The 144,179-nt window shown below is 40.2% G+C and overlaps 7 protein-coding genes and 1 pseudogene across 7 annotated transcripts in view; 2 read left to right on the top strand and 6 right to left on the bottom strand.

The window, feature by feature from the left end:
* dcc (DCC netrin 1 receptor) overlaps positions 1 to 40,196 on the top strand; it is a 400,188-nt gene extending 359,992 nt beyond the window's left edge. The window contains exons 23-29 of the mRNA XM_036580725.1: positions 5,284 to 5,446; positions 9,587 to 9,810; positions 10,744 to 10,860; positions 16,699 to 16,851; positions 18,613 to 18,837; positions 32,502 to 32,644; positions 40,046 to 40,196. Coding sequence (XP_036436618.1) covers positions 5,284 to 5,446; positions 9,587 to 9,810; positions 10,744 to 10,860; positions 16,699 to 16,851; positions 18,613 to 18,837; positions 32,502 to 32,644; positions 40,046 to 40,135 — 1,115 coding nt within the window. The 3' untranslated portion in view covers positions 40,136 to 40,196. The remainder of the gene's footprint in view (positions 1 to 5,283; positions 5,447 to 9,586; positions 9,811 to 10,743; positions 10,861 to 16,698; positions 16,852 to 18,612; positions 18,838 to 32,501; positions 32,645 to 40,045) is intronic.
* Positions 40,197 to 44,663: 4,467 nt separating this feature from the next.
* LOC118814611 (elastase-1-like) lies at positions 44,664 to 59,904 on the bottom strand. The gene is made up of 8 exons (XM_036580309.1): positions 59,865 to 59,904; positions 59,597 to 59,670; positions 59,348 to 59,448; positions 58,934 to 59,050; positions 57,762 to 57,898; positions 46,890 to 47,029; positions 46,630 to 46,764; positions 44,664 to 44,702 (listed from the first exon to the last, which is right to left on the bottom strand). Exons 1-8 carry the CDS (start codon positions 59,902 to 59,904, stop codon positions 44,664 to 44,666), a joined length of 783 nt encoding a protein of 260 aa, XP_036436202.1.
* Positions 59,905 to 66,670: 6,766 nt separating this feature from the next.
* LOC118814610 (elastase-1-like) lies at positions 66,671 to 75,591 on the top strand. The gene is made up of 10 exons (XM_036580308.1): positions 66,671 to 66,710; positions 66,921 to 67,006; positions 67,192 to 67,292; positions 67,411 to 67,527; positions 68,371 to 68,507; positions 69,036 to 69,181; positions 69,301 to 69,444; positions 73,858 to 73,931; positions 75,136 to 75,328; positions 75,508 to 75,591. Exons 1-10 carry the CDS (start codon positions 66,671 to 66,673, stop codon positions 75,589 to 75,591), a joined length of 1,122 nt encoding a protein of 373 aa, XP_036436201.1.
* Positions 75,592 to 78,874: 3,283 nt separating this feature from the next.
* Positions 78,875 to 81,216, bottom strand: LOC118815133 (elastase-1-like). The gene is made up of 8 exons (XM_036581069.1): positions 80,942 to 81,216; positions 80,718 to 80,821; positions 80,526 to 80,626; positions 80,315 to 80,440; positions 79,856 to 79,992; positions 79,548 to 79,693; positions 79,315 to 79,464; positions 78,875 to 79,180 (listed from the first exon to the last, which is right to left on the bottom strand). Exons 1-8 carry the CDS (start codon positions 80,979 to 80,981, stop codon positions 79,169 to 79,171), a joined length of 816 nt encoding a protein of 271 aa, XP_036436962.1. The 5' UTR covers positions 80,982 to 81,216; the 3' UTR covers positions 78,875 to 79,168.
* A 10,925-nt stretch (positions 81,217 to 92,141) lies between these two features.
* Positions 92,142 to 94,110, bottom strand: LOC118815132 (annotated as a pseudogene).
* A 12,598-nt stretch (positions 94,111 to 106,708) lies between these two features.
* Positions 106,709 to 108,582, bottom strand: LOC118815131 (elastase-1-like). Its single transcript, XM_036581068.1, has 8 exons — positions 108,519 to 108,582; positions 108,294 to 108,397; positions 108,103 to 108,203; positions 107,890 to 108,015; positions 107,424 to 107,560; positions 107,097 to 107,242; positions 106,864 to 107,013; positions 106,709 to 106,731 (listed from the first exon to the last, which is right to left on the bottom strand). Exons 1-8 carry the CDS (start codon positions 108,556 to 108,558, stop codon positions 106,720 to 106,722), a joined length of 816 nt encoding a protein of 271 aa, XP_036436961.1. The 5' UTR covers positions 108,559 to 108,582; the 3' UTR covers positions 106,709 to 106,719.
* A 10,984-nt stretch (positions 108,583 to 119,566) lies between these two features.
* LOC118814872 (elastase-1-like) lies at positions 119,567 to 121,253 on the bottom strand. The gene is made up of 7 exons (XM_036580723.1): positions 121,209 to 121,253; positions 120,984 to 121,087; positions 120,793 to 120,893; positions 120,585 to 120,710; positions 120,128 to 120,264; positions 119,812 to 119,957; positions 119,567 to 119,728 (listed from the first exon to the last, which is right to left on the bottom strand). Exons 1-7 carry the CDS (start codon positions 121,246 to 121,248, stop codon positions 119,567 to 119,569), a joined length of 816 nt encoding a protein of 271 aa, XP_036436616.1. The 5' UTR covers positions 121,249 to 121,253.
* Positions 121,254 to 141,912: 20,659 nt separating this feature from the next.
* On the bottom strand, positions 141,913 to 143,581 carry LOC118814609 (elastase-1-like). The gene is made up of 7 exons (XM_036580307.1): positions 143,542 to 143,581; positions 143,319 to 143,422; positions 143,129 to 143,229; positions 142,915 to 143,040; positions 142,447 to 142,583; positions 142,190 to 142,335; positions 141,913 to 142,106 (listed from the first exon to the last, which is right to left on the bottom strand). The coding sequence occupies exons 1-7, from the start codon at positions 143,579 to 143,581 to the stop codon at positions 141,945 to 141,947; spliced, it is 816 nt and encodes a 271-aa protein (XP_036436200.1). The 3' UTR covers positions 141,913 to 141,944.
* Positions 143,582 to 144,179: the final 598 nt, after the last annotated feature.

Raw genomic sequence — 144,179 nt, 5'->3', positions numbered from 1 at the left:
ATTTCTAATGTGCCACAACCTTTCCATTCCCAGAGGTTCAGCCAGGCTGCAGCAATGGCTCCAATTCAATCCACACTCTTCATTAAAACTGACATTTGGACAAGCAAATGTTGCCAGGGTAATAATCATTTTTAATGCAACGAAATATGATCAGTGGACTAAAATGGTTTTGCATGTGGATTAATCTTCGCTAGATTTTCATTTTGATCCAATAGATTTTAGCTTAGATATTATCTATTTTCCCATATGGGTTAAAGTAGCACTCGGAGGCAGCTGCGTCTGTTTCTTATGCAATAGCTGCCTGATGAGTTTCTATTCTCCAGCTTCTATTGGAATTTTTCGTTTCACCTTAAAAGGTGCAGCAGTTGCATACTGGCGCCTGTACACTTAAAATGGAATAGAAAATTCCAGCAAGAGGCTGTCAAAAAAAAAAGCTAACTTCAGCTTGTCATGTCTGCTGCCGGCTGTGGTGTAAACACTTGTAGATTTGTTTTGTCTGCAGCAGGAGGTGGATGCCGAAGCCTAGCTGCACTTATCAGCACCGTGTGTCACTTCAGTCTGTAGAGCTTTCACCTGCAAGACTAGAAAAGCCAGGTCAGGGCTTTTGTGGCTCATAAAGAGGCTGGAGAGACAGAGAGACACCCACACACCCAGTAATGGGCTGTGCTCGGAGTGCAGAGTGGCAGTCTATCTGTCATTTATCCCCTGTATTAGTGAGGTTGAGCATATGACACCTTGAATCTCTCGCTCTGTCTCGGCCGTTCATTACTCCAAGCCTGCTTTCAGTCAAAGGAAGCGAGGGAATGGAGATGAGGAGAGGGCGGGGTGAACGTCCATCCCTCGCACTTACCTCCGCAGAGAGAGAGAGAGAGAGAGAGAGAGAGAGAGAGAGAGAGAGAGGGGAGCCTCGCGCTGCAGGGCTCAGCCGTCATGGCAATGGTCGTCCATTTGGCCTGATGCTACACTATTGTCCTCCAGGCTATTTTTCGCGGCCGCGCCATCCGCAGCTGCGTTCCAACAATAGCCATCAGCCAGACGAGGAGAGAGAGAGGTGGGGGGAAGGAGAGGGAGAGAGCCTATTAGATCGGACTCTCCAGGGCGAAAACAGGTGCTATGAAAGAGAAAAGCTGGAAGGTTTCTCAGCGTCTCCCTCACGGTCAGGCTAGCATGCTTTCAAGAGCTAGTCACACCTATTCCAACGCTGTACAGACAAACCTTTGAGGTCCAAAGTGTTTTGCATCGCAATATCCTGAGGTATCTTAGCCTATTACACGGCTTTCAGTAGTTTCTCAAAAAAAGTCATTTTGGGCTAAAGTCATTTCGGGCCATCAAAGTGACAAAACTGTTGCTGAATGTGTTTGGCATTGTTAATAGGTTGTGTGTGTGTGTGTGTGCTGGCTAGTTTAGCTAATAACACAACATCTGAGATTTTGTGTGCGTAGGCTATTTTAGCTAATAGTACAACATCAGAGATGTGATGTCATTGTCCTCCAGGCTGTGCTGACCGCAGCTGCAATCAAACAATAGCCATCAGCCAGACGAGGAGCTGAAAGGAGAGAGAGGCAGGCTAGTTCAAACACTGTGGGGCAGGAACAGGTGCTATGAGAGAGAAAAGCTGGAAGGCTTCTCACCATCTACCTCACGGTCAGGCTAGCATACTAGCGCTGATCACACCTGTTCCCGCACTGTATAGACAAAAGGTGGTTTTGAAGCGCTTTCCATTGTAGCAGCCTCTTGAAAAGGAGCTATGAGTCTTTGTTTGTGTGAAAATGAATTTTTCAGGTTAGCTTGGTCATTATAGGTTAAGCTAAATTGTGCAGGTTCGTTATTTCTTTACTGTTAATTAGCAAAGACAGTGCAATGAGACTTGATGAAATTAAAATACGCAAATTACATTAATTTACGCAAATTACATTAATTTACGCAAATTACAACCTCATTTGGGATACTTTGTAAAATGTAAATAAAAGTAGAATGCAATGATGTGCAAATCATTGAAACCCCTGTATCAAATTGAAAATAGTACAAAGACAACATATTAAATGCTGAAACTTTTTGGAAATTTTTTTTTTTTTAAATATATGTGCAGTTTGAATCTGATGGGCTCAGGAACATTTCTGAAAACCATTATCTGTGAGCACAGTTTGTTGCTACATCTACAAATGCAAGGTAAAACTCTACCATGCAAAGAAGTAACCATACATAAAGAGGATCCAGAAATGCTGCCTCCTTCTCTGGGCCCAAGCTCATTTAAGATGAACTGAGGTGAAGTATAAAAGCACCCTGTGGTCCAACAAATAAAAAAAAATCTTATATATCTATAAAAAATATAAATCAATGACATGTATAGGTTTTAGAAAACCATCCATACTCTCTAGGCAAATGCTTAGAGAGTGTTGTTAAAAGAAGAGGCAATGCAACACAGTGGTAAAAATGCCCCCATCACAACTTTTTTGAAATGTGTTGCTGGCATCAAATTCAAAATGGGTATATATTTTTCAAAAAAATAATAAAATTTCTCAGTTTCAACATTTTATTTGTTGTCTTTATACATGACACATTACATAGTGTCCCAACTGTTTTGGAAACAGGGTTGTAAATGTATGCAAATGTGAATCTGAAATGTACAAAATGATATGCCAGACTTCAGATGGCTTCTGTTTTTAGTGTGTATTTCTAAAGATAACATGTCAGAAACTACATTAGCACGTCTATCCCTGCTAGAAAAACCAGCATAGACCGTCATAGCTGGTCACTAGCAAATCTAGTGCTACCCCAACACAAAACCAGGGAGGGGGTAACGTGGAAAGATGTGACATTTGTTGAGGGTGGACAAACTCACACAAAGGCCCACCCTCCACATAATTTAACAAACGACAACTACTTCACTAGTAGCAACTACAACAGCAACAACTACCCCAACAGTCTGTTTGTAGCCTCGAACATGGCACCTTCCAGGAGCCACTTTGCATGTCAACCCCGCCACCTCCTCCAAGCTCCTCAGTGTGGAGGCCATGGCAGATGTCACAACATATAATCGTATGTTTATAAAGATGGTGTGGCATATTGCAGTGTTAACTAGTGATTAACTCATTTTAGCATCTCATCAGGCTTGATTAACAAGCGCTACCTTTAAGTAATGAAGCCACTTAACAAGTAGTTAGCCTTGTTTGCTTCGACTGGCAACGGCGCTGACTCATAGAGCAGAGCATTTTTCTCCTATTATGCATTTCATTGATTGTGTGCTTCACTGGGGAACCAATGCTGCCTGTTCAAGACCAAGGCCTCCAAACTGCGCCTTTTATCTTTGGCCTCAAATCTGAAATTGATCGTGGAGAGTAATTTATGCCTCTCTTGTGCGGCGCTGGAATTTAAAAGAGCTGAGCCTATTCATTTGTCGAGAGCCTTTCGCATCTGAAGGATCTTTCACAGCCCAAAGTACTAACTCATTTAAAGTAAAGTGACAGATTGTCATAAAATTATGCTTGTAATTAAATTGTTCTGAATTCATGTTATCAACATCCTTGAGTAAGTGGTTATGATTTGGAAATTATTTTTAGACTTTTTCATCTTCTCATGTCGTAGTCCAAATGTGATTGTCTTTAATTCTGTCTTCATTTCTGATAGAGAGTTGATTTGTGGCTTATTTGTTGATCTGATTTTACTTTCCACATGTACGATTGTGTTTGAACCAACAACATATTCTAAAGATTTGGCTTGATTTTTGACAGTTGTCCTCTGTATATCTTTATAATGCCATTTTGTTTTGTACTTGTTTTGTACATGTCTAATTTGCACAGAAGGTAATTTTCTGGCTTGTTATTTTATAATTTTCTGGATTGTTATTTTTGAGACAAAAAAATAAAGAGTTACTTATCATGTCATCTCAAGATAACAATCCAGAAAATTATAGCACTACTTATAGCAATACTTCCGTAGCTTTGTCTGTAGCTTGGGTCAGTTGCCACAAAGAATAATTTCAATGCATTTTTCTGTTCTTTATGGAAGTCCAGAGAGGCCACGAGGTAGTTCTAATTTTCTGTATTGTAATCTTGAGATAAAAAGATAATTAATTTGTTATCTCAGATAGATCTCAAGTATTATCATGAAATAACGAAATAGTTATCTTGTTATCTCAAGATAGCAAAAGTTGTTATCTTTAGATAACAAGTTAATTAACTTGTTATCTCACAATTAACTTGTTATCTCTTGAGATAACAAGTTAATTATGTTGTGATCTCAAGATATCAAAGTTGGTAACTTGAGATAACAAGTTAATTAGCTTGTGATCTTAGGATAACAAAGTTGTTATCTTGAGATCTCAAGATAATTAACTCGGTATTGCAACAAAACAATCCTGAAAATGATAACAACAGCTCATGGCCTCTCCGGACTTCTGTAGTTCTTAGAAAAGAGCAGAAAACCTTGTGGTCAAAATATGCTTATAATAGAAGCCAGTGGGCAGTTGCTTCAGCAATTTTATAGCCATTTCATCACCTGCCCATTGGCTTCTATTATAAGGATGTTTGCAATCAATAGGTTTTCTTTTTGTTTCTAAGTATAGGGATATGTATTAAAACCATCGCTCATAATCATCGACCATATGCTGCACTGTAAACAAGATTTGCTGTTTTAAAATACATAGTCTGGCTGCCTTAAAATCTGCCTTAAAAGAGCTTCTATAGTAAGACACACTGATAATCTACCGACCTAATCTATTAAGTATTAAAACTTACAAGCATCTTGAAGTTTAATAAAATCTAAAATTTAAGTGACAATGAAAAATGAAATCTTTCACTACTGCTTCATCTGTTGTAAACATGGATAACTGCCTCCTACAGGGAGGCACACAAGTCTGTACAGTGAGATTTTCCAGTTTAAAGACTAGTAACACACCCTCCTGATGATGTAACTTGAAGGTGGGAGAAACTTTTGAAAAACTACAGTTCAGGACAAATATTTGAGTGCTGTTTAAAATATATATTTTTTTCCAAGCAGGATTTCTCCATCACAGTTTGGGATTTGGGGCCAAATAGTTGTACAACGTTTGCATAATGCATGCTGGGTATTGTAGTGAGAGAACATTGATTCACGAAATCACAAAAGGGACACAAAATTGTGAATTCTGTGAAACCAGTGAGGCTGAGTGATGCAATGCTGCTCTATAAACATACTTCTACTATGCTTTTTAAAAGCCTCTACATCTCAGGATACAAGCCTGAAATTTTGCATAGTACCTATTAAGCTATGTTCAACGTTTGCCACTTCATGTTTCTATTTCAGAGCCCCCCATTGGTCAGATGCGGCCCCCCCATGGCAGCGTGACCCCTCAGAAGAACAGCAACCTGCTGGTCATCATCGTAGTGTCTGTGGGCGCCGTCACCATCGTGGTCGTGGTCATAGTGGCTCTTATTTGCACACGACGAACCTCCGCCCAGCAGAGGAAGTGAGTCTTTCTTTTTTCTCTTTGTTTTGCTCTCTCTTTCATCTCTCGCTCTGTGTCACTTCCTTTTCATCATTCCTTCCTCTCCTCTATTGACTCTCGAACACACTTACTGGTTGAAGGTTTGAGGTTGAAGGGTTCATAGTATGACGCATGGATGAGACATGCTGGTGACGTCTGTTTTCTCTGAGTCTATCTAAATGCCACGTTTGCTCCTTTTAGTTGTTCCCTATAGGCACTCCGGTAGTGTAACCCATTGCGATACAGCTCAACTCTGTCCACCACATTATGCTAAGTGTTGCTTTGGCTTGTGTTCAGGAGGTAGAGAACAGATTTCTCGGGGCATGTTGCCTGCCTTCGCTTTTGGAAACACATTGTCAACAGATGTACGGGTCATTAAGCATTCTGTTTGATTTTGCCCTCCGTGAACATCAGCCTCTTTCCCTGTTTTCTCTCTCTTCCTCTGTGTTTAGGTGGGCTGTATTAGCATGGAGTGTATTTGAGACATTTCACCAACAGGGTCCCTTTTTTCCCCCCACGTTATTTTTTTTAAATACATGAAATTAATAGGTAAAGGTACTGTGCAAAGATAGAGCCCATCCTTTATTTCATTTCATTTCCAGTCAAAACATCCATTAAGTGATATTTCTGAGGAGATGAAAGATGAAAAGGGGAAAGTTTGTGAGTGAACTTTAAGGTGTTCTTTGAAGTTTCAGGTGGTTGCTATGTCATCCCAGGTAGTTGCAAAACTGTTGCTTGGCTGTTGCTATGGTATCCCAGGCAGTTGCTAAGAAGTTACAAGGCCACTGCTATAGAATACCAGGTGATTGCTTAGCTGTTGCTATGGAATCCTAGGCTAAGGTTATCCCAGGTGGTTGCTAAGGTGAACTTCAGAGTGTTCTTTGAAATCCTGGATGGTTGCTATGTCATCCCAGGTGGTTGCAAAAGTGTTGCTTGGCTGTTACTATGGTGTCCCAGGCAGTTGCTAAGAAGTTACAAGGCCACTGCTATAGAATACCAGGTGGTTTGCTTAGCTGTTGCTATGGAATCCTAGGCTAAGGTTATCCCAGGTGGTTGCTAAGGTGTTGCAAAGCCATTGTTGTGAAATCCCAGGTAGTTGCTCAGGTGAACTTCAGAGTGTTCTTTGAAATCCTGGATGGTTGCTATGTCATCCCAGGTGGTTGCAAAAGTGTTGCTTGGCTGTTGCTGTGGTATCCCAGGCATTTGCTAAGAAGTTACTAGGCCATTGCTGTAGAATACCAGGTGGTTGCTTAGTTGTTGCTATGGAATCCTAGGCTAAGGTGCTGCTTGGGCATTGCTATATTATTCCAGGTGGTTGTTAAGGTGTTTGAAGGCCATTGCTGTGAAATCGCAAGTAATTGCTAAGGTGAACTTCAAATGTTACTAGGCCATTGCTATGAAATGCCAGGTGGTTGCTAAGGTTTTGCTATGCTGTTGCTAAAAATCCTAGGCTAAGGTGCTGCATGGCCATTGCTTTGTTATCCCAGGTGGTTGCTAAGGTGAACTTTAAGGTGTTCTTTGAAATCCCGGGTGGTTGCTGTTTCATCCCAGGTAGCTGCAAAAGAGTTGCTTGGCTGTTGCTATCATATCCCAGGTATTTACTAAGAAATTACTAAGCCATTGCTATAGAATACCAGGTGGTTAATTGCTGTGAAATCCCAAGTAGTTGCTCAGGTGAACATTAAGGTGTTCTTTGAAATCCCCGGCGGTTGTTAAATCATCCCAGATAGTTGCAAAGTGTTGCTAGGCTGTTGCTATGGCATCCCAGGTATTCCTAAGATGTTACTAGGCCATTGCTATGGAATGCGAGGTGGTTGCTAATGTGTTGCTAGGCTGTTGCTATGGAATCCTAGGCTAAGGTTGATTGGCCATTGCTATGTTGTCCCAGGTGGTTGCTAAAGTGTTGCAAGGCCATCTGCTGTGAAATCGCAGGTAGTAGCTAAGGAGCTGCTAGGTCATTGCTGTAGCATTCCAGGTGGTTGCTAAGGTGTGTATGTATGTGTGCTAGTATGTATCTGAGTCTGTATGAAATGTGTGATAGATGTTCTTTGTGAAATCATTTGTGGCAGTTAGATTAGATTTTTTTTCAACAATTTGCTGTTTATTTCCTAAGGGAAAAAAATTCCCCATTAATCTGAAGAACCTTTCATGATGCAAGGAACACTTTAATCATACAAAGAGTGTCCATGGTTCTATATAGAACCATTTACTTTACTAAAGAACCTTTGAAGAACCATCATTTTTAAGTGTGTAGATTTCAGGAACAGGGTTGAACAAATATTGGGACACAACAACTCATTATTTTATTTTAATTGTTGTTGCTTAAAATAAGCTAATAATGCACATGAACATTGCCACCATTTAGGAACACATTTCAAAAACTATTATGTTTCATAACTTTTAAAAATTTTGTGCTTGTATTATTTGCAGGACAAAATACCTTCTCTATTGGTGGAATATCTTATTTGACAACTCCTAATCTTTAAGTGAACAGCTCATTATCACAGTATACGAGTCTTTATTATGCATTTTCTTGTGCTATCATCTGCCTTAGCATTAGCATCCAGGTAGCCCTGTGTCTCCTTGTTTCTTGTTGGTCATTAGCCATGAGCCTTAGCTAAGCCACAGGCTGATCTGATGGCTGCCGACAGGAGTAGGCCACCCACAGACTGACTCATTATTCCTGCCATAGTGCTAACGAGATGAGTTAGCCCTGCTGCGCCGAACAGCGCTGTTAAACGTCTGTAGCCCTCAGTGATGAACCAGTGTCTTGTGGGTACGCTAAGTGCTAACACCTAAATGAGGTAAAGTGCCCTTTCGTCGTGACAGTGGAGGCACATGTAAAGTCACTTTAATTACTGAGGTGCATTGGAAGCAATTGGAGCAGGCAAATTAAGTTAGCTGCTACTTACTCATACTTAGGTGGACTGAGGACAGGCGTTGTTTATGTTTATTAGCAAAAATAGTGGTTATTCATTCTCATAACCTTAAATATTCGGTCACTGTAATTTTCTATGATCAGAAATAAGGCTGACTCCATTTTTGGTTCACTCAAACAACAGAGAGTTCGTGTTTTTGTTTGTCAGTGTTCTCGCACTACAATACCCAGCATGCATTACGCAAATACGTTAGGATGCCTGTGATTTCAACCAATCATGACTGCCAGATCAGCTACTAATAAAAACTAATAAATACAACCAAACTAGCATTAATGTAACTCCAAAAAGAAAATATTGATTTTATCTTCATTCAGCACAAAATTGACTGATTTTTTCTTTTCTCTTTCAGATGTAAGGTATCTAGATAGCCGGCTACATTGCTAACTTTAGCTTTTAGCTTGTTGTCCTCTTTGTCGTTTCTGTTGTTTGGGTAATGCGTTCTCTGCAGGATGATTTGAAGATTATTTGACACTTATACAGCTGCAAAAGCAGTTGTGGTTTCTCTCCCATCTTCAAGAAACATCATCAGAAGGGGGTTTTCTTTGTCTTTAACCCCTTAAAATCTCTTATTACATACTATGTCTTATTATTCAGGAACTACAGGGACTTCAATGCAAACATCCTGAGCTGTTCTTAGGTTATAGAAGTGTGTAATAAAACTTTGGGCTCTGGCCATTTAAGGGGTAAAACCAAAAATCACAAGTTTTTATTTATTTATTTTTTTTTCCCCCTAATCTAACTTTTAATTTTAATGTGATTATTTTAATTGATTTGATTAATTTAATTTAATTTCTAATCTCACTTTAATTATTTTCTCTTTTCAATGTTTTGTTTTAATCATGTTTTAATTATGTTTTTTTTTTAATGTTGTTTTTAATTATGTGTTTCTATTGATGTTTACTTTTTTTAAACAACTCAGACTCTGAATTCTCTCTTTAGTGAAGCACTTTGAACGGCAGCAGTGTATGAAAGGTACTATATAAATAAACTTGCCTTGCCTTGCTTTGCCTAGAGACTGTGGTACTGCTGTAAGATGCAAGTTTACAGCATATTTTGCAATGGTTAAATAACATAAATGTAATTTATGTTATGTTTATTATGTTTTTCTTGCTTCTCTCTCTCTCTCTCTCTCTCTCTCTCTCTCTCTCTCTCTCTCTGTCTCACTCTCTCTCTCTCTCTGCAGAAAACGGGCCACTCACAGTGCAGGGAAGAGGAAAGGAAGTCAGAAAGACCTTCGGCCTCCTGACCTGTGGATCCACCACGAGGAGATGGAGCTGAAGAACATTGAGAAGCCCTCAAGCTCCGCCCCCTCTGGCCGCGAATCACCTATCCAGAGCTGTCAAGAGATTGCTCCGGTCAGCCACAGCCAATCAGAGAGCCAGATGGGCAGCAAAAGTAGTCACTCAGGTCAGCGTCCACTGCCACAGTGCTTTCTTTCTTTTGACTTCATAAATGTTAACACGGCTTTAGAAAACAGAGCTTTTTCTCACATCATTTATATTAAATATAATGAAATGCGTTACATTCTCTCAAACCAATTAACCCTGCAGTGCGGCTTGTTTGATCTTTCTCTTCTATTATGCCTCCAAAGCAATTATTAAATCATTGGTGCCTTTGGAAGCGCTGCTTTTCTTGACCGGACTGCCCACCCTCAGGACTTTTTCATTTTTTTTTATTTTTTGGGTAGTTTTACTTACAAAACAGTCTTTAGCAGTTGTAAAGGCCTTTTGAATAAATCCCTGGCTGTCTTCCACACTTGTTTAAAGGGATATTCTGGTGAAAAATGTAATTTACTCTATTGTCCCCTCACCCCAAATAGAACTGATCAGCCTAGACATGTTCGGCTAAAAAGTGGTTAGATTTAAAATGCTTAGTTGTAGAGTGTGTGGTGATAAGAACCAGGGTTTGTGATGTCTACCTGCAAATATAGCCATTTTATTTACTATCCAAAACCACCAGTGAACCTACACGTGTCTCCTGAGTTTTATATGCTGTGTTTATTGTAATAAAATAGTGGTAAATCTCCACCAATAATGAATCTGAAAAAAACACACTTTATGCCAAGCAATTATCTCAGAACTATCATAAATCAATGTTTCAGGCATGAGACAGTGTATATATTCATAACCATTTCATATATATAAAAAACATACTGTGAGGGAGTTTTTAGTAGATTTACATGCTTTAGATGTCTGGTTCCTATCACCACCATTGTAAACAATTCTGATGCAATAGATTTCTATTAATATCAACTAGCATAGATACATAGCATAACAGTAGAGCAAAACTAAAGAAGTAGCTCGGCCAAACATTTCCTTTGAACTCTTCGGTCTTCTCCAGGTGGTGATGCGGATGAAGCCTCAAGCAGCATATCCACGTTAGAGCGCTCCCTGGCTGCCCGGAGGGCCACGCGCACCAAAATGATGATTCCTATGGACTCTCAACCCAGCAATACACGTGAGTGATGACTCAGCAGGGACATTCTGTGTGACCATGCCAATGTGTCCCTGGACTGCAGTGTTCAGTGTAAATTCAAATATGCATTTTCTTTACTAATTATTATTTCTGTAATTGATTAATCAATCAAGTATAGTTCTAATGAAGACATAATAATAATAATAATAATAATAATGATTATTATTATTATTATTATTATTATTATCATTATTATTATTATTATTATTATCATTATTATTGTTATTATTATTATTATTATTATTATTATTATTATTATTATTTTATTTATATAGCACTTTTCATGCCAGTGGCAGCTCAAAGTGCCTTACAGACAGGTGATAAAACATAGTTATAGAAAAGATCATTAGGACTTAATTAGAATCAGATGATTAGATCACATGTTGCCTGTGCAACAAGCAATTTCTTCTTTATGGTGCAACAAACGAGGCCATATCGCCTGGGTTTTGTATCTTTTTTTTTGCATTTTTGTCCCACAGTGTTCACTCACTGCAGCACCCAGCATGCATTGCGTATTATGTCAAATAACTATTGGGAATCCCTACCAGTAGCCACGTTTACATGCAGCCTAATAATCTGTTAATAATCCGACCTAATAGCTCAATCAGAATAGAATACGCCCATGTAAACACCTCAATCTGAATAGACTGAATACAGTCTCTATCTGATTGGCCGAGGTGGGTAATCCTGTAAATAGTTTGTTAAATAGAAGTATAATAACCGTGTAAACGCCTGTATCTGATTACATTCCCTATCGGAAAGTTTAAGTCCGTTCTGATCATGTTCGTCGTGTCATAGTGAAAGTTTATACCGTTCAACATGGCGGAGCAGAAACTGGTCTGCAGAGGAGACGAAGTTTCTGCTCTGGTCTTTAAAAGACGGCGGTGGGACGGACGTCCAGCTTATGTGTCTCAGAACACGACGTCTTCCTCTCGGCCTTCTTTAATAAGGACATGCGAAGGACGTTTTCCTGAGTCTGACATCATTTTCAAGTCATTAAAAACACAAGCCCTGCTCACTGCTGCTCGTCTCACTCTGACTGGACTCACGTGATGCTGGTTGTCATGGTAACGTCTACATCATGTCATTTTGGATCAGATTACTTGTAGTGAGCATGTAAACGGAGATTTTCCATCAGATTGTTAAGTAAAGTGAGATATAAACACCTGTATTAAATCGCGTCGGCAAAAATCTTCGCATGTAAACACAGCCAGTAATGTTAGCTATCTTCTGTATTAGCCAGGTAGTGCGGAGGGGGGATATTTCAGACATGCCCCTTTCAAATATCCACCCAAAGCAATTGTAGTCTTTTAAAAGTTCCTCCCACCTTCGAGATGCATCGTCAGAAGGGGATTTTAGTCTTAAAACTGGAAAAACTCACTGTTAGGTCTGTTGTGGCGCCACTGTAGGAGGTGAGTAGGCATGTTTAGCGATGGTGACATTTTTCCCCTTTAAGTAAATGACCCAGCTTTTCCAGACTCAGCATCACCAATGACTAATCCACTTTTGTGACTCATCATTCCAGCCCCATGAGAAGTATTTCATATGAATTATATCTTTTTTGTAATATCCTATATTATACATTGCTAAGTCATGATGTAATATGTCTATTCAGGCTCTATTTGCTGTATAACCGTGAGGGATAAAGCCACAGGCTTATGTTAGTCAGTAGATATAGAGTAAAGCGCCTCTCTCGAGCTTGTTGTAGCAGTAGAATAGGCCTCCACAGCTCCTTGGCCAGATTTCTCCTGTGACTAACACATCTGATAGAGAGCTTGACGAGTCACAGCCTGTCGTCCGGTCTGTTCCAAACGCTCATCAGTCACAGCACAAGACTAAAGGAACCGGGACCTCTGCTGCCACGGCTGGGGAAACAAAGACACACGTGCACACACTGTAAACCAACAGCAGACGCACTGGAACACAGCGGCCTGTTCAGAGCGCTGAGGCTCAGAGAGGGAAGGAGATAAATAAGGAGTGATAAGGAGGTAATGAATCTGTGCCCACAGGGCTGGCTAGTCTGTGACAGCATGGTCTGGAGCCAGCCTGCTAGAGAGAGAGAGAGGCGAATGGACAAGCAAGAATGAGCACCAGATGATCCCTGAATATACGAGCTTATCTAGAATATAGGCTTATTTAAGTATTCATTCATATGAGAGGCAAATACTAACCCTAGATCAGCCGAAAGTGGACTGTAGTATCGCTAATCAATACTGTGGTTCTGACAAGAAAGACCTTTCACTGTGGAGATATGGACCAAAGTTGATTCAGTGCACAGTTCAGACATTAAGCAAGCTGAGTCACTCTATGGAAACGTCTACCTACGTTTACAGACATATTACACTTGGAAAACATGTCAGGATTACAATTTATTTATATTTTAAAATAAAACAATAAGTTAATTTAACAATTACATATTATTGAGCCTCAATTTAGCAATATTGGTTTATAAATCAATTATATTGAATTCCAAACATCACAGAAGAGCTCGTCCTCACAGTCATGTGTGAAGGCTGAGGCCATATTTTCAGGTAAAAACATGTTTTTCTGCAATTTCAACTGCAATAATCTGTACATGGCTATGAAATATATGATTTAAATGACATAAAGAAAACAAATAAATATTATAAAATATATAATGAAAGTTCCCCAGGAGTCGTGTCACTGGTGTTACTACGTAACAAAAAAATCTTATTTTGAAATAAAAGTCACACTGATGACATCACTTGACTTCCTTTTACCTGTTTTCTGAGGATCTATGAAGAAAAGCACATGGTGAGTCCACTGTGTCTTTCAGTTATCAGAGATTTTCTCATTTAGCTCATGATTTCATATGAAGCTTTTAGCTGAAGTCACTGGTGTGACCCACTTTATTCTGAGGTAATTGTGAAAAAATAGAACACAAATGGATTAAATTACATATTTTAGTGGATATTCCATGATTGACAACATGTGGTTTGATTCTCTGTAGCAGCCATTCTGTAAAATGCATTGTTCATTAAAAATGTCTCTGGTGTTTCCTTTATTATGTGTAACACCAATGATGATCAGTAACACCAGTGACTCCTATGGATAGATAGAAAAGTGGACGTTTCTGTAGAATTTCTGTAGAATGACCCATCTATGAAATGGCAAACATGCATTACGCACATTAAACCTTCTGAAAATGTTACTCATCTCCACAGGAATGGCCAATATAGCAATATTTATCATTATGCAAGGCGTGTTAATTTATGCGGCACATTTCATACATAAATACAGTTCGATATGCTTTTTAAATGAAAGCAAAATAAAACATCAAAAGGAAAAATAAAGACAAGCGCTTGAGCATGAAAAACAACAAAAAAATTTAAAAAGGTACTGAAAAGATACGAAGGGCATCGTAATAAACTACATCACAACATCATGCTTTCCTGAGCATATTGTAGATATCATCGGCACCTAAAGGGGAATTCTGCTGATTTTTCAAACATTTCTGCATAATCTAGTCGTACAAACAATGTAAATACTCCCTCATAGGTCCAGCAGTGGTTTTAAGGTCCAATTGTGAACCCTAAATAAGTTTTCCCAGGTGAAATGTATATATTTGTACCTACTATTTTGTACTTACTGTGCTTTTTTGTTGATAACGGTATCAAGAAAGGGTTAGTATGGCATAGTAACACTGTTGCCCTGGATAAAAGCATCTGCTAAATGCTGTAAATGTAAAGTATTTGAACTGCTTATGTTTTTCAAATGTATATTATGGAAGTTAGAAATGAGAAAATGGGATTTTTGATTTTTGAAACTATCGCTTTGGGCAAAAAGATGGTTTCATAGTTACCTATGAGCTTGAGCTGCTCCGGTGTGACTTTATCGGTCTTTTTTCTCTGATGTCACTCCTGATTGCAGAGTGAAGTTAGCGAGATATGGTGGATTTGAAGACGTTGGGCAGGATCGATTGAGTGAAGGGAAATCATTTCCCTTCGGGAGACCTTTCGGCTTGAATATAGTTCTAATCTTGTTTAGGGAACTAGCTTGGGGAAAATGGGCCTCCCAGAACGTAATCATATTGCCGCACGCACACATACTGACACGCAAAGAGCCTCGAATCCTCAGAGCTTTGGTAGATTAGAGCCAGTATAGATGGATTGATCTGTTGTGTAACTTGTGCTGCTTGCGTTAGCGTTGCTTTTGAAGCGCTCTGGCATTCAGAGGCTCATTCTGCAGCTGCATTCGGTATTATTCACGGGAACGATCCGAGGGAGAGAAAAGTTATTTTGTGCCTCTGTGCCGTGAAATAATTGCTATGTGCTGCATTTGAGTGGAGAAACGCTGGACGGGTCAGCGGAGAAGCTCTGCCACACACATGGTAAACATAATAAAGGCTGCTTCAGCACCATCAGGAGGCCAGCCTGACTTCTGAGCTTTGGAGATAGAGGACAGGATAAAAAAAAAAAAGACTCACATACACATTCACATTAGTCAGCAATCATTTCCTCCCAGTCTGAGGCAGTTTAGGAGATAGTGATCTTTCCATGCTTAGCATTTCGGACACTTTATCTCTCTCTCTCTCTCTCTCGTTTTGCCTCTCTCTCCTTCTCCGAGGCCCTCAGGCTTTCGTCTCAAGGTCAGCTCTGCTCGCTCGCTCGCTGATGGCGGAATAGTTACTGCCCGCAGGAGCGCGGGGGGTCAAACAGCTTAGAGGTTTTACCCTCATACTTCACTCTAGCGTGCTTGCTGTGTTAGCAGAGGATTCAGAGCAACATCTCACTTCACATTTCACTTCAGTGCTCTCAGATCTTGGCTTCAGTAAAGATTTGAGAGGAACGAAGCCACAGATTCTGCTGTTCTTGTTGTGCCACGCTGTTCATGCAATAAACAAAAAGCATGTTTAAATTGTGTATAGTATAGCATAGTAGGTGTATCACTTGGAGGATGTGTCCGGAACTGTTGGAGAACCAAACACACAACAATGTGGGAGTCCAGACTAAATAAGGGACGTAAATGATTCATGGAAAAAATTCAAATCACTAGATTAGCCATGTTAGCTGGAGATGTGGAAAGAGCTCGCTAACAATAAACTAGTTAAAGCGGCAAAAAGCTAAACAAGCTCACATACCTGCAGGGGGCGCAGGGTCGTCAGGGTCCACAGCGCCACTGTAGACTGTTTATTATTTGCATTTATAAGCTCTCAGCTGGTTTCCTGATACATTTAATCTGCGACGAGAAACTGTCCAACACTAAAAAGTCACGAGGCTGAAGTCGCTTCTCATTCTAATTTTTCCGTTCCACCTTAAATGGTGCAACAGTTACGTTCTGGTGGCTCAGGCACCATTTAAGGTGGAACCACCAGCTCCAGTGAATGAACATCTACTCCCCGCCGAGCTCTCGCTCTCTCAGATACTGATCATATTTGAGGGAGAAAATGAAAACTGTTCCTCTGAAAGTGGCTGTAGCAGCAACTTTAAAGCACAAACTACATTCAGTGTAACGTTAGTCAGCAGTGAAATGCAGACACAGAGGTTCTTTTACTCCGTATGACAAAGTTTATTCCTTTATTAACTGTCTAAACTCGTTTTTCTCTGCTCATCATCAGCTGACAGACCACTGAAACTGAGATGAGGCTGTTTTCGCTTCAAGCTCTAATACTGGAGTGTTGTACACACTCAGGTCGTCATTGTTGCTATTTGTATAGCTTTAGTGGAAGCAGCGTCACCCTGAAACAACTAGTCCAGCAGAAAAGATGTGGGAATGTGAAAGGGACCTGTCCGCCATGTCTAAAAACATTTTAAGTTCTGTTTTTCTGTACTAACTCTCACTCTCTCATTTTCTCTGCAGCGGTGGTGAGTGCCATCCCAGTGCCCACTCTGGAGAGCACTCAGTATCCGGGCATCCTGCCCTCGCCCACCTGTGGGTACACCCCCCACTCCAAATTCACTCTCAGACCGATGCCCTTCTCCACACTCACTGTGGACCGCAGCTACGCCTCAGGTGCTCAACTCCCCCTCCACCTCCTCTCTCTCCCCATCTTTCTCTCTGTTTCTCTCTCTCTCTTTCTCTACCTCTCTCTCCCTCTTTCTCTCTCTCTCTCTCTCTCTCTCTCTCTCTACTTCTTTCGATCCTTCTCTTCCTCTCTCTTTCTCTCTTTTTCTCTCCCTCTCTCTCCCTCTTTCTCTCTCTCTCTCTACTTCTGTCTCTCTATCTTTCTCTCTCTTTACTTCTTTTTCTACATCTCTCTCTCCCTTTCCCTCTCTCTTTCTGTCTCTCTCTCTCTCTCATCTCTCACCTTCTCTACCTATCTCTCTCTCTCTGGCTACCCCCCCCCCTCGCTCTCTCTGTACCTCTCTCTGTGCTTCTCTCTCTCCCTCTTTTCCTCTTTCTCTCTCTCTCTACTTCTCGCTCTTCCTCTCTTCCTCTTTCTCTCCCTCTCTCTCTCCCTCTCTCTCTCTCTCTATTTCTCTCTCTCTCTCTCTCCCTCTCTTCCTCTGTCTCTCTCTCTCTCTCTATTTCTTCCTCTCTCTCTTGCTGGTTGTCATACATTCTTAATTTTTCATGTCCCCTTAATCTTCCATCCTTTTGTCTTCGCCTCCTTTTGCTGATTCTCTTCTTTTCCTCCGCTCGTGTTTGATCTCTCTTTCTCCTCTATTCACTTCACATTCATACCTGCAGATGTTTTCATCTAATTAGCACTCTTTTTCTTTCAGTCTCTCTCTTTTTCCGTCTCTCTCCTCTGGTGTATTGTGTTCAGTGTTTAGGATTAGCCGTTAGCCGTGTTAGCTGAGCGCTGCTGGAGCTGCAGTAATAGTTTAATACCTCATTGACCTGCAGCTCTGATTTAGGAGGAGAAGCAGGTTGAGCTGAAGAGAGATGAGCTTTTATCCTCTCTCTCTTCTTCCTTTTTCATTTAATATTTATTTAAGTCCATCTGTTGCTGTGTGTACTTTGCTAGCCTCTCTTTTAGTCTGTGTTATTGTGTTTTGCACTGGTACGAGTGGATCAGACACAGATTTAGACACTAGTCACTGTCCACTCTATCAGACACTCCTACCTTGTCAGTCCACCTTGTAGATTTAAAGTCAGAGACGATAGCTCATCTGCTGCTGCACAGTTTGTGTTGGTCATCCTCTAGTCCTTCATCAGTGGTCACAGGACGCTGCCCACAGGACGCTGTTGGCTGAATATTTTTGGTTCTAGTCATAGGTCGGCAGTAAATTTAACCTAAAACTCTAGAAACTCCAGTGGCACGCCCATGGAACACTAACCCACTACTAACCCCTATGGTGGTCCTGTGGGGGTCCTGACCATTAAAAAACAGGGTAACAAAGTATGCAGAGAAACAGATGGACTACAGTCTGTAACTGTAGAACTGCAAAGTGCTCCTATATGGTCAGTGAAGCTGATAAAATGGGCAATGGGTATAGCACCAAAGGTAAGTAATAAAGGCAAACCTAATAAAGTGACCAGTGAGTACATATGAAGCTGAAGAGTCTTTGAACATGCTATATAAATAGAAATGATGACAAATGATTCTGTTTATAAAATAATAGCTCTGTATTTAAGACAATGACCCCACCAAATGTCCTCACAATTATAGAAAAACATGAGCAAGGAAACATATTCTAAAATGGATTAAAATCTACCTGAGATTGGATTTAGATGGACACAGAAGTATTTATCACAATGATGTAGTGACCAATAAAAACCCTTGAAGGCAGTAACAAGTCTAACTTGTTCTTGTGTGTGTTTCTTCAGCCATGGCAGCCGAAGGGGCGGCTCCACTCGGCCCGCAGCAGCAGCCGGCCCTGATCCCCACGGTGCAGTCCGAACCGTCAGGCTCAGAGGAAATACCCAGCCGCACCATCCCCACCGCCTGCGTACGGCCCACCCATCCCATGCGCAGCTTCACTAACCCACTACTGCCCCCTCCCATGGGCACCATCGAGCCCAAGGTCTACACACCCATGATGCCCCAGACAGGTAAGGGCAACTTAAACTAAGCGTATGGGACATCTGACAAAAATAAAGACACAGTTCCCCCCTTTACCCCCAGTGTAGGTGGTGTCTGCACTGGAACTACGATAGGGTCATTCGACAGAAACGTCCACTTTTCTATCTCTCCGTAGGAGTCACCGGTGTTACCAATCCTCATTGGTGTTACACATTAGAAAGGGAACACCAGAGACATTTTTATTGAACAATGCATTTTACAGAATGGCTGCTACAGAGCATCAAACCACATGTTGTCAATCATGGAATATCCACTAAAATATGGAATTTAATCCATTTGTATTCTATTTTTTCACAATTACCTCAGAATAAAGTGGGTCACACCAGTGACTTCAGCTAAAAGCTTCATATGAAATCATGAGCTAAATGAGAAAATCTCTGATAACTGAAAGACACAGTGGACTCACCACTCAGTTTCCTCTAACTGTCCAGTTATTGAATAATATCAAATACACTTGCTATTATCTGTAAAAAATAGACAAAAATCTGTCTATTTTTATAGATAACAGCTTGTCATACAAACATTGGTGTAAAGGGGAAAATTTTGTAACTGAGATTTTTTTTGCCAAACTACCACATTAAATTGAATTCAACCGAATGAAATGATGTCTAGGATGCTACACGTTCTAATGATCTTTTATCAGTCTACATGACAGGGGCTTGAGATGAATAATAGCTTTGTGAATTGTGCTCCTCAGGCTTGCAGTACTAGGATAAGGTCTGTGGAAACAAGTTACTGGAGTAAAAACACTTTATTTGAAGGCTGCCTACTTAGTGACTTTATGACACATGCATAAACATTAAATAACAATTAACACTTTAGTATTTATTAAGCATTAATGTCTGTATTCACAAGATGATATTAGATGTTTTATGAAGCCTGTTTCATTGTAATGACATAAGAGCCCTTAAGATCAAGTGTGGGACATGAATTCCATTTATAACACTGTTATAAAGCATCATTACCAAGTAAAAAAAATGAATTAGGCACAAACTTTGCACAGTTCTATGAAAGTGATTTTACCTAGTCCAGGTGACTCAGTATGTGCTAATGTACCTGTATAGGCCAAAAAAGTATAAATGAAAATGCAGACTTATTTTGCTCTGCTTTAAGCTTTAGCCCAGCTGTAGCCGCTTTTCTCGCATCTCCGGCAGGAAACTCTTCCCCTAAAGTAGAATAGTTTCTTGTAAAATGTCTCTCAATGTTTGCCTTTTTACGAGACTTCTTGTTTAAATTCTCCCATTCCACCTTAAATGGTGCCTGAGGTACCAGAAAGTAACTGTGGCACCATTTAAGGTGGAACTGGACAATTCAAACAAGAAGCTGGCGAATGAGAAACCGACTTCAGCTTTGTGAATTTTTAGTGTTTGACAGTTTCTCACTGCAAATGAAACATATCAGAAAAAAACAGCTGGAGTGATTATAAACGCAAATAAGTCCATTCGTCTCCAAATTATCGATGTTAGCCTTAAATCTTTCTCTTTGCCTTTTCATTAGCGACTAGCTAGGTGAGGGTCTTGTCTGTGTTGCTATGGTGACCAGCAGTCTGTGCTGATCTTCAGGGTTAAAGGGTGAATTAGCAGTTCTACATTAACTCCAGAGTTTAAGACCATTTATTGATAAACTGTGTTGAACGATCAGCAGAGCTTTATTTTACTGTAAAGGAGGATTATTTTATTTTTACCTACAAATCTAATTCAGCTGTGGAGCCACAGCAGGGCTGTAAAATAGCTGCATGCAGCTCTGACACCGCATGTTGCCAACCCCTGATCTAGGCCTATGCCTTACAAGCTCCATTACATAAATGATGTTTCATAACAGTATAAAACATGGTCAAGTATTTATTTTTAAATACGTTATTCAATGATTATGCAGGTCTCCCTCTGCATGTAGCCTTCAGATAAAGTCTGCAAAGTTCTATAACAAGAAGCAACAGGAAATGACAGTAATACTGAGCTGGACTATGGAAATCTGACCAAAACAAACTCTTGTTATTTAGTCTTAATTTATATGTATAGTAGAAGCAATTCAGAGGGGAGTTTGTTTGAGTTTTTTAGATGAACAATAAATCATTTTCATGTTCACTCAGAGTTAATCATAGCAAGCAGACAGCTTGTTCATTTACAGTCCTCGTGTAGTACAGCAGGCTGTTTGTGATATGTTGCATTGATTTTAATACAGCGATGAATATTCAGACAGAAGAGAGCTGCTCAGGGCGGTTCATGCGTTGTCGTGGTTCTTAATAAGAGGGAATGAGAGAGAGAGAGAGAGAGAGAGAGAGAGGGAGAGAGAGAGAGAGAGGCAGAGAGAGAGGGAGAGAGAGAGAGAGGCAGAGAGAGAGAGATGTCTGCAGCATCTGTGACTGGAGGCTAGTTCCAGTGAAAGGTCAGAGCTGATGTAGTTCATTTCTAGAAACTTCTATCTTGTTCTGTTTTCTTACTGAGCTCACAGCGATGCCTGGGGTCTGCTGACTGATCCTGAGTGTTTGTGGGTGCCTTTGTGTCTGTGTCTAGAGTGCATGCGAGCACAGTACTGTGCAAAAGTCAGAGACGACCCTTCGTTTATTTCATTTCCAGTCAAAAAGTACAAGTGTTTTTATTGTTCAGGATCAGGTAAAGAGGCAGTAAAGGTATTTCACAGAATAAATACACAGCAACTGAAAATAATATTATATTTAAAGTGTTTGGTGTGTCACTCTTTACCTTTATTCCAGCTTCCATTCTTTTCAGGAGACTCACTTTCAGTCTCTCAAAGAATCTGCAGACACACCTCCAAAGTTCAGTCTTAGAAGTTGGTTGCATTTTATCCAAACACATTTAGTGATGTTGAGACTCTGGGGTGGTCAGTCCAGTGTTCAGCTTCTTTGTTTGATGTGTCCATCTCCTTTTCTCAGTGAGGTTCTTCTTGACAGCTACACATCCTTTCAGACCCACAGCGCTGAGTCGTCTTCTCACAGTGGAAGGATGGACAGAAACACCTGTGGGTGTTTTCAGATCTGAAGCAGCTTGATTTTCTCCTCTCTCTCAGAGATGAAAGCTTTAAGTGCTGTTTATCTGATGGGGGCAGTTTTGGTGTCGACCAGATCCTGCAGGTGGTTGTTAGGAGCTTCCATTTTTTCTGTAGCTTTTAATCATTTTTTGGGCTAACATTATATTTTAAGCTTTAGGCTAAAACAACTTTGGTTTGAACACATATAGAGATTCACAGGGTAAATATTGCACAAACTATAGCTTAAATGGTCTGGGTAAGCTAATGGGTTATGTAGAAATGTAGCTCAATTAAATGTAATTATGTTATAACTGAAGTTTGGGTGGAAGAGCATGGCTGAAACCTCTGCTTCTTTCAATCTAACGCCCTATAAATTCATATCCTCACCTTCTCTTCCTGTGAAGAAGTGTTCGCAATCCCCATCGTCACCCCATCTCCTCCCCGTTCCTCAGTCCTGCATCAGCCCTACTACCCCTATGAGGGGGGATCTGGCCTTCTAGCTACAGGCAAAAGCTGCCCAGAACTCCAGCCCAAGTTCTCAGAGTTCTCCCCCCTCCCTCAATCAGTCTTCCCTTACACTACCACCACCATGTTGAAGGCATGGTCTGAACTCACAAACTTACCCTTAATACAGGGGCTTTATATGTACACTTACATTACATTTACAGGAATAAAACTTTACCTTAAGCAGTTTAAACTAATCATAATATTAAGCTTTAGGCTAAAACTTATCCCTGCTGAAAAAACCCACAGAAACCATTAAGTTTCTTTTGGTTTCTGATGTTTTTGTAATGTGTTTTAGCTTAGAGTTTAACCGGTTACCAATGGTTGTTTTGTATATTGGCAGCAGTATCCTTTCCTAAAAGGTAATCTGCATGGCAACACATACAACCAGCCCAAACAGTCGCTGTTTATATCAGAGGCGTTATAAATGATGAGACCGGCCACTGGTTGAAATATGAATGGGACGCTAAGGACTTCTTTACATGGCACAATCGCGCTGTCCTGCTTCACATGCGTTCCACTGCCCTGAAACCACTGAAGTGAAACTGTGGGTGTAAACCTGCGGCTCTGCAGTCAGACCCTCCTCCTTCATTATGTAGGTGGATTATCTTCTATCTAATCTTCTCAAAAACATCTCCTGAAAAATGACCAACTTGTACTTCATGGCAGTAAATGTAAATGAATTGTGGTCTCTGACTTTTGCACAGTACTCAACTTGTGTATTATCTCTCTGGAATCCCCAATGATTTCACACACTGAACATTACACACACATGCTCCAGGGTCTTCCACTCTCTGGGGAGATTTCTCCGCTCTCTGCCCACCTGCGAGCTGCTGAGAGTGGGCTGCAGGTGCCGGCCTGGCCCCTGCTCCTCCACTGCAGCGCTGGATGCTGGCGGTAATGGAGATGTACTCTGACAGACGCTGCAGCTCGGGCCCTTCCCTCCAGTCATGATTTAATTGCTTTTCCTCAAACCGTTTCTTTTTCTTTGGGAGGCGCACGGTCCGCCTCCTCCAGAACAGGCTGAGGAGACACCTGCATTACGATAACAAACTCTGCACACATAGAACTGCTGGAGGGAGCATGTTTTTACATGGCTGGCCTTGAAATGCATCCTTTTTAACCCTTAGAAACCACATTTATCACAGATGATAGCAAAAGCATGCTCTATATTTGAGTTATGAGTACGTCTCACCAATGTCTTATTGAAACAAGCGGAGACGTTGTGTGGACAGACGGTGCAGATTCGAAACTTGTGTTTGTAAGTAGAAGATGGAAATGAGCTTTAATACTCCTTACCTTTTCCTTTACTCATTTCTTTCCATCTTTGACATTCAAACACATAGAAAAGGGTCAGAAGTTCAGACTCAAACCTGTCAAATCAAAACGTTGAACAGAATGTCAGTCAAAGTTGAATTTTCATGCAATGCACTACCAAATAATGAAAGAAATGGTTTAGCAAAATTTGCAATTTTTCACTGGCCCTAGGATCCTCGGATTAAACGACTCTGAGTCTCGTGAAAATCATTATCATGTCTCAGATGTGGTGTAACTGAACATCAGACCAAATGACCTCGGACCTTTTTTCTGAGGCTGTTTGGTCTGAGGGTGTTTAGTCTGATGTTCAATTTCACGATGGTTTTCCCAAAACTTGAAGTTGTTTAGTCTGAAGAATGATGCCGTTTTGTAAAAGAGGCTTGCCTTTACATTTATTGTTTAAATTATAATATCTATTTTGGTTAGATTTCCCTCCCATAATTTGTGCCATAACACCATTACATGTATTCTGTTACTATCCAACAGTGTGGATAAATAGGCAGTAGGTAGTAGAGTTGTACTCCTGTGATGGTGATAATTTCTATGCACTTCATTGTATCACAATAGCTGTTATTGCCATGAATGGACTGTGTGTCTATTTGTGTTTATAGGCTAGCTGAGCGTCGCCAGTGCCGTTGGCTGGTCTCATTCTTTTTCACAGCTGTTGTATTTCCCCGGCGTGTCCGTGTGGTCTCTGTGAGAGGTCTTCTGGTGACCGTGAGCAGATGAAAAGAGCGATCTTCCTTTAGGCCGCCTCAGTGTTTCTCCCCAGACCCCTGCGATGCTCCTGCAGCTGACGGCCTTTTCTATTTCACCAATTTACCCCCTCACAAAAGCCCCTTGCTGCAGAGAACACTGCGTTCGGCTCTAAATTGGCCCCAATTCGGCGCGTAGTTCTCTCAAAAGGACGGAGCTTGTAAAACAAGGGTCATATACAGCCACTGGCCTCGCTCCATTTTGTTGTTCTTTGTGAAGAAACTGGGGGAGAAAACCAATTGCTCACTGCTTTATTTTGGTTGAAAGCTAGCTGGAGGCCTTACGTAAGCCTTATTTTATAAAGCAATAACAGTTCTCACTGTGTGTTTGTGTGGGTGGGCAAATGTGCGTGGGTGTGTTTGCACATTAATGCACGTGCACATAAAGTGTCAGATTGATCTAGTGAGGACAGCTGGAGACTTTTGTATTTACAAGGCTGTGCAAAAGCCAGAGACCACCCTTCGTTTATTTAATTCCTAGTCAAAACAGCCACAGGTTATTCATTTTTGAGGAGATGGTTCTGAGGACTTTAGATATAAGATAACCCAAATAACTGAAGATGGAAGCTCTTAACAACCACCTGCAAGACCTGGTAGACGACCAAAACTGCCCCCATCAGATAAACAGCACTCATCTCTGAGAGAGAGAGAAAATCAAGCTCATCCTCAGGTGTTTCTGTCCATCCTTCCACTGTGAGAAGACGACTCAGCGCTATGGGTCTGAAAAGAGGCGTAGCTTTCAGGTTTTTGGGATTACTTGGCTGTGGAAAATGCAACCAACTTAAAGACTGAACTTTAGAGGTGTGGTAAAGTAATGTGTAATCTTCTGTTAAATATGTTTTTTGTAGCAACGTGAAAAAATAACTTGTACATAATGGCTGTTTAAAATCTGTTATACTGAACTTAGTCTGCATTGGAACAGGCCCTGCATGCAGCATAAGTTGCTATGGAAATGTAGCCTAGTAAAACATGATCCCCGTTCCTGAGACAGAAAATTAAGGGTTAGATTGAAGTTTTAAAGTTAGCTGGCTAAGCAAAAAATCCTGCCTTGTAGGACAGAATGTTAACAGAACTGTAAACAAAAGAAGTAAACATTTATTAAAAATAATGATTTTCAAAAGCTAGCTATCCACAATTTTTTTTCATAGCACTGATTTGGGAAAAACTTTACAGGAGAAGGAAAAAAACTACTTTACTTTTAATGTAAGTCAATGGAACCAGACTTTTTTCCCAAGTCATTTCCGGGTCATTTCTTTTGGTCCAATCAGCATTTAATTTACACATAATGTAAAGGGCAACAGGCATTTTCGAATTATGTCAAAAACCGAGAAACAACAAAAATGGATATACGAGGTTCTCTCAAACCATATAAATGGTTCAAAACAACTTAGAAAAGAATCTTGTTACATTTACTTTAAGTTGAGTGCAAAAGTTTGAACCCCTGGTCAAATGACATGTTTTGTTGAGTGAAAATAAGTTGCCACATCCTCCACAGGGAACTTAAGTGTGGCATTTTCTGCAAATTTGGTACAAAATTTTAACATATTGGAAAAAATGAAGCATAAAATGAAACTTTTTTTTTACAGCCACATTTTATGTTTTTAAATTTTTCAATGTTAAATAAACAGTACGTGTGCAGAGCGTTCTCTGTAGAGGATGTTAACTTATCTTCACTTCAAATCAGCATGTCAGTGTGCCGGGGTGCCCAAACTTTTGCATGTGACTGAACATTGAACATTTAGAGCATTTTTCCTTCTTCTGTAAAGGTATTATTCATTGAAGATGCGAAGTTTTGTTCTGACAGCGATATGTTGTTTCTTCAGCCTGCTCTGGTGATTTCCCCCTCACTTGTGCGGTCTAACAGTTGCTAAGTCAGCGGTTTTGATGCTGCTCAGAAACGTCAGTTCACTGACTACAGAAAGAAAACAGGGCTGTAGAAATAAAAGCCTGTTTTTTCTCCATCCCATCACCCAACACTTCGTGCTGATGGAGCCTCAGGAGTGTTATCGTATCTATGCATGAAATCAGCTGATGGGCCGGCCTCGAGCGCCCAGAACGACTGGCCATTTCACACTCCATAAAACACACACTCGCCCTGCCGGCCGGAGCGTGCTGATTGGTGTGAGGGGAGCGTGCTGATTGGTGGGAGGGGAGCGCACTGAGTGGTGTGCAGGCTTAGCGTGGATGAAAGGGATATCAAAGCAGTTGTGGGCGAATTGACCTATCGCTGTTTCGCTAACACTCAAAGGCTTTCTGTCAAATTCCACCGTGTCTACTGTGACCTCGGACACAATACAAAGGCTGCAACTCTGCTGCGTAGATGTTTTACTGCTGCCCTGCTGAGATTTTACCACTGGTCTGTGCCCTGTGTTGTTAAGTTGGATGGTTTTGGAGCACCTGTACAAAAATGCATAAGCATATTGAACCTTTAAAGTAGATTAAATGCTATTCCTTGCTTTTTTAGAAACAGATTGATGTACTACATAAAGTTCACTATACATACAGTCCATATGTGGTAACTATGTAGCCAAACAGCCCTTCTTGATTTCATCATGGTTGTGATGTCACAATCATGAACATATTTACATATGATCATCTTCTCACCCTACAGGAGTTTAGCTGCCTGTTCATATTGAAGTTATATGGAGTGTTGTTCCTGCGGCCAATCAGTAGCAGGATTATTGGAGTGGAAAACGAGGGAAAAGGATCCACTCATCCAAAAAAAGTTGGACGTTTATTTTTCCCAAGGTTCCTGAGGATTTCAGTCTGAATTTAACACTGTGTCTGTTGAATTCTAAAAGATAAATAGAGGATGGAAAATTTTCTACATATTTTAGTACAGAATTGTGACATTGGAAAAAAAAAAAGCATTAAAATTGTGTTATAACTTTTTCACAGCTATATTTTAAGTTGTATTTTTTTTTTCTTGGTTAAATAACGAGAGGATGGAACATTTTCTGCAAAATTTTCTGAAAAAATGAAGCATAAAAATGAGAACTTTTTCACAGCTACATTTTATGTTGTATTTCATCTATGGTAAATAAACAGTAAGTGTGCATTAAAATGTGCAGACATATGTTCTCTGTAGAGGATGTTAGCTTTGTTTCACTTAGAAAATCAACATGTCAGTTGACCCAGGGTGCCCAAACTTTTGCATGAGACTGAACATTGAAGGTTAAGAACATTTTTTCTTTCTCCTGTAAAGTTTTACAGGAGTTTTTTAATCCTTTCCCTCGTTTTCCACTCCAATAACTCTGCAGCAGACTGTCTGCAGGAACAACACTCCATAGAACTTCAGAGTGAATGGGCAGCTAAACTGCTGTAGGATGGAAAAGTTATATGAAGATGAATTGAAACTGGTACATTAAACCTTTTATGAACATAAAAGATTTCCTTTGGTAAAAAATTGTTTTGGAGAATTCCTCAAATTTTTGCTAAATTTCTGCATAGGTAAATGTAAACAAAGCACTGTACCTTTATAGAGAAACATGCTAACCTGGATTTCTTCACAGTGGTGGTGATGGGAACCAGGGGTCACAATTGGTGTGTTTATATGCACTCAATAATCTGACTGTGATCAGATTTCTGCAGTTATCTAATTATTTAAATGGCCATGTAAACATCACACTCTGATTTCTTAGATCAAAGTAAGGTCTAGAAATCCAATTAAGAAATCTGACAAAGAGGCTGGATATCAGTTTAGTAATCAGATTTCTCAGTGCATGTAAACTCTTACTCTGATTTCTTTCGGATCTCTCAGTCTGTGCATGTGTGAAAATCTCTCCAACTCAAAGTTCTTTACTATCCAAACCCACCAGTGAACCAACACGAGTTTTAATATGTATTGTAATATGCTGATGATGGTAAAATGGTGATAAATCTGACAAATTTGGGGACTATTTTGCTTTTAACCACCCTCCGTGTAGCTCTTCCATCATGACCATATTTAAAAAAAAAAATGTTTTGGGCCTAAAAAAAAAAGAAATAAAAAAAATAACCTTCAAAACTACTATAAATAATGTCCCAGGAATCCTGCAGCATATTCATAACCATTTCATCAGTGAGGGGGCTTTTATTAATCTCTTCAGCATCTGAATTACTTTGTTTACATCTACTTTATTCAATTATGGGCAATTTTTGAGTAAAAATGCTGAAAATCCGCTGTAAAGGTTGAGAGACAGATGTGAAGAATGTGCGTGAGAGAGAGATTTCATGGTTATTCAGGGAGAGATTAGAGAGCTTGGAGGATAATAATTATCGCTGCAGCTGACAGCTAGCTAATAAGCATAAAACCCGAATGAAAGGATAGTTTACGAGAATTAGAAATGAGTTACGTGCTTAAATGAGCGTTCCTCACTGATGATTCTTTAGTTGCGCTATTCTGTCAGACAGATAAGAGACAATTCGCTCTTCAGTCCAGCGTCCACTCAGCATGGCCACTCGGATGCTGCCCCATTTGCATGTAATCAGCAGAAGTAGATGTTTGATGTGGCGAGTGTGAGCGTGCATTTCTGTACGGGTTTGTTAAAACTCGACTGATTGAGACATTGAGAGGGCGCTAATTGTATGCGTGTGCCCGTCCACTCCAGGTGATGGACATGGCTGCTGATTGGTGCGGAGAGGCTCAGGGATGGCTTGGCTCAGGCTAGGCTAATCTGGCAGCTTTGCTAAACTTCTCTGGCTAGCAGAATCACACCAGCATGTGCTCTAGAGAAGCTGCAGCAGCCCACACAGTCCTGTTCACCTCCCAAACAGCAGCAGGAAACACTCTCTGAAGGCCCTCGCTAGTTAGGCCTGTCTTGATTCTCGCCAGCAATTAGCAGTGATATCTATTATTGGATTATACTCAGCCGTTAGTTCCGACCACAAAATCAGGTCTGGGTTCCCAAAGTATTTCAGTACATGACGTTTCTTAAATGGTAGACCGAGCGGGACTTCTCAATTTCTTACTGCTGTTTATTACTTATATGCTACACTGAGATAACCAAGGAGGCTAACTAGTGCTAAAATGAAAACTAGCAAAAGTTTTTATCTTACATGTGACAGTCAATATGCTACAAGCTAATGCTAGCTGAGCAAGCTAAGGTCAGCATTTCTCACTGCTCGTCTGCTCGGATATGTCCTCATCCTCCTTAAGTAGGTTTTTCATTGTTGTCTTATTGGTGCCAATTAGTTTTGCAATCTTAAAATTGCTACATTACTAACATTAAAACCAGCACTGAACTCTGTAGAGCTGCCTGTTGTGTCAGCCAATACCATTTAATCTCTCAAGGCTAATTTCAATTGCCGTTCCACCATAAATACTGCGGCGGTTACACGCCAGCACCCATGCAGGTGTCTGAATGTAAGTGCCACATCATTTAAGGTGGAATGGGAAAAAAGAATACGAAGCTAGCTTAAGTTTCATCTAATCTCTGTCGAGACTGTTAGAATTAGCAAACCAGGGCTGTGCCTCTTGAGGTGAGTGCGGATGTCGCTGTGTTAACCCCTAAATTACTACAGCTAGACGATAGGATGTAACAATTACAGTTTGTCTGAGCTTTGTTGTGCTTAAATGCACAAGTTTAGATATCAGCTTACAGTAACTGACCCGACATGTTATCAGCCCACCAGGGTTTCTCACAACTCTCTCAGTTTCCAACTCCGGTGTTTAGTGCGCTATTTCTGTTTATTCTATTTATATTAAATAAAATGTGTCATAACATTTTGATGCGTTTTATTTTACCCCTACCCCTTGTTTTCATGTGTCACCTTGCCCATTTGGAACTGATTTACAAGGGGTAGTGGTTGAAATCTTCCCCCACGAAATGGGACCCTCAAATAAAAGAGCATTACTTCATTAACAGCTACCAGCGCTGCTCTGTAGGCGACCCTGCCAGTCTGCAGTGACAGCAGAGGAGGGTAAAGTTCAGCTCCTCACTGCTGGGCTTTAGTTACGTTTAGGGCATCATATGCCTTCAAAGAGGGGTTAAGCTGAAATCGGCTATTCGCCAGCTTCTTGTTCATAACACACTTGGAGTGTGCATCTGAAAAAACTCTGTTTGGAGGGCCATGTAGCCCTAACACTTCGCCCTACCCCTCTGTCTTAACACGAAATGGGACACCCTACCCCTAGGTGTGAAAATGTGCAAAACAGAGGGCTAAGGGCTAAGTGGTAGGGGCAAGGGGTGAAATGGGATCGGGCCGTAGTTTAATAGTTTAGCATTTTACACAGGGCGCAAGTGCAGCGATTTTCCAAAATCGTGTTCATTTCTGTCATCGAGTAAACCAGCCTAGAGCCGGAGATTCTAATCCAGGCGTAGCACCAAATTCAAACCATAATAAAACACCTCTTCTTCTACTTAGAAACCTGAGTGTGGTATTGATTGAAAGGTTAGAATCTGCACCCTCAAGAGAATCTCTGACTTCTTTCATTGAGCTACAAGTGAGAAATAATTCATATCGATTTACATCGTGGTTTTCTAATCTCTGCTTTTGCGTGCCTTTGTTATTTGTGATATTGCAGTAAGACCTGACAGCTTGATAGTTGCTGCACTACTTGATGGCTGTTAGATGATGTGGCTGCAGCCCCAGCAGGGTCTAATAAGGGCCAGGCTGTAGGAGGGTTTGCTACATTACAGTCCAGACACCCCACACTATCTGTCTCTCTCTCTCCCTCTCTCCTGGAGCAGGTGCTGGCAATTTCCACTGTTAAATTATGCAGATAATGCCCAGCCCAGGTATCTAATTAAGATGAAGGAGGGGGTGGTGATAAGATCTGGAGTTCTGCTGCTGGCTTCAATCACTGCTGCCTGTCAATTACACACACACACACACATGCACACAGTGTCCTCAGAGAGTGAGTGCCTGCTTGTGGCTAGCAGGGAATCGTCCATCTGTCCTTCTTCACCTGTTGCCAGATAAACACATCGCGCTCTGTCCTGTTTGTTAGCACCATTGCAAGCTGACTCCTGAGCACGTTTAGCAGCGTTTAGCTGGATTACTTTAGTCAAGCTTCATGCATTTGTCAGATTCAGGTTATCTCTCAGCTACGAAGTGTTGGTGAATTTTCTCTCTTTGGTCTACTTTTTACTTCCATTCACTGGCCACTTTATTAGAAACAACTACCTTGTACTGCATGAAGTGGCTTTACATAGCCAAGCGCTTGCATGCAAGCCTAAGATCTTTATACGCAATGCCAAGTGTCGGCTGGAGTGGTGTAAAGCACGCGGTCACTGGACTCTGGAGTAGTGGACACGTTTTCTGGAGTGATGAATCACTCTCTGGCAGTCTAATAGACGAGTCTGGGTTTGGTGCATGCCAGGAGAACAAGTACCTGCTATAATGCACAGTGCCAACGCTAAAGTTTGGCGGAGGAGGCATAATGGACTGGGGCAGTTTTTCAGCACTTTAGCTCCAGTGAAAGTCAGTGCTACAGCTCACAAAGATATTTTAGTCACTTATATTCTTCCAACTTTGTGGCAGCAGTTTGGGCAAGGCCACCAAGCGAGCTCCATAAAGATATAGTTTGGTGAATCTGGTGTGGAGGAACTCCAGTGGCCTACACAGAGCCCTGACCACAACTCCACCGAACACCTTTGAGATGATCTAGAACAGAGATTATGAGCCAGACGTTCTCGTCCAACATCAGTATCTGACCTCATAAACGCTCTTTTGACTGAATGGCCACAAATTCCCACAAACACACTCCAACATCTTGTGGAAAGCTTCCCAGAAGAGAGGAGGCTGGTATAGCTGCTGAACAGTGTACGTCTATGCACAGGCCGCTTTATTAGATTGTGCTTCGATTTAGTTGCCAATTTAATGAAATCTCTTGTCATTTACAGACTTTTTTGTTATTTATATATAGAATAATAATGTCAGTCGCATGTTATACTGTTATTACTTATTAATTACAGTAATTGCAAATTTTGAGGGGTGGTGAATATGCAAAATATTGATTTTATATTATTGAAAACTTGGGAGGGAGGATGTTAATTCAGTGTATGTGCAGGATAAGAAAATGACTTACATGTGTCTGTATGTGTCATATGTCAATCAAATGATACTACCTTATGCTGTTTCTGCAGGTGGAAGTCTTCCTAAACCCCAGGTCAAAACAGCCTCTTTAGGGCAGGCTGGAAAAGCTAGATCACCATTACTGCCCGTGTCAGTCCCAACTGCCCCCGAAACAGCAGAGGAGGGCCAGAAACCACCTGAAGACCCTGCAAGTGTAAGCACCACACACACACACACACACACACACACACACACACACACACTGCTTCAAAGACCAGTCTTCCACAGAACAAGCTACTCAATAAAACATAAGAGTGTGATCATTAGCAGCCTGTCTCACCACTAAATCTGCCTTCTGACTCAGGAAAAGAAGTTGTTTCCAGTCATTGCGATTGGTTCCTACAGTGGAACATCATTAATTGTGACAATCTTCCGAGATGAATCACAAGAAGAGCTGTCATGTCTCATCCTGTGCGTTTCGCCATTAAAACCTCTAAGCCAGGTTCTAAACGTCATATCTAGGCTTTTCAACTCTGCAGGGGTTCTCCAGGAAATTCTCTAATAACCACAATGCTTATTATCAGATCACACGTTCCTGCTGCTGTGAATGTAAGACTATAGATGCCATTAGTGGGGTGTGAATAAGCCTGTTTGGCTTTTGAACGAAATTTATGGCTATTTTTTCTCCAGCTTGAGACCTTAACTTGCTGAAACTTCACTCTTTTCGCTTTATTAGACGTATAAATGCTTTGTGAGTGGGTTGGTGGATGGCGAATGGTATGATGTATTTATATCTTATATACAGTACTGTACGCAAGTGTATTTGAGATTATTTAACTCCTTAACAAGCCATGGGCCCACTGGCACGGGGCCTTTGTGTAAAATAAGCCTGGAATGCTAAGGGTTTGCACAATGCTTATTGGTGTGCATGACCTTCCTTTACTTGTTAGCTGTATTAGCCTCATAGCTCCAGTGTAAAATAAATAAGCAAACTTAAGACACTTAAGACCAAATTGTCCTCAAGATTCAAGAGATTCAAGCGTTTTATTGTCATATGGACAGTAAAACAGACAGTTACACCGGACAGTGAAACTCTTATTTTGCTCATCCTCCATTCACCAAAAAGTAAGACATAAATAAAGAGGCATTAATCAGTAAACTTAATTATTAAAATGACCTGTGCAGTATTGTGCAAAGAGCAGAGAGCAATGGTCATAAAGTGACAAAGGGCAGCGGTCATAAAGTGAACTGTGCATTATTGCAAATAAATGCCTTGGCAGCATTTCAGCAAACATGGACTCTACAAGTTTGTATAAAAGCCTCTAAAGAGTAGATCAAACGTATCTGAGAGTCGTCACAACATGAGCTTCAATGGGAGGAATAAGACAAAGAAAGGCCCTAACATGGTCACACATTTGCTTAAATTTGAGTGGTGGCCTAAAAGTTCAGTTATAGAATCTTGAATATTTTATATTTTTATATTTATATTCATTTGACCTGTTATAACATTTCTTTCTTTCCAAAATGTCAAAACAGTAAAACTTTGTTGTTTATTTCCAGGCTGGTCTTAGACTTTTGGACCCCACTGTATGTGTTGATGCATATTATTTTCACTATTTATTTTTGTGAGGGTTACTTATGTAGTGTTAGGCAGTATTAGGCAGGAGTTTGTGAACTTCATATCCATACCAATATAAATGATTTTAGATTATATAATACCTCCTTGCGCAGCATCCAGAAATTCAAAACCGGTGCAAACTCACCAACTCCCAGCCCTAAAAAACTGATTTAGTCGCCAGCAGGCAGGTTTGGGGGGTCCCACAAGAAGTAAAACCAAATTACAATTCATTTTGCTGGACAAATGTGTAAAATTATGGTCATATGTTGGACTAAAGTAGACTGAAGTAAAAGTTACCCAGCCTAAAATATGTCCTGACACCATTTATTTACTTTGTGTGGTTGTGTCCAACCACAGTGATGCTGCCCAGTACACTAGATCGTGAGGTTTGTTACAAATTTGTGCTTGGTATACAGAGTTTATCCAGAGGGCGGAGTCTAATGCTGAGCACAATGAAGATGGTCAGCTCATGTGAGGGCATTTATTTTGCCAGAAACCACAGTTCATTCAAGGCAATAACCCAGGACCCCTCAAATTCAATTATGTCTATCTTTTGGGAGTCCCTTTACACTCTTATGGGAGGCTCAGGAGCCCCCAGTTCAAACCCTGCATTTGGGGTAAGCAGTAAAACATGTACATTTGATTTTTGGCTAAACTATCACTTTAATCCTGCAGTGTGAAGAAGGCACAGCAGGAGTGCTGACAGTGACGTAGGTAACTTTAGACTTGCACAAAAACACTAGAGAGAGAGAGAGAGTAATGAGAAAACGACGGAGGGGGTAGAGGGGGAGATTGCAGGCCCTAAAGGTCAGCTGACGCCGCCCCACTCACACATCTGTATAATTGGTCTGGCCTTTCCCACATCACGGATGAAGTCGGGGAATAAGAGTCTCCAGATAAACACACTGACACCCATCAGACACTTAATACACTCATACCTGCCAATCTCACCAGAGGATCGTTCTGGAGAGAGGGGCTTATTTTTTGGTCAACAGAGTCCGTCTGTGATCACCAATGCACATCTTTCATAGGTAATGGGAAAAACAGGAATGTGATGATGGACACTATTGGTTTAGAAAGCAGAAATGATGGTTTTCTATGGGGCTGCATGATATATTGTTTAATAATCCTTATTGTGATATTGATTAAAGGCCTGTGACCAATCACAGTGTATTTCTATATCGCAAACATTTATAGAATATTTCTATGCCACAAAGTGGTTAATATTATAAATGTATAAGTAACAATTACATCACTTTTAACCATCAATAAAGGGGACTTACACCAGTTTTTCAACATCTCTGCATAATTCAGTGGTTGAGATGTACGCAACATCATCCAGAGTGGTTTGATGTGAAATGGTTCATTTGTAGAGAAACCTACCAACAGTGATGTCTTTACAGTGGTGGTGATAGGAACCAGGGGTCACGATCAGTGTGTTTACATGCACTCAATAATCCAATCATAATCATATTTCTGCAGTTATCTGATTATGCAAATTGTCATGTAAACACCACACTCTGATTTCTTAGATTGGAGTAAGGCCTAGAAATACGATTAAGAAATCCAATAAAGAGAACTGGATTTTAGTACATGTGAACTCTTACTCTGATTTCTTTCGGATTTCTCAGTCTGACCATGTGCGAAAACAGACGGCAGTACTGAAAATAAGCAAGCAGCTTTACCGCGAGATGCAGCAAAACACTTTTGGAGTGACACTGAAACCAAATATATGCTTAACGAAATAAAGGATTTAAATTTTCTTCATCTTATAGATGATGCATGTTCATATTTTCAGGTAAAGTGATGCGATGTTCTAAAAAAAGCCACGACATGAAGTTTGATTTTACATTATGTTTACGTCACGTCATCTTCTGTGAGTTTATTGGCTGGTTGCAAAGCAGAAATCCGATTACTGTCTGATTCATGTAGACCAGGAGTTTTCTTATTATCATTTACTTAAGTGATTGGATTGTTGATAAATTACTGTGTTGATTGGATTACTAATAAAATCTACAATATGTAGATTATGTCTACAATAGAGTATGTCTACAGTATGTCTACAATATATACAAATATAGCCATTTTATTTATTACCAAAACCACCATTGACCCTACAGGTGTCTTAAAAATAGTGGTAAATCTAAAAAAAAAAAACTTTTCTTTGGGGACTATTTTGCTGCATGTACCCCTCCACCATGAAAAATAAGCCAAAGTCTTCTCAAAACTAGCATAAAACAATGTCTCAGGCATCACATAGAATATTTGTACCCAGTAAATCTAATAGCGTCCTGTGATGAATCTTTTAGAGGCATTAAACTGTTCAGATGTCTGGCTTCTATCACCACTGTGAACAGTTCTGACTTGGTAAGTTTCTCTAAACTGGAGCATTTCACATCAAACCACTCTGAATGAATCATAAAGACTTTTTTAGAAGTTAGTGAAATTTTCCTTTAACAAACGATTACATTAATTAACTTGCAATTTATTGATGCCTCTTATTATAAAGTGTTACTGAATAAATTACTTTGGTAGTAAGTCTTTATTTCTGGTACATAATCGACTCATTGGTGCATTTCTTATTTAAATATTGCAAAACATAATGCAGTTGCAATGTAATTATTAATATTAGTACCTTGTCCAAGTCGTGCAGTGTTAGGTATCTATGTTTTTTTTTTCATAGCACACAAGCATAAGACAAGCATTAGCATAATTATGTTTCTCTTCTCTTTGTTGTGATCTAAATCTGTGACTACAATCTTTGTGCACTGAAAGCAAACCTTTGGAAAGCACAGAATGATCCCACCATTTGCTTGTACTTGTTTTTGTCCTGCCCCTTTTGTTGTCCACTGAGGTTCAGCTTTTTTACGAGCAAAAATGGAGCAAATAAAGCATAACCAGTCATACATGAATTATTAGAAACCAAGTTCAGGCCTATTGAAGTCATTTTGCAGCCCTCAAAGCTATTACACAAACTTATTTTTAAAATCGTGCTGCTTTGATCACTCTCATCTCCAGTGTACTCTCTTAAGAGCACCATGGGTCTCTGCAAGTTTGGAGTGGTGAAATCAGTTGTTCCCTGTGCAGGCAGAGGAAGATAGAGAGCCTATTCTGAGCTCACTTAAGCCTCACAGCTTGACAGTGAATTTCTCTGAGTAGTATGAAAGAGAAAAGTGTGACGTATTTCCTAATTCACTTTTTCCTAATGGGTCTCTCTGAGGTCCCATACACTCTATGTGGGTGTACAGCCTGAAATATTTGTCTGACCACAGCAGGAGTCTAGTCAGAATTTTGTTGAGCTACAGTCAGGTTCAGACAGAATGTTTTCAAGCTAGAGTTGGGTTTGCACAGAGGCTGTTTTTAGAATTTTGTTGGGCTACGGTTGGTTTTGGACAGAATTTTGTCAAGAGACGGTTGGAATCAGACAGAATTTTTTAAAATTTACAGTCCGGACAGATTTATTTCAGGCTCCAGTTGAGTTTGGACAGAATTGGGTCAGGCTACAGGCAGGTTTGGACAGAATTTGGTCAGGCTACAGTCAGGTTTAAACAGAATTTGGTCAGGCTACAGTCAGGTTTAAACAGAGTTTGGTCAGGCTACGATCAGGTTTAAACAGAATTTGGTCAGGCTACGGTCAGGTTTAAACAGAATTTGGTCAGGCTATAGTCTGGTTTGAACAGAATTTGGTCAGGCTACAGTCAGGTTTGAACAGAGTGTTATCAGGCTGCTTTTGGGTTCAGACAGAATTTTGTTGGGCTACGGTTGCTTTTGGACAGAATTTTATCAAGATACAGTCGGTTTCTTGGGTTATAGTCAGGTTTGGACAGAATTTAGGTTTAAACATAACTTTTTCAGGTTTTAGTTGGGTTTACACCAAATTTTATAAAGGTACAGTCAGTTTTGGACAATATCTAGTTGAGCTAGATTTTGTCAGGCTACAGTCGACTTCAGAGAGAAATTTAACTGGCTACAGTTTTGGACTAAATAGTTGGGTTATTTAGTTGGTGTAAGGGCTCAGCCTGCGCCGCTGGCCACCAGCAGAGGGCGATGTTCAAGTTCAGGGAACTCCAATTCACAGAAGCCCTCAGGCTGATTAGGCCCAACCTGGCACACCTGTGGACTCCACTACTTAAGGCTGTGGCCCTTTGTCACACCTTTGTAGAGGTGTGGACCGCCTTGGACCACCAATCACATTGGTGATTCGAGCCTGGCTCTGAGCCACCTCAACTCCAAATCGCACAACCACCCAATTCACACTCCATTTCCTCAATAAATTTATTTAAGAGCCTTTCTCATGGGTTTTCCTCCCTGCACCTGGGTTTGCCTCCCTGCCGTCCCATAACATTTGGGTTGAGACAGTTTTGTCAGGATTTGTCTAGGTAGAGGGACTTGGGCTCAGAGAGAGCTGGACAGTTTTTTCAGGCTACAGTCAGATTCGGACAGTATTTTGCTGGGCAAAAGTTGGTTTGGACACAATTTTGTTGGGCTGTGACTGGTTTTGGATTCTAAATATGATGCCATCAGGTTAGGCACAATGTTCTCTGGCTATATTCAGTTTCAAACTAAAATTGCAGACCCAATTAAAACCCTGTATGGATGTTTTTATGGAAGTGTCAGAGCTGGAGAATGTGTGTCAGTGGGGCATAAGCCTCTTAACCAACATTTTCCAAGTGATTGACATTTCTGGAAAGCATTGCAACAAAGTGCATTTAAAGGATATACAGTCAACAAAGAGCAATGTTTACTGTCAGTTTAACTGTCAAACTCAAAGCACTTAGTGGCAAACGGGTACACTAATAGATTACCAATGAGCGTCAAGCCTATTAAAGCAGTTCTGTTATTGATGCTGTTTACATGTAAGTGAAATGAAGTGCAGGTCAAGCTTAAATGCATTCCTCGGAAGCACTGAGAGTTTTCCATGCCAGTAGCCAGTAGCAGAATGACTGTGCCATGCATGGATTATTTTGTAGAGCATTTGTGTGAATATAAATACCAGAACGACTAGAATGCATGCATTTAATCTCTGCATAGATCAAATTTGTGATTCATGTAGTTTGTGTCTTTCAATGTGTCTGTAAATGACTTCCTTGAATACCAAAGCTAAATTCCAAAGCTTTCAGTTTGCTCCACTCCACTATTTGAGTCTGGCTTTCCTCCAAAAGCAAACCATTAGGGTGTAGCATTAATGTCAGGTCAAGACCCTTAGAATTATGCTGTTTTTGCTGTATTTAGTAATTTAGTGGTTGTGAGCTAAACTGTCCCTGTAGCTTAGAAGAACCAGACAAATTGCCAGACAAATGGCTCAAAATTGGGGTTTTGCCAGAGTGTAATAAAACCAAGGGCCCAACCTGTGGTACAATTCTATTTCTATCATACAGATTACAGTAGCTGGGCAGCCAAAGTAGACCTGCTCTGTTTAGTAATTTCCCTCACAACCTCTGAATAACTTTGAAAGTAGGGATGGTGGTGCAGTGGGGGGACAAACAAAGATTTTGGAAAGTGTCTCACATGTTCCCTTTGGAAACTGCACCAATAAGTAAAGATAGCATAATACCACTTTTCCTTCTCCGGTAACGATATTGAAACCTTTGGTTTCGGCCAATACCAAAACAGATCTGATTTTTTTTTCCTTCTACTAATCTTTAAAATGAGCAATTTCATTTGGAGCACTTCACTTAACATGCCCAACTAAAAGTAGGCTATCATGCTCAAACTACCACAAAACTGTACCATCCCGTATCAAGCTAAGAACATTAATTTGCACAATGTGTCCGTGTGCTATTTCACAACAGATTTGTTACAAGATTGGACCAAATTTGTTGTTTTATCCCAAATGATATCTCATCCAGTATTTTTGCTGCTATTGGCCCAATACTAATGCCCTGTGCAAGATCCTTTGGATCTCTGACTATGAACAAAACAGTGGTTGATTTTTGATAAATAATTCCATAAATGCTTTGTCTTAATTTTTATAGATTGTCTGTCTTTTTTTTGCAGGTATATGAACAGGATGATCTGAGTGAACAGATGGCCAGTCTAGAGGGGCTGATGAAGCAGCTGAACGCCATCACCGGCTCGGCCTTTTAACGTCCAGGGCGGACTGCATGCGTCCTGAACCCAAGTTTAGGCAGAGGAACGAGACACTTTGAACTGGGCCTGAGGCCTTTCGGACTCTCCAGTGTCCCACATTCCTTTGCTCTGGCGTTCGTTCCACTCTGCAGTCATGCGTTCATCGGCAAAACTCTGCGATGAGACCGAAAAAAGGGAAAATCACACAACAAGCTTGCAGGAGGCAGCGATTTTTTGTTTGTTTGTTTTTGTTTTTACATTGACCCCCATTTGGAGTTTTGGCCAACCTCGAGATGTTTCCTTCACCATAAAGTTCATCAGCAAAATCCTGCAAGGAGACAGATAAAAAGGGAAAAGACTCATAGGAGACAGTGTTTTTTGTCTTTTTTTTCTCAATCATCCTCCATTTTGGGTTCTCATTATGGGCCATCCTGAGATGTTTCCTTCGACATCACTTACCAGATCTTTTTGGCATTTTGTTTTGGGTTGGTGGGCGGAGCTATTTTCACTCTCACCACCTCTCCACCAGCATCTCCGGTGAAGGGAAGCTGGAGCAGACTCTGATCTCCAGTTTCTGAGAAGGAAACAAGTCTTTCACACTCTTCCATCATCCCACTCTTTGCTCAGGTCCATCTCTCTGTTGCTCAAACGTTCCCTCTCTCCAGACCTGCCCAGCCCACTGCTAAGGTCACCACTTTCTTGGCCTTTGCCAAAAATATCAAGCTTCTAAGGACATTCCTTTATGGACATCATGCCAATTTCTGTCTGCCAAGAATCCTAAACACAGGTTACTCTTATGTACTGCTTTCTGAGAAGAAGTGACACATTTGTTCATCTGCCTACATGTTTGCATCAACACTCAGCGGCCATTCATTTGGAGTGAAGCAAGAAGACCAAGTGATCTTTCCTTTGGACCCCTTTGGACCATATCTTGTGGCTAAAATGAAAGAATCCATTTTGTTCACAAATATACCTCGTTCCGATCTCACAGTTGACAAACTGTTACCGAGAGGTCATTTTACTGTGAAAACAAAAAACGATGCATAAATTATGTACATTTATTATATTGTATATTTTTACATCAACCGATTCAGTAAAAAGCTGCAACTATTTTTGAGGAACGTTAAAAAAAAAACATACAAAAAAAAAAAAGACAGGAAAAAATGCGGCTTGTAGCTCTCATGATCACTTTGTGCTGTTACAAATACTTTCCTAGTTACGAATACTTATAACCTGAAGCCTATAACCATTGAAGGTGGGGTGGGATGGGGGTTACAGAAGACACTGTGGTGCTGAAGGAATTGTGAGCCGTTATGAAAATAACACATTCTTTGACTTTGCCCCGCCCATATTTGGAGTTCCTGTGCTTTTTTTTTTTTCTCACAATTGGTGATGGGTAGACGTCTTCAGGATGAGGGAGGAGAGAGGGAGCAAGCGAAGGACAGCGATGGATGATGAGTGCACAGCAAACGTGGCGATCTGTTTTTATGATAGGGAGTTGTGTCACGTAAAGCGGCGAATACTGTTGAGTCAGCATGCTCTCTTCATCTTTCTCCTCACAATGCTATGTTTTTCTTTTCCATTTGCCCTTAAAATTGTGAAGGAGAAAAGCAAAGAAAAGTTTGTATGTGCCTATATTCTTAATTTCTTTGGTCTTTCCTTTCACAGTACTTTATTTATTTATGCAGTGTGAAAAACTTCTTTTTTTTCTCGTAATTGCACTTGCCTAAACTTGCAAGACACAAAAAAACACACACAAAAAAAATAGATTCTGTCATTCCTTCTGCCCAGAAAGATCAAGAGGCATGGCCCTACATTCAATATTTCTCTTGTAAGCTCTGTGTGTACTTTACCATGGACAAACGATCACTGTAGCAACACAAGAAAATGCTGTTTTTTTTATTGTACAGTACCATAGAGCAATTGAAGGGAAGACGGCTAGTTAAATGCTTTTGGGTTTTAGGGTTATGGGGGGTTTTGGAAAGTTTTTGGATGTGGGTGGGGAGGGGGGGAGGTGAAGGGAGGGTGGGGTTTCTACCAGGAAATTTAATATATTGTTTAGAGTGTTCCTCTCTTAATAATTTATGACGACAGTGTGATCATTTGGTTTATTTAGCCCATTAAAAACAAGCAAATCAAGAAAACCAAGTAGTGTCCACTGAATCCCCCACTCAGTGCTCAGGCAGATCCTCTGGCCTGAATAGTATTGGCAACCCAGTCTCAGTTGCGTGGTACCTGACCTTGTTTGTTGGCCCAGTGGTGGAAGATCAGTTACATCCTACTAGTATATATCCTACTCTTGGCCTCACATTAGACAACATCATGTGTCTTAGGATGCCTTTTCTTTTCATTCAATAATGGTTTTGCCCATTTGGCCTATGCATGCTCTGCACTCTTTCATAAGTACTTTGGTTAGGTTAGACAAGCTGGGAACGCTGGGGGAATTACCACTACACCTAATGAGAACTCAGCTTTTGTCAAAATCCCTACATTTAGAGGTTTTTCTGTCATTTCAAATGCTTATTTGCATGCATGTGAAAAGTCATATCAGTCAATCGATTGGATGCGGTTTTTAGTCCTGTTTCGAGGATAAATATGATCGAGTCCTGTTTCTCAAAGCACGTTCAACTTAGACAAACTACACTTCAGCTTCCTAAAGCCTAACAAATGCAACTATTTTTTACTTGATTTAACAACTTACATACCGAAACTGTGATTGAACCTGAAGGCCTGACGAATAGGCAATCATGTGAAACATGAGAATCAGCCCAGCGGCTTGTTTTTCAAAGAAGAAAGAAATCGTACCACTTAAATATGTAGAAGTTAAAGCATTTATAACTGCAAAAAGTAGTACTGTTTGCAGGTATAGAGCTCACTGGACTGAGAATTGCTTTATAATCCAGATATAAATATTTCTTCCACAAAAACGTGTCATGAAGCAAAACAAATTGACCCAAAAAACAATTTAGAAGTCCATATCCATCAGATGGCTGTCCCTAATTGGTCAGAATTTCACCTTGATTGGTCAAACAGCTTAACCTGCCCTGGAGCGTGCAGTTGCCGTGGTGATGGAGCCAGGTAAAAGATCCAATGTTGTTAGAATGCATTAGTCCAAAAGTTAAAACTACATCTAATGAAACACAAAATTAATCACTTGAAATGAATAGTGCAACCTAAATGCAGGTGTGTTCACAAAAGCTGAATTGTGTGCTACGGTTTCTCCTTAGTTTGAATGGGACTTTTGCTAGCATTCTGGAAAGCTTGTCTGGCCTAGCAACAGTTACTAAGAAAGATCACATTTGTGGGCGGAGCATGGATTGGTCACTTTTTTGAGTCTTAACATGCTTCTTAAGGTGAATTATATTGAGACAGGCAGCACTGGAAGCCAATGGAGCACTGGGGCTACCTAATTTGCCTTCAGTTGGTTGATATAAGAATGAGAGACCTTGATTCCTATAAAGTTTGAAGTTGGTTCAACGTTCCAGAAAGCATGCACTAGCTGCTAAAGTGGGATTTTACTCAAATCCCTAAACTTGGACACTTCGACTAGGGAAAACCAGCCCACTCTGCTAGTGACTTATACAAGTTAACAAGACAACTTCAACCGCAATGCCAATACTGTGACGCAAGCTTTTTGTACTCTTATTTATCCTGAATGGATTCTTTCTAACTGAGGTAATGAGGTGAGAAGAAGGCATCTTCTTATATGTATTTTGACTTCATCCTTAAATCGTCCAATTTTAGCGTTGTTAACCAAATTAGAGTAGTCACTGAAATATTAAAGTGTACATTTTGTTGCCATTTGAAAGGAAGGGGAGAACACTGCACACCTTCAAAAGTGAGAACACCCCCTTGGCTGTTTCTACCCACGACGTTGTATACAATTGCTGGTTTTGTAATGCACTGTAGAACAGTCTAATGGTCCTTTTTTATATAGAAATGTTATTTCAATTGTGCATTCTTTTTGTTTGATAAATAAAGTTTTTGATAATAAAAAAAAATAAGCAGCACTCAGTAGTATTTTGTTCTGTCACTGGAAGGTTTTTCTTACTATTAAAGTGATTATTCAGCTGATATCCTATTGCTGGGCGATACGTCATCTTAGCTTATCTTCTTAATTAAGAATTAACTGCAGTGTATAGCATTTAATGGGTAATAAAAACTTAGTTAACATCAATATATAGCATTTAATGGGTAATAAAAACTTAGTTAACATCAATATATAGCATTTAATGGGTAATAAAAACTTAGGTAACTGCAATGTATAGCGTTTGATGGGTAAGAAGGACTTGGTAATTGCAATATATGGTGTTTGATGGGTAAGAAAAACAGTTAACCACAGTGTATGGCATTTGATTTGTAAGAAGGATGATGTTAACTACAATAAATGACATTTGATGTGTAAAATAACTTAACTACATGCCATAACTACAGTGTATGGCATGTGATGGGTGATTCAGATTGGTTTTAAAGAAGAGAATACATTTACTAAACTACATGCATTGAGAGATCTCCTTCAAAATAAATTTCTTTCAGAATACATCATTCATGTGTTCATATCTTGGAGCGCTATTACCTGGTTGACCTGCTTGTTTCATGTGACTTATATCTCGATCATAATTATATTTTAACCACATGTATTTACGCTTGGTAGTCAAATGCGTCTCAGGTTAGTCAGAAATCTGATTGCTATGTATTGTATTCAACAATCAGCTGCTTATTTTCCTTTTCATCAAAATTATAAACATCAAATATTCCAAAATAGTCCAACCAAAAAAGCTATGTGGACACGATTTTAGCATACAGTAGCAGTACTAAAGAAGCATAGGTTCATTATCTTTATTAATGCACTTCGATATCATCTGTTGCCATGATATATTTGTCCAAATGGCCCCAAAGTTTGACCAATTCTAGAAGGTTTAAGAGAAATTATATGCCCTTTTAAAGGTATAATGCCAGCGCCTGATCCAAGAAGCATCCATCAAATTGCTTCTGAGCACCACTGAGCATTGTCTCTATCACAGCCACATAATATGTTGTCACATGTGGTGTTCAGCACCTGCTGAGGTGAAAAATAGCATCATAACCTGAAGGGGCCTTTTGCAAAGCAATAGCAGAGCAGATGCCTGGTTAATGAGTGTGATTAACAGAAGACTAGCCTAATGCTAACACATTCTAGACGTGATGTTCTTCTTGGCTGATGAAAGAGCCTTCAGTAATAAAGCTCACCAGGACCTCTTAGCAGGTGCAGTGTCATATGGTGGACATCCTAAAGCCTCAGTGAAACCTTCTCACCACTTTGTTTGCCAATTGAAAAGTAATATTAAATAATTAAATGCTAACCCTAAGACTGCAATTTGCGGGCAAAACGATGGGTCACTTCTAGCCTTCGTAACTTTAGAACGGTTTAAGATGCAAACATGATCCACATATCAGGACATTCAGCAGACCCGCCCCTAACTGGCAGTTTGGAAAATCACCTAAATTCCTGATATTATTGCTCTGCTCTTTGGCCTTCATATTCCAACAACGGGTTAAAACAGTGACATGATTCACTCATCAGATCGCTCATCAGACTCTGCCTCACCATCCAGAGTGATCTCATCCACCTGTGACCATCAATCAGCCAGAGATCAGCTCCAAAATCACCCAAACCCACTCACTACTGTTATATTACATCTCTGCTTTTAGCCTTCATATTATAAACAAAGGGCTTTCAGTTTACATTGATTTTGAGTATTAAAAATATCTGATATTAAATATGAAACTCAATCTGTAATTAAAAATAAAGGCTGTCTTGCTGTGTATCAGAGTTTTAGCACTCAGACTGAATCCAAGAGGACAGAAAATCAATAAAAACATGTTTACCTTACGCTAACTGTTTATTTTTACTCATAATAACCAACAGAATGAATCACCATCAGAATTATTGTACTTTCAGCTCACAGACACTCCAGACTAACAACTTCTGAGAAGATAACTACAACTGCGCTTGTTTTCAAGATCTCTTTAATTAAAAAATACAAAATTTAGCGAAAATACGGCGCCACCTACAGACTACAACTCTTTGTTTCAGAAGTGACATGAAAACATGGGACAGCACTTTTTTTTATTTAAACTGTTTTTAATTAAAAAATCAAACTTGTGATGAATATAAATCTTTTCATTTAACTTTGAAAGAAACAATAGGTATTTTTAAAAAGCACATTTAAATTATGTAAAAAAAAACAAATATATTGTTTTCACAAGTTGAAATTTAGAGGTTAGGGTTTAGGACCCCCACTTCCCTATTGAAGGTACCCTATAAAAGATGCTTTTGTATTTATTTAGGTCATTACTATCTCTATTGATGCCTTGAGTTTAAATGCTTTATAACAGTTAATATCTGAATAACTGTTTTTTTAAATGTTCTTTTTACTGTGGGACTGCAGTTTGGACTAATTTGGTAGAATAATCCATATACAGAGAGGATATTAATTTCACAAGATTTTGTATCTACTTACACACTGCACCCAGGGGAGAAAGGCAGACACCCGGCTGAAGATAGTGGCTTGCCTGTTGCATTCAGCACAATGCACAAAACTGGTGAGACCGTGGACCACATATTGGCCGCTGACTAGACAGTTCAGAGGGCCGCCAGAGTCACCCTACATTGAAAGACTAGGTCATCAGCCTCTGATCCTTTGAACTACATATCTTTCAAAGTTTTTCTAAAAATGATATTTTGGTAAATGAAGCTTTATTGTGGGGTAAAAAAGCAAGCTGCTCTCACATAGCAGCCATAATTACTCCCACCTCCAGCACAGATCATGTTGTCTTTCACAGCAGAACCCCACCAGGCACAAGAGCAAGTAGGGAAATCTATGATGGGCAGGAAGGCCTGCTTCAGTACTACTGAGGGCAAACCACCAACTGCATGTAAGGGAGGGAGAGAAAGGAAATAAACATGAACTCATGGCTTCAGGTATCCATTGTTATAAAACACAAAGACAGAGTCTCAATGACTTTGCATTAAATTCCTGCTGAGATTTTATTCTCTAACCTCAATTTCAATTTGTTTCTCTGTACTAGAAAGGAATAGAAAACGTGTTGACTTGAAAATCCTTCACTTGACATGTTACCAACCAACTTTTTAAAAAACGTGTTTCACTCAATAGAAGCGGACGTACTTCAGATAGTAAACACCTCACTCCTGTCGGGCAATTTTCCAAAGCCTCTCTTAAAAAAGAAAAATCTAGAAGCAACAATATTGAGTAATTAAAGACCGGTTTCAAATCTACCTTTCATTGGAAAAGTTATTGACAAAATTTCTTCAAGCAACTTTGTCACGCCTCCCTCAGACCTGGCTGTGCCTACAGCCAACTCAGGACTCTCTCAGATCCATCTATCCCCGTTTAAGTTCCCCTGACTACTGATTAACCACGCCTGTCACTTGTTACAAGTGTTTGTTAGTTAAGTATATAAGCCAGGGCTTTAGCTTTAGATCTTTGTGAAGTATTGTCACACGTGTACGTGCCGAGCATTTCCTTTCTGCCAGTTTCTGTCTCTTTGTGTATGACCTGTATTTTGTTTGAGACCACAATTCAAGCCTTGCCCTTTTGTCCTGTACTGATTCTCTGGTTTTCGACCTTCTGCCTGTGTATGCCGACACATTAACACTGCAGAGGACAACAAAAAGAAAACTCATTTCACACACAAATCACAAATCAGAAAAACATTTATGTCAACTAGTACATTAAGGTAATTTATATAAGACAGTGTTGCTGCTGTTTACCCATCTACACAGCGAGCAGTGGTCATCACCCACTTGTAGGGATGCCTGTGGTACAAACAAAATCAAAGCAATGGAAAGCAAGCGTGACACAAGATACAGACTTTGGGCAGGATATTTTGAAGATAGCGTTCATAGATAATGACAAAATCTACAAAATTACCAGGCATCTTCACCAAAAGAACAGATACAGAAGTGTTCCTCTTGTGCTGTAGAAACACTGTTTACTTGCCATGGCCAAGAGTTGGGTCTTGCCGCTTCACCGCTCACAACTCTGGTCTGAATTTTTTCTCAGGCTGTGGCTGAGCCAGCACCATCACTGAAAGAGATCACAAAATTCTTCAAAGTTCTACCAGAAAAACTAGAATTCTTACTGAAGAAGGTGGAGAATTCTTATGAAGCACATTTTTAGCATGTCTAAATCTTAACATGTGTTAACATACTTTCTATTAAGTGACCCTTATTAGTCCCACAGTTGGGAAATTTCACCTCCGCAATCTAACCCACCCGTGCAGTGAAACACCACATACATACTAGTGAAGACACACACTAGGCAGGCCTATCCCAGGGAACAGTTGGGGGTTAGGTGCCTTGCTCAAGGGCACCTCAGTCACAGACTGTCAGCTCAGAGGATCAAACCAGCAACCTTCCGGTCGCAAGGCTGGTTCCCTAACCTCCAGCCCACAACTGCCCCAAATGCTAAGTGGAGAATGCGGGTAGATGAGGTACAGATAATAAATGCATGTGAAATAATGCCTGTATTTTGCACCAACATTCAGTCAGGACTCACCAGGTAGAAGACTTTTAGCGTCTTTGCAAATGTTCAGAGCAACATGCACACCAGAAAGTTTTGAAGGCTTTTATACAGTAAGGCGCTTACATCAGTGTTCTTTGTTGTTGTTTCAATTATTACTCAATGGCATTCAGTGTGTACATGTGAAACCAGACTCTGGGAACCTTGCAGCTGTTGAGTGTGGCCATTTCAAAGCAGGGTACTCCTGGTAGTTTAGAGTGGTTAATGTCTTTCTTTTTTCAGACATTTTTTTTTCATCTCACCTCAATAGAAGTTATGCTTGGCCTGCTTCTATTGTACTACTCTCAAAAGAAGTGAATGACTATGGTGGCTTAGCAAAACTCAACAGCGGTTTATACAATTGGGTAAAAAAAAAAAGTCTTGGCACATTGATTCTTTTGGGAACCCAAGACCTGTATCTGATCCGTTTGTTATGAAACTCAAGACAAAACATGTTAACCTGAGCAGGGTTTTCAGTCAGCAGCTGTGACAGAAGAACACCTAAACAACCTGGAATTAGCTAGAAATGAACACAATACCATTCGCCAAACGTGTAGTCTGATCTTCAGAGTCTGACCAAATCAGACTGAGCCATAAAACTGCCACAATATCAAGTTCAGCTCAGTTTTGTCAGTTTTTGCCAGATCAGTATTAATGTTGTTTTGTTCCAGCCAGTCTGTAAAGCATCTTACAGCCCGTTTAGTTTGGCGAATGGTATTGGGTTCATTTCCGGCTAATTCATGCACAACTGATGCCCCTTAGCCATTGAGTGCCCAGTTCATTCATTTTGTAGACCTGGCCATGCCTTTGCAGCACTGTGTACTGCTTCTGTTATTGGTATTTAGAAGAGAAAAAACAAAATAGTCACAACAGTATACAGCATACAGAGCAGTACTCAAAAGCATGAGTTTATTAATTTTATTAATGCATTGACTTAAATATCATCTGAGGCCATTATATATTTGAAAACTATCACAATACCAAGTTAAATGCCTCTGTTGAATGAATTATTACTTAAACATGACAAAAAAGTTTTAATGTGGTTTTATTATTTAAAATTGCTTAAATTATGAAAATATTTGATTAGTTTTTAAGGGGGTAGCTGTGCATGAATTAGCCGGAAATTAACCCAACACCATTTGGCAAACAAAATGGGCTGTAAGATGGTTTACAGACTGGCTGGAACAAAACAACATTAATATTGATCTGGCAAAAACTGACAAAACTGAGCTAAACCTGATATTGCGTCAGTTTTATGGCTCAGTCTGATTTGGTCAGACACTGAAGATCAGACTACACGTTTGGCGAATGGTATTGGGTTCATTTCTGGCTGATTCCAGGTTGTTCAGCTGTTCTTCTGTCACAGCTGCCGACTGAAAAGCTGCTCAGTGATGATGACAGTTTGGGAATTTAGTGTAAGGAGCTGGAGAACGAACTGCCAGCTGTGCAGCGAGTGGGCGGAGTTCGTTATTCTGATGTAGCAACAAGCTGCTTGTTAAAGAACTATAATTTGGTGGAAGCGAACATTAAAACATATTAAATGCCACGATCACAGCCCAGTTTATTTTTTGTCTTATTATATTTATTTAGTTAAGTTATTTCTTACTTTATTTATTAAACTAAAATAAATAAAGTTTATTTAACTTTATATTAACTACGGTACAGATTTGTAATGTTATCAAATATTTGTCCACTTAAAGGAAAAAGAACATTTTCCCACAAATAAATAGTAAAATGTGAATTATATATTACTGCCTTTTAGTAAAATTGAGATACACAAATTGTTGCCATATGGCAACACCATGCAATAGAGGGATATCAATGCAGGATAGCACTATAATACCCGTGAACCAATGTGTTTGACACATTTTAGCAAGATTTGTAGAAACAATGTTCCCTTCAAAAGGTGTAATGCTAGTGCCTAATTCAAGAAGCATTCATCGAATAGCTTCTGAGCTCCACAGGCTATTGTGTCTCTACCACAACCACATATTATGCTGTCTTGTGTGTCCTTTAGCACCTGCTGAGGTGGAGGGTAGCATCATAACCCTAAGTGACTTTTTGCAATGCAATAGCAAAGCAGATGCCTGGTTTATGAGTGTGGTTAATAAGAAGACTAGCCTAACACATTCCAGACATGAAGCTCATCTCAGCTGATGTTACAGCCTTTCCATTGAAATATGGCACTGCCCAACAGTCTATAAACTGAGATGTGTTGTACCAACAGGGCTTAGGCTGGCTTTACATGGTGAAACCTTCATGCAACTTTACTTTCTTGAAACCTACATGAAACTGTAAGGGCCCAGCCTGCACTGCCGTCCACCAGCAGAGGGCGACGGCAGTGAGGCGCCACAAGTTCAGGGAACTCCAATTCCCAGAAGCCCGCGGGGCTGATTAGGCCCAACCTGGCACACCTGTAGACTCCTCTACTTAAGGCTGTGGTAAACAGCAGCCCTTTGTCACACCTTTGCAGAGGGGTGACTGGTATGGTACTTAGCCCAGGTGGGTATTTAAACAAAAAGAAAACAAAAGGAAAACAAAAAGAAAAGAGGCCTGGAAAAGCAAAAGAGAGAAATGGCCCCAAAACTACTTAAAAGCCAAAAAGAAGGCTTAAACAAGGAACGGCTCCAAGTCTAACAAAAAGTGTTTGCTCCACAAAGAGCAAACAGGTGAAACATAAAGTTCACCTTCCTCTCAGAATCACAGAGGAGGTGTTTTTTGTTTCCTATTTATCTTTTATTTCACTTTTCTATCTCAGCCTTTGTTTGAGCACACTGCGTTTTCTCCTGTTTTCGCCTGTGTTTCCTGGTGGCGCAGCCATAACTCCTCTGACCGCCAATCAGTATGTTGGTGGTTCAAGCCTGGCTCTGATCCACCCCAACACGCACAATCACCAAATTCACACTCCACCACCTCAATAAATTCATTCAAGACCCTTTCTCACAGGTTTTCCTCTCTGCACTTAGGTCCGCCTCCCTGCTGCCCCGTGACAGAAACTTAACTGCACTTGTCGTATAATGTAAAGCAACCTGCAAGTCACTTGAAACTCCGCTGCAACAACTGCAAGCGGATCAACATCTTGAAACAGCCAAACAAAATGCCAATAATGCTTCACCTGATAACAACTTACTTTAAAATAGGGGATTTCACAGGATAAATTGACAAAAATAAATGGAGGTTCACTGGGTGGTTGAAAACAAGGCCCTCCTGACTGGCTGAAGGTTGGTAGTTCTTCATTTTTTCAGTTTCCTGAGCCATGACAACAATCATTCTCTGTGATAACTAGCTGGCTAACAGTAACAGCTGTTTAAATGGCTGCTTGTACCAGTGTTTATGCTTCTTTAGCCTGTTGTTAACCTGATTTACACAGCTCTGGTTCATTTTCTCCTGTATTGATGCTCCCTAATTTTACACAGATCTCAGATTCATTCCCAAAGGGTGAAACTTTTATAGAAGGGAAGACCAAGAGGTGGACCAAGATGAATGTGCTGTGGTACTTGGCCAACAGATAAAAACTAATATTTATTAAAGAACCATTGAAAGATAGATAAAAGAAATGTATAAATACAAAAAAAGAACACCATTAACTGCTGAAAAAAGTAAAGATGCTAAAAAATGCTGCAAATAGGCAAAATACACCTCACGGATGACTTTATAGTGAGAACAATACAGTATGTCCAAAAATACAAGCTGCTAATTTGTCTAACTAGCGCGGTAACTGAATGTGTTGCATGCAACTTTTGTATTTGAACTGTTTCTTGTAATTCAAGTTGCACAGAAATTATGTTGTAGGCAACTCACAACAAGCAACTAGTTGCATGAACGCTTCACTGGGTAAATCCAGCCTAAGACAGTCTTATCTGCTAAGTTGGTTGTAGCTTGAATTAGTGTTCAGAAAAGACTTTATGCTTGTTGCACTGACCACTGTTATGCCTTGAAGCAATTTAGACCGGTCTTATCAGTGCACGTTCATGTGAAGCATATGTAACAATTATGGTTGCTAAGCAATCTGGGTTGCTATGCAAAAATGGCTGTGCTACTGGCAACTTGACAGTTGACCAAAATAAAAAGAATTTAACCTACAGTGAAACTTGCATATTGATGCAATATGGTGGTTGACCAGTATCCAAATCATAACATATGCTGGTTTGTTGGAGATCAGTGAATAACATCCATTGCTGATGACCACTATCTAAAACACAACATATGCTGGTTTGGTGGTGACCAGATATGCTGGTCTATGCTGTGTGGTGCTGTGGTGGGTTGTGTGTTTTTTTTTTCCTAGCAGCGTTGTGTGTAATTTAACAGTTGCAGCTGCTTTTTGAAGCAGCATGACAGACACAGCTAATGTCAACTTTATTTTGGAGGATTAGCTTGAAAAATACCCTCACTAAAGCACTTTATTAGGTGCACCTACCTTGCATCTAGACTAGTTGTCCATTTTATTAGGTCCACTTGCGATATGAGTGCACCTTGTATAAACCCTATTTCTAGAAAAGTTGGGACATTTTGTGAAATGCAATAAAAACAAGAATCTGTGATTTTGTTCTTTCTCCTAAACACTCCATCACCGCTGTGTCTGATCTTCTCGTTCCAGTGCAACACTCACTGACACACCACCACTGTCAGTGTTGCTGCAGTGCTGAGAACAACCCACCACCCAAATAATACCTGCTCTGTGGTGGTCCTGACCACTGAAGAACAGTGTGAAAGGGGACTAACAAAGTATGCAGAGAAACAGATGGACTACAGTCTGTAACTATTCTTTTCAAAAACTCATAATATCCAAAATTGTTGCAAATGTAGCATTTTGGGATGAAACATTTTAAATTATTAGCAGGCCCAGCACAAAGAGGAAATTGTGTAATGTTCCTGCAAAGTGTTGTTCAAAATTAACCCAAATTTACCAACATTTCAGGCCAATTTACTAAAAATAAAAGGTTTGGTAGCTGCACTTGTAATTAAGCTGAATTTTATCATTTATTTATTTATTTATTTTTTTGTTCAAGTATGCTTTTACATTTTTCTTTGTTTGACAAATATCTAAAAGCTTACACATAGAAATTTCACAAAAGCAGATTAAAGGGAAAATAATATTGAGAAATTCACTTATCAATTGCAATTTGTACATGGGAAAACATGGAATTGGGTATGGACAGTATCAGGGTAGCCCTGGTACTTTAGGGTGATTCATGTCTTTCTTTTGATGTTGCTTCACTAATAGTAATTACAGTATAAGGCCTTAGCAAAACTTGGTGGTCCCTACAGTTAATCTTACAAGACTCTTTGCACATTTATTATCCATTTGTCATGAAACTCAACACAAAACATGTTTACCAGAACGAAAGAGAGGTTGATATATGAACCTAAATCCACTGGATTGCTTCTTTTTGAAGCACTATGTTCAAATATGATCAAGTGAATTATTAAATGTAAATGAGTCTCATAACTCTGAAAAACACTTTAATTTATGCCAATTTATGGCCTTCAGTAATAGAACCACATCCTAATAAAACTGTGTCCTTTATTTTCCCAGCACCTCTAAGCAAGTGAAGCCCACTGAAGTGGCAGTTTCTGCCTCAGATCCTCATTAGCCCATGTGAAAAATAGTATAAGTGTTGACAAAGATGTTCTGAGTGCATAGGAAAGTAGGGAATAGGCACCCCATGGGCAATATTTCTGTTATCCAAAGAAGTGGTGATCAGAAGACATTGCATCTGGAATAGAAATTCACTGCTATTTTATGTCTTTCAACCATGAGGAGGTCCACTTCCCATTAGAGTGCCAGCAGCAGAGGTGCTCAAGAAAGCGTCTTGAATGAATTTATTGAGGTGATGGAGTGTGAATTGGGTGACTGTGCACGTTGGGGTTGAGGTGGCTCAGAGACAGGCTCAAACTGCTGATATACTAATTGGCGGTCTGAGGAAATAAGAAATGGTGGCAAAAGGCAGACAAAGGGGACGCTGAATGCAGTGTGCTCAAACAAAGGCTGAGAGAGAAAAGTGAAATAAAAGATTAACAGGAAGCAAAAAACACTTCCTCTGTGATCATGAGAGGAAGATCAACTTTGTTTCACCTGTTTGCTCTTTGTGGAGCAAACACCTTTTGTTTGGCTTGGAGCCGTTTCTTGTTCAAGGCTTCTTTTTGGCTTTTAAATAGTTTTGGTGCAATTTCTTTCTTGTTTTTCCAGCCTTCTTTTCTTTTCTTTTAAATACTCACCTGGGCTAAGTATCATACCGGTCACCCCTCTACAAAGGTGTGACAAAGGACTGCTGTTTGCCACAGCCTTAAGTAGAGGAGCCCACAGGTGTGCCAGGTTGGGCCTAGTTCCCTGAACTTGTGGCACCTCACAGGCTAGGCCCTTACAGTTTCATTCTTTAGACTGACCAATCCAAATCCTAGTGTCACAGGTTACCATTTTGACACGTCTAAAGATTTCCACCATCAGTTCTCTTTGTGAGAGAACCTAAGAATTGCCACACTCTTTCATTTCTGGGGAGCAATTAGTAATACACACCTTTTGAATATAAAGGTAAATAAATAATACCATTCTGAGCAATTCTGTAAATGTATGGCTCCTGTTTTAAGCTGCTTTGAGTTGGTTATTTACAAGTGTTGACAATGTAATCTAAAACTACCCTTCTCACTGGCTCATGTAAACTAAGCCCTGGTGGTGCAAGCTGAACATTTTGGCGAGCCAACCAGGAGAAGTATTAATCCAAAATCACTTCTCTTTGCAAGATGAACCTAAGCAAAGATATGTTTTGGTCAGTTTTCAGAGGGCCGATTGTGGCTTAAAGAGATGGCTGTGCAAAACACTGATAAAATATCTGGCTAAAATACATCTCAGAACTCCTGAAGTGGCTGGAGTGATTGCATTTAAAGGTTTTAAACACTCAAAGGGAAACACCAGTTATGCTTTAATTTCTGATCTTTATTGATTTATATATTGATTTTTATTGTTGTAGTGTAAATTTGGATGTACTGATTGTGGAAGAGCTAGTTCTAAATGATATTGTTGAATTCTTTCACTCTCAGGATAGCATGAGTTTGTGCTGCATTCCATTTAGCCTGTGAGCTGTTGTGGACAAAACCATCATAGACTAAATCAGTAGAGTATTAAATAATCATAAGTCAAAAGATGAAATAGTATTTTTAGAAATATAAAGCTATTATTTTCAGTTACATATGTACTGCTACATCTACTTACACACTGCACCCACGGGATGAAGGCAGACACGCGGGTGAAGACGGTGGGCTTTTTGTTGCAATCTGCATGAAGCCCAAAGCTGGTCAATCCATGGACAACATAGTTGGTACCAACCAGACAGTTCAGAGGGCCACCAGAGTCACCCTGTAGTGACAGACCAGATCACAGTGAGCACTCTTTAGACTTCAAACTGCTAAGCTTTCAAGGAATGTATAAATATAGGTGTTGGAAAGGGTTAAAGAAAGCAAGTCGCTCTCACATTGCAGCCAGAATTGAAGCCACCACCAGCACAGATCATGTTGTCTTTAACAGAAATGCCCACTAACTGATAGGTGAAACGGCAGGAAGTCATATCTACTATAGGTAGAATGGCCTGCTTCAGGACATCAGAGAGTGGACCACCAGCTGCATGTAAAGGAGAGAGAGGAATAAGATATAGACATGAAGTCCTGGTTTCAGATTTCAGATTAGTAAAAATTGCTTTATTTTACCAAGACTACTTGTCACATCTCAAAGATCCCCTTAAAATGGTTAGATTTCCAATCCTCAGAACTACAACTTGTTCAAAGTAGTTTGTGGGAATGCAGAATATATTTGTGGCCAATTTATTAGTCACCAATAAATGAAGGGAATGTTTATTTATGATTATGGGTCCAATGTGAAAATGATGGTTGATAACTACAACAGATCTCACAGCACCCAAGTTTTGCTCACACACACATTGAAGCCTGCATAGTCACTATTGAACAAACAGTTCCGTTTTTTTCAACAATTGTTTAATGAATGAATCACTCACTGAAGTGGATAGCACAGTGAATAACACAACAGCGCCACACTCAGAAAATCAGAGAATATTGAGAGGCACCAATATGGAATTTCTGGGCTTGACTCAATAAATGATAACACCTTATTGTGGCCAATACCATTCTCATAACCCCATATTTTAAATTATACAATTATTTTAATCAAATTCCAAATAAATTCCAACTAACAAATAATGTTCAACAACATCATTATCTAATGATAAACCTGATACCAAGCTATAAAAAATAGCTGTATAAAAGCATACCAATGTAGTTAAAGGCTGCAGACTAAAAGAACTCCACTCAACTGTAACTTTGCACATCATAATGTATTTTGAAAGACTGAAGATGAGAGAAGTATTTACACATCTTTTTAAATCTATTAAAATGAACTTCAAATTTCACTGCAACACCTCGCCAAGCCATCAGTTCAGAACATGATTTGTATTAGCCTATCAATGTTATTTCACTCGTGATGGAACTTATGATGGAACATGAATGTGGCTTTGCATTTAGTAAAACCGCCACATGAGCTATGAATATCTGAAGATTTTTAGCCATTGTTATATCATTGCTACTTTCTACATCAAGAGAAATCCTGTCATCTGTCACTGTGTCTATAAAATGCTAAAGTCTTGAATGTCTCAGCATTTTTGGAGCATTCATTGTTAAAATTATTTAGTTATTAAAAACTATTTAACAAGCTAAACTACAGTTTTTGATGAAACTGTCAAAATTCATATCAGCAAGTTATATTTCAGGCTGTCGGCAGCAAGTCAGTCACTGATATATCATGCTTCCCTAGCTTTTTGTATCAATATAGGCCATACTAAGGTGTTCATTATGAGTAATGCATCATAAGTAGTTTCTTGATAGTTAGTGAACTCTTCATACTAGTGCCTGCTAATAAGAAGCCTAGCACATAATAAGCCTCAAGTTTATGGGGCTAAACACTACCATGGTTTTAGAACCAAATGTCTTTGGTAAAGAAGGTGAAGCATCAGTGTCCCACCATAAAGAATGTATTTAGCAATACTGGGCAACACTGGGCACAGGTCGTTACTCACTTTCTGTGCTTCCCCAGCCAGTGATGTAGCATGTCCATTTAGCAGAGGGCATTTGGTCTGAGGGAGGCAGGGTAGCCAGCTTCACATAGGAGTTTAGAGTGGCCTCAGTGGACAGAAGGATCAAGGCAATGTCGTTTCTGAGGTTAGAGGAGCATACCAGCTTTATAACACATTTATAAGCATTGAACAATGTATTTATAAAACAATTCTTGAATATTTAAGAACAGCTTCTGGCAATAACCACAAGATGACATCAGATACTTTGTGAAGTAAATGACTTTGTATTGACAGAGAGCACTAACAAAAGTGAGGGACATTTGTTCTGATTACAACGCTGTTATGAAGCATCATTCCTAAGTAATGGATTTACACCGATCAGGCATAACATTTATGAGCACCTCATTGTTTCTACGCTCATTGTCCATTTTCTCAGCTCTACTTACTATATAGGTGCACTTTAGTTCTACAGTTACAGACTGTAGTCTGTTTCTCTGCATACTTTGTTAGCCCCCTTTTACCCTGTTCTTCAGTGGTCAGGACCCCCATGGACCCTCACAGAGCAGGTACTATTTGGCTGGTGGATCATTCTCAGCACTGCAGTAACACTGACGTGGTGTTGGTGGTGGTGTGTTAGTGTGTGTTGCGCTGGTCTGAGTGGATCAGACACAGCAGTGCTGCTGGAGTTTTTAAACACCTCCATTGTCACTGCTGGACTGAGAATAGTCCACCAACCAAAACTACCCAGCCAACAGCGTCCTGTGACCACCAATGAAGGCCTAGAGGATGATTAGCTCATACTGTACAGCAAGAGATAAGCTATCATCTCTGGCTTTACATCTACAAGGTGGACTGACAAAGTAGGAGTGTCTAATAGAGTGGACAGACTGCTCTGCTGTGTCTGATCCTCTCGTACCAGCACAGCACACACTAACACACCACCACCATGTCAGTGTTACTGCAGTGCTGAGAATGATGGACAATCAGTGTAGAAACAAAGTCATAATGTTATGCCTGAGTGATGTATGCATGTGTTATGAAGTCCCTATGTAGGGATTCTTCATATAAAGTGTTATTTTTGTAATTGACCTTAGACTTCTAAGTGTTCATGCCAAAAATAAGGTACAAGAGAGCATGCATTAACACATAGGAATGATGGATCTTCCACAACTGACCCTTGATTCTTGTCCCAGGCGGGGTGGATGTAGGTGCGTTTCACTTTGTGGAGCTGCTCCTTGCCCTCACTTTTTGTCAGGTCATGATCACCAAGAACCACGAGGGACACATTAGCACTGCAGAGGGTAACAAAAAACACATTTTACAAAAAGCTCATTTCAAGCACAGTTCAGGAAAGCAAACACTAACTTTACAGGAGAAGGAAAAAACGTACTTTACTTATAATGCAAGTCAGTGGAACCAGATTATTTTCCAAGTAAATTTTGGTCCATTTGTTTTGGTCCATTCATCATGAAATTTACACACAACATAAAGGGAAACATGCATTTTCAAATTATGTCAAACTGAAAAATGTCAAAAATGGAGATACGAGGTTATGCGATATGCAGTATGAAGTCACGTCTGCTGCTTACGTTTCAAAGCAGTGAGCAGCAGTCAACACCCACTGTTTTTTGATTAGCACACCTCCACATACATGCCTGTAGCGTGAACCTTGTAGGGCTTGCAGAGAGGCCTATGGTAAAGAGCAAAATTAAAAATTGACAAGTACACGCCATGCAGCATGTGCCAGATATTCCGTAGACAATCTACCCAACTTCCAGACCTCTGCACCAAAAGAACAGATATGAAAGCATCCCTCTTGTACTTAAACTGTCATTCACCTGCCATGGCCAAAAGTTAGGTTTTGCCACTTCTCCTCCCACAACTCTGGATTGGGGCTGTGGCTGAGCGAACACTGTCATTGACAGAAAACACAAAATTCTTACCAGAGAGAAAAAAAAGTCTTACCAGAGAAAGTGGAGAAAATGAAGAAAACGGAGAATTCTTACGAAGCCCTTGCACATTCTTAGCACTTCTTACTCTTAATGTTTATTGTCCATCATATAGTTTACAAATGCTTGTATTTTGAATCAATCGGTCAGAACTTACCAAGCGCAGCAGAGGTGGTCAGGTAGATGATTCTGAGCATCTTTGCGGAGATTCGGAACAATATGCCCACCAGAAAATGTTAAAGCCTTTTATACAGTAGGGAGCTTACATCAGGGGAGTTGTTGTTGTTGTTGTTGTTGTTGTTGTTGTTGTTGTTGTTGTTGTTGTTGTTGTTGTTGAAGGATTCTTTCAGTTTTGTTTTCTTCAACAGCATACATTGTCTACAACATGCACAGAAATATCACACAAGGAGATTATAGGGAAAATTATATTGAGAAATTCAACAATCAATGGCATTAAATTTGTCCATGTGAAATCAGAGTCTAAGAACCTTGCAATTGTTGGGTATGGACATTACAAAGCAGGGTACCCCTAGTACTTCAGGGTGATTTAATGTCTTTCTTTTTTCTAGACGATTTTATTTTCATCTTGTCCCAATAATAGTAATTATGCTTGGCCTGCTTCTTTTGTACCACTCTCAAAAGAAGTGAATGACTATGGTGGCTTAGCAAAACACAACAATGGTTCAAATAATTGATCTTACAAGGATCTCTGCACAAAACATGCTTACCAAAATGAAAGAGAAAGGTAGATGTATGAGCCTAAATATACTGGACTGAAGGAACTTTTAACCTTTTTGTTGTGGAACACTTTGTTCAAATGTGGCTGGTTAAATATAAATGATATAATGCACAAGATTGACCAGGATAATGTTTAATTTATGCCCAATAAACCGGCTAGAGTTTTCCAGCTGTACATATACATGCCAATCACAACCTGTTTTTATGTTGTTCTTTAGAACAGACTCTTTCAGAGTGGCCAAATTTTTATAATATATGTTTATAATAAGTTGAATCAAGTATGTTAACCCCTCAATATCCCAGTTTAAATCCCAGATTATGCAATCTATAATCTTCTGAAGTTATTTATCTGAAATGTTTAATACAGAACTGGGCCATGTGACCTTTAGCACCCAATGGAGTAAAGAATCGCATTGTAAACTAAATGTGGCCTCTTGCAATGCCAGTTATGCCCAGTGTGCCAAATACCCCTTGGTATTCAAGGGTCCCATTTTGGTTTGCTGCATATTCACCATAGCTGATGGTGATGCGTCACTCGCAACAAAATGTTTGGTTTAACATTTATTCTATTGCTAATGCTCTTTTCTAATGTGGTAACGCAATATTCCATACATTAATTGATCTCACACATCATCTCTTTTGTCTTTGGTTTGAGAAATGAGTTCATTATTCACTCGTTCCACCAATCTCTTGGGAAACTGGACAAGTTTTCAGATTTTCAAATATGCTGTAGCATATTGTAAAGACCAACTGAGTGAACTAATTTCCTACAGTGCCAACCTTAAACAGACCAGTGCTGCATTGCTAGTTAGTTAAGAATGCCAAAGACAGAAGCTCACTTGTTGTAGGCGAAGCAGCTAAGCAATGTACTTTCCCTGAATTTGTGTTCATGTGTCTATTTTCTCTAATGAGCAGCATAACATCAGTTATTTATTTAAGTTTATTTTCAGGGACCGACCAGAATTTTGATTTTGAAACATTTCAGGGGGTCCAGGGGTTGACTAGGGGATCCTGAACCCTCCAAGACCCCCAGTATTTCACTTTGGTTATATCTGTAACAAAAGAACAGAGGCCTGGTCAAATAGATAAGATTAACAGAAGACTAGCCTTGCACATACTGGGCTTAATGCTCAGAATGGGTTGTAGGATGGCCTTCAGTAGTAGAGCCACAACCTAAGAAAAGTATGTGTGCTTTATTTCACCAGCACCTCTCTGCAAGTGAAGCCCTTTAAAATATGACAGTACTTTAAAATAAACAGTCTATAACCTTGTGGACAGTCTGATCACTCAATGCCTCATTAGCCAATTTAGCTGATGATTTATGTCTCCCAACCATTCTTAAACTGATCAGAACTTGGTGGACAAATGAAATCTTTGACTTTGCATACAAAGGGCCATCTGCAGGCATCAGGGTGTCTGGAGGAAACACTGAAGTTTATAGCCCTCTCCCTAAAAACTATCCAAACCCCCACCTATGCTCACCTCAGAACGATCCTACCCATATGTCTGAAGACCCTTTTAACTAACATTTTAAGTGTGATGTTAATGGAATCTCATGCCACCCTTTTTAAACATCCTGAGGAGACTTTGGACCTAACTCGAGTAAATTCTCTCTGGATACCCATTGGAAATGCAGCAGATTTCACTCTGCTGTATCTGTATTGGGTATAATGTCTGTGACTTGCTCCTCTGCTCAGAGTTTGCTCATGATCCAGTCTGTGCGCATTTGTCTCCAGTGTTGCCTCCAGTGTCTTGTGCATTCTGATTCTAATGAAATACTCATCAGTTTATTGAGGATGCTGTATTCAAACTTAAATATGCAATGCACAAAATGTTGATGAATAGAAAGTGGAATTACATTTTGTTGCTGGAATAATGCAAAATGAGAATTAAATAAATTAAACAATAACTTGTCAGTCCTCATCAGGATGCCAAGCTTCAAAGCAGTTTCTGTCTGGTTGATGGCAAAGATAGGCATTGCATGATTTGCTCTTCCAAGGGTAGGCTGGTCCTTGGCCATCTCTGCCCTCTAGTGAGTTCATCTATGGAACCACTATCAATCTTGTATTGGAGTGGATGATGCAGTCATCTACCTCCTTCACAAGGCTCTTTCTCTCCTGTAGAAGCCTAGGAGCACTGTAAGAATTCTCCAGTGCCTTTAACACCATACAGCCTAGGCTCCTGAGGAACAAGCTGGAGAACAATGGGGTGGGACACCACCTATCAAATTGGATTCTGGACTACCTCACCAACTGACCACAGTATGTGAGGGCACAGGATTGTGTTTCTGACATGGTGGTCAGTAGTGCAGGGGCCTCACAGGGAACAGTCCTGGCACCATTCCTTTTCACCCTGTACACTGCAGACGTCATGTACAGCTCACCAAACTGCCATCTACAGAAGTTCTCTGATGACTCAGCAATCATCAGACTAATTACAGGACAACAGAGAGTACAGAGAACTGACTCAGGACTTTGTGGACTGGTGTCTGAGGAACCATCTCTTGTTCAATGCAGGGAAGACCAAAGAGATGGTGGTAGATTTCTGCAGGCCCAGTCACCTCCCTCCACCAGTGAACATCAAGGGAATGGACATTGAGAGAGTGGATACAGCAATATGTTGATCTAATACGTCTATCCGCACCAGGCGGTCATTGGCGGTCATTGTACCATCTTTATTCTACATGTTGTCCTTACTTTTGTCAATATGGATGGTCCAAGCCATGACAATCACACCCACACTAGTTGCCCCAAGACATTGTTAGTCATTACTTTTAGGGCAGCTCCCACTGACTGTGGGGTCTGTTCAGTCTTTTCTCCACGTTGTTTGATAGATTCTTGCTTCCTTGCACTCATACAAGGACAGTTGGGAAAATGTTGAGAGATGTGTGGGGAAGGCAGAGGAGATGAGGCAGTGATGTAAGATTTGGAGGGGCTTGCTTGGTATTCTCTGCATTGATCAGGGTCTGTAAAATCTATGGGTCTGCGATGTGGAGAAAAGTCACTTCTTTATGATCTCTTTGATTTGCTGTTTGATCTGGAAGAAGATGGTGAGAAAGATGTAGTTGCAACCTAGGGTTGTTTAACTGCTTAGGTGAGGACTTATTCATTGTAGAACACAGGTACCCAACCCTGGTCCTGGAGCACCGCCTAAGTTTTCCTGCTGTAACACACCCACTTTAATTCATATGTTGAGAGCAGGGAAAATACCACCCCTGGACCAGGGTTGAGATTCTGTGTGGTAGAACATCCACTTGCTCTCCTACATATTCACAAATAGATGTGTACTGATTGGACATGGCTCATTCAAGGTGGTGCTGATCTCCTCTAGGAGCTCCTGCAGCTCTGTTTCTTTGTTTTTAGGATAGTCTAGCAAAGAAAAACTATTCTGAATCAACAGTCCTCCTGGCTGGTTTGCTGAAATGTTCACCTTGCACCACTAGGGCTTAGTTTACTGGTGATAATGGTGGCGTTTGATTAAACTCATAAAAATATGACAGGGCCATAGTGTCAGCTAACAAATACCTACCCATAACCATCTTAAAACAGCTTGAACAGGATTCATAAACTTACAGAATTGCTGTTTTTTTATTATCTTTTTCATGCAAAGGTATGTATAACTCAATGCCTACTTCAATACGTTAAGTACTTAGGTTCTTCTTATTGAGAGAGATGAATGTGAATTAATTAATGCTTTTCCCGGCTGGCTTGCCAAAATGTCAAGCCTGTGAAACTAGGTTTCAGACTGGTCCGTCTGATGAATAATACAGGCACTAGCATAAGCTTTAGGGGCTTAAGCGATTTGCTCTAGATCACTGTAAAAATACAACAACTCGAGCAGCTGTTAAGAACTTTGAGTCTCTGCTGCTGTCTCTCTAATGCGAGGTTCACCTCCACATAGTTGCAAGACAGAAAATGACAGCTAAATTGCTATTTCAGTTACAATGTGTTCTTCACATTAATTCTTTGGAAAACAGACAGATAGAAATGTTGCCCATGGGGTGCCTATATTCTACTATTCTGTACATTCACAAACTCATTGTAAATAAATAACTGTAAATGTAGACCACACTGAGTAAAAGAAAATGGTGCAAGCAGGGAAACTCTGTGCCTAATAACATTGAGCAATAGACACTCCCAACTGGTGAGACACTCCCTTCAACTTCAGACAAAATAGAAAATAAGCTACTCCAAACAAGCTGTCTTGAAGGATTTACAGCTGATTAAATACTAATTCAATTTAAAAGCGAATCGTAAATCTTCTTTTCTGACCTTTTAATTTACTTGATTCAACACATTGTAAGTCTCTCATTTAAATACTGAATCATTCACAATATGGCCAAAAGTATGTGGACATCCTTCCTAATTATCAACTTCAGTTGTACAAAATTAAGCACATAACCATGCAAAGTGACTTAAAACATGGCACTGTCATAGGATGCCAAGTTGGCAACAAGTCAGTTTCTGCCAAGCTAGATCTGCCCCAGTCAGCTTTAAGTGCTATTGTGAAATGGAAGTGTCTAGGGGCGACAACAGCTCTGCCACAAAATGGTCCACTTACTACAGAGTTCCAAACTGCCTCTGAAAGCAACATCAGTACAAGAGATTCATGTTTAGCTGTACACAAGCCTAAGATCACTAGTCACAGTGCCAAGTGTAGGCTGGAGTGGTGTAAAACACACCACAACTGGACTCTGAAGCAGCGGTAAAGGTGTTCTGTGTGGTGATGAATCACCCTTTTAAATCTGGCAGTCTGATAGATGAATCTGTGTTTGGAGGATGCCAGGAGAATGCTTCATACCAGGCTGCATAATGCAGTAAATGTTGGTGGGAAAATGGTCAAGGATGATGTTAATGCTAAAGCATACAAAAACTTTTTTGGGCATTTTGCTTCCAACTTTGTGGCAACAATTTGGGGAAGTCCCTTCCCTGTTCCAGCATGACTGTGCCACTGTGCACAAACTGAGGTCCATAAAGACAAGATTTGACATGTTTGGTGTGGAGGAACTTCAGTGGCCTGCACAGAGCTCTGGCCTCAACCCCACTGAACACCTTTGGGATGAATGTGAATGTTGTGAGCCAGGCCTTGTCATCCAGCATCAGTACCTGACCTCATAAGTGCTCTTTTGACTGAATGGGCAAAGGTTTTCACAGACACACTCCAATATCTTGTAAAACCTTTGCAGAATTGTGGAGGCTGCTATAGCCACAAAACAGGGACAACTCCAGATTAACATTTATTGATTTGGAATTTGCCATTCAACAAACTCATAGGTGTGATGGTCAGATGTCCTCAAACCTTTGGCCATATAGTGTACCAAATATCATTGAATTATTTACAAAGATAACATTGCATAAGGCCACTCTGAGAATCTGTTCTGATTTAAGAGGTCTAGAAAAAGTGAAAACATGAAAACAAGTTGTGATTGGCGTGTGTACTGTAAGTATAGTTAGTTCTGGAAAAATCTAACCAGTGTGTTGGGCATAAGTTAAACATTGTTCGGGTTAAACTTGTGAATTATGTCATACATTCAACCATCCATTCTACCATGTTTGAACAAAAAGAAAAGGCTGAAACTCCAGCAGTCCATTGGATTTAGACCCACACATCTACCTTTCTCTTTCATTTTGCTAAGCAGGTCTTGTGTTGAGTTTCATAACAAATGGGTCTAATACACGGTTTGGGTTCCCAGAAGCATACATGTGCAAAGACCCTTGTAAGATCAATTGTAGGAACCACTGGGTTTTTCTATGCCACCATAGTCATTTACTTCTTTTGGGAGCAGCACAATAGACACAGCTCAAGCATAAATACTATTATTTAGCCAAGATAAACAACATTGTGTGTAAAAAAAAAAATATATATATATATAAATAAATAAATAAATAAATAAATGAAAGACATTAAAGACATTAATCACCCTAAAGTACCCAGTGTACCCTGCTTTGTTATGTCCATAGCCAATAATTGCAGGGTTCCTAGGGTCTCTTTTCACAAGTACAGTTTCAATGCCATTGATAGATGATTGAATTTCTCAATATTATTTTACCTTTTATTCTCCTTGCATGACATTTTTGTGAGTGTGTAGTAGACAATGTAAGCTTGTAGAGTTTATTTTGAACAGAGAGAAACTGAAAGCATCCTCAAACAAAAAAACCCACCCCCTGATGTAAGCTCCTAACTGTATAAAAGGCATCAAATGTGTTGCTCTGAACATCTGCAAAGATGTTGAGAATCATCTACCTGACCACCTTCGCAGCACTTGGTAAGTCCTGACGGAATACTGGTGCAAAATACAAACAGAGATTCACATTCATTTATTTGTCTGTGTTTTATATGAATTATCTGAAGAACATTTAACATCAAGAATAATATGTGTTAAGAATACAAGGGCTTTATAAGGATTCTCCACCTTCTTCAGTAAGAATTCCAATTTCTCTGATATTGATAGTTTTGTATTTTCTCTCAATGACAGTCCTGGGTCAGCCAGAGCCTGGGCAAATAATTCAGACCAGAGTTATTTGGGGTGACACTGCAAGACCGAACTCTTGGCCATGGCAGGTAAACAATGTTACTAAAGGGCAGCTTAATTTCAAGAGGAACATTTCCATAGCTGTTCTTTTGGTATAGAGGCCGGGACGTTATGTAGATTTTGTCATTATATACAAACACTACACAAAATATCCTGCCCATGCCATTTGATTTGTATTGTGCTTGTCAGTGTTTCGTTTCGGTCTTTACCCCAGGCTTCTCTGCAAGTCCAAAATGGCTTACGCCACAGTCATGTCTGCGGAGGTGTGCTGATCAAAAAACAATGGGTGTTGACAGCTGCTCGCTGTGTAGATGGGTAAAAACAATAGTGGTATCTTGTATCAGCGATTTTATAATATATATGTTGCTTGCCTAAGTTGTGCAGCAAATTGGCTTTCTCTGTTAAATAAGTTTTTTCTTTTTGTTGTCCTCAGTGTTAATGTATCCCAAGTCGCTCTTGGTGATCATGACCTGATGAAAAATGAGGGCAGGGAGCAGGTCCTCAAAGTGAAACGTACCTATATCCACCCTGACTGGGACAAGAATCAAGGGTCTGTTGTGGACAATCAATCATTCCTTTGTGTTAATGCATGATTTTTCATAGCTTATGTTAGTGCCAACCCTTAGAAGAAAACAATTCATGTATCTTGCTTTAAGCTGGGCATACACAACACACCTTTCCAACTTTTCGAAAAAGGGGAGCTTCTCACACTCAACGTCAGACTTTTAGAGAATTTCTTGTGTTTTTATTATAAGGGTACTAGACATTAAGAGGACACAAAGAGTTTTGGCTACAAACAAAGTTCAAACTGGAATGGACATGTTTGAGCTCTTATATATATATATATATATATACACACAAGAAACAAACACTGTGGATGAACATGGGGTTGAGAAAAGCATAAATATTCTGAGAAAAGTGAAAACATTCAGAGCTGATATACTACAAACTGGCAGCTGATTTGAAATTGTAAAGGGAGTGCCATGATGTCTGGCTCCATACATTATAAACATTGTAAAGGCTTTATTTGCCAGGGTTTTCTTTCTGCTAGCTCTCTTATTGGTTGTTCCTGTATGACTTTTTCAATTACATTGCTGACCATCTGACACTACAGGACTCATGAATGTTTTCAGTAGTACACATCAAACATGCTTGAAAAAATCAGAATCATTTCAGCACTAGATGACCATGCTAAAGATTGGCTCGTTTCCACTTTCACATTACCAGATCATCCACACTGTCAGTTGTTTCTGTGTCAATACGTTGAAGGGGGTAAAGTCAGGCAAAAAATCTTGTACTGTAGGCCTGGTTATAAAAATCTTTCAGATATTTAAAATGAACGAGAGTCTAGAGTCAATTACAAAATGTATTACTGTTGTTGCCCTGACTTCAGGAATGACATTGCCTTGATCCTTCTGCCCACTGAGGCCACTCTAAACTCTTACGTGAAGCTGGCTACCCTGCCTTCCTCAGACCAGATGCCCTCTGCCAAATGGACATGCTACATCACTGGCTGGGGAAGCACAGAAAGTGAGTAATAGCCTGTGCCCAGTGTTGGTCAGTACAGCCAAAGACATTCTCTCTGGGGGACAATGAGCCTGCACCTTCTTTACCAAAGACATTGTGGTTTCTAAAACCATCAGATTATAAAATAAAGCTAAATCAGACAGCAAAAGCATTCTAAGTGACTTCTATCACCATCAGCTCTTTTAACTTAGCTTTTAACTACTTTTTTTTTTTTTAATACCATCATATAACGTATACCCCAGTGCAATGTCAGGAAAATATGAAGATGTGACAAATATAAACTGCCCAAGCCTAATGAGTAAAATAATTCCATTACAGTTTGTGAGAAGTAATTAGTAATTTGTTATGGATTGTTTTTTGAGTGACCCCAACACTAGTAGTTAAGAGAATCGGTCATGTTCAGAGCTTAAGGGGAAAAACACGCAGTTGTCAGGATGTTTGAAATGTGACACAAGAAGTCTTGTTGAATTGAAACATGAAACCATGAATTATTACCTGTACTTTCTCTCTATTTCTCTCCCTCACAAGCAGCTGGTGGCTCACACTCTGATGTACTGAAGCAGGCCTCCCTGCCGATAGTCGAAATCCCTTCTTGTCGTTTCACTTATTGGTCACTGGACTCTGCTATTAAGGACAACATGATCTGTGCTGGTGGTAGAATAAGTTCTGGCTGCAACGTGAGAGCAACTTGCTTTTTTTTTTTTTACACATTGTTTTATGGAAATGCTACATTCATAAATCCATTGAAAGGTTAGCAGTTTAAAGTATCAAACTGTTAAAGAGTCTCTTATTATAGGGTGACACTGGTGGCCCTCTGAACTGTCTGGTCGGGACAAACTATATTGTCCATGGACTGACCAGCTTTTGGGATCCTGCAGGCTGCAGCAAAAAACCCACTGTCTTCACCCGTGTGTCTGCCTTCTTACCATGGGTGCAGTGTGTAAGTAGATACAAGATATTTAATTTAGAAAATAATAACTTTCTTTTGAATAATTCCAATGATTTCTCTGTTGTTCTATGATGATCTATGTGGAACATGACTGATTGAGACCATGATGTTTTTATCCACAATAGATGACAGGCTAGATGGAGTGCAGCACAAACTGATGCTGTTCTGAGACTGTGGGAATCCAACAATTTCTTCATTTAGAGTTAGCTATTCTACAATCAATATATCCAAATCTACATTACAAGCATATGAATCAATACAAATCAATAAAGATCAGAAATTAAAGCATAAATCTGTTTATTTGTGTCATATTATTGTTTTTATTTTCACCAGACTTACGATGTAATCATTAGATCTTCTCTTGATACATTATTTGCCATAAAGCTGAAGGACAGAGTTGCAGATGTGCTGATAACTTCATAAGCACAACTCTAGATGCAAAAAACGATGCTCAACAAGTTATTTACACCATCATAGTTTAGAGATAATGAGTTCATTAACTTAGCTAAAAAAATTGCAAGAAGTTTCACTGAAGCATTGGGATGTGTTGTGTACTATCATGTCTGAATGGACTCCACCTGCTGAGAGGTCCTGGGGAGCTTGATTACTGTTGGCTTTTCCACTCTCCAAGCTGAGCATCATGTCTGCAATGTATTAGTCTTCTACTAATCACACTCATTTACCAGGCATCTGCTCTGATATTGCATTGCAAAAAGCCACTTCAGGTTATGATGCTATCCTCCACCTCAGCAGGTGTTAAAGGACAGATGAGGCAAAATATCATGTGGTTGCGATAGAGACACAATGGCCAATTGAACTAAGAAGCCATTTAATGGATGCTTCTTGGATCAGGTGCTAGCATTATATCTTTTTAAAAAGCACATGTTCTCAAACGTCCTATAATATTTCAAACATTTTTGATTGGGGGTATCACAGTGCTGGACAATAATAACATAATTGGTATTGTAATATTTTCCAAATATATCATGGCATAAGGTAATATTGGAGTGCCCTAGTAAATTTCTGTCTAATAATTCCGCTGTAAATAGCTCAGTGTCCGTGTCATCTTAATTATGCATGCCTTAAATTTAAAAGTTACCAGTGTCTACATGGTAAAACAAACAAAGGAACAAGAGTTTTGGCATCACACAGAGCCATACCCACCTTCTGAGTTCTGGACCTCTAGATTTTTCCAAGGTGTATATAATAAAAGTTATGAAATAATTGCCTAGAACCAACTCTACTTTGGTGCTGCCAAGATATTGTACAACACCAAGAAAACCAACTTTCTCATCTTATCCCTGACATGATTGCTTTACTAAGCACTCTCAGAAAAAAGGGACAAAACTGTCACTGGGGCAGTGCCCCTCTTGTCACTGGTGTGGGACCCCAAAGGATACATCTCAGTACCTTCAGTCAGGGAACATAATTGTTCCATAATCCATTTAAATTACATTTTCTAAGCTGTACTGACTCCACCCACCCCGTCTCGTCTCCAGCCTTTTTACTTTATTTCTAACCGTGAGGGTTGAGTGAATAATCTTCCTGTCATTAGTAGAAATTCTTTATTCAACACGGCAGTTGAATGTCTGCCTATGTGATAAAGGTAACTAGAATTACTGGTGGACTGTTTAGTTCAATGCAGTTCATCCCTAGACATCGGGTGTGTCCAAGTTCCTAGTGAGCTATCATGATGCCAGTGTTGCATCTGATTCAGATCCCCTGATAAATCAAATCATGCATTAACACAGCATTGCAACAATAGAAAGCTAAAAGGGTCAAAAAATTCCAATGCCTGAATATAATAATCTACTTCTCCTTGAGGCTTATTGCTTTCCATAGTTGTACAATGCTGGGGACTTAATTCATGAAAGTTTTAAGTTTTTAAGAATTTAAGGAGGAACTGAATTGGATGTAACACAGGCTAGTAAGTTTCACTTAAGTGAATTAACTAGCTAGCTAGCTAGCTATCTAACATTGATTGAATGAAATAATGCAGTTTTAACTCAGTTTTTTGAAACCCAGCATACTGCAACACACGTTTTAAAAATGGTTCATCATTTCTACCTAAAAAAATTACTTCATGTAGTAATAAGCAATTGAACCAGTTTATTCAACTCAAAAGTTTACTTTGATTGAAAGAATCATTTATTCAAAGTATTTAGGGTGAAAAACTAGTGAATGTACATTAAGTACTTTTTTAGGTTAAACTGATGAGACATTTTTTACAGTGCATGTGTAATCTTTACAAATGATCTCTCAAAGGCATATTCATCTTAACAAGGCTTTAGCTGAGGATCTAATGATTGAAGTTTAGATATATATTGGGAAGAATATGCAGAACAAATCTCAAAAAGTTGCAGGTTGTGCTGACAAATGGGCTGCAGACATTCTCAAATGTTTTCAAATCTGCACTGAGTAAAGTAACCCGATTACAGTTTGAGAGGTAATTAGTAATTTGCAATGTTACTAAATATAGTATCTAATAAATATATGTAAATACTGCCATCGTGTTGTTTTTTCTTACAGTGAAGATTTAGGTTTGTCTTGTAAAGACAAGCAGTTTTGGAGCATTGGTTCTCCTGGCTGGCTTGCCAAAATGATCATCTTGCACCACTAGGGCTTAGTTTACATGAGCCAATGAGAAGGGTGGCCTTGGATTACACGTCAGGGCAATATTGTCAGCTAACAGATAATGGAAAATACCCATCTCAATGGGTATACAGAAGTGCTAGAAAAAGAATGTAGCCATTCTTAGGTTCGTCTCACAAAGAGAACTTATTGTAGATCAGCCTTCATCTCACTGGAGAGGAGAATTTCCAGAAGAAGAACTGTTAAACCAAACATTTTGTTGTCACTGAAGCTAGCATCAGCCCCACTATGGTAAGTGAGTTAGCAGCTGGAGTAGCCAGCCAACAAGAGACCCCTGAATACCAGGGAGTATTTCATACATAAGTAACCCTATATTCATTGAGAAGAACAGAAGTACCACTGATGATCCTCTGCTTGTGTTTTGGTCAAATTGGATTGATTTTTACTGTCCATATTGGTGCAATATACTTTAATTATTTTACCTGCATTTATTATTTGTATCTTATATAAACAACAGTATATAAGGAACATTACACATGCCAAAAGTGAGAAGTGCTAAGAATATTTAAAGGCTTTGTAGGAATCCTCCACCTTCTTAAGTAAGAATTCCAATTTCTTTGGTAAGACTTTGAAGATTTTTGTGTTTTTCTCACAATGACAGTGCTGGCTCAGCCATGGCCTGAGCAAAATATTTAAACCATTCAGTAAAATGAGGTGTAAATAACAAGAGGAGCTACCATACCTTCTTCTTTAAGTAAACAATCTTGGAATGTTTGTAGAGGTGTGATCAGTCCAGTCTATATTTGAGGTGAAAACCGAGGTATTTAAGAGTTGTCAGAAGAAAACCTTGTATCTTCATTTTTGACGTTTTTTCAGTTTTTGACGACATTTGAAAATAGCTGTTACCTTTTACATTATCTGTTAATTTCAAGACAAATGGACTAAAAGAAATGACCCAAAATGACTTGGAAAAAAAGTCTGGTTCCATTGACTTACATTAAAACTGAAGTAGGTTTTTTCCTTCTCCTGTAAAGTTACCATTTGGAGATACAAGGTTTTCTTCCAACAACAGAGATCTGTAACATTATTCTAGCAGAAATTCACAGGAATTGACATGAAAGGTAATCACAGACATCACTCATGGTGTCAAACACATCACACTTGAGAAAAACTGACTAGAAGGATCTAGAAATAAACTAGAAGGTTCAACAGGCAGTGATTGACAGAGATATTGACATTCAGAGACATTGACATATGCATAACTTTAAATAGTAAGTGATAAAAATGTACAGAATGTCAATGTCACTTCAGCTTGGTTCATGCTGCGGGTTGAATCGTGTATCTAACTTTTTAAACTTCTATATATTTCAAGTTACAGGTGATTAAATCTGATTTGTATGGTTAGAATGTAGTCACATATTGCCACATTCACACTGGTTGCCGTAGTAATGACACATGCATGCACATGCACAAAGAAAACAAGCTAGGGGCAAAACTTTATTTCCTACAGCTAGAACAGAGCATGACATTGGTGTAGCCTGACCTTGTCAGAAGACTGCTAACATGCAATAGGCTGTAACAGTAAGGTCTAGGTCAAATAAGATTTAAGTTCAAATGATTTAATGAAGCAGGCATTATAATTACAACTTACAAAGTAAAAAAAAAAAATACCTAAATGTCCACGTAACCCAGCAGGCTCAGCTCAAAAAAGGCAATGTTGGGGGTCCACCAAGGTCCAATATGGGGGACTGGTGCAGTGCTGTATAGGTGGGATGGCAGGGAGGTCCTCTGTGGCATTGACCCCTGTGGCAGAAACTGGATTGTTACATTGAATGTAACCTTACTGGGAGGAAGGAGTTACCGGAGTTTGCAGGGGACATTGAGAGGTACCAACTAGATATAGTTGGGCTCACCACAGTGTCAGCTCTGGAACCAAACTCCTTGATAGGGGTTAGTCTCTCTCTCCTTCTCAGGAGTTGCACAAGGTGAGAGGTGCTGGGCAGGTGTTCTGATACTCATGAGTCACTGGCTGGCTGCTATGCAGTTGGAGTTTGTCCTGGTGGATGAGAGGGTCGCTTAAAATTGCAGGGAGGAAAGCCCTGACTGTTGTGTGCGCTTATGCACCAAATAACAGTTTGGATCAATCTAAACTCGAATGGTGAATTGTTATTGGATGTCTGTGCTAGGCATGGATTGTCCATAACAGACACCAAGTGTAAACACAATGTTCATAAGTTATGTTGTACCACAGCCTCTTTGTCAATAATTGATTTTGGTTTGTTTCATCTGACTTGTGACCATATGTTCTGGACACACGGGTGAAGAGAGGTGCTGAGCAGATCAGATGGCAGGGAAGATTGATGGTCAGACCTGGAAGGCCCAAGTGACTAGTCAGGGTTTGCTGGGAATGACTAGCAGAGGCCCCTGTTCAGAATGATTTTAATTCCCACCTTCGGGGGAGCTTTCCTCATGTTCTGGAGGAGGAAGGGGACAGGAAGTCTAAATGGACCCTTTTCAAATCCTCCATTATGGAAGCTGCCAGGCGTAGCTGTGGCCAAAAGCTTGGTGTCTGTCAGGGCAGTAAAGCCAAGAACCCCCTGAACCAGTGGTGAGATAGGCTGTCAAGCTGAAGATGGAGGCCTTTAGGGACTGGATGGCCCTGAGGACTCCCGACTCAGCAGATAGGTACCGGCAAAATCCAGGGCATGGGAGGTGTTTGGCGAGGCCATGGAAAAATACTTTCAGTTGGCTTCAAGGAGGTTCTGGACAATTATCTGGTGACTCAGAAGTGGTCGGGTGGCTTTGCCCAAACTGTACTTGGCGAATGCAGGGACACTCTGTATTTTAAATGAGGATATTGTCCATCGGTGGAAGAAGTACTTTGAGGAGCTCCTTGACCAGACAAACATGCCTCCCTCACAGGAGTCAGGGCCAGAGGCTTCTGGCATGTCAGACTCCATTTCCCTGGTGGAGGTCGCTGAGGTAGTTGTCAAGCTTCTCAGTGGTAGGGCACCAGGAATGGATAAGATTCACCTGGAAATACTTAAAACTCTGGGTCTTGTGGGGCTGTCCTCTGTGTATGCGGATCAGCACCTCCAAGTCTGAGTCTATGGTCCTAGTCCAGAAAAGGATTGCATGCCCACTCCAGGTAAGGGGAAAGGACCTGCCCCGGATGGAGGAGTTTAAGCATCTCGGGGTCTTATTCACAAGTGATGGGAAGAGGGTGGTGGGCTACACTCTACCTAATAGAGTGAAGAACTCTGTCATCCAGGAGGAGTTTAGAGTAGAGCCGCTACTTCTCCACATTGAGAGGAGCCAGTTAAGGTGGTTCAGGCATCTGATCAGGATGCCCCTGGCTGCCTCCCAGGGGGGGTTTACCAGGCATGGCCTACTATGACGAGACATCGGGGTCAATCTAGGACCCACTAGAGGGATTATATCTCTAAGTTGGCCTGGGAGCAGCTTGGGGTCCCCTGGAACAAGCTGGAGGAAGTTGTGGGGGACAGGGTCATCTGGAATTCTCTGTGCTCCCACCTGCTACTGTGATCCTGTCTGGATTAAGCAGTAAAGATGATGAAAAAATAAATTAATTAATAAATTAATGTCTATTGAAAGCTTTTACTCTCTGTGTCTAAGCTGTAATATATGAATGTGCACCGGAGACTTTCCTCTCGCATATTCTGACATCATGAATTTCAGATTTATAAGGCTATTTGGCATTCATACTTCAGAACGTGTCCTGCTCAAAGTGGACATGCTGAAAAATTAGATTTGAGCTGCCTATCTGAACAATGATAGGAGGTCATTCCATTATGTGGTGGGTAGTGTAGTAGAAAGTGGACATCCCTTGAAGGCAACCCCTTTTTCTGTGATGTCATTCATGAAAACAATACCTTCACCTTGGAATATTAACCCATATGAAGGGGTAGGGGGGTATGTACCCGGTTAAATGTCCCGATGGCAGTCCGGTGCTTACCTCATTGCTCCGACACAGGGGCATCGAAGCTACATGTACTGAGGAGCACATTGCATGTTATTTCGTTGAAATTGCTTCGTCCTAGCAAGAGTTATTACAGAATATTCGGGGCCTCTTTCGAGTGAATCTCCCTGTATGATCTTGTAATAAGATGGAATCAAAAAAGGCAGATATTAATAGAAACAAAGAGAAACATGTATTTTTGCAGTGCTATAACATGAATAGTTCAATTTTCTCATTTTAGCAATCATCAATAACTCAAAGATAGCATCAGCGTCATTCATCAAACTGCCTAAACTAATTGGTACTGGGGTTAACATCTTGGCGAGCCAGCCAATAGAAATACTTATGCAAATTCAGCTCTCTCTTTGAGATGAATCTAAGAATTTTTGAACACTCATGTTTCAAGCAAACATTTAGTGCATCATACATTTTAATTAAAAAGGTATAAAAGTAACACATTTTTTATCAGCCCATTTCCAAAAAAGTTGGGACGCTGTGCAGAATGTAAATAAAAATAGGATGCAAAGATATGCAAATCATGTAAACCATATTTTTAAAGGGAAATACTACACAAAATAAGACAACATATCAAATGTTGAAACTGAGAAATTTTATTGTTTTTTGGAAAATATATGCCCATTTTGAATTTGATGCCAATAACACCATCCATTTTAGGATATTTGCCAATAACAAATATCCAAAAAAGTTGGGACAGGGGCATGTTTACCACTGTGTTTCATCACCTTCTATTAACAGCACTCTATAAGCATTTGGGAACTGAGGAGGCCGACTGCTGTAGTTTTGAAAGTTAAATGTTTTTCCATTCTTGTTTGATACAGGATTTCAGCTGCTCATCAGTTCAGGGTCTCTTGTCGTATTTTTCATTTCATAATGTGCCAGATGTTTTCAGTGGTGACAGGCCTGGACTGCAGGCTGGCAAGCTTAACACCCGGACTCTTTTAGTATGGAGTAATGCTATTGTAATACATGCAGAATGTGGTTTGGCATTGTCTTGCTGAAATAATCAAGGCCTTCCCTGAAAAAGACGTTATCTGGATGGCAGCATATGTTGCCAAAACATGTATATATCATTCAGCATTAATGGCGCCTTCACAGATGTGCACATCACCCATGCCATGTGCACTAATGCACCCCTGTACCATCATGAATACTGGCTTTTGAACTGTGCACTGATAACAAGCTGAGTGGTCTTTTGCCCGGAGGACACAGTGTCCATGATTTCCAAAAAGAATTTCAAATGTTGATTCGTCAGACCACAGGACACTTTTCCACTTCTCCTCAGCCGATTTTATTCATTAATTGTGTAGCATCCCTTCTTTTAACAAAAGTCTGTAAATATCTGGGAAGTGAGGAGACCAGTTGCTGCAGTTTTGGGAGAGGAATGTTGTCCCATTCTTGTCTGATGTAGGATTCTAGCTGCTCAACAGTCCTGGGTCTTCTTTGATGGATTTTTCATGTCATGATGCACCAAAAGTTGGTGACAGGTCTGGACTGCAGGCAGGCCAGTTCAGCACCCAGACACCCAAAAATCTCAATTTTTGGAAGTAGGGTTGTACGTTGAGAAACGTTAGTCTTGAATTGTTACTATATTTGATCGTGCAGCCTTTAACAGAGTGGTGAACCCCTACTGATCTTTATGTCTGAAAGACTCCGCCTCTCTGGGATGCTTTTTGTATACCTAATTATGTTGCCAATTAACCACCAGGTGTTTTTTTGTGGGGCGGCACGGTGGTGCAGTGGGTAGCGCTGTCGCCTCACAGCAAAAATGGCCTGGGTTTGATTCCCGGCCAGGCGACCAGGGTCATTTCTGTGTGGAGTTTGCCTGTTCTCCCTGTGTCTGCGTGGGTTTCCTCCGGGTACTCCGGTTTCCTCCCACAGTCCAAAAACATGCAGTCAGGCTGATTGGACATGCTGAATTACCCCTAGGTGTGAGTGAGTGTGTGACTGTGTATGTCTGTCTGTCTGCCCTGCGATGGACTGGCGACCTGTCCATTGTGTATCCTGCCTTCCGCCCAATGACAGCTGGGATAGGCTCCAGCACCCCACCGCGACCCAGAAGGATAAGCAGTTTAGAAGATGTATGTGTTTTTTTGTTTTACTGTTACACAAGTGTACTAGCCTTTTGTTGCCCCGTCCCAACTTTATTGGAACGTGTTGTTGGCATCAAATTCAAAATGAAATACTTTTCAAAAAACCATTCAAATTCTCAGTTTCAACATTTGATGTGTTGTCGTTGTACTATTTACAATATAGAGTTTAAATTATCTGCACATCATTGTATTTTGTTTTTATTTACATTTTCCACAGTGTTTTTGTAAATGGGGTTGTATTTACTATGTAAACTCATGCTTCCTGTTCATGCTGTTTTGAGATGAGTAGCTAATCATTGGATGCTGTAATTTTAGTGTTTTAATATGAACAGTAAACTTCAATAAGCATTGAAAAGTGTCATTCATCAGACCAACTACAATGATTTCTAGTGGTGTGGAGTCAGGGAGGTTTCTGAACTTTTGAAGGCCCTAAGTGATGTCCCCCACTCACCCCAAACATTCTTTTTTATGCAAGAATACAAAAGGAATTCATATATAAGTTTGATCAAGAAACAAATAAGAAAATCTCTAGACTCGCTGTATATTGATCCATTTGAATACTACAGACCCCCCACCCCCACCCCACCACCCCCCACCCCGGTGGCTTGGGGGGCTCTAAGCTGCTTATACCACTTATAGTAAGGAAAAGCAACAGAGCCATGCATGGAGTTAGCATCAACACAGAAATCAGAGTCAAAATGCATCTTCAGAAACTCTTGCATTTTGATCTCTGTTCATGAATACAGCAACACAGCTGCAGTTCTATTCATCATCTTTGAAGCAAATAAAATGGCAAGAGCACCATTTTTTGTATAATTAGGAGAGATAGAAATGTAGAAGAAAGTAAAGTCACTTGGCTCAAAGAATGAGATAAAAAAAAAATGTTATTTAAGGTTCAAAGTTTATTGATTTATGATTAACACATTGATTGGAATACAATGATAATGTAGGTCATTTCAAAATTCAAAAATTGTTCGTAGAACTCCTTCCTCTCGTTCTCAGAAGTGTGTACCCTTCTTTGGTTACGTTCCGTTTACCCTGTGATCTAATATAAAAATAAAAATGAAAATAAACATTCAGTCAGAAGTACTGACTGATTGGAGTTGTTGCAGAAATTCTAAAATTAATGTAAAATAATTGTTTTGCAATAAACATGATCAATATCAATCATATACTTACACTCTGCATCCAGGAGAGGTAGGCAGACACACGGGTGAAGACGGTGGGTTTTCTGATGGTGTTGCAACCAGCAGAAGACACAAAGCTGGTGAGTCCATGGACTACATACCTGCCACCAACCACACAGTTCAGGGGACCACCACCATCACCCTACAGTGAGACATCATGAGATTAGCACTTCTTTTACAGAAATACAACAGGTAACTGTATTGAGAATAAGACACAGCTCTCACATTGCAACCAGCAGCAGTTCCTGCACCGCCAGCGCAGATCATGCTGGTTTTGACAGCAGTGCCCCACCAGGTGCTGCTACTGCAGGTAGCATAGTCGACTGAAGGCAGTGAAGCCTGTTTCAGCTGAGCAGAGAGAACACCACCAGCTAGGAGCGACAGAGAGGGAGGAGACCAGCTTAAACTGAGCCTTCAAGTGGCAATAAAAACAAAAGATCATGGCATCCATCAGCCAAGGCTTGCTATCATAAATGGATGTGGAGATATCATGACTTTCAATGTTATTGTTAAGATATAGAGGTGTTGCTCACTCTGTGTGACCCCCCAGCCGGTGACATAGCAGGCTGTGTTGCCAGCGAGGACCTGGTCTACAGGAGGCAGAGAAGCCAGCTGCACGTAAGAGTTTAGGATGGCATCGGAGGCCAGACGGATCAGGGCAATGTCATACCTGAGGTAAGAAGAGGAACATTGATCATTTACTGATTAGTGTACTTAATCATAATCTACATAAACCTACACAGGTCTCCCATAACTTGTCAAATGCCCTCACATAAATTCTCCAATGCTTTTTCAATACAGTTGAAAACAAACCCTGATTTGGTATATAAGATTTTGTCATGGTTCTTTTAACTTCAAAAAGGTTCCAATGGAAATCATGAGAGATTATAGCAGATAATGCAATGTTATTAAACGTCATTTCCTATAATGTGATTTCTCCTTTTGATATAATCAACACAGCTCAAATAAACATGAAACAATGTCCAACATACCCAGCAACCAGATCGCGCTTCCAGCTAGGGTGGATGTAGATGGCACTGATTCCAATGTACTGCTCCTTGCCACTCTCAGGTACAGTCAGATCGTGATCACCAAGGACAACGACGGACACCCCAGTGCTAAATTAGAGAACAAAAAAGACAAACTGTTCAGTGTGTGAAATTTAAGACTATAGGTTAGCAGTGGTTGCAGATGCTTGCTTACCCGTCCACACACTGAGCAGCAGTCAGCACCCAGTTCTTTTTAATCAGCACTCCTCCACAGTAGTGGTTGTAGCATGTTCCACTCTGAACTCGCAGTGAGACCTGTGGAAATGAACATGAGAGATATGTTACTTGGAAGAGTGTGTTTTATTCGCATCTGCAAGGCCCACATTTCATACATCATTGTATTTACCTGCCAGGGCCAAGCATTGGGAATGCTTACTGAACCACCAATCACTCTGTTCTGCCCTTGCCCCTGTCCGGCTTGATTAAAGGGGACGACAGACTGACCCAGCACTGCCATAATAGAGAAAACGCACAAAATCAGACAAATCAGCTTAAGACAAATAAACAATTCAATCAAGTTTAATAGACCTGCAGTTCAGATAAACAATGCACAGTTCAGACAGGACTTACCAAGTGCTGCCAAAGTGGTGAAGTAGAGGATTCCCAGCATCTTTGCAGATGTTCAGGATGATGTGCAGAGCAGAAAGTTTTGAAGCCTTTTATACAGTTAGGAATGGGGTGGGGTTGGATACACTTGACTACATTTGGCCAATGGTCATGCGACTTTAACATAGCAGGCAAAAAAATAAACAAAACAAAACATCACCCACTTTTTTTCCCTTAAGGAAATCAAGGTTAAAGTGTAGGTATTTGAGAAATGTCTTTGCCACTGTGCACGTATAATCAACTTTTGGGAACCTGTAGTCGTTAAGGCAGTTTGGGCAGTCGTTACAGATACTCAAGTGAAACCGGTTTTAACACCTGACTGGATCAAAGAACTCTGTCTTGTTTTGCCAAGTTTTTTCCAAAATTATACTTCTTCAGCTACAATGATACTATTAGGGCTTAATCATAGTTAATGAGTTTTGCCTGGAGGAAATACCTCAGTTACCTTTAATGGACATCTTCTGAAGTTTAATGGATGACTAAAGGAAATGTTAGGAAACATGACCCCATGTCAGTTGTGAACAACAAAACAAATTACAGAAGCCAAAAAATGCCATTTGTGCTGTTTTTAATAGCCATCTTTGTGGAGAGGTAATAGTGTTCGCAGCAAGGGATTCTCACCTCTCCTCTTCCACACAGTACTTACTAGTAGCTCAACAGAGTCACAACATTACACACACACATTATTTTGTATAAGCTTACGGCCACCACCCTGAGGGGAAGGTCTTTGGTGGCAAGCCAGACCCTGGCCAAAATGAGGGTCCCAGGTGTCGCTTGCTGTCGGCAGCTAGTTTTTGTGAGGCTGAAGCATTTTGCCGTGCAGCGTGACCCTTTTGCCACACCCTTTAGCATCACTGCACTAGCTGATGGGCTGCAGGGACTGCAACCTCCATCTCCTGCTCGGGGAACATGGGCGGAGGATACCTAAACTGGCACCTGAAGGGAGAAATCCCCAGCGATGTGTGCTATTGGGCGTTATGGGCATACTCTGCCTAAAAGTGGTGCTTAGATCATGTAGATGGTCTAAAGAAGGCTGCCTCCCAGGCCGACGGTGGTCTGGGTGCTGCAAAAAATTTGCAGTCCTTGGAAATCTGGTCGACCACAACCATATTCACCATGTTGCCCTGTGACATGGGCAACCTGATGACGAAATCTAGGAAGATGTGGGACCAGGGTCGAAACCGTGTGGAAAGGGGATAGAGCAAGCCTGTTGGTCATGTATTAGTTTCCTTGCTCTGAGTGCATACCCTGCAGGCCGCTATGTAAGCACTTACATCCTTCTCCATCCTAGGCCACCAGAATCAGCTCTGTAGGAACTCAAGAATTTTAGCTTGGACACAGGACAGAATGTACTGCAACATGATATTGCTGAAATGCATGTACAGTATGCGATATTTAATATCTACCATTGTCCTGTCCATAGATATTACTCAGTCATTCTATTTAAGTACTGTACAAGTCAGAGACCACTCTAATTTCCAGTGGGGGCTGGAGTTGAAATAAAGGATGTGTTAACTTATTTTCACTTACAAAAAAAAAAAACAAACCCACAAAAACATGTCATTTGAATGTGGGTGGAGGGATTCAAACCTTTGCATATGACTGTATTGAGACAATGGGATTTCTGACAACAATGCAAGACCTGTTTGATCACCAAAAGCGTCCCCATCAGATAAAAGCTTTTATCTTTTGAGAGAGAGGAGAGAATCAAGCTCTATTTATAACTTGTACTGAATGACTGTTTAATTGGAAATTTAATAAATGAAAGGTGCTCTGAGTTTTTCATGACATTATATACTTTGTATACTTACAGATGTATTTCTAAATGTAAATAGTAAATGTTTATTTTGAAACAATAAAATTCATGAGGTAAATCATTAAATTATGTGCTGATGTATTGTTCTCAAAGTTCTACAGGTCAAAATAAATAAAAAATGAGCATTTTCAGATTTAATTTTAATTGAACATACCGTCCCAGTATACTCTCATTTGGTGCTGTATAAACGATGGACAGATTATAAATAAATAAATGTATAATTAGATAAATAAATAAACAAAACAAAACAAAGGCTTGCATGTGAGAGAACTTTCTACAGTGTGCATGAGCAGGTTTCTCAGACATTAAAGCTTTAGCCAGGAAAGATGATTAGAAAACAATGGCATGATTCTGTGACAAAGGCCATAAACCATGTGCAGAGTCAAATGGCAATTGTCATGCTGGGTCTGCTCAGAAACGAGCAGGAACTAAATCATGATAAAGTCTTACGTGAAATACACAAAGCCTGTTAGTCAAGAAAACTTCACTGAACAAGTTTTTTCACCTCCAAACATCCACCTCCAAAGGACAAGCCAAGGCTTATGTTCTATGTGGTTTGTCCAAATTAAATTATAATCCTTTTATTTACATTAAATGAGATTAAAATGCCATTAAAATTCCACATGTTGTAGAATGTAGTTGTAAGAAAGGGGGTTCTTTGGAGTGATGCAATAGAAGTTCCACTTTTGGTTATCTAAAGCAGGGGTTCCCAACCACTGGTCCAAAGACCGGTACAGGCCCATAGATTATTGGATACCTTGGCACAACAATGCAACAGCAAGCAGGAGGAGTTGGTAGCCTGACTGCTAGAACTCACTGTTTCAGTATTATCACCAATAATATTATAGTGGTAGTATTCTTAATCAAAGACTGAATTCTTCCCATTAAATTTTAGGACATTTTGAACATATCGAACATGACATTTTAATTTAGAGATGTATGAGTATGAAGAAACTTTATACCCTCTTAAAAGGCCAGCACACACATGTAGGTCCAAACTTTTATTACATGCATCTATGATTCAAGAACAAATTTCTTAGTTTGCTGCATTATTCCATGTAATTACTTTGCAAATTACTGAGTTATGAGCTTTAGCATGTAATAAACCTGGAATCAAGCTAAGAAGCATTTAGAAAGCTTTATACTGGACTGTCAAGACTAAATTTAGGAGAAACCATGTTATGCATGACATAGGTGCAGCGAAATATTGTATACATGTTTAAAACGTATTTTAAATGATACAGAGGGTGTGTGGTTGAAATGCAAATCATTGTTTACAACCTCTTAAATTTGTCTTCTGAGTGCTATTTTTGTATTTAGCATCATTTTGCTTGGAAATTTTATTTATGAAAATCACTTTACACAGCAGAAAAGGTTCTATGTAAGTAGCTGATCAGAGCTCACTGTACATTACAGGAATATATTAAGCGTGATGTATAATGAATGATTATTACTTTGCATTGTTTCATTTAAGATGTTCATTTGAGTTGAAAAACAGTTAAATTGCTTGTTAGCAAAATGAAATTTTTTGGATTGGTTGGATGGAAGAACCATTATTTTTACAGTGTGGATAACGAATGGAAGCTAGTAGCCACCAATTAGCATGACACTGTTGGCATCATGCTAACTGTTGATCATTTGTCTTCATGCGCTATGAGAAACATTAACATTTTAACTGAATTTTTACCCCTATAAATAAAAATCAAAGCATCTGGAAGTCAGAATAGCATTTCTGACATTAGATAATGTAGACGCCATTATTGTGAGAAGAAAATGCACAAAAAGAGCACAATTTGCAGGTGATGGTGTTCTCTGAACAAGGAACTAGCCACCTTATCATCATGAAATTTTGTTTTGTGTGAAATTTGTTTTTGTGTTTGTTTAAATTTCATTGGAAAAAAGACAATGAAAAAAAATACCATTTTATTTAGTTACTGAGGCTTTGTGTAAGTTTCTGTTAAATAAATCCTCCACTTATTTTACTCCATCAGTAGAATTCTTCTCATTGTTATAACTCCTGAAAGGTTTGTTAAAGCATAAGTATAAAGGTAAGATGAGGTTCCTTAAACATGTCACTTCTTTTTAAACCCTTTAATTCTGAAGGGTTTTAAAAACATATTCATTCACATAGTCCCCATGTGAAAGAACATTCTAGATTTGCACAAGAATGTTTCTCAGACATTAAAGCTTTTGCCTGGAAGAGGAGGTCAAAAAATACCAGGGTAAAGGCATGCATATGTGAAAAGAGCCAAAACATACAGAGACACTGAAACCATAAACACAATGAAGAAGTCATTGTGAAATGAATGTGCCTTTATAATGCCCTAAAGGCCTATGAAACTAATATGTAAAAATTAACTGGTTTTAGTTTACATTCTTAGCAATAAATATGGAGAATTAAGAATTATAAATGCATATTGTGTAAATAAGTTATACATCTGCAAAGTTTATTGCTCAATTTCTATTTATTTCATAAGTTTAAAAGGAAAATACATAAAATATAAAATGTGCCAGAACCTTTGCACAGGTCAAATTTTATAATTCAGTCTTTGAGATGAAAACAAATCCTTTCAGAGTGTGATGTGAAATACTACATTTTACAGAAACTTACCAACATAGATTTCTTTACAGTGGTGGTGAAAGGAATCAGGGGTCATGATGTCTACAACACAATATAGCCATTTTATTTACTATCCAAATTAACCAGTAAGCCTGCAGGTGTTCTGAATTTATATATACATTGTTGGTGATGAGAAATTTATTGAAGAAATAAGTTCTCTTTAGTGACTATTTTGCCTTTTAACACCCTACATAGACCCTCCACCTTGAAACGAATAAAAAAAATCATTTTAGGCCAAAACATTTTCTCAAAATTATTCTAAAACAATATTTTAGACATCTTACAGCGCATTTGTAACCGTTTTAGGCAATAATTTTCTGTGAGGAAGCTTTAAAGGCATTTACCTCTTCAAATGTCTGGTCACATCACCAGCACTGTGAACAATTCTGACTCTGCTACTTTCTCCAGAACACAGTTCACATCAAACCGCTCTAAATGACTTAAGCATTGAATTCCCCTTTATTTTCACTCAGAAAATCATCAAAACTTTTCACTGTATGTGGAAAAGCTATATGACTGAAAGTAAGAACTGATGATCACATCATTATATTGTTCAATTTTATGAAAAAATAAACAATTATACTAAAGCTTTCCATGAAGAACAAAAGCTTTGAGCACCACCTCTTGCCGTGAGGCCTACTTTTTTACTTTCACTTTCCTATTTGGTTCAGAAGTTGTTCTTCAGGTTACATTTGTCTTGTTTCATCTATGCCGCCAGCATCAACCTTACAGACTATTACATTGTGTTGTTGACAGGTGTCATGCTGCAGTGTGTCTAGTAGTCAATTGTGTGTATCTGTTTTGTCTTTTAGAAATTTTCCACAGTCTTCTATTCTCTGAGTGCTCTTTGGGCCAATGATGATTTTCTGCATTCTGAGCAAGAAAGTATCCAAATGTTTGGGTTAATGCATGAAAATATCCTCTACTTTCTCCAGGCCTGCAGTTGATCTCCAATAAACAGAAGTGTCAGCCCTCTAACAACCCACAGAAGCTGGTCTTTCAGTATTTCTCTATGATCAAAGTGTGGTCTACATTCACATGAAGACTTTATCAATGTTGTTTTCAATGATGTTGTGAATGTACCAGGTAGTAAGAAAAAGGCACTCCATGGGCAAGATTTTTGCTGTCTGTTTTCCAAAGAATAGGTGTGAAGAATGCATCATGTTTGGAATAGTTGACATTTTATGTCGTCCAACCATGGGGCGGTGTAATTAACATCTGAAAGAAATTCATCAGACTGACCTGTCTAAACCCTAGTTTCATGGGCTTAACATTTTGGCAAGCTCGCCAGGAGAAGCATCAATTCACATTCATCTCTCTCCATGAGAAGAAGCTTATTATTTCTAAACACATTTCAAGTGAACGTTTAGTTATACACACCTTTGAATGGACAGGATAATACATATTACAAATTCTGTAAGTTTATGGTTTCTGTTCAAGCTGTTTTGAGATGGTTATTGGTAATTATTTATTTGCTGACACTATGACCCTGACATATTTTCAGAGCATAATCAAAAGCCACCATTGTCACCAGTAAACTAAGCCCTAGTGGTGCATTTCAGTAAACCATCCAGGAAAAGTATTGATCCAGGATCATTTTACTTTGCTAGACTGTCCTAAAAACACAGAAGAAGAAACAGAGCTGCAGGAGCTCCTAGAGGAGGTCAGCACCACCTTGAATGAACTACAATTAGTGCACGTCTATTTGCTAATAAGGAGGAGAGCAAATGGATGTTCTACCACTGAGAATCTCAACCCTGGTCCAGAGGTGGTATTTTCCCTGCTCTCAACATGTGTGAGTGAAAGTGCATCGGTTACAGCAGGAAAATCTAGGGGGTACTCCAGGACCAGGGTTGAGATTGAGAACCTGTGTTCTACAATGAATAAATCTTCACCTAAGCAGTTGAACAAACGTAGGTTGTGACTATATCTTTATTACCATCTTCTTCCAGATCAAACAGCAAATCAAAGAGATCATAAAGAAATCAAAGTGTCTTTCCTCCACATCGTAGACCCTTAGATGTTACAGACCCTGAATAATGTAGAAGATACTAAGAAAGCTCCTCAAAATCTTACATCACTGCCTCATCTTCTCTGCCTTCCCCACACTTTTCTTATCATTTTTTGAACTGTCCTTGTATGAGTGCAAGGAAGCAAGAATCTACAAATGATGAAGAGGCAGATAACAATAAGCTGGAGAAAAGACTGAATGACTTATGAGATAAAATGACATGATTTTTACAAAGAAGACACAATTCTTTAAGACAGCTAATGTGCATGTGATTGTCATGACTCAGACCATCTGCAATAATAAAAGTAAGGCCAACAACTGATTAGGACAAACTGATCAGAATTAAAATTGCTTTTGTGACCACTACAGGTTACTACGCGTACTTGGTAATGCTTTTTGGCCTTTCTGTTGCCCCTTCCGTTTTCCAAGCTTGCATTAACAACGTTCTATTGGACGAGATAGGGAAATTCTCTATAGCACATAATGATGACATACTCATTTACTCCCCTGACTTTAAGATTCACATAAAACATGTCCGTTCTGTCCTAAAAACGCTTCTAGAAAACAATCTGTTTGTAAAAGTTCCATTTGCAGTCGGTAGCTTTTTTGGGATATGTCACTAGCTCCGATGGGGTGGTGATGGATGACCAAAAAGTAGAAGCAGTGGTGAATTGGCCCACTCCTACATCTGTGAAAGAGATTCCTTGGGTTTGCAAATTTTTATTGATTGGTTTTATCCTAAATTTTAGTAGTATCGCTGTCCCTCTGACCACATTACTCAAGGGTAATCCAAGAAAATTGACCCGGACCAAGCAGGCTGAGGAAGCTTTTCTAAAACTGAGAGAAGCATTAACTACTGCCCCTATTTTAAAATAGGAGTCTCTCAAAAACGTTTATAGTAGAAGTAGATTCTTCAGAGACTGGAATCAGGGCCATGCTTTCTCAAAGATCTGGTAACCCACCAAAACTTTGACCAGTGGCCTTTTATTCTCACCTGCTCACACCTACAGCGAGGAATTATGGGATAGGAGACCGTGAGTTGCTGGCGGTTAAGCTAGCCCTAGAGGAATGGAGGCATTGGTTAGAGGGTGCTAATCACCCTTTTGTTGTACTCACGGACAATAACAATCTAGAATATCTGCGCAATGCTAAATGCCTTAAAGCTTGCCAAGCTAGATGGTCTCTCTTCTTTTCTATATTTCAGTTCAGTATTACTTATCGCCCTGGATCTAGAAATACTAAAGCTGATACACTTTCTAGAATGTATCATGAAGACACATTAGAGACAGATCAGTCAGAGAATAAATCCATTCTTCCTCCTCATGTGAACATAGCATCTATGTGTTGGGAGACTGATGATGGCGAGATTGAAAGGGCATTAGAAAATTGTCAGGTACCCAGTCAGTGTCCCCCCAAAAAGCTGTATGTCCCAAGCCAGTTCCGCAATGGACTCATTACATGGGCACATTCCTCTCTCACCTCAGGTCACCCCGAGGAAACACACACTCAGCAGTTATTGCCCAACTGCTATTGGTGGGAAAGCATGAATAAGGACGTTCATTCATTTGTATCCTCCTGCTCTACATGTTCCCAGTGTAAAACTCCCAAGACGTTGCCTGCTGGTAAACTCATTCCTTTGCCTGTGCCTGTCAACCCTGGTCCCACATAGTAATAGACTTCATCACCGATCTCCCTGAATCTCAATGGTTTACCACCATCCTCAATGTGGTTGATAGATTTCCATCAACTCAACTACAGGACTAACCCCTTTCCAGTGCATTCTGGGATATCAACCTCTTACAGCACCTTGGACAGGCGTAACAACGGATGTTCCAGCAGTCGTCACCTGGATGAGAAAGAGCGAGAAGGTCTGGGAGGAGACATATCAGAGAATCGATGTTGCATCGCCACCGTGGAATTACCCCTGTTTACCAACCCAGAGATCACGTGTGGCTGTCAACTAGAGACTTCAGAGCCATTGAGGGAAGTAGAAAGCTTCAACCTAAGCACATTGGTCCATTTAAGGTGCTTGAAATAATAAATGAGGTGACATACAAGCTTGATTTACGCCCCCCAACCCCTGTTTTTGAGTCTCATGCTCATTTCATGTTTCTTTGTTAAAACCTGACATTTCAGGGCCTTTGGACAAGGCTACACTGGACGTCACCACAACCCCCACCAGGGGAGATAGACAGAGAGTGCATTTATGCTGTCCATCGGTCACTGGATTCCCAGGGATGTGGAGAAGAGCTCCAGTACATCATTTCTGTTACCTGTCGTTGTCTGCTGTCACCAGGTTTCTCTTGTTGTTTCAGCCCTTGTAGATTCTGGCGCAGAGGGAAACTTCATTCAGTCTCATCTGGCAGAACAACTACAGATTCCTGTGGAGGCCCTAAACACCCCATTGCGTATAGCAGCCCTGGGTGGACGTCCTGTAGGGGCTAAATCTATTGCTACAAGGACTGAACTGAACTGGTGCATCTGGAGACCAGCACTCTTCAAAGTGAACTCTCCTTTTTTAAAATGGCTACATCAGCAAGTGACTGGCTACATCCGCAAGTGCACTGATGATGTTACTGTCTCCAAACTCATCACTACACACCCCAACCAGAAGCCATGGATGACTGCAGAGGTGCGCATGCTGCTGAGAACCCGTGACAAGGCTTTCAAGTCAGGGGATAAGGCAAGCCTCAGGATAGCGAGAGCCAAGCTTTCCTGGGCCATCAGAGAGGCAAAGCGCACTTACTCAAAGAAAATCCATGAACATTTTCAAGACACTGCTGACACACTGCGCATGTGGCAGGGCATCCAGGCCATCACCAACTACAAGACACCTCCACCTGCTTGTGACAATGATGCCTCCCTTCCAGATGCACTGAATAACTTCTGTGCTCGGTTTGAAGCAAAGAACGGTACAATGGTGAGGAAAACCACACCCCCTCCAGATGAACAGGTACTGTTTCTGTCCACAGCTGATGTGCGGAGAACTCTACACAGATTCAACCCATGAAAAGCCCCAGGATCTGACAGCATACCGGGCAGAGTGCTCAGAGAATGCACTGAACAGCTGGCTGTTGTTCGCACGGACATGTTCAACATCTCTCTGAGCACTGCTGTCGTTCCAATGTGCTTCAAGTCCACCACCATCATCCCTGTGCCCCTCAGGGCTGTATGCTTAATCCACTGCTGTTCACTCTGCTGACTCATGACTGTACTGCAAAGTACAGCTCAAACCACATCATCAACATAGCAGTTCCACGATGGACTCATTACATGGGCACATTCCTCTTTCACCTCAGGTCACCCCTGGGAAACACACACTCAGCAGTTATTGGCCAACTATTATTGGTGGGAGAGCATGAATAAGGATGTTCATTCATTTGTATCCTCCTGCTCTACATGTTGCCAGTGTAATACTCCCAAGACATTGCCTGCTGATAAACTCATTTCTTTGTCTGTGCCTGTCAACCCTGGTCCCACATAGTAATAGACTTCATCACCGATCTCTCTGAATCTCAATGGTTTACCACCATCCTCAATGTGGTTGATAGATTTACACGTGGTGTAAGATTCATCCCCTTTCCAGCACTCCCTACTGCTTTTCAAACGGCAAAGACTTTATTCAGTCAGGTTTTTCATTATTTTGGTATTCCAGAGGACATTCTGTCTGATAGAGGTCCTCAATTTACTTCCAAAGTCTGGTCAGTGTTTTTTGAACACGTAGAGGTCTACGTCAGCTTAACATCCGGCTATCATCCACAATCTAATGGACAGTCCGAAAGCATTAATCAGGAGTTAGGAAAATTCCTAGGATTGTTTTTGTTCCAATAACCCTTCAGATTGGTCAGGATTTCTCTTGTGGGCAGAGGTAGCCCAAAGTTCACTGATCAGCTCAGCTACAGGACTGACCCCTTTTCATACAAATACAAATCCACCAATGACATGCAGGAAGACAGAGATGGCATGTATCTTGGCTTGATGAGATGAGAGTCATGTATGATCTTTTCTTTAACCCCAGACGGTTAATGTACTGTCTCCAACCATAAGGTTGCAAACCTCACTATTGCTGCCATTGGATAGATAGCAGTAGACGTACTCATGCTGCTAAAGGGGTTGTATTTTTGCAGTGATGTAATGTGAATAGTTAAATTCTCTCACTGCAGCACACATCAGTAACTCAAAGCTAGCATCTGCATCATTCATAAAACTGGCTATACTAATTAGCACTGGGGTTGGCACTGGTCGTCTTAGCGAGCCAGTCTTGAGAAGTATTTATTCAGAATTGCCGATCTCTATGAGATGAATCTAAGAATTTCTGAACACTCTCATCTCAAGAGAACATTTAGTTTAATCAAAAAGAGGTGATTTCTGAAGATTTGGAGGCCCTAAGTGACGTCCCCCCTACTCACCCCAAACATGTGCTTTTTTATGCAAGAATACACAATAAATTCATACATAAATAAGAAAATCTATAGACTCGCAGTATATTGATTTATTTCAACAGTACAGGGCCCCCTGCTGGCTCAGGGGTTCTGAGCTGCTTATACCACATTTGTAAGAAAAAAACAGCATAAACACAGGTATCAGAGTCACAATGCATTATCAGAACCTCTTGCATTTAGAGCTCTGTTCATGAATACAGCAACACACCTCAAAGAATGCGATAAAAAGACATGTTCTTTAGGGTTCAAACTTTATTGATTTAATTTGTGGGTAACACATATAGATTGGAATTTAATAGGTAAGGATAGGTCAAATCAAAAATTCAAAACTGTTGGTAGAACTCCTTCCTCTCCTTCTCAGGAGAGTGTACCCTTCTTTGGTTATGTTCCATTTACCCTGTGATCTGAAATAAAAATGAAAACACAACATAATTTAATCAGAAGAACTGACTGATTGCAGTCATTGCCAAAATTAGATAACTAATGTAAAATAATTGTTTTACAATAAACATCAACAATATCTATTATATACTTACACCCTGCACCCAGGAGAGGTAGGCAGACACGCGGGTAAAGACGGTGGGTTTCCTGATGGTGTTGCAACCAGCAGTGGACACAAAGCTGGTGAGTCCATGGACTACATACCTGCCACCAACCACACAGTTCAGGGGACCACCACCATCACCCTACAGTGAGACATCATGAGATTAGCACTTCTTTCACAGAAATACAACAGGTAACTGTATTGAGAATAAGACACAGCTCTCACATTGCAACCAGCAGCAGTTCCTGCACCACCAGCGCAGATCATGCTGGTTTTGACAGTAGCGCCCCACCAGGTGCTGCTACTGCAGGTAGCGTAATCGACTGAAGGCAGTGAAGCCTGTTTCAGCTGAGCAGAGAGATAACCACCAGCTAGGAGAAACAGAAAGGGAGGAAACCGGCTTAAACTCTAATCTGAGTATATAATCTGAGACTTCAAGTGGCAAAAAAACATAAGATCATGGCATCCATCAGCCAAGGCTTGCTATCATAAATGGAAGTAGAGATAACATGACTTTCAATGTTATTGTTAAGATATAGAGGTGTTGCTCACTCTGTGTGACTCCCCAGCCGGTGACATAGCAGGCTGTGTTGCCAGCGAGGACCTGGTCTACAGGAGGCAGAGAAGCCAGCTGCACGTAAGAGTTTAGGAGGCCAGACGGATCAGGGCAATGTCATACCTGATGTAAGAAGAAGAACATTGATCATTTACTGCTTAGTGTATTTAATTATAGTGTATTTAATCATCTACATCAACCTACACAGGTCTCCCATAACTTGTCAAATACCCTCACATAAATTCTCCAATGCCTTTTCAATACATTTGAAAACAGACCCTGATTTGGTATATAAGATTTTGTCATGGTTCTTTTGAGTCCAAAAAGTTTCCAGTGGAAATCATGAGAGATTTTAGCAAAACCATGCAATATTATTAAACGTCATTTCCTATAATGTGATTTCTCCTTTTGATATAATCAACACAGCTCAAATAAACAAGAAACAAACATACCCAGCAGCCAGATCGCGCTTCCAGCCAGGGTGGATGTAGATGGCACTGATTCCAATGTACTGCTCCTTGCCACTCTCAGGTAGAGTCAGATCATGATCACCAAGGACAACGACGGACACCCCAGTGCTAAATTAGAGAACAAAAAAAAAGACACTGTTCAGTGTGTGAAATTTAAGACTATTGGTTAGCAGTGGTTGCAGGTGCTTGCTTACCCATCCACACACTGAGCGGCAGTCAGCACCCAGTTCTTTTTGATCAGCACTCCTCCACAGTAGTGGTTGTAGCATGTTCCACTCTGAACTCGCAGTGAGACCTGTGGTAATGAACATGAGAGATATGTTACTTGGAAGAGTATGTTTTTTAGCATCTGCAAGGCCTACATTTCATACATCATTGTATTTACCTGCCAGGGCCAAGCATTGGGACTGCTTACTGAACCACCAATCACTCTGTTCTGCCCTTGCCCCTGTCCGGCTTGATTAAAGGGGACGACAGACTGACCCAGCACTGCCATAATGGAGAAAACGCACAAAATCAGACAAATCAGCTTAAGACAAATAAACAATTCAATCAAGTTTAATAGACCTGCAGTTCAGATAAATAAATGCACAGTTCAGACAGGACTTACCAAGTGCTGCCAAAGTGGTGAAGTAGAGGATTCTCAGCATCTTTGCAGATGTTCAGGATGATGTGCAGAGCAGAAAGTTTTGAAGCGTTTTATACAGTTAGGAATGGGGTGGGGCTGGATACACTTGACTACATTTGGCCAATGGTCATGCAACTTTAACATAGCAGGCAAAAAAATAAACAAAACAAAACATCACCCACTTTTTTTCCCTTAAGGAAATCAAAGTTAAAGTGTAGGTATTTGAGAAATGTCTTTGCCACTGTGCACGTATAATCAACTTTTGGGAACCTGTAGTCGTTAAGGCAGTTTGGGCAGTCGTTACAGATACTCAAGTGAAACCGGTTTTAACACCTGACTGGATCAAAGAACTCTGTCTTATTTTGCCCAGTTTTTTCCAAAATTATACTTCTTCAGCTACAATGATACTAGTAGGGCTTAATCATAGTTAATATGAGTTTTGCTTGGAGAAACCACCTCAGTTACCTGTAATGGACATCTTCTGAAGCTCAATGGATGACTAAAGGAAACGTTAGGAAACCTGATCCCATGTCAGTTAAGGGGCAAAATATTTTATTTGATCACAGCAATTAAAAAAATCAAGCTCAATAGAGTCACAACATTACACACATAGAGAAAAAACAGTGTCCTAGATCATCTGGTAACAGAGTTATGGAGTAAAATATTTTATTTGACATAGCAATAAAAAAAATCTGAGTCATTTCCGGGCATCCATGGAACCTTATCGCATGCTCTAAAAGCAGCAAGGCTGCCTCCCAGGCCGATGGTCGTCTGGGTACTGCAATAAATTTGCAGGCCTTGGAAATCTGGTCGACCACAACCATATTCACCATGTTGCCCTGTGACATGGGCAACCTGATGACGAAATCCAGGAAGATATGGGACCAGGGTCGAAATGGTATGGAAAGGGGATAGAGCAAGTCTGCTGGTCATGTATTAGTTTCCTTGCTCTGAGTGCATACCCGGCAGGCCGCTATGTAAGCACTTACATCTTTCTCCATCCTAGGCCACCAGAATCGGCTCTGTAGGAACTCAAGAATTTTAGCTTGGACACAGGACGGAATGTACTGCTGACCTGGGGGTCCTACCCCTGGATTTGGATCAGTCAGATGCCCCCTGGATGTCAGTCTCCAGCTCCCAGTGCAATTGGGCAATGATTCAGGTCCCAGGAATATTGGGTTCTGGAGGCTGGTCAGTGGGTGGCTTGTCCCACTATCTGGAGAGCATGTTGGGCTTGAGATTTTTTGACCCCCTCGATATGATAGCAGGAACCACCTGGCAAGGGGTGGTGGTCTTTGACAAGAATTTTATTGAGGCCTCGATAATCAATACAGAATTTTTTCCCACAAAGAAAAACCCATTCCCTAAAGGTGAGGTGGATGGCTGGATGAAGTCCAAGGCCAATGCCACCATAAGTCCTGTGAGAAGGCAGGACTTGGGCTTGGTGTTTACTAAAGACCTCCAATAGATCATATCAGTTAGGTCAGGCCTGACAAATAAAGCCATGATCTGAGTTTGACATCTTGGTGGATCTTTCAATGAATGACCCCTTGCACTGCGGGTCCCAGCCTGCCACAGACCAGGTCAGCCAATCCAGGTGAAGACTGTTTCATTGCAGCCAGGGAAAACCTAATACTAGCTGCAAATCTGACGCCTGGGTGAGCAGCATGGAAATCTGCCTGGTGTGCTGGCCTATCCGCAGGGTGATCTATTGTTTAACCACCCCTGCCTCGAGAGAGCGCTTGTCAATGGCAACATCAATGGTCTTGCTCTGTCAATGGTCTTCTAGGTCAAATAGGGGCAGGTTTAAGGTTGTGGCCAAGGTGGCATCCACAAAGTTACGTCCCAACTTCATTGGCAGCTGGGCTGGTACAGAGGAAGCAGGGGGTTATTGAGGCCCTGGGGCCCTTGAAGGAGTGGTCTTGTACAAAAAGGGCAACTGGACCATGTTCTCTACAGCACTTTCACAGCTGGATATCCAGCTTAAAGGCCTGCTGCATCAATTTCTCAAGAGAAGTGGGAGCCTCTTGAGTGGCCAGCTCATTCTTCGCCTCACCACTGAGACCCTGCTGGAAGGCAGCCATTAGCACCTTCACATTCCAACCAGACTGCGGAAATCAATAGCATAATCCGCCACTGAACGCTTGCCCTAGTGTGTTCGCAAGAGACGTGAGCCAGCCACTCATCCACAGACCATGTGGTCAAATGTATTGCATGAACAGTTTTGTAGAAGTGCATGTGGTCGGCTCACTCTCCTACGCTGGGGTGACCCATGAGAGGGCTCAATTGGTGAGTAGTGATGTTATGAATGCTACTTTGGAGGGTTCAGTGGGGTACCTCCAGGGTTGCTGCTCGAAAGCAAGCTGGCACTGCAACAGGAACCCTCTACAACATCCTGGATCCCCATCATACCTCTCTGGAGAAGGCAGGAGAGGATCTGCCCATAGACTGGGCAAGCTTGGGTGAGGGGACTCATGAGGTGGAGCCACAGTGGGCAGGGCTGGGGATTCAGCCTGTCAGGCCTCTGCAATGAGCCCTGCTAGGCCCTGCAGCTGGGTTGCTGAAATGCAACATGATATTACTGAAATGCATGTACAGTATGCAATATTTAATATCTACCATTGTCCTGTCCATAGATTTTACTCAGTCATTCTATTTAAGTGCTGTACAAGTGAGAGACCACTCTAATTTAATTTCCAGTGGGGGCTGGAGTTGAAATAAAGGACGTGTTAACTTATTTTCACTTACAAAATCAGAAACAAAACCAAAAAAACATGTCATTTGAATGTGGGTGGAGGGATTCAAACCTTTGCATATGACTGTATTGAGACAATGGGATTTCTGACAACAATGCAAGACCTGGTTGATCACCAAAAGTGTCCCCGTCAGATAAAAACTTTTATCTTTGAGAGAGAGGAGAGAATCAAGCTCTATTTATAACTTGTACTGAATGACTGTTTTATTGGAAATTTAATAAATGAAAGGTGCTCTGAGTTTTTCATGATATTGCATACTTGCATACAGCTTAGAGTATTTCTCCCTGCAATGTAAATTGTAAATGTTTATTTTGAAACAACAATAAAATTCATGAAGTAAATGATTAAATAATGTGCTGATGTATTGTTCTCAATGTTCTACAGGTCAAAATAAATAAAAAAATGAGCATTTTCAGATTTAATTTTAATTGAACATACCATCCCAGTATACTCTCATTTGGTGCTGTATAAACAATGGAACGATTATAAATAAATAAATGAATAAATAGATTAATAAATAAACAAAACAAAACAAATCATGTTATTTAATTGGACCTGATGAGTCCCATGAGTAACTCCTTTCTCAAATCTTATCAAATTCTGATGGATCATTCACTTTATATTCACTTTTCATTTTGCTATTCATTTACATAGCTTGCATGTGAGAGAACTTTCTACAGTGTGCATGAGCAGGTTTCTCAGACATTAAAGCTTTTGCCAGGAAAGATGATTAGAAAACAATGGCATGATTCTGTGACAAGGGCCATAAACCATGTGCAGAGTCAAATGGCAATTGTCATGCTGGGTCTGCTCAGAAACGAGCAGGAACTAAATCATGATAAAGTCTTACGTGAAATACACAAAGCCTGTTAGTCAAGAAAACTTCACTGAACAAGTTTTTTCATCTCCAAACATGGAGGTACTAAGGACAAGCCAAGGCTTATGTTCTATGTGGTTTATCCAAATTAAATTATAATCCTTATATTTACATGAAATGAGATTAATATGCCACTAAAATTCCACATGTTGTAGAACGTAGTTGTAAGAAAGGGGGTTCTTTGGAGTGATGCAATAGAAGAACCACTTTTGGATATCTAAAGCAGGGGTTCCCAACCACTGGTCCAAAGACCGGTACAGGGCCATAGATTATTGGGTACAACAATGCAAAGCAAGCAGGAGGAGTTGGTAGCCTGACTGCTAGAACCCACTGTTTCAGTATTATCACCAATAATATTATTATGTCAGTATTCTTAATCAAAGACTTAATTCTTCCCATTAAATTTTAGGGCATTTTGAACATATCGAACATGACATTTTGGCATACATCATGTTTAATTTTGACCCCATGATGGCGTGTAGGTTGCTGCTTTCAGCTCATGGCTAATGTAATTGAAGAAGAAACAAAGTATAAATGAAATAGACTATCTCAGCACCCTTGAAGTTTCACTTTTTTTGGGGGTGCTTTCTACAATAGAAGCCTGTACAACACAACAGGTTTAGTGAGACATGATGGTGCAAGGCATGCATAGGCTAATCCAGGCACGTCCAGTCTTATTTGCAAAGGTTTTCATTCCAAACAAGCAGGAGCTCAGGAGCTCACCTGATTCTACTTCTTTAATCAACTGGTCAGCCTTCAAACAGCTGATCATGTGAGCTCCTGCTTGGTTGGAATGAAAACCTGCAGTGACGCTGGCCCTTTGTGGATAAGACTGGACACCCCCGGGCTAATCATATTTGTTGTTGCATCATAGAAAACCGGTTTGTGAAAAGTGCTGTTAAAAATGTTTAGAATCTTTGGCCTAAAGAATATTTCAATGGATGTTTCTTTTGTAAATGAGATGTGTGAGTATGAAGAACCTTTATGATCTCTTAAAAGGCCAGTACACACATGTAGGTCCAAACTTTTATTACATGCATCTATGATTTAAGAACAAGTTTCCTAGTTTGCTTCATTATTCAATGTATTTACTTTGTAAATGACTGAGTTATGAGCTTTAGCATGTAATAAGCCTGGAATAAAGCTAAGAAGCATTTAGAAAGCTTTATTTTTGATCATGGTTAATCCTGTGCATGTGGTTTAGTTCTCAGATTGTTGTGATTGTTTACAGCTTGCATTACTTGTAATGATGTCATATGCCTCTTGTGGGGGTTTCTCATCAAAGCAGGGGTCCTGAGCATTGAGTGAGAATTTTTATACTGGGCTGTCAAGACTAAATTTAGGAGAAACCATGTTATGCATGACATAGGTGCAGCAAAATATTGTATATATGTTTAAAACGTATTTTAAATGATACAGAGGGTGTGTGGTTGAAATGCAAATCATTGTTTACAACCTCTTAAATGTGTCTTCTGAGTGCTATTTTTGTATTTAGCATCATTTTGCTTGGAAATTTTATTTATGAAAATCACTTTACACAGCAGAAAAGGTTCTATGTAAGTAGCTGATCAGAGCTCACTGTACATTACAGGAATACATTAAGCGTGATGTATAATGAATGATTATTGCTTTGCATTGTTTCATTGAAGATGTTCATTTGAGTTGAAAAACAGGTAAATTGCTTGTTAGCAAAATGAAATTTTTTGGATTGGTTGGATGGTAGGACTATTGTTTTTACAGTGTGGATAATGAATGGAAGCTAATAGCCACCAATTAGCATGACACTATTGATCATTTGTCTTCATGCGCTCTGAGAAACATTAACATTTTAACTGAATTTTGACTCCTATAAATAAGAATCAAAGCATCTGGAAGTCAGAATAACATTTCTGACATTAGATAATGTAGACGCCATTATTGTGAGAAGAAAATGCACAAAAAGAGCACAATTTGCAGGTGATGGTGTTCTCTGAACAAGGGACCAGCCACCTTATCATCATGAAATTTGTTTTTGTGTTTGTTTAAATTTCGTTGGAAAAAAGGAGGTAAGTTTCCTAATTAAATAATGAAAAAAAAAAACATTTTATTTAGTTACTGAGGCTTTGTGTAATTTTCTGTTAAATAAATCCTCCACTTATTTTACTCCATCAGTAGAATTCTTCTCATTGTTATAACTCCTGAAAGGTTTGTTAAAGCATAAGTATAAAGGTGAGATGAGGTTCCTTAAACATGTCACTTCTTTTTAAACCCTTTAATTCTGAAGGGTTTTAAAAACATATTCATTCACATAGTCCCCATGTCAAAGAACATTCTAGATTTGCACAAGAATGTTTCTCAGACATTAAAGCTTTTGCCTGGAAGAGGAGGTCAAAAAATACCAGAGCAAAGGCATGAAACTAATATGTAAAAATTAACTGGTTTTAGTTTACATTCTTAGCAATAAATATGGAGAAGTAAGAATTATAAATGCATATTGTGTAAATAAGTTATACATCTGCAAAGTTTATTGCTCAATTTCTATTTATTTCCTTTGTTTAAAAGGAAAAAAAACATAAAATATAAAATGTGCCAGAACTTTTGCGTGTGATGTGAAATACTACATTTTACAGAAACTTACCAACATAGATTTCTTTACACTGGTGGTGAAAGGAATTATTTACTATTATTTTATATTATAATTATTTATTAAGTATAAATGATCTAAAGTTGTATGACTGAAAGTAAGAACTGATGATCACATCATTATATTGTTCAATTTTATGAAAAATAAACAATTATACTAAAGCTTTCCATGAAGAACAAAAGCTTTGAGCACCACCTCTTGCCCCAAGGCCAACTTTTTTACTTTCACTTTCCTATTTGGTTCAGAAGTTGTTCTTCGGGTTACATTGTCTTGTTTCATCTATGCCGCCAGCATCAACCTTACAGACTATTACGTTGTGTTGTTGACAGGTGTCATGCTGCAGTGTGTCTAGTAGTCAATTGTGTGTATCTGTTTTGTCTTTTAGAAATTTTCCACAGTCTTCTATTCTCTGAGTGCTCTTTGGGCCAATGATGATTTTCTGCATTCTGAGCAAGAAAGTATCCAAATGTTTGGGTTAATGAATGAAAATATCCTCTACTTTCTCCAGGCCTGCAGTTGATCTCCAATAAACAGGAGTGTCAGCCCTCTAACAACCCACAGAAGCTGGTCTTTCAGCATTTCTCTATGCTCAAAGTGTGGTCTTCATTCACATGAAGACTTTATAAATGTTGTTTTCAATGATGTTGTGAATGTACCAGGTAGTAAGAAAAAGGCACTCCACAGGCAAGATTTTTGCTGTCTGTGAAGAATGCATTATGTTTGGAAAAATTGACATTTTATTTCGTCCAACCATGGGGCGGTGTACTTAACGTCTGAAAGAAATTCATCAGACTGACCGGTCTAAACCCTAGTTTCATGGGCTTAACATTTTGGCAAGCTCGCCAGGAGAAGCATCAATTCTCATTCATCTCTATCCATGAGAAGACGCTTATTATTTCTAAACTCATTTCAAGTGAACGTTTAGTTATACACACCTTTGAATGGACAGGATAATACATATTACAAATTCTGTAATTTATGGTTTCTGTTCAAGCTGTTTTGAGATGGTTATTGGTAATTATTTATTTGCTGACACTATGACCCTGACATATTTTCAGAGCATAATTAAAAGCCACCATTATCACCAGTTAACTAAGCCCTAGTGGTGCAAGGTGAACATTTCAGCAAACCATCCAGGAAAAGTATTGATCCAGGATCATTTTACTTTGCTAGACTATCCTAAAAACACAGAAGAAGAAACAGAGCTGCAGGAGCTCCTAGAGGAGGTCAGCACCACCTTGAATGAACTACAATTAGTGCATGTCTATTTGCTAATAAGGAGGAGAGCAAATGGATGTTCTACCACCGAGAATCTCAACCCTGGTCCAGAGGTAGTATTTTCCCTGCTCTCAACATGTGTGAGTGAAAGTGCGTCGGTTACAGCAGGAAAATCTAGGGGGTACTCCAGGACCAGGGTTGAGATTGAGAACCTGTGTTCTACAATGAATAAATCTTCACCTAAGCAGTTGAACAAACGTAGGTTGTGACTATATCTTTATTACCATCTTCTTCCAGATCAAACAGCAAATCAAAGAGATCATAAAGAAATCAAAGTGTCTTTTCTCCACATTGTAGACCCTTAGATGTTACAGACCCTGAATAATGTAGAAGATACTAAGAAAGCTCCTCAAAATCTTACATCACTGCCTCATCTTCTCTGCCTTCCCCACACTTCTCTTATCATTTTTTGAACTGTCCTTGTATGAGTGCAAGGAAGCAAGAATCTATAAATGATGAAGAGGCAGATAACAATAAGCTGGAGAAAAGACTGAATGACTTATGAGATAAAATGACATGATTTTTACAAAGAAGACACAATTCTTTAAGACAGCTAATGTGCATGTGATTGTCATGACTCAGACCATCTGCAATAATAAAAGTAAGGACAACAACTGATTAGGACAAACTGATCAGAATTAAAATTGCTTTTGTGACCACTACAGGTTACTACGCGTACTTGGTAATGCTTTTTGGCCTTTCTGTTGCCCCTTCCGTTTTCCAAGCTTGCATTAACAACGTTCTATTGGACAAGATAGGGAAATTCTCTATAACACATAATGATGACATACTCATTTACTCCCCTGACTTTAAGATTCACATAAAACATGTTTGTTCTGTCCTAGAAACGCTTCTAGAAAACAATCTGTTTGTAAAAGTTCCATTTGCAGTCGGTAGCTTTTTTGGGATATGTCACTAGCTCCGATGGGGTGGTGATGGATGACCAAAAAGTAGAAGCAGTGGTGAATTGGCCTACTCCTACATCTGTGGAAGAGCTACAAAGATTCCTTGGGTTTGCAAATTTTTATTGATTGGTTTTATCCTAAATTTTAGTAGTATCGCTGTCCCTCTGACCACATTACTGAGGGGTAATCCAAGAAAATTGACCTGGACCGAGCAGGTTGAGGAAACTTTTCTAAAATTGAGAGAAGCATTAACTACTGCCCCTATTTTAAAACACCCAGATCTCTCAAAAACATTTATAGTAGAAGTAGATGTTTCAGAAACTGGAATCAGGGCCGTGCTTTCTCAAAGATCTGGTAACCCACCAAAACTTTGACCAGTGGCCTTTTATTCCCACCTGCTCACACCTACAGCAAGAAATTATGGGATAGGAGACCGTGAGTTGCTGGAGGTTAAGATAGCCCTAGAGGAATGGAGGCATTGGTTAGAGGGTGCTAATCACGCTTTTGTTGTACTCACAGACGATAACAATCTAGAATATTTGCGCAATGCTAAATGCCTTAAAGCTTGCCAAGCTAGATGGTCTCTTCTTTTCTATATTTCAGTTCAGTATTACTTATCGCCCTGGATCTGGAAATACTAAAGCCAATGCACTTTCTAGAATGTATCATGAAGACACATTAGAGACAGATCAGTCAGAGAATAAATCCATTCTTCCTCCTCATGTGAACATAGCATCTATGTGTTGGGAGATTGATGATGGCGAGATTGAAAGGGCATTAGAAAATTGTCAGGTACCCAGTCAGTGTCCCCCCGAAAAGCTGTATGTCCCAAGCCAGTTCCGCAATGGACTCATTACATGGGCACATTCCTCTCTCACCTCAGGTCACCCCGAGGAAACACACACTCAGCAGTTATTGCCCAACTGCTATTGGTGGGAAAGCATGAATAAGGACGTTCATTCATTTGTATCTTCCTGCTCTACATGTTCCCAGTGTAAAACTCCCAAGACGTTGCCTGCTGGTAAACTCATTCCTTTGCCTGTGCCTGTCAACCCTGGTCCCACATAGTAATAGACTTCATCACCGATCTCCCTGAATCTCAATGGTTTACCACCATCCTCAATGTGGTTGATAGATTTCCATCAACTCAACTACAGGACTAACCCCTTTCCAGTGCATTCTGGGATATCAACCTCTTACAGCACCTTGGACAGGCGTGACAACGGATGTTCCAGCAGTCGTCACCTGGATGAGAAAGAGCGAGAAGGTCTGGAAGGAGACATATCAGAGAATCGATGTTGCATCGCCACTGTGGAATTACCCCTGTTTACCAACCCAGAGATCACGTGTGGCTGTCAACTAGAGACTTCAGAGCCATTGAGGGAAGTAGAAAGCTTCAACCTAAGCACATTGGTCCATTTAAGGTGCTTGAAATAATAAATGAGGTGACATACAAGCTTGATTTACGCCCCCCAACCCCTGTTTTTGAGTCTCATGCTCATTTCATGTTTCTTTGTTAAAACCTGACATTTCAGGGCCTTTGGACAAGGCTACACTGGACGTCACCACAACCCCCACCAGGGGAGATAGACAGAGAGCGCATTTATGCTGTCCATCGGTCACTGGATTCCCAGGGATGTGGAGAAGAGCTCCAGTACATCATTTCTGTTACCTGTCATTGTCTGCTGTCACCAGGTTTCTCTTGTTGTTTCAGCCCTTGTAGATTCTGGCGCAGAGGGAAACTTCATTCAGTCTCATCTGGCAGAACAACTACAGATTCCTGTGGAGGCCCTAAACACCCCATTGCGTATAGCAGCCCTGGGTGGACGTCCTGTAGGGGCTGAATCTATTGCTACAAAGACTGAACTGAACTGGTGCATCTGGAGACCAGCACTCTTCAAAGTGAACTCTCCTTTTTTAAAATGGCTACATCAGCAAGTGACTGGCTACATCAGCAAGTGCACTGATGATGTTACTGTCTCCAAACTCATCACTACACACCCCAACCAGAAGCCATGGATGACTGCAGAGGTGCGCATGCTGCTGAGAACCCACGACAAGGCTTTCAAGTCAGGGGGTAAGGCAAGCCTCAGGATAGTGAGAGCCAAGCTTTCCTGGGCCATCAGAGAGGCAAAGCGCACCTACTCAAAGAAAATCCATGAACATTTTCAAGACACTGCTGACACACTGCGCATGTGGCAGGGCATCCAGGCCATCACCAACTACAAGACACCTCCACCTGCTTGTGACAATGATGCCTCCCGTCCAGATGCGCTGAATAACTTCTGTGCTCGGTTTGAAGCAAAGAACACCACAATGGTGAGTAAAACCACACCCCCTCCAGATGAACAGGTACTGTTTCTATCCACAGCTGATGTGCGGAGAACTCTACACAGATTCAACCCATGAAAAGCCCCAGGATCTGACAGCATACCGGGCAGAGTGCTCAGAGAATGCACTGAACAGGCTGTTGTTCGCACGGACATGTTCAACATCTCTCTGAGCACTGCTGTCGTTCCAATATGCTTCAAGTCCACCACCATCATCCCTGTGCCCCTCAGGGCTGTATGCTTAATCCACTACTGTTCACTCTGCTGACTCATGACTGTACTGCAAAGTACAGCTCAAACCACATCATCAACATAGCAGTTCCACGATGGACTCATTACATGGGCACATTCCTCTTTCACCTCAGGTCACCCCTGGGAAACACACACTCAGCAGTTATTGGCCAACTGTTATTGGTGGGAGAGCATGAATAAGGACGTTCATTCATTTGTATCCTCCTGCTCTACATGTTGCCAGTGTAATACTCCCAAGACATTGCCTGCTGATAAACTCATTTCTTTGTCTGTGCCTGTCAACCCTGGTCCCACATAGTAACAGACTTCATCACCGATCTCTCTGAATCTCAATGGTTTACCACCATCCTCAATGTGGTTGATAGATTTACACGTGGTGTAAGATTCATCCCCTTTCCAGCACTCCCTACTGCTTTTCAAACGGCAAAGACTTTATTCAATCAGGTTTTTCATTATTTTGGTATTCCAGAGGACATTCTGTCTGATAGAGGTCCTCAATTTACTTCCAAAGTCTGGTCAGTGTTTTTTGAACACGTAGAGGTCTACGTCAGCTTAACATCCGGCTATCATCCACAATCTAATGGACAGTCCGAAAGCATTAATCAGGAGTTAGGAAAATTCCTAGGATTGTTTTTGTTTCAATAACCCTTCAGATTGGTCAGGATTTCTCTTGTGGGCAGAGGTAGCCCAAAGTTCACTGATCAGCTCAGCTACAGGACTGACCCCTTTTCATACAAATACAAATCCACCAATGACATGCAGGAAGACAGAGATGGCATGTATCTTGGCTTGATGAGATGAGAGTCATGTATGATCTTTTCTTTAACCCCAGACGGTTAATGTACTGTTTCCAACCATAAGGTTGCAAACCTCACTATTGCTGCCATTGCATAGATAGCAGTAGAGGTACTCATGCTGCTAAAGGGGTTGTATTTTTGCAGTGATGTAATGTGAATAGTTAAATTCTCTCACTGCAGCACACATCAGTAACTCAAAGCTAGCATCTGCATCATTCATAAAACTGGCTATACTAATTAGCACTGGGGTTGGCACTGGTCGTCTTAGCGAGCCAGTCTTGAAGTATTTATCCAGAATTGCCGATCTCTATGAGATGAATCTAAGAATTTCTGAACACTCTCATCTCAAGTGAACATTTAGTTTAATCAAAAAGAGGTGGTTTCTGAAGATTTGGAGGCCCTAAGTACTCACCCCAAACATGTGCTTTTTTATGCAAGAATACACAATAAATTCATGCATAAATAAGAAAATCTATAGACTCGCAGTATATTGATTTATTTCAACAGTACAGGGCCTCCTGCTGGCTCAGGGGTTCTGTGCTGCTTATACCACATTTGTAAGAAAAAGGCAGCATAAACACAGGTATCAGAGTCACAATGCATTGTCAGAACCTCTTGCATTTAGAGCTCTGTTCATGAATACAGCAACACACCTCAAAGAATGCGATAAAAAGACGTGTTCTTTAGGGTTCAAACTTTATTGATTTAATTTGTGGGTAACACATATAGATTGGAATTTAATAGGTAAGGATAGGTCAAATCAAAAATTCAAAACTGTTGGTAGAACTCCTTCCTCTCCTTCTCAGGAGAGTGTACTCTTCTTTCGTTATGTTCCATTTACCCTGTGATCTGAAATAAAAATGAAAACACAACATAATTTAATCAGAAGAACTGACTGATTGCAGTCATTGCCAAAATTGGATAACTAATGTAAAATAATTGTTTTACAATAAACATCAACAATATCTATTATATACTTACACCCTGCACCCAGGAGAGGTAGGCAGACACGCGGGTAAAGACGGTGGGTTTCCTGATGGTGTTGCAACCAGCAGTGGACACAAAGCTGGTGAGTCCATGGACTACATACCTGCCACCAACCACACAGTTCAGGGGACCACCACCATCACCCTACAGTGAGACATCATGAGATTAGCACTTCTTTCACAGAAATACAACAGATAACTGTATTGAGAATAAGACATAGCTCTCACATTGCAACCAGCAGCAGTTCCTGCACCGCCAGCGCAGATCATGCTGGTTTTGACAGTAGCGCCCCACCAGGTGCTGCTACTGCAGGTAGCATAGTCGACTGAAGGCAGTGAAGCCTGTTTCAGCTGAGCAGAGAGATAACCACCAGCTAGGAGAAACAGAAAGGGAGGAAACCGGCTTAAACTCTAATCTGAGTATATAATCTGAGACTTCAAGTGGCAAAAAAACATAAGATCATGGCATCCATCAGCCAAGGCTTGCTATCATAAATGGAAGTAGAGATAACATGAATTTCAGTGTTTTTGTTAAGATATAGAGGTGTTGCTCACTCTGTGTGACTCCCCAGCCGGTGACATAGCAGGCTGTGTTGCCAGCGAGGACCTGGTCTACAGGAGGCAGAGAAGCCAGCTGCACGTAAGAGTTTAGGATGGCATCGGAGGCCAGACGGATCAGGGCAATGTCATACCTGATGTAAGAAGAAGAACATTGATCATTTACAGCTTAGTGTATTTAATTATAGTGTACTTAATCATCTACATAAACCTACACAGGTCTCCCATAACTTGTCAAATACCCTCACATAAATTCTCCAATGCCTTTTCAATACAATTGAAAACAAACCCTGATTTGGTATATAAGATTTTGTCATGGTTCTTTTGAGTCCAAAAAGTTTCCAGTGGAAATCATGAGAGATTATAGCAAAACCATGCAATATTGTTAAACGTCATTTCCTATAATGTGATTTCTCCTTTTGATATAATCAACACAGCTCAAATAAACAAGAAACAAACATACCCAGCAGCCAGATCGCGCTTCCAGCCAGGGTGGATGTAGATGGCACTGATTCCAATGTACTGCTCCTTGCCACTCTCAGGTAGAGTCAGATCATGATCACCAAGGACAACAACGGACACCCCAGTGCTAAATTAGAGAACAAAAAAGAAAGACACTGTTCAGTGTGTGAAATTTAAGACTATAGGTTAGCAGTGGTTGCAGGTGCTTGCTTACCCATCCACACACTGAGCGGCAGTCAGCACCCAGTTCTTTTTGATCAGCACTCCTCCACAGTAGTGGTTGTAGCATGTTCCACTCTGAACTCGCAGTGAGACCTGTGGTAATGAACATGAGAGATATGTTACTTGGAAGAGTATGTTTTTTAGCATCTGCAAGGCCTACATTTCATACATCATTGTATTTACCTGCCAGGGCCAAGCATTGGGAATGCTTACTGAACCACCAATCACTCTGTTCTGCCCTTGCCCCTGTCCGGCTTGATTAAAGGGGACGACAGACTGACCCAGCACTGCCATAATGGAGAAAACGCACAAAATCAGACAAATCAGCTTAAGACAAATAAACAATTCAATCAAGTTTAATAGACCTGCAGTTCAGATAAATAAATGCACAGTTCAGTCAGGACTTACCAAGTGCTGCCAAAGTGGTGAAGTAGAGGATTCTCAGCATCTTTGCAGATGTTCAGGATGATGTGCAGAGCAGAAAGTTTTGAAGCCTTTTATACAGTTAGGAATGGGGTGGGGTTGGATACACTTGACTACATTTGGCCAATGGTCATGGGACTTTAACATAGCAGGCAAAAAAATAAACAAAACAAAACATCACCCACTTTTTTTCCCTTAAGGAAATCAAAGTTAAAGTGTAGGTATTTGAGAAATGTCTTTGCCACTGTGCACGTATAATCAACTTTTGGGAACCTGTAGTCGTTAAGGCAGTTTGGGCAGTCGTTACAGATACTCAAGTGAAACCGGTTTTAACACCTGACTGGATCAAAGAACTCTGTCTTGTTTTGCCAAGTTTTTTCCAAAATTATACTTCTTCAGCTACAATGATACTAGTAGGGCTTAATCATAGTTAATATGAGTTTTGCTTGGAGAAACCACCTCAGTTACCTGTAATGGACATCTTCTGAAGCTCAATGGATGACTAAAGGAAATGTTAGGAAACCTGATCCCATGTCAGTTAAGGGGCAAAATATTTTATTTGATCACAGCAATTAAAAAATCAAGCTCAATAGAGTCACAACATTACACACATAGAGAAAAAACAGTGTCCTAGATCATCTGGTAACAGAGTTATGGAGTAAAATATTTTATTTGACATAGCAATAAAAAAAATGTGAGTCATTTCCGGGCATCCATGGAACCTTATCGCATGCTCTAAAAGCAGCAAGGCTGCCTCCCAGGCTGATGGTCGTCTGGGTACTGCAATAAATTTGCAGGCCTTGGAAATCTGGTCGACCACAACCATATTCACCATGTTGCCCTGTGACATGGGCAACCTGATGACGAAATCCAGGAAGATGTGGGACCAGGGTCGAAATGGTATGGAAAGGGGATAGAGCAAGTCTGCTGGTCATGTATTAGTTTCCTTGCTCTGAGTGCATACCCGGCAGGCCGCTATGTAAGCACTTACATCCTTCTCCATCCTAGGCCACCAGAATCGGCTCTGTAGGAACTCAAGAATTTTAGCTTGGACACAGGACGGAATGTACTGCTGACCTGGGGGTCCTACCCCTGGATTTGGATCAGTCAGATGCCCCCTGGATGTCAGTCTCCAGCTCCCAGTGCAATTGGGCAATGATTCAGGTCCCAGGAATATTGGGTTCTGGAGGCTGGTCAGTGGGTGGCTTGTCCCACTATCTGGAGAGCATGTTGGGCTTGAGATTTTTTGACCCCCTCGATATGATAGCAGGAACCACCTGGCAAGGGGTGGTGGTCTTTGACAATAATTTTATTGAGGCCTCGATAATCAATACAGAATTGTTTCCCACAAAGAAAAACCCATTCCCTAAAGGTGAGGTGGATGGCTGGATGAAGTCCAAGGCCAATGCCACCATAAGTCCTGTGAGAAGGCAGGACTTGGGCTTGGTGTTTACTAAAGACCTCCAATAGATCATATCAGTTAGGTCAGGCCTGACAAATAAAGCCATGATCTGAGTTTGACATCTTGGTGGATCTTTCAATGAATGACCCCTTGCACTGCGGGTCCCAGCCTGCCACAGACCAGGTCAGCCAATCCAGGTGAAGACTGTTTCATTGCAGCCAGGGAAAACCTAATACTAGCTGCAAATCTGACGCCTGGGTGAGCAGCATGGAAATCTGCCTGGTGTGCTGGCCTATCCGCAGGGTGATCTATTGTTTAACCACCCCTGCCTCGAGAGAGCGCTTGTCAATGGCAACATCAATGGTCTTGCTCTGTCAATGGTCTTCTAGGTCAACTAGGGGCAGGTTTAAGGTTGTGGCCAAGGTGGCATCCACAAAGTTACGTCCCAACTTCATTGGCAGCTGGACTGGTACAGAGGAAGCAGGGGGTTATTGAGGCCCTGGGGCCCTTGAAGGAGTGGTCTTGTACAAAAAGGGCAACTGGACCATGTTCTCTACAGCACTTTCACAGCTGGATATCCAGCTTAAAGGCCTGCTGCATCAATTTCTCGAGAGAAGTGGGAGCCTCTTGAGTGGCCAGCTCATTCTTCGCCTCACCACTGAGACCCTGCTGGAAGGCAGCCATTAGCACCTTCACATTCCAACCAGACTGCGGAAATCAATAGCATAATCCACCACTGAACGCTTGCCCTAGTGTGTTCGCAAGAGACGTGAGCCAGCCACTCATCCACAGACCATGTGGTCGAATGTATTGCATGAACAGTTTTGTAGAAGTGCATGTGGTCGGCTCACTCTCCTACGCTGGGGTGACCCATGAGAGGGCTCAATTGGTGAGTAGTGATGTTATGAATGCTACTTTGGAGGGTTCAGTGGGGTACCTCCAGGGTTGCTGCTCGAAAGCAAGCTGGCACTGCAACAGGAACCCTCTACAACATCCTGGATCCCCATCATACTTCTCTGGAGAAGGCAGGAGAGGATCTGCCCATAGACTGGGCAAGCTTGGGGGAGGGGACTCATGAGGTGGAGCCACAGTGGGCAGGGCTGGGGATTCAGCCTGTCAGGCCTCTGCAATGAGCCCTGCTAGGCCCTGCAGCTGGGTTGCTGAAATGCAACATGATATTACTGAAATGCATGTACAGTATGCAATATTTAATATCTACCATTGTCCTGTCCATCCATTTGAATGTGGGTGGAGGGATTCAAACCTTTGCATATGACTGTATTTAGACAATGGGATTTCTGACAACAATGCAAGACCTGTTTGGTCATCAAAAGTGTCCCCATCAGATAAAACCTTTTATCTTTGAGAGAGAGGAGAGAATCAAGCTCTATTTATAACTTGTACTGAATGACTGTTTTATTGGAAATTTAATAAATGAGAGGTGCTCTCTGAGTTTTTCATGACATTGCATACTTGCATACAGCTTACAGTATTTCTCCCTGCAATGTAAACTGTAAATGTTTATTTTGAAACAACAATAAAATTCACGAAGTAAATGATTAAATAATGTACTGATGTATTGTTCTCAATGTTCTACAGGTCAAAATAAATAAAAAATGAGCATTTTCAGATTTAATTTTAATTGAACATACCGTCCCAGTATACTCTCATTTGGTGCTGTATAAACAATGGAACGATTATAAATAAATAAATGAATAAATAGATTAATAAATAAACAAAACAAAACAAATCATGTTATTTAATTGGACCTGATGAGTCCCATGAGTAACTCCTTTCTCAAATCTTATCAAATTCTGATGGATCATTCACTTTATATTCACTTTTCATTTTGCTATTCATTTACATAGCTTGCATGTGAGAGAACTTTCTGCAGTGTGCATGAGCAGGTTTCTCAGACATTAAAGCTTTTGCCAGGAAAGATGATTAGAAAACAATGGCATGATTCTGTGACAAGGGCCATAAACCATGTGCAGAGTCAAATGGCAATTGTCATGCTGGGTCTGCTCAGAAACGAGCAGGAACTAAATCATGATAAAGTCTTACGTGAAATACACAAAGCCTGTTAGTCAAGAAAACTTCACTGAACAAGTTTTTTCACCTCCAAACATGGAGGTACTGAGGACAAGCCAAGGCTTATGTTCTATGTGGTTTATCCAAATTAAATTATAATCCTTATATTTACATGAAATGAGATTAATATGCCATTAAAATTCCACATGTTGTAGAACGTAGTTGTAAGAAAGGGGGTTCTTTGGAGTGATGCAATAAGAACCACTTTTGGTTATCTAAAGCAGGGGTTCCCAACCACTGGTCCAAAGACCGGTACAGGCCCATAGATTATTGGATACAACAATGCACCAGCAAGCAGGAGGAGTTGGTAGCCTGACTGCTAGAACCCAATGTTTCAGTATTATCACCAATAATATTATTATGGCAGTATTCTTAATCATAGACTGAATTCTTCCCATTAAATTTTAGGGCATTTTGAACATATCGAACATGACATTTTGGCATACATCATGTTTAATTTTGACCCCATGATTGCGCGTAGGTTGCTGCTTTCAGCTCACGGCTAATGTAATTGAAGAAGAAACAAAGTTTAAATGAAATATACTATCTCAGCACCCTTGAAGTTTCACTTTTTTTGGGGGTGCTTTCTACAATAGAAGCCTGTACAACACAACAGGTTTAGTGAGACATGATGGTGCAAGGCATGCATAGGCTAATCCAGGCACGTCCAGTCTTACTTGCAAAGGTTTTCATTCCAAACAAGCAGGAGCTCAGGAGCTCACCTGATTCTACTTCTTTAATCAACTGGTCAGCCTTCAAACAGCTGATCATGTGAGCTCCTGCTTGGTTGGAATGAAAACCTGCAGTGACGCTGGCCCTTTGTGGATAAGACTGGACACCCCCGGGCTAATCATATTTGTTGTTGCATCATAGAAAACCGGTTTGTGAAAAGTGCTGTTAAAAATGTTTAGAATCTTTGGCCTAAAGAATATTTCAATGGATGTTTCTTTTGTAAATGAGATGTGTGAGTATGAAGAACCTTTATGATCTCTTAAAAGGCCAGTACACACATGTAGGTCCAAACTTTTATTACATGCATCTATGATTTAAGAACAGGTTTCCTAGTTTGCTTCATTATTCAATGTATTTACTTTGTAAATGACTGAGTTATGAGCTTTAGCATGTAATAAGCCTGGAATAAAGCTAAGAAGCATTTAGAAAGCTTCATTTTTGATCATGGTTAATCCTGTGCATGTGGTTTAGTTCTCAGATTGTTGTGATTGTTTACAGCTTGCATTACTTGTAATGATGTCATATGCCTCTTGTGTGGGTTTCTCATCAAAGCAGGGGTCCTGAGCATTAAGTGAGAATTTTTATACTGGGCTGTCAAGACTAAATTTAGGAGAAACCATGTTATGTATGACATAGGTGCAGCAAAATATTGTACATATGTTTAAAATGTATTTTAAATGATACAGAGGGTGTGTGGTTGAAATGCAAATCAACCTCTTTTACAACCTCTTAAATTTGTCTTCTGAGTGCTATTTTTGTATTTAGCATCATTTTGCTTGGAAATTTTATTTATGAAAATCACTTTACACAGCAGAAAAGGTTCTATGTAAGTAGCTGATCAGAGCTCACTGTACATTACAGGAATACATTAAGCGTGATGTATAATGAATGATTATTGCTTTGCATTGTTTCATTGAAGATGTTCATTTGAGTTGAAAAACAGGTAAATTGCTTGTTAGCAAAATGAAATTTTTTGGATTGGTTGGATGGTAGGACTATTGTTTTTACAGTGTGGATAATGAATGGAAGCTAATAGCCACCAATTAGCATGACACTATTGATCATTTGTCTTCATGCGCTCTGAGAAACATTAACATTTTAACTGAATTTTGACTCCTATAAATAAGAATCAAAGCATCTGGAAGTCAGAATAACATTTCTGACATTAGATAATGTAGACGCCATTATTGTGAGAAGAAAATGCACAAAAAGAGCACAATTTGCAGGTGATGGTGTTCTCTGAACAAGGGACCAGCCACCTTATCATCATGAAATTTGTTTTTGTGTTTGTTTAAATTTCATTGGAAAAAAGGAGGGAAGTTTCCTAATTAAACAATGAAAAAAAATACCATTGTATTGAGTTACTGAGGCTCTGTGTAATTTTCTGTTAAATAAATCCTCCACTTATTTTACTCCATCAGTAGAATTCTTCTCATTGTTATAACTCCTGAAAGGTTTGTTAAAGCATAAGTATAAAGGTGAGATGAGGTTCCTTAAACATGTCACTTCTTTTTAAACCCTTTAATTCTGAAGGGTTTTAAAAACATATTCATTCACATAGTCCCCATGTGAAAGAACATTCTAGATTTGCACAAGAATGTTTCTCAGACATTAAAGCTTTTGCCTGGAAGAGGAGGTCAAAAAATACCAGAGCAAAGGCATGCATATGTGAAAAGAGCCAAAACATACAGAGACACTGAAACCATAAACACAATGAAGAAGTCATTGTGAAATGAATGTGCCTTTATAATGCCCTAAAGGCCTATGAAACTAATTTAAAAATTAACTGGTTTTAGTTTACATTCTTAGCAATAAATATGGAAAATTAAGAATTATAAATGCATATTGTGTAAATAAGTTATACATCTGCAAAGTTTATTGCTCAATTTCTATTTATTTCATAAGTTTAAAATACAGGGAAAAAAAACATAAAATATAAAATGTGCCAGAACTTTTGCACAGGTCAAATTTTATAATTCAGTCTTTGAGATGAAAACAAAGCCTTTCAGAGTGTGATGTGAAATACTACATTTTACAGAAACTTACCAACATAGATTTCTTTACAGTGGTGGTGAAAGGAATCAGGGGTCATGATGTCTACAACACAATATAGACATTTTATTTACTATCCAAATTAACCAGTAAGCCTGCAGGTGTTCTGAATTTATATGTACATTGTTGGTGATGAGAAATTTACTGAAAAAATAAGTTCTCTTTAGTGACTATTTTCCCTTTTAACACCCTGCATAGACCCTCCACCTTGAACCGAATAAAAAAAATCATTTTAGGCCAAAACATTTTCTCAAAATTATTCTAAAACAATATTTTAGACATTTCACAGCGCATTTGTAACCGTTTTAGGCAATAATTTTCTGTGAGGAAGCTTTAAAGGCATTTACCTCTTCAAATGTCTGGTCACATCACCAGCACTGTGAACAATTCTGACTCTGCTACTTTCTCCAGAACACAGTTCACATCAAACCGCTCTAAATGCCTTAAGCATTGAATTCCCCTTTATTTTCACTCAGAAAATCATCAAAACTTTTCACTGTATGTGGAAATGATGTGTGTTCACAGATTATGGATGGATGCAAACACATTGGGGTGGGGGCCCCTAAAAAGATTATAAACATTTATTAAGTACAAATGATCTAAAGCTATATGACTGAAAATAAGAACTGATGATCACATCATTATATTGTTCAATTTTATGAAAAATAAACAATTATACTAAAGCTTTCCATGAAGAACAAAAGCTTTGAGCACCACCTCTTGCCCCGAGGCCTACTTTTTTACTTTCACTTTCCTATTTGGTTCAGAAGTTGTCCTTCAGGTTACATTTGTCTTGTTTCATCTATGCCGCCAGCATCAACCTTACAGACTATTACATTGTGCTGTTGACAGGTGTCATGCTGCAGTGTGTCTAGTAATCAATTGTGTGTATCTGTTTTGTCTTTTAGAAATTTTCCAGTCTTCTATTCTCTGAGTGCTCTTTGGGCCATTGATGATTTTCTGCATTCTGAGCAAGAAAGTATCCAAATGTTTGGGTTAATGAATGAAAATATCCTCTACTTTCTCCAGGCCTGCAGTTGATCTCTAATAAACAGTGTCAGTCTTCTAACAACCCACAGAAGCTGGTCTTTCAGTATTTCTCTATGATCAAAGTGTGGTCTACATTCACATGAAGACTTTATAAATGCTGTTTTCAATGATGTTGTGAATGTACCAGGTAGTAAGAAAAAGGCACTCCATGGGCAAGATTTTTGCTGTCTGTTTTCCAAAGAATTGGTGTGAAGAATGCATTATGTTTGGAATAGTTGACATTTTATGTCGTCCAACCATGGGGAGGTGTACTTAACATCTGAAAGAAATTCATCAGACTGACCTGTCTAAACCCTAGTTTCATGGGCTTAACATTTTGGCAAGCTCGCCAGGAGAAGCATCAATTCTCATTCATCTCTCTCCATGAGAAGAAGCTTATTATTTCTAAACTCATTTCAAGTGAACGTTTAGTTATACACACCTTTGAATGGACAGGATAATACATATTACAAATTCTGTAAGTTTATGGTTTCTGTTCAAGCTGTTTTGAGATGGTTATTGGTAATTATTTATTTGCTGACACTATGACCCTGACATATTTTCAGAGCATAATCAAAAGCCACCATTGTCACCAGTAAACTAAGCCCTAGTGGTGCATTTCAGTAAACCATCCAGGAAAAGTATTGAGGCAGGATCCTTTTACTTTGCTAGACTGTCCTAAAAACACAGAAGAAGAAACAGAGCTGCAGGAGCTCCTAGAGGAGGTCAGCACCACCTTGAATGAACTACAATTAGTGCATGTCTATTTGCTAATAAGGAGGAGAGCAAATGGATGTTCTACCACCGAGAATCTCAACCCTGGTCCAGAGGTGGTATTTTCCCTGCTCTCAACATGTGTGAGTGAAAGTGCGTCGGTTACAGCAGGAAAATCTAGGGGGTACTCCAGGACCAGGGTTGAGATTGAGAACCTGTGTTCTACAATGAATAAATCTTCACCTAAGCAGTTGAACAAACGTAGGTTGTGACTATATCTTTATTACCATCTTCTTCCAGATCAAACAGCAAATCAAAGAGATCATAAAGAAATCAAAGTGTCTTTCCTCCACATTGTAGACCCTTAGATGTTACAGACCCTGAATAATGTAGAAGATACTAAGAAAGCTCCTCAAAATCTTACATCACTGCCTCATCTTCTCTGCCTTCCCCACACTTCTCTTATCATTTTTTGAACTGTCCTTGTATGAGTGCAAGGAAGCAAGAATCTATAAATGATGAAGAGGCAGATAACAATAAGCTGGAGAAAAGACTGAAGAGACCCCACAGTCAGTGTGGGCTGCCCAAAATGACATGATTTTTACAAAGAAGACATACAATTCCTTAAGACAGCTAATGTGCATGTGATTGTCATGACTCAGACCATCTGCAATAATAAAAGCAAGGCCAACAACTGATTAGGACAAACTGATCAGAATTAAAATTGCTTTTGTGAACACTACAGGTTACTACGTGTACTTGGTAATGCCTTTTGGCCTTTCTGTTGCCCCTTCCGTTTTCCAAGTTTTCATTAACAACGTTCTATTGGACGTGATAGGGAAATTCACTATAGCACATAATGATGACATGCTCATTTACTCCCCTGACTTTTCTAGGACGTTCTGTCCTAGAAACGCTTCTAGAAAACAATCTGTTTGTAAAAGTTGAGAAGTGTGAGTTCCATTTGCGGTCGGTAGCTTTTTTGGGATATGTCACTAGCTCCGATGGGGTGGTGATGGATGACCAAAAAGTAGAAGCAGTGGTGAATTGGCCTACTCCTACATCTGTGAAAGAGCTACAAAGATTCCTTGGGTTTGCAAATTTTTATTGATTGGTTTTATCCTAAATTTTAGTAGTATCGCTGTCCCTCTGACCACATTACTCAAGGGTAATCCAAGAAAATTGACCTGGACAAAGCAGGCTGAGGAAGCTTTTCTAAAACTGAGAGAAGCATTAACTACTGCCCCTATTTTAAAATAGGAGTCTCTCAAAAACGTTTATAGTAGAAGTAGATGCTTCAGAGACTGGAATCAGGGCCGTGTTTTCTCAAAGATCTGGTAACCCACCAAAACTTTGACCAGTGGCCTTTTATTCTCACCTGCTCACACCTACAGCGAGGAATTATGGGATAGGAGACCGTGAGTTGCTGGCGGTTAAGCTAGCCCTAGAGGAATGGAGGCATTGGTTAGAGGGTGCTAATCACCCTTTTGTTGTACTCACGGACCATACCGATCTAGAATATTTGCGCAATGCTAAATGCCTTAAAGTTTGCCAAGCTAGATGGTCTCTCTTCTTTTCTATATTTCAGTTCAGTATTACTTATCGCCCTGGATCTGGAAATACTAAAGCCAATGCACTTTCTAGAATGTATCATGAAGACACATTAGAGACAGATCAGTCAGAGAATGAACACATTCTTCCTCCTCATGTGAACATAGCATCTATGTGTTGGGAGATTGATGATGGCGAGATTGAAAGGGCATTAGAAAATCGTCAGGTACCCAGTCAGTGTCCCCCCGAAAAGCTGTATGTCCCAAGCCAGTTCCGCAATGGACTCATTACATGGGCACATTCCTCTTTCTCCTCAGGTCACCCCGGGGAAACACACACTCAGCAGTTATTGCCCAACTTTTATTGGTGGGAGAGCATGAATAAGGACGTTCATTCATTTGTATCCTCCTGCTCTAAATGTTCCCAGTGTAAAACACAGAGCCCATTTATGCTGTCCATCGGTCACTGGATTCCCAGAAATTTGGAGGAGAGCTCCAGTATCTGGTAGACAGGGAGGGGAGGAGCAGTGTTGGGTGTCAGCTCGAGATGTTCTGGACCCTGATTTAATTGCTGATTTTCATTGTCAGCATCCTCAAAAACCTGCTCCTCGTCCCAGGGGTCATCCAAGGAAGATGCTCTCCAGCTAACTCCCCGATTGTCTTCTGTCCAGCTCCGCGGGACGCGGCGGAGTTCTGTCACAAATCCTTCCAGCTCAGAGGTCTCTAGGGACTCAATTTTCCAGAATCCTATTAACACTTTTGTGTCTTTTGTCATTTCTGGATTTGACCTTTGCCTGTTCTCTGACCACGATTGTGATTCAAATATGAAAGCCTCACTTTCTTTTTTCATCCGTGAGCGTCTGAGTTCTTCTGATCTGTTACACATCCCCTGAAGGCAATGCCTTTTTCTGGGATGTCATTAATGAAAACAATACTTTTAACTTGGAACATTAACCCTCTAGGCTCTAAAGGCATTTAATTTATTTCAACAGTACAGGGCCCCCTGCTGGCTCAGGGGTTCTGAGCTGCTTATACCACATTTGTAAGAAAAAGGCAGCATAAACACAGGTATCAGAGTCACAATGCATATCAGAAGCTCTTGCATTTAGACCTCTCTTCATAAATACAGCAACACACCTCAAAGAATGCGATAAAAAGACATGTTCTTTAGGGTTCAAACTTTATTGATTTAAGTTGTGGGTAACACATATAGATTGGAATTTCATAGGTAAGGATAGGTCAAATCAAAAATTCAAAACTGTTTGTAGAACTCCTTCCTCTCCTTCTCAGGAGAGTGTACCCTTCTTTGGTTATGTTCCATTTACCCTGTGATCTGATATAAAAATCAAAACATAACGTGATTCAGTAAGAAGTATTGACAGTTGTTGCAGTTACTGCAGTTGTTGCAGAAATTGTACAACTAATGAAAATAATTGTTTTACAATAAACATCATCAATATCTATCATATATTTACACTCTTCATCCAGGAGAGGTAGGCAGACACGCGGGTGAAGACGGTGGGTTTCCTGATGGTGTTGCAACCAGCAGCAGACACAAAGCTGGTGATACCATGGACTACATACCTGCCACCAACCACACAGTTCAGGGGACCACCACCATCACCCTACAGTGAGACATCATAAGATTAGCACTTCTTTTACAGAAATATAACAGGTAACTGTATTGAGAATAAGACACAGCTCTCACATTGCAACCAGCAGCAGTTCCTGCACCGCCAGCGCAGATCATGCTGGTTTTGACAGTAGCGCCCCACCAGGTGCTGCTACTGCAGGTAGCATAGTCGACTGAAGGCAGTGAAGCCTGTCTCAGCTGAGCAGAGAGAAAACCACCAGCTAGGAGAGACAGAGAGGGAGGAGACCAGCTTAAACTCATAATCTGAGCCTTCAAGTGGTAAAAAAAACAAAAGATCATGGCATCCATCAGCCAAGGCTTGCTATCATAAATGGAAGTAGAGGTATCATGACTTCTAATATTATTTTTAAGACATAGAGTTGTTGCTCACTCTGTGTGACTCCCCAGCCGGTAACATAGCAGGCCGTGTTGCCTGCGAGGACCTGGTCTACAAGAGGCAGAGAAGCCAGCTGCACGTAAGAGTTTAGGATGGCGTTGGAGGCCAGACGGATCAGGGCAATGTCATACCTGAGGTAAAAAGAGGAACACTGATCATTTACTGCTTAGTGTACTTAATCATAATCTACATCAACCTACACAGGTCTCCCATAACTTGTCAAATACCCTCACATAAATTCTCCATTGATTTTTCAACACAGTTGAAAACAAACCCTGATTTGGTATATAAGATTTTGTCAAGGTTCTTTCAACTTCAACAAGGTTCCAGTGGAAATCATGAGAGATTATAGCAAAACCATGCAATATTATTAAACCTCCTAATTTCCTATAATGTGATTTCTCCTTTTGATATAATCAACACAGCTCAAATAAACAAGAAACAAACATACCCAGCAGCCAGATCGCGCTTCCAGCTGGGGTGGATGTAGATGGCACTGATTCCAATGTACTGCTCCTTGCCACTCTCAGGCAGAGTCAGATCGTGATCACCAAGAACAACGACGGACACCCCAGTGCTAAATTAGAGAACAACAAGACACTGTTCAGCATGTGCAATATAAGACTATTGGTTAGCAGTGGTTGCAGGTGCTTGCTCACCCGTCCACACACTGAGCAGCAGTCAGCACCCAGTTATTTTTGATCAGCACTCCTCCACAGACGTGGTTGTAGCATGTTCCACTCTGAACTCGCAGTGAGACCTGTGGAAATGAACATGAGAGATATGTTACTTGGAAGAGTGTGTTTTTTAGCATCTGCAAGGCCTACATTTCATACATCATTGTATTTACCTGCCAGGGCCAAGCATTGGGACTGGTTACTGAACCACCAATCACTCTGTTCTGCCCTTGTCCCTGTCCAGCTTGATTAAAGGGGACGACAGACTGACCCAGCACTGCCATAATGGAGAAAACACACAAAGTCAGCCAAACCAGCTTAAAACAAATAAACAATTCAATCAAGTTTAATAGACCTGCAGTTCAGATAAATAAATGCACAGTTCAGACAGGACTTACCAAGTGCTGCCAAGGAGGTGAAGTAGAGGATTCTCAGCATCTTTGCAGATGTTCAGGATGATGTGCAGAGCAGAAAGTTGTGAAGCCTTTTATACACTTAGGAGTGGACATCATTGGGTGGGTTTGGATACACCTGACTACATTTGGCCAATGGCCAATGGTCATGCAACTTTAACAGGTATTTGAGAAATGTCCTTGCACGTGCATATGTTATCAACTTTTGGGAACCTGTAGTCATCAAGGCAGTGGGGGCGGTTGTTCCGGATACTCGAATGAAACCAGTTTTAACAGCTGCCTGAATCAAAAACTGTCTCATTCTTCCAAAATTATACATCTTCTAGTACAATAATAGTAGGATAGCTCAACCTTAGTTTAACATGAGTTTTGCCTGGAGGACCACCACAGTTACATGTCATGGACATCTTCTGAACTTCAGGGGATGACTATAAGAAACTTCGGGAAACCTTGCCCCATCTCAGTTGTTGTGAACAACAAAACAAATTACAGAAGCCCTAAAAGGCCACAGATGTCTTATGTTTGTTGTAGCCATCTTTATATAGAGGCAATAGTGTTCACAGCAGGGGATTGTCACTTCTCCCATTTCACCCATCTTTGCTCACTAGCAGCTCAATACACAGTCACAACATTACACATATAGAATGTCCTGGTTCATCTGGTAACAGAGATATTGGGTAAAATTTCTATTCTGCCAGTTAAATGGTCACTAATGGGTCTAAGCCTACTGAGATATGATATAAATGGGCTGCTGAAATGGATGCTAAGCAACAGCACCTAGCAGCTGAACAGATCACAGTGACACATTTTCTCCTAAATGGAGTACTTCTTTAGCTTGATTACAACAAATCAAAATTATGGGGACAATATGCATTATGTCTTTGGCTACCTTGTGAAGACCTATTAACACTGTGTTTTGTTTCCATTGAAGCCTAATAACTGTCTTCCCCAAAATCTTGCAGTAATGTGAAGGGATCTTGTCTGGAGTATGTAAGGTCAATGAAGGTACTTTACACCTTTCTTTAAAGACAGAAGATGTATGGGACTGGTGACCCAGTAATACACTGAGCTAACCCTGTGGTGACTTCTGTGGTCTGATGCAGTGGCTCTAGAATGGTTCTGGAAAACTTAGTGTTTTTGCATCTCCAGTCCTGACATTCATCAACATTGAAGGACAGTTCATTCAGCAGGTTCTGGCTCCTGAAAGGACTCTAGATACTAAAACTAGAGCTTGTTTAGGCTCAAACTGAAACTGGAACTCTGGAGGATCATGGAAAAGTATTTAGTGACGTGAAAAAAATACCACAGTTTGCTCAAGCAGGTTTTTCAGAGATTACAGCTTTTGCTGGGAAAATGATAAGAAAGAACAATGGGCCTCATTCACCAATATCTTTTTAGGTCATAAGAAAACATCTACATGAGATTCATGATGTTTTCTTAAACCACAGAACTGTTTGCACATTTGTGCTCTTGAGCCCAATATGTTGTTTCTATAAGCAGTTTTTAAAGTAAAACATTCCAGGCTGCCTTCAACTTTTCTTGCATATAATGGGTCTGATATCTAAATTTTTTTTTTTTTAATAATACATGTGGAGTTCACTTGGGGTAGGTTTCCTTGATGTAACATTGCAGAACAATGGAAAGAAATGATTTTTTTAAACTAAATATGAGTAACTGCATAATTTGATGAGCTTGAAATAATATAAATGCAACAGAGTAACTAAATTTAATGTTATTTTCATGTAATTTTCAACCATGTTTACACATTAAAAACTTTAAGTAATGTTGCAATTTATTAAATACCACACTATCATCTAAAATCACAAAAGTGATTTTGAAACAAAAAAATAAGTAATTTTCAAAAAATGGCAATTGTCCTTCATTTTCTAAACAAATTTAATGGTGCAAGTAAATTATATTGGATGTTGACTGGTACATGACACAACTGAGGTAGATGTCAGCCTCCGGCCTCTAAAATTATATACACATTAAATACTTGGATTTCCAAAATAAACAAAAACACAAAATGATTCTGAATGAAAAATAAGTCTAAGTGGATAAGCTGGCTAAATCCACAGTTGCACAATAAAAAATGTTTTATTTAATTATGACACAGAATGTTTAAAAATGAACTTGAACACTCTAACAGATGTGAATCATATTTTTGGATAGATGAAACATGACAAAGCTTTTATTAACACTTATCATCATTACATGTGTATTATGTCATTGTAAACTGAGGAAAATGATTTTGTTGCTTTGAGGAAATATTGTGCATCAGTGAGTTAACTGAGCATCACATAGTAATAATAAAAATTAGGGCCTGGTAACTAACTTTTTTTATGTTAGTTAGGAAACAATTGCTAAAAAATGAAAACATTACTACAAGAAGCTTTGACTTTCAACGGCAGTGCCACTACAAGCCCTCACTGAGAGTAAATGAAATAAAATAAGTTTGTTTCCTGCTAATGAGAACTGTGTTATGGTTCATGTGTTTCTGTTTCTCACACTGTTGTGATTGTTATCAGGATGGATTCCCAGCAATCGCCTATCTGCAGGTTTTCAAGGAAAAGGCATCGCATTTCTTGGCGGAAACCACTGCATATTATTTTTTGGAAATCCTGCTGGGCCAACACCATGCTTCCATGAACAAGTCAATAATGCAAGACAGTATATTTGCATCTGTTCATTATTTACATTTGACACCTTAATGATTACATATGTACTGCATCTACATACACATATATATATATATATATATATATATATATATATATATATATATATATATATATATATATATATATATATATATATATATTTATGTATATATGTATATATGTAGTTGCTGTCAGCCAAAAAATCTGGTGATGTATTTTAGCAGAAAGATTTGGGGGATTATTGAGTTCAAGAGTTTGTTAGCAATGTTAGCCGCACTGCTTTAGTTCTAAAGAGAATAAGCTAAATTTGAACTCCAAATAAGTTTCTGAAATTCTCCATTATTTTTATTATTTTGTAACAGATTTATGTTCATTCCACTTGTGATGATGTTAAGTTACCCAAACACATCACCAGGACTGCAATTCACCTCTTTCCTCCATTGACACTAAGCTGACTTTTATTATGACAGGCATTTAATTGTCGCAATCTAAACTTCTACTTACCTGAAGTCCAGCGGGATCCAGGTGAGGTGGGAGCCAGGTCGCTGTTACCTGTAAAGAAGAGAAAAATATAAATGTATTAAATATAGCCAGCCTAGCAATTGTGCTCTATTCTATGTTGAATGTGCACATATATGTATGAAGAAAATGCCCATTGTATGTATATATGAGATGTATGTGTGTATTGTCTCTTGTCACCCCTAGACTTTGAACAATGGTATGACCCAGAGCTAATGTGGAAGGGGCTACCCAGTTAAGAGGGATGGGGGACAATGGAGGAGGTCAGGTATGCTTGGGGAAGATCTGTGCGGCTTTGCAGCCTCAGACCTAATAGAGCAGAATTGCTGTAGTTCTGTGTGAGATGAGCGGAGTCATTTGATTACAGCTTTGGTTTTTAAAGTGTAAATGTTTTTGTGTGCAAAACCACACTAAACATCAGAGCACTGTGGAATAGAGTCCTGATGTCCAAGTGTGTTGAATGGGGAGCCTCCAGACCACTTACTTGCCACAATACCATCAAAATGGCGGCCACACTCATCACAAACTAAACTACACCATAATTTCCATGTTTTAGATTTGGTAATGAGATAATGTAGTGGTAAATCTAGACCTCTGGGGGAGCAAGTGCATCAAAAAGCATTCCTAGTATCCTATAAAAATGCCGGTGAAGTAGAAGTTAAACAGCACGATGACACCTACAAATAAGTATCTGGTGTTTTGAATGTTCACACCTATGAGCTAATGTGAGCTAACGTGCAGGAAACTGATATACAGTGGGACCGTCATTAAACAGTTACATTGCTGAGTAATGTACGTTATTTTGACTCTTAATAAAGTGATTTGATTATTTTAAATATAGACTTATTATACCAATTATATATATATATATATATATATATATATATATATATATATATCTCACACTCTAACAGATGTGAATCATATTTTTGGATAGATGAAACATGACAAAGCTTTTATTAACCCTTATCATCATTACATGTGTATTATGTCATTGTAAACTGAGGAAAATGATTTTGTTGCTTTGAGGAAATATTGTGCATCAGTGAGTTAACTGAGCATCACATAGTAATAATAAAAATTAGGGCCTGGTAACTAACTTTTTTTATGTTAGTTAGGAAACAATTGCTAAACAATGAAAACATTACTACAAGAAGCTTTGACTTTCAACGGCAGTGCCACTACAAGCCCTCACTGAGAGTAAATGAAATAAAATAAGTTTGTTTCCTGCTAATGAGAACTGTGTTATGGTTCATGTGTTTCTGTTTCTCACACTGTTGTGATTGTTATCAGGGTGGATTCCCGGCAATCGCCTATCTGCAGGTTTTCAAGGAAAAGGCATCGCATTTCTTGCCAAAAACCACTGCATATTATTTTTTGGAAATCCTGCTGGGCCAACACCATGCTTCCATGATCAAGTCAATAATGCAAGACAGTATATTTGCATCTGTTCATTATTTACATTTGACACCTTAATGACTACATATATACTGCAGCTACATATATATAAATATATGTAGTTGCTGTCAGCCAAACGTTTGGTGATGTATTTTAGCAGAACAGATTTGGGGGATTTGGGGGATTATTGAGTTCAAGAGTTTGCTAGCAATGTTAGCCGCACTGCTTTAGTTCTAAAGAGAATGAGATAAATTTGAACTCTAAATAAGTTTCTGAAATTCTCCAATATTTTTATTATTTTGTTACAGATTTATGTTCATTCCACTTGTGATGCTGTTAGGTTACCCAAACACATCACCAGGACTGCAATTCACCTCTTTCCTCCATTGACACTAAGCTGACTTTTATTATGACAGGCATTTAATTGTCGCAATCTAAACTTCTACTTACCTGAAGTCCAGCGGGATCCAGGTGAGGTGGGAGCCAGGTCGCTGTTACCTGTAAAGAAGAGAAAAATATAAATGTATTAAATATAGCCAGCCTAGCAATTGTGCTCTATTCTATGTTGAATGTGCACATATATGTATGAAGAAAATGCCCATTGTATGTATATATGAGATGTATGTGTGTATTGTCTCTTGTCACCCCTAGACTTTGAACAATGGTATGACCCAGAGCTAATGTGGAAGGGGCTACCCAGTTAAGAGGGATGGGGGACAATGGAGGAGGTCAGGTATGCTTGGGGAAGATCTGTGCGGCTTTGCAGCCTCAGACCTAATAGAGCAGAATTTCTTTAGTTCTGTGTGAGATGAGCGGAGTCATTTGATTACAGCTTTGGTTTTTAAAGTGTAAATGTTTTTGTGTGCAAAACCACACTAAACATCAGAGCACTGTGGAATAGAGTCCTGATGTCCAAGTGTGTTGAATGGGGAGCCTCCAGACCACTTACTTGCCACAATACCATCAAAGTGGCGGCCACACTCATCACAAACTAAACTACACCATAATTTCCATGTTTTAGATTTGGTAATGAGATAATGTAGTGGTAAATCTAGACCTCTGGGGGAGCAAGTGCATCAAAAAGCATTCCTAGTATCCTATAAAAATGCCGGTGAAGTAGAAGTTAAACAGCACGATGACACCTACAAATAAGTATCTGGTGTTTTGAATGTTCACACCTATGAGCTAATGTGAGCTAACGTGCAGGAAACTGATATACAGTAGGACCGTCATTAAACAGTTACATTACTGAGTAATGTACGTTATTTTGACTCTTAATAAAGTGATTTGATTATTTTAAATATAGACTTATTATACCAATTATATATATATATATATATATATATATATATATATATATATATATATATATATATATATATATCTCACACTCTAACAGATGTGAATCATATTTTTGGATAGATGAAACATGACAAAGCTTTTATTAACCCTTATCATCATTACATGTGTATTATGTCATTGTAAAGTGAGGAAAATGATTTTGTTGCTTTGAGGAAATATTGTGCATCAGTGAGTTAACTGAGCATCACATAGTAATAATAAAAATTAGGGCCTGGTAACTAACTTTTTTTATGTTAGTTAGGAAACAATTGCTAAACAATGAAAACATTACTACAAGAAGCTTTGACTTTCAACGGCAGTGCCACTACAAGCCCTCACTGAGAGTAAATGAAATAAAATAAGTTTGTTTCCTGCTAATGAGAACTGTGTTATGGTTCATGTGTTTCTGTTTCTCACACTGTTGTGATTGTTATCAGGGTGGATTCCCGGCAATCGCCTATCTGCAGGTTTTCAAGGAAAAGGCATCGCATTTCTTGGCGGAAACCACTGCATATTATTTTTTGGAAATCCTGCTGGGCCAACACCATGCTTCCATGAACAAGTCAATAATGCAAGACAGTATATTTGCATCTGTTCATTATTTACATTTGACACCTTAATGACTACATATATACTGCAGCTACATATATATAAATATATGTAGTTGCTGTCAGCCAAACGTTTGGTGATGTATTTTAGCAGAACAGATTTGGGGGATTTGGGGGATTATTGAGTTCAAGAGTTTGCTAGCAATGTTAGCCGCACTGCTTTAGTTCTAAAGAGAATGAGATAAATTTGAACTCTAAATAAGTTTCTGAAATTCTCCAATATTTTTATTATTTTGTTACAGATTTATGTTCATTCCACTTGTGATGCTGTTAGGTTACCCAAACACATCACCAGGACTGCAATTCACCTCTTTCCTCCATTGACACTAAGGTTTTATTATGACAGGCATTTAATTGTCGCAGTCTAAACTTCTACTTACCTGAAGTCCAGTGGGATCCAAGTGAGGTGAACTGACTGACTTGAAATAATATAAATGCAAAAAGAAAAGAAAAAAACAGAATAATACATTAAAACCATTTAGTTCTGTTTCAAAAAAAGAATAATAATTTTCAAATAATGAGAAATGCCAATTCATTTTCTAAACTTCTAAAGTCCCTCCTGCATGCCCCGATGATCTCAGGGTCAAGAATGTGCCAAGCTGGGACCCAGCAGTGCTCCTCCTGCCCATATCCCCCATTCCACCAAGTACTTGGTACCCCCTTGGACCCAACAGGAGTCCAAAAGCTGCCAACGGTGAAGGTGACCCAGCAATCAGATGTGGAGGTGAGGGGGCTGGGGCCAGAGCAAGTAAGCTGCAGAGGACCAGTTTGAGGCATGAGACATGGAATGTCTAGGGTTAGGGTTAGGGTGACAACAAGGGAGTGAATGGAACTCTTAATGCCTCAGCAGACCAAGAGATTTTGGACAATTTCATGCTCCCAACTTTGTGAGGGATGGTCCCTTCCTGTTCCAACATGACTGCGCACCGGTGCACAAAGCAAGGTCCATAAAGACATGGATGAGCGAGTTTGGTGTGGAAGAACTTGACTGGCCTGCACAGAGTCCTGACCTCAACCCGACAGAACACCTTTGGGATGAATTAGAGCAGAGACTGCGAGCCAGGCCTTCTCGTCCGACATCATTGTCGGAACTCACAAATGCGCTTCTGGAAGAATGGTCAAAAATTCCCATAAATACACTCCTAACCCTTGTGGAAAGCCTTCCCAGAAGAGTTGAAGCTGTTATAGCTGCAAAGGGTGGGCCAACATCATATTAAACCCTGTGGATTAAGAATGGGATGTCACTCAAGTTCATATGCGTGTGAAGGCAGACGAGCGAATACTATTGGCAATGTAGTGTATTTCATCATTTTAAATGAGTATCCATTTCCATGAAAATTTTATGCGTGAAAATCACTTCAAACTGCAAAGAAATGTTTTATGTAAATAGTTGATCAAAGCTCACCGTACATTTAAAATAATATCTTGAGCATGTTATATAATAATGCATGATTATTGCTTTGCATTGTTTCAAGATGTTTATATGAGTGTCATGCTTCTAGGTTCTCCTTCCTTGCCTAGCACGCTCCAGGACTCCATTTCCCATAATTCCAGTCCCTATGATGTCACCAAATCCTCCAATCACGTGCAACTGCCTCGTTCTCAGTCACCTGAGTTTTAATGCGATTCACCTGTGTCTGTCTCAGACTTTAAATAGTGTTTGGTTTGCTCTCCTCATTGCAAGGTATTGCCATTTCCCTGGTTTACTGATCTTTTGACTTGTGTTTTGAACCCTTTGCCTGTTTTGTGGATTTTGCTTTTTGTATTTGCCCTTCTGATCTGGTTGCCTGTATGTTTTTTGTCTTTTCTGGTTTTTGACTCTTGCCTGGTTTTTGGATCTTGATTTTGGATTTGCCCTGAAACTGCCTTTCCATCTTTACCTCTCTCATTAAACAGCCTTTTGTTTTTAAGATCCGCGAGTGTCTTCTTGTGCTTGTGCAGTGTTACAATGAGTTATAAAAAACAGTTAATGTGTTAGCACTTAACAATTTTTTTCAGTGTTTGGATGGAAGAACCATTGTTTTTCCAGTGTGGCAAATGAATGGAAGCTAAGAACCACCAATTAACATTACACTGTAGGTGTCATGTTAAATGGTGATCATTTGTCTTCATTCACTATGAGCAACGTTAATATGTTGACTGAATTTGAACTATTTTAGACAAAAATCAAAGCATCTGGAGGTCCGAATAGCATGTCTGCCGTTAGATATTGTAGACACCATTATTGTGAGAAAATAAATGCACAAAAAAGAGCACAATTTGAAGACGATGGTGTTCTCAGACCAGTGGACCGACCACCTAAACATAATTGAATGTGTTTTTTGTATTTTGAATTTCTTTGAAAAACAGAAAGCAATTCTCCTTAATAATGAAGCATTAAATAATGACAAAAGTGCCATTTTATTTAGTTACCAAGGCTTTTGTGTAATTTTCTGTTAAATCGATGGTTTTATGCTTTTTTCGGCACTGAAAATGTGATTTGTTCTTAATGGCCATTTTGAGTGGAAAAGAAATAAATGAAGGGTGGTCTCTAACTTGTCTTGTCCAGGTCTTACTATTACTAGGTACTCTTATTAAGTTTAGAGGTATAATCAGTTCACTTGTGTAACAACCTCCACTTATTTTACTCCATCTGTAGAATTCTTCTCATTGTTATAACTCCCGAAAGGTTTGTTAAAGCATAAGTATGAAAGTGAGATGAGGTTCCTTAAACATGTCGCTTTTTTTATTAAAACTTTTTTATAAAAAAAGCATTCATTCACATAGTTCCCATGTCAAAGAGCATTCTAGATTTGCAAAAGAAGGTTTCTCAGACATTAAAGCTTTTGTCTGGAAGAGGAGGTTAAAAAAAAAAAAAATACCAGAGCAAAGTCATGCTTATGTGAAAAGAGCCAAAACGTGCAGAGATACTGAAAGCATAAACACAATGAAGAAGTCATGCTGAGAAACAAGCGGGAAATGAATGTGCCTTATAATGCCCTAAAGGCCTATCGAGCTAGTATCTAAAAATTAACGGGTTTTAGTTTACATTATTAGCAACACATACGGAGAATGAAGAATTCTGAATGCAAATTGTGTTAAACTTAATTCTCAGTTGCGTCAAGTTCATCTGTAAAAAATCTTGGTGTCACGATAGAACCTGATCTGTCCTTCGAGGCATATATAATGAATATTACTAAAATAGCCTTCTTCCATCTCCGCAATATTGCTAAATTAAGAAATGCATTATCTCTACAAGATGCAGAAAAGCTAGTTCATGCATTTATTACCTCAAGGCTAGATCACTGTAATGCCCTGCTGTCTGGATGTTCCAGCAAAAGCCTTAACAAGCTTCAGTTAGTCCAGAATGCTGCAGCCAGAGTCTTCACAAGAACCAGAAAGTCTGACCATATCAGCCCAGTTTTATCAACCCTACACTGGTTGCCAGTAAAATTTTGCATCGATTACAAAATTCTTTTACTGACCTATAAAGCTCTAAACGAACTCGCCCCTCAGTACCTGAATGAACTTCTCTCATACTAGGAACCATCACACCTACTTAGATAACAAGGTGTTGGCTTACCTTTAGTACCTAGAATTAGTGAAGTAACATCAGGGGGGAGAGCCTTCTCATACAAAGCACCTGTTGTAAAAAGCACTGTATAAATAAACTTTGACTTGACTTGATTGACTTGACTAAATAAGTTATACATCTGCTAACTTTACTGCTCAATTTCTATTTAAGTTTAAAATACAGAAAAAAATATAAAATATCAAATGTGCCAGAACTTTTGCACAGATCAAATTTTATAATTCAGTCTTTGAGTTGAAAACAAAGCCATTCAGAGTGTGATGTGAAATACATTTTGTACATTTTACAGAAACTTGCAGAGAAAGTAAGTTCTCCTTAGGGACTATTTTGCCTTACAACACGCTGCATGGACTCCACCACCATGAACCGATTGAAAAAAAAAATCATTTTAGGCCAAAACATTTTCTCAGAATCATTCTAAAACAATGTTTTAGACATCAGACAGTGCATTCATAACCACTTTATGCAATAATTGTCTGTGAGGGAGCTTTAAAGGCATTAACCTCTTCAGATGTGTGCTTCCCATCACCAGCACTGTGAACAATTCTGAGTCTGCTACTTTCTCCAGAACACAGTGTTTCACATCAAACCGCTCTAAATGACGTAAGCATTTAATTCATCTTTATTGTCACTTAGAAAATCAACAAAACTTGTCACTTGGAATATGAGACTGTATGTCGAAATGACGTGTGTTCACAGACTATAGATGGATGCAAACACATTGGAGTGAGAGCCCCTAAGAAGACACAGTATACCCATCTATTAAGTACAAATGATCTAAAACTATATGACTGAAAGTAAGAACTGATGATCACATCATTACATTGTTAATTTATTTTTTGAAAAAATAAACAATTATACTAAAGGTTTCCAGGAAGAACAAAAGCTTTGAGCACCACCACTTGCCCCAAGGCCTACTACTTTCACTTTCACTTTCTTATTTGTTTCCTGGTTAGTGGACAGAAGTTGTTCTTCAGGTTACATTGTCTTTTTTCATCTTTGCCACCAACATCAACCTTACAGACTATTACATTGTGTTGTTGACAGGTGTCATGCTGCAGCATGTGTAGTAGTCAATTGTGTGTATCTGTTTTATCTTGTAGAATTTTTCCAAAATCTTCCATTCTCTAAGTGCTCTTTGGGCCATTGATGGTTTTCTGCGTTCTGAGCAAGAAAGTATCCAAATGTTTGGGTTAATGCAAGAACATATCCTCTACAGAGAACACAATTCTAAACATTTCAATGCACTGTTTATTAGCTAGATTTAACATATTGGGATAAAAATAAACATAAAATGTGGCCTTCGTATGAAAATTATGGCACTACAGAACCCCTGAGGGGACAGGATATTATTAGATGCACACCAGATACTATTAGGTGCACAACATATACTATCAGGTGCACACTAGATACTAGGTGATGAGAAACAGATAATACTAAGTGCATACCAGATATTGTATCATGAGCACCCAGCTTTAATCTATTAAAATATAGCAGTACCAATAATCAGTATGTAACCTCATGCACAGGCAACTCACCCCCTTGTTAGCCGATTTGGAGTAACTAAAGTTAGGAGAAAGACCATGCCTGAATTTCCTCCTCATCACTTCCAACATCCTATAAACACTCTTCACCACCTCCCCTTCTGCACACTTTCTTCAGGTCTGCAGTTGATCTCTAATAAACAGGAGTGTCAGTCTTCTAACAACCCACAGAAGCTGGTCTTTCAGTATTTCTCTATGCTCAAAGTGTGGTCTTCATTCTCATGAAGACTTTATAAATGCTGTTTTCAATGATGTTGTGAATGTACCAGGTAGTAGGAAAAAGGCACTCCATGGGCAAGATTTTTGCTGTCTGTTTTCCAAAGAATAGGTGTGAAGAATGCATTATGTCTGGAATAGTCGACATTTTATTTCGTCCAACCATGGGGAGGTGTACTTAACATCTGAAAGAAATTCATCAGACTGACCTGTCTAAACCCTAGTTTCATGGGCTTGACATTTGGCAAGCTCGCCAGGAGAAGCATCAATTCACATTCATCTCTCTCCATGAGAAGAAGCTTATTATTTCTAAACTCATTTCAAGTGAATGTTTAGTTATACACACCTTTGAATGGACAGGATAATACATATTACAAATTCTGTAAGTTTATGGTTTCTGTTCAAGCTGTTTTGAGATGGTTACTGGTAATTATTTATTTGCTGACACTATAATCAAAAGCCACCATTATCACCAGTAAACTAAGCCCTAGTGGTGCAAGGTGAACATTTCAGCAAACCAGCCAGGAGAAGTATTGATCCAGAATCATTTTACTTTGCTAGACTATCCTTAAAACACAAAGAAACAGAGCGGCAGGAGCTCCTAGAGGAGGTCAGCACCACCTTGAATGAACTCAGCCATGTCCAATCAGTGCATGTCTATTTGCTAATAAAGGAGAGAGCAAGTGGATGTTCTACTGGAGAGAATCTCAACCCTGGTCCAGGGGTGGTAATTTGTCTGCTCTCAACATATGAGTGAAGATGGGTGTGTTACAGTAGGAAAACTTTTTGGGTACTCCAGGACCAGGGTTGGGAACCTGTGTTCTACTGTAAATAAGTCCTCATCTAACCAGTTGAACAAACGTAGGTTGTGATGAGATCTTCTTCACCATCTTCTTCCAGATCAAACAGCAAATCGAAGAGATTATAAAGAAATCAAAGTGTCTTTTCTCCACATTGTAGACCCTTAGATGTTACAGACCCTGAGTAATGTAGAAGGTACTATGAAAGCTCCTCAAAACCTTACATCACTGCCTCATCTTCTCTGCCTTCCTCACACTTCTCTCAACATTTTCCCAACTGTCCCTGTATGAGTGTATGGAAGCAAGAACCTATCAAATGATGAGAAGGCAGACAATAATAAGCTGGAGAAAAGACTGAAGAGACCCCATAGTCAGTGGGGACTTTGAGAAAAGGCTTATGATTATGACTCAGACCATCTGTAATGATAAAAGTAAGGTCAACATGCAGAATAAAGAAAGTACAGTGACTGCTTATGCTTTTGGTGAGGATAGTCATATTGGATCAACATCTGCAACATTATGCTAGCAGAAATTCACAGGAGTTGAAATGAAAGGCCAGTTTCTGCCACAGGGGCCTAGGCCACCAAGGGCCCCCCTGCAATCTCCCACTGCCTGTATGGCACTGCATCGCTCCCCATTACTGGACCTTGCGGGTGGTGGGCCCACATGGTCCCCCCACGTTGCCTCTTCGGGCTGAGCCTGGCCTGGTTACGTGGGCTGCCAGGCGCTCGCCGAGGGATGCTACCCCCAGGCCTGGCTCCAGGGGTAGGTCCCAGTGACCCTCTCCCAGCCAGGGTACACGATGTTCTGTGTCCGTTTTTCATGGAGGGTTTTTGGATCGAGTTAGTCTGGGTCTTCACTCCAGACCTGTTCGCCCTGGGAGACCCTACAAGGAGCATGTTGCTCCCGACGACTTAGCTCTGAAGATCCCTAGACCACACAAGCCCTTCCGCCACAACAAGGCCCCGATCCAGGAAGGGCTCTATTTGATAGGGTGACAAGCTCGGCCATCCGGGAGGAGCTTGGAGTAGAGCCGCTACTCCTCCGCATTGAGAGGAGCCAGCTGAGGTGGTTCGGGCATCTGATCCGGATGCCCCCTGGACGCCTCCCGGTGGGGGTGTACCAGGCACGGCCTACCGGAACAAGACCCCGGGGTCGTCCTAGGACCCGCTGGAGGGATTATATCTCCAAGTTGGCCTGGGAGTGGCTTGGGGTCCCTGGGAATGAGCTGGGATTCTCTGCTGTCCCAACTGCTACCGCGACCCTATCTGGACTAAGCGGTTAACGATGATGATGATGATGATGATTCACAGACATCACTCATGGTGTCAAACACATCACATTGAGAAAAACAGATGATTAGAAGGATCAACAGGGAGTGATCTGCTTAAGAGCACCTTCAAAGACAATGATATATGCATAACTTTAAAAACGGTAAAAATGTACAGAACAGTCAATGTCACTTCAGCTTGGCTGCGGGTCGAATCAGATTTGTTTTCCTTTACTTTTAGACTGACTTTTATTAGCTTTACTTTTTAGACTGACTGAAGTTACAGGTGACCAAATCTCATTTGAATGGCCAGAAAGTAGTCACATTTTTTCACATATCCACACTGGTTGCCGTAGTAATTAGCTAGGGGCAAAACTTAGCAAAAGTTTTAAGTTCAAATTGTTTAATGAAGCAGTCACTATAACTACAACATACAAAGTAAAAAAAAAAAACCTAAATATTTGTCAAAAAGTTTTACTGTCTGTGTTTAAACTGTAATATGAGAATGCGTACCAGAGACTTTCTGCTTGCATATTCTGACATCATTTATTTCAGATTTCATAAGGCTTTTTGGCATTCATACTGCAGAACATGTGTCCTGTTCAAAGTGGACATTTAAGCTGCCTATCTGAACAAGGTCGTAGTGCTAAATGTCAGGAGGTCATTTCCTTTTGTGGTGGGTAGTGTAGTAGAAAGTGGTCATCCTGTCACGAATCCCTCAGGCTCTAGGGACTCCATTTCTCATAATCCCCAGGGAGATCACGTCACCTTTAGCCCTCCATCTCGCTCCAATCACTGCTCTCTGTCTCCAGAATATTAACTTGTCACACTTGTTATCGTATGAATAGTGTTGGTATTAAGCCCAAGCTTGTAGGTTGGCTTGTTGCAAGGTATTGCTTCTTGAGCTACTGAGCGTTCTTCATCGGTGTTTGTGATTTTTTTTTCCGGTTCTGACTGTATTTTGGTATTCTGACTTTTGCTTTTTGGTTTCTGCCCCTTGGACTCTAATTGCCAGGTTATGTTTGTGTTTTTGTGTCTTTCGTCATTTCTGTATTTTACCTTTGCCTGTTCTCTGACCATGTTTTTGCAATTCAAACATTAAAGCCTCACTTGCTCTTTTAATGCATGAGCATCTGAGTTATTTGAGTTATTTTGCTCCGTTACAGGATACCTCACCACGAATACAGACAGCGGATTTACTTATCAGTAAGTAAACCTGATAAATTTGATGAAAACCAAGATAAGTGCTGGGGATTTTTGTTTCAGTGCTCTATATTTTTTTTAATAAGTCTCCAGTTAGCTTCAATCAGGCTAAAAGCAAATTTTTGGTCTCGCATTTGTCTGATAGAGCACTAGAGTGGGCTACTGCGAGCTGACAAAGAATCCACTCCTTTTCCTATGCTCAGTTTTTAAAGGAATTTCAACTGGTTTTTGATCACCCCAATGAAGGCAAGGTAAGTGGAGAATTGTTTTGTAAACTATGTCAACGTAGTTGTTCTGTAGCAGATTATACGTTAGAATTTCACACCCTGGCGGCTGGTAGGGGTTGGAACAAGGCTGCTCTTTTGATTATGTATTGACAAAAACTGAACTCTAAAATGCTGACTGAAACGGCATGTAGAGATGATGACTTAACATTGGATCAACTTATAACTTTGTCTACACGTCTAGATCAGCTCGTCAATAACCGTGGCAAACACAAAAATAAACAAACCAACAGAATGGCTACAAGAACACTGACAGTCCATGAACACATTGAAAACAAGTGCAGTGTGACTCTTCACATCTGTCTAAAGAGGAAATGTCTGTATTGTGGTGGTGCTGGTCATCTCCTCTGTGACTGCAGAGACCGTCCACACTAATGTGGTGAGTGTGCCCACAAAGGGGTTGATTTCAAAATCATTTCTGTTACCTGTCGTTGTCTGCTGTCACCAGGTTTCTCTTGTTGTTTCAGCCCTTGTAGATACTGGCACAGAGGGAAACTTCATTCTTTATCATCTGGCAGAACAACTACAGATTCCTGTGGAGGCCCTAAACACCCCATTGAGTATAGCAGCCCTGAGCGGAGGTCCTGTAAGGGCTGAATCTATTGCTACAAGGACTGAACTGAACTGGTGCATCTGGAGACCAGCACTCTTCAAAGTGAACTCATCTTCTTTTTTAAAATGGCTACATCAGCAAGTGACTGGCTACATCAGCAAGTGCACTGATGATGTTACTGTCTCCAAACTCATCACTACACACCCCAACCAGAAGCCATGGATGACTACAGAGGTGCGCATGCTGCTGAGAACCCGTGACAAGGCTTTCAAGTCAGGGGATAAGGCAAGCCTCAGGATAGCGAGAGCCAAGCTTTCCCGGGCCATCAGAGAGGCAAAGCGCGCTTAGTCAAAGAAAACCCATGAACATTTTCAAGACACTGCTGACACACTGCGCATGTGGCAGGGCATCCAGGCCATCACCAACTACAAGACACCTCCACCTGCTTGTGACAATGATGCCTCCCTTCCAGATGCACTGAATAACTTCTGTGCTCGGTTTGAAGCAAAGAATGGCACAATGGCGAGGAAAACCACACCCCCTCCAGATGAACAGGTACTGTTTCTGTCCACAGCTGATGTGCGGAGAACTCTACACAGATTCAACCCACGAAAAGCCCCAGGATCTGACAGCATACCGGGCAGAGTGCTCAGAGAATGCACTGAACAGCTGGCTGTTGTTCGCACGGACATGTTCAACATCTCTCTGAGCACTGCAGTCGTTCCAATGTGCTTCAAGTCCACCACCATCATCCCTGTGCCCCTCAGGGCTGTGTGCTTAATCCACTGCTGTTCACTCTGCTGACTCATGACTGTACTGCAAAGTACAGCTCAAACCACATCATCAAGTTCGCTGATGACATGACTGTGGTGGGTCTGATCAGCAAGAACGATGAGTCAGCATACAGAGACGAGGTGCAGCGGCTAACAGACTGGTGCAGAACCATCAACCTGTCTCTGAATGTGAACAAAACTAAGGAGATGGTTGTTGACTTCAGAAGATTGCAAGGTGACCACCCGCCACTGAACATCACTGGCTCTGCTGTGGAAATCGTCAGGAGCACCAAGTTCCTCAGTGTCCACATCTCAGAGAACCTCACCTGGTCTCTCAACACCAACTCCATAGCCAAGAGAGCCCAGCAGTGCCTCTATTTCTTGCGGAGACTGTAGAAAGCTCATTTCCCCCCTCCCATACTCACCATGTTCTACAGGGGGACCTGAATGGAGAGCATCTTGAGCAGCTGCATCATCGCCTGGTTTGGGAATTGCACCGCCTTTGACTGCAAGTCCCTACAGCGAATAGTGAGGACAGCTAAAAAGATCATCGGGGTCTCTCTCCCCTCCATCATGGACATCTACACCACACGCTGCATCTGCAAAGTCACCAGCATTGTGGATGACCCCATTTATCCCTCACACAGACTTTTTTCACTGCTGCCGTCTGGCAAAAGGTACCGGAGCGTCCGTCCTATCACTGCCAGACTCTGCAGTTTTGTTCCTCAAGCAATCAGGTTTTTAAACTCACAAGGACTGAACTGAAAACCCCCTCACACACACATTCTACACTCACACACACACTCCTCTTTGATGCTCTATTTGCACTGGAACATTGCTGCTAATTCACTCCACTGTGTACTCATACATAGATGGAATGACAATTAAAAGCTTGACTTGACTTGGTCTGAACAGTGTTTTCAAAATAGTATTACAATGGTAGCTGTTAGTTCCACTTCGGTGGAAAGCCCCAATGCTGAGACCTCCTTTAGCATTCCCCCCTTAATACTCTGACTTACAGGAGGTGTTGAACAAAAATAATGCTATAAAATGACCTCCAGAGTTTAGCCCCTGACACAAGAAGAAGAACGAGCCATGGACACATACATACAAGAAGCCCTAGACTAAGGTTTTATTAGACCCTCCACTTCACCCGCAGCTTCTGGATTCTTTTTTTGTAAAGAAAAAAGATGTAGGTTTGCGGCGCTGTATAGATTATAATCGTCTCAATCAAATCACCAAGACTTATCCATATCCTCTTCCCGTCATTCCAGTTGCATTAGAACAGTTAAAAAGAGCCAAGTACTTCACTAAATTAGATCTCCGGAGTGCCTACAACCTGATTAGAATTAAAGGTCTTTGGGCCTTTCAATTGCCTGTTTTCCAAGCTTGCATTAACAACGTTCTAAGGGACATGATAGGGAAATTCGCTATAGCATATATTGATGACATATTCATTTACTCCCCTGACTTTAAGACTCACGTAAAACATGTTTGTTTTGTCCTCAAAACACTTCTAGAAAGCAATATTTGCAAAAGTTGAGAAGTGTGAGTTCCATTTGCAGTGAGTAGCTTATTTGGGATATGTCATTAGCTCCGATGGGGTGGTGATGGATGACCAAAGGGTAGGAGCAGTGGTGAATTGGTCTACTCCTACATTCTTAAAAGAGCTTAAAAGATTCATTGGATTTACAAATTTTTATAGATGTTTTATCCGAACTTTTAGTAGTATCGCTGCCCCTCTGACTACATTACTCAAGGGGATTTCCAAGAAAATTTACCTGGACCAAGCAGGCTGAGGAAGCTTTTCTAAAATTAAAAGAAGCATTAACTACTGCCCCTATTTTAAAACACCCAGATCTCTCAAAAATGTTTATAGTAGATGTAGATGCTTCAGAGACTGGAATCAGGGCCATGCTTTCTCAAAGATCTGGTAACCCACCAAAACTTTGACCAGTGGCATTTTATTCCCACCTGCTCACACCTACAGCGAGGAATTATGGGATAGGAGACTGTGAGTTGCTGGCGGTTAAGCTAGCCCCAGAGGAATGGAGGCATTGGTTAGAGGGTGCTAATCACCCTTTTGTTGTACTCACGGACAATAACAATCTAGAATATTTGCGCAATGCTAAACGCCTTAAAGCTTGCCAAGCTAGATGGTCTCTCTTCCTTTCTAGATTTCAGTTCAGTATTACTTATCGCCCTGGATCTGGAAATACTAAAGCCGATGCACTTTCTAGAATGTATCACGAAGACACATTAGAGACAGATCAGTCAGAGAATGAACACATTCTTCCTCCTCATGTGAACATAGCATCTATGTGTTGGGAGATTGATGGCAAGATCAAAAGGACATTAGAAAATAGCCAAGTACCCAGTCAGTGCCCCCCGAAAAACTATATGTCCCAAGCCAGCTCCATGATGGACTCATTACATGGGCACATTCCTCTTTCACCTCAGGTCACCCCGGGGAAACACACACTCGGCAGTTATTGCCCAACTATTATTGCTGGGAGAGCATGAATAAGGACGTTCATTCATTTGTATCCTCCTGCTCTACATGTTGCCAGTGTAATACTCCCAAGACGTTGCCCGCTGGTAAACTCATTCCTTTGTCTGTGCCTGTCAACCCTGGTCCCACATAGTAATAGACTTCATCACCGATCTCTCTGAATCTCAATGGTTTACCACCATCCTCAATGTGGTTGATAGATTTTCACGTGGTGTAAGATTCATCCCCTTTCCAGCACTCCCTACTGCTTTTCAAACAGCAAAGACTTTATTCAGTCAGGTTTTTCATTATTTTGGCATTCCAGACACATTCTGTCTGATAGAGGTCCTTAATTTACTTCCAAAGTCTGGTCAGTGTTTTTTGAACACGTAGAGGTCTACGTCAGCTTAACATCCAGCTATCATCCACAATCTAATGGACAGTCCGAAAGCATTAATCAGGAGTTAGGAAAATTCCTAGGATTGTTTTGTTTCAATAACCTTTCAGATTGGTCAGGATTTCTCTTGTGGGCAGAGGTAGCCCAAAGTTCACTGATCAGCTCAGCTACAGGACTGACCCCTTTTCAATGCATCCTGGGATATCATCCTCCTATAGCACTTTGGACTGGTGTGACAATGGATGTTCCATCTGTCGACACCTGGATGACAAAGAGCAAGAAAGTCTGGGACACATCAGTAACTCAAAGCTAGCATCTGCATCATTCATAAAACTGGCTATACTAATTAGCACTGGGGTTGGCACTGGTCGTCATAGCGAGCCAGTCTTGAGAAGTATTTATTCAGAATTGCCGATCTCTATGAGATGAATCTAAGAATTTCTGAACACTCTCATTTCAAGTGAACATTTAGTTTAATTAAAAAGAGGTGGTTTCTGAAGATTTGGAGGCCCTAAGTGACGTCCCCCCTACTCACCCCAAACATATGCTTTTTTTATGCAAGAATACACAATAAATTCATGCATAAATAAGAAAATCTATAGACTCACAGTATATTGATTTATTTCAACAGTACAGGGCCCCCTGCTGGCTCAGGGGTTCTGTGCTGCTTATACCACATTTGTAAGAAAAAAACAGCATAAACACAGGTATCGGAGTTACAATGCATTGTCAGAAGCTCTAGCAATTAGAGCCCTGTTCATGAATACAGCAACACACCTCAAAGAATGCGATAAAAAGACGTGTTCTTTAGGGTTCAAACTTTATTTATTTAATTTGTGGGTAACACATATAGATTGGAATTTAATAGGTAAGGATAGGTCAATTCAAAATTTCAAAACTGTTTATAGAACTCCTTCCTCTCCTTCTCAGGAGAGTGTACTCTTCTTCGGTTATGTTTCATTTACCCTGTGATCTGAAACAAAAATGAAAACATAACGTGATTTAATCAGAAGTACTGACTGATTGGAGTTGTTGCAGAAATTGTACAACTAATGTAAAATAATTGTTTTACAATAAACATCAACAATATCTATCATATACTTACACCCTGCACCCAGGAGAGGTAGGCAGACACGCGGGTGAAGACGGTGGGTTTCCTGATGGTGTTGCAACCAGCAGCAGACACAAAGCTGGCGATACCATGGACTACATACCTGCCACCAACCACACAGTTCAGGGGACCACCACCATCACCCTACAGTGAGACATCATGAGATTAGCACTTCTTTCACAGAAATACAACAGGTAACTGTATTGAGAATAAGACACAGCTCTCACATTGCAACCAGCAGCAGTTCCTGCACCGCCAGCGCAGATCATGCTGGTTTTGACAGTAGCGCCCCACCAGGTGCTGCTACTGCAGGTAGCGTAGTCGACTGAAGGCAGTGAAGCCTGTCTCAGCTGAGCAGAGAGAACACCACCAGCTAGGAGAAACAGAAAGGGAGGAGACTGGCTTAAACTCTGAGCTATCATTAATGGAAGTAAAGGTATCATGACTTTCACTGTTATTTTTAAGACATAGAGGTGTCGCTCACTCTGTGTGACTCCCCAGCCGGTGACATAGCAGGCCGTGTTGCCTGCGAGGACCTGGTCTACAAGAGGCAGAGAAGCCAGCTGCACATAAGAGTTTAGGATGGCGTCGGAGGTCAGACGGACCAGGGCAATGTCATACCTGAGGTAAGAAGACCAACACTGATCATTTACTGCTTAGTGTACTTAATCATAATCTACATCAACCTACACAGGTGTCCCATAACTTGTCAAATACCCTCACATAAATTCTCCAATGGTTTTTCAATACAGTTGAAAACAAACCCTGATTTGGTGTAGAAAAGGTACATTTTCTCAAGTTTCTTTCAACTTCAAAAAGGTTCCAGTGGAAATCATGAGAGACTATAGAAAAACCATCCAATATTATAAAACCTAATTTCCTATAATGTGATTTCTCCATTTAAAATATAATCAATACAGCTCAAATAAACAAGAAACAGTGTACAACTTACCCAGCAGCCAGATCGCGCTTCCAGCTGGGGTGGATGTAGATTCCACTGATTCCAATGTACTGCTCCTTGCCGCTCTCAGGTACAGTCAGATCGTGATCACCAAGAACAACGACGGACACCCCAGTGCTAAATTAGAGAACAAAAAAAGAAAGACACTGTTCAGTGTGTGCAGTGTAAGACTATAGGTTAGCAGTGGTTGCAGGTGCTTGCTTACCCATCCACACAAGAGGCAGAAGTCAGCACCCAGTTCTTTTTGATCAGCACTCCTCCACAGACGTGGTTGTAGCAGGTGCTAATCTGAACTCGCAGTGAGACCTGTGGTAATGAACATGAGAGATATGTTACTTGCAAGAGTGTGTTTTTAGCATCTGCAAGGCCCACATTTCATAAATTATTGTACGTACCTGCCAGGGCCAAGCATTGGGACTGGTCACTGAACCACCAATCACTCTGTTCTGCCCTTGTCCCTGTCCACCTTGATTAAAGGGGACAACAGACTGACCCAGCACTGTCATCATGGAGAAAACACACAAGTTAGCCAAACTAGCTTAAGACAAATAAATAATCTAATTAAGTTTTATAGACATGCTGTTCAGATAAACAATGTACAGTTCAGTCAGGACTTACCAAGTGCTGCCAAAGAGGTGAAGTACAGGATTCCCAGCATCTTTGCAGATGTTCAGGATGATGTGCAGAGCAGACAGTTGTGAAGCCTTTTATACAGTTAGGAACGGGCATCATTGGATGGGTTTGGATACACTTGACTACATTTGGCCAATGGCCAATGGTCATGCAATTTTAACAGGTATTTGAGAAATGTCCTTGCACGTGCATATGTTATCAACTTTTGGGAACCTGTAGTCGTCAAGGCAGTGGGGGCGGTTGTTCCAGGTACTCAAGTGAAACCAGTTTTAACAGCTGCCTAAATCAAAGATCTCTGTCTTATTCTTCCAGAATTATACATCTTCTAGTACAATAATAGTAGGATAGCTCAACCGTGGTTTAACATGAGTTTTACCTGGAGGACCACCACAGTTACATGTCATGGACATCTTCTGAACTTCAGTGGATGACTATAAGAAACTTTGGGAAACCTTGTCCCATCTCAGTTGTTGTGAACAACAAAACAAATTACAGAATAGATTTCTTATGTTTGTTGTAGCCGTCTTTATATACAGGCAATAGAGTTCACAGCAGTGGATTCTCACTTCTTCCATTTTGCCTATCTTTGCTCACTAGCAGCTCAACACAGAGTCACAATTTTT

Source organism: Colossoma macropomum, unplaced genomic scaffold (assembly GCF_904425465.1).
Source record: "Colossoma macropomum unplaced genomic scaffold, Colossoma_macropomum, whole genome shotgun sequence".
NCBI classification, from domain to species: Eukaryota; Metazoa; Chordata; class Actinopteri; order Characiformes; family Serrasalmidae; genus Colossoma; species Colossoma macropomum.
The sequence above is the reverse complement of the archived record's forward strand: the minus strand, read 5'-3'. Positions and strand labels throughout refer to the sequence as shown.

Bases quoted from the DNA above. Each gene is read 5' to 3' on its own strand.
- LOC118814611 (XM_036580309.1), bottom strand. From the start codon at position 59,904: ATGCTCAGAATCATCTACCTGACCACCTCTGCTGCGCTTG. The intron at 59,051-59,347 runs GTAAGCAGCAGA...TACCCTCTGCAG, and splicing joins GCTGCTCACTGCTTTGAAAC to TGCTAATGTGTCCCTCGTGG. The intron at 46,765-46,889 runs GTGAGAGCAGCT...CTTTCAATGTAG, and splicing joins GGAGTAATTATGGCTGCTAT to GGTGACTCTGGCGGCCCTCT.
- LOC118815133 (XM_036581069.1), bottom strand. From the start codon at position 80,981: ATGCTGGGAATCCTCTACTTCACCACTTTGGCAGCACTTG. The intron at 80,627-80,717 runs GTAAATACAATG...TCATTTCCACAG, and splicing joins CCAATGCTTGGCCCTGGCAG to GTCTCACTGCGAGTTCAGAG. The intron at 80,441-80,525 runs GTAAGCAAGCAT...TCTCTAATTTAG, and splicing joins GCTGCTCAGTGTGTGGACGG to CACTGGGGTGTCCGTCGTTG.
- LOC118814610 (XM_036580308.1), top strand. From the start codon at position 66,671: ATGTTGAGAATCATCTACCTGACCACCTTCGCAGCACTTG. The intron at 67,007-67,191 runs GTAAACAATGTT...TCTTTACCCCAG, and splicing joins CGAACTCTTGGCCATGGCAG to GCTTCTCTGCAAGTCCAAAA. The intron at 69,182-69,300 runs GTGAGAGCAACT...CTCTTATTATAG, and splicing joins GAATAAGTTCTGGCTGCAAC to GGTGACACTGGTGGCCCTCT.
- LOC118814609 (XM_036580307.1), bottom strand. From the start codon at position 143,581: ATGCTGGGAATCCTGTACTTCACCTCTTTGGCAGCACTTG. The intron at 143,230-143,318 runs GTACGTACAATA...TCATTACCACAG, and splicing joins CCAATGCTTGGCCCTGGCAG to GTCTCACTGCGAGTTCAGAT. The intron at 142,336-142,446 runs GTGAGCGACACC...TGTTTCTCCTAG, and splicing joins CGGCTGGGGAGTCACACAGA to CTGGTGGTGTTCTCTCTGCT.
- LOC118815131 (XM_036581068.1), bottom strand. From the start codon at position 108,558: ATGCTGAGAATCCTCTACTTCACCACTTTGGCAGCACTTG. The intron at 107,561-107,889 runs GTATGTTTGTTT...TTCTTACATCAG, and splicing joins AAGCGCGATCTGGCTGCTGG to GTATGACATTGCCCTGATCC. The intron at 107,014-107,096 runs GTGAGAGCTATG...GTCTCACTGTAG, and splicing joins GAACTGCTGCTGGTTGCAAT to GGTGATGGTGGTGGTCCCCT.
- LOC118814872 (XM_036580723.1), bottom strand. From the start codon at position 121,248: ATGCTGAGAATCCTCTACTTCACCTCCTTGGCAGCACTTG. The intron at 120,265-120,584 runs GTATGTTTGTTT...TTTTTACCTCAG, and splicing joins AAGCGCGATCTGGCTGCTGG to GTATGACATTGCCCTGATCC. The intron at 119,958-120,127 runs GTGAGCAACAAC...TGTCTCTCCTAG, and splicing joins CGGCTGGGGAGTCACACAGA to CTGGTGGTTTTCTCTCTGCT.